Below are 115,813 nucleotides of genomic sequence, written 5' to 3' on the forward strand. Positions count from 1 at the left end.
TATCCAGCTCTGAAATCAAGCCCAGACACAGAGGACTGAAAGGCAAACAAGTGTTGATTTTCTCACTGTTAACCTCAGGGGGGCTGGGCCAGGTGGGGGTTGTGTGCTCACCCCCTTCCAGCTCTGCCCACTCCAGCAAAGGCCCTGCAGCCTGCAGGGACCCTCCCTGCTCACACTGCTGGCTGGTTTTGGGCACCAGGAAACACACCACATTACTATGGAAAATCTGTCCCATAGATGCACTTGGGTTGGGGTGAAAGAGTGAAAGAGCAAATTTTTCTACAGTTGTCAACTCTTCCTTCTGTATCTCACTGCAGCTGGAATAAGCATGAGTTTTCTTACTACCCTTCATGAACTAGTCTAATTTAGAATGAAATAGGAAAGTGGGAAGGTAATATTTTAATAAAAAGCTTCAAAAGCAGCAATGTTAATTCCAAAATTTTAAATTCCAAATCTGTACACAGAAAATTCCCCTTGAAGGTGTGACATTTTGACAGATTAATTCCCTCACTGTTCATACAAAGGGAACTATTCGTATGAAGAAATTAATTTCTCTCAGGGCCATATACAGGCTTTGCTACCAATCTGAAAGTTCTAATGAACATACAACCTTGAGGGAACAGATTTCCTCTCCTTTCTAAGTGACGAGTAATGAGTCACAGGGGTTTCTAAAATTAGCTTTTTTAAAAGCCACTTATAACACTACAGAAAGTGTGATGGTTTGTGATATGGTCACCAGGATGATTAGAGGGTTGAAGCACCTCTCTTATGAGGAAGGGGGGAAAGAATTGGGATTGTTCAGCCTGGAGAAGAGAAGCTTCAGGGTGAGCTACTTGTGGCCTTCCAGTGACTGAAGGGAGTTGAGAAAAAAGATGGAGAGAGACTATTTAAAAGGGCCTGGAGTGACCAGACAAGGGGGATTGGCTTCAAACTGACAGAGAGCAGGTTTTGGTTAGAATTAGAAAAAAATGCTTGGGTGTGAGGGTGGGGAGGCCCTGGCACAGGTTGCCCAGAGAAGCTGTGGCTGCCCCATCCCTGGAAGTGTCCAAGGCCAGGTTGGACGGGGCTTGGAGCAACCTGGGCTAGTGGAAGGTGTCCCTGCCCATGGCAGGGGTCAGACTGGATGATTTTTAGGGTCCCTCCCAACCCAAACCATTCTGTGATTCTGTGATATCCAGTCTGACCCTGCAGACCTTTCTCAGGTAGAACTTGGACTGTGCTTCAGGTCTTTTATTTTCCTTGCACAGGCAAACTGGGATTCTCGGAAGGATTTAAGGCCCCTGATGCTGCAGTAGGTATTTTTAATTCTATGTGGGAAACACTTGCTCACACTGAGGTCACCAGGGAGATCTGCCATCCACTTCAGGCGAGATGAGACCTGAGTTTCACATTGCCTACACTGCAATTCCTACATCTGATATGGCAAATTTCTATATACTGTGCCCAGAACCACATTTCAAACCCATATATGGCCACAGCTGCTTAAGAAGTTTAAACAATTTCACTTTCTGTACATATATTATGACACTTGCAAATTTTTGGACTCTAATATGTCATTCCAAGAAGCCACTGATAGGGATCTGCCGAGCTCCAGATGGATTGATTTAACACGGCTCTGTGCTCGTCCTGCCAGGCTCAGGAGCTCTTCCCATCCCATTGTCCTCAGCCTCTCTACTGGCTTGGGGTGATCCTGCACTGCCACCCCACACCCCCATCCCGTATCCCCCATCCCACACCTGAAATTCTGCACCCCGTATCCCTCATCCCCATCCCTCACTGCCATTCAGCATCCCTATAGCACATCCCCAACCCACACCCCATATCCCACACCCCCATCCTGAACCCACCATCCCACACCCCCATATCCCTCACGGCCCTATCCCACCCCCCGGATTCTGCATCCCCATGTCCCACACCCCAATATCCCACACCCCCATATTCCACACCCCCATCCTGCACTCCCATCCCACGTGCCCATCCCTTGTCCCCCATATCCCACACAACCATATCCCACACCCCCATCCCGCTCTCTCACCACACACAACCATATCCCACACCCCCATATCCCACATAACCATATCCCACACCTCCATATCCCACACAATCATATCCCACACCCCCATATCCCGCACCCCGGATCCCACACCCCCATATTCCACAGCCCGGATCCCTCACCCCCATATCTCTCAGTCCCACATCCCACACTCCCATCCCTCCCATACCCCGCATCCCGGATCCCGCATCTCAGCTGTCTGCGGTTGGAAGCGGCTCCCGCGGCTCGAGCGCTCTCTGGCGGCGACAGGACAGACGGCAGGACAGACGGCAGGACGGACGGCAGGACAGGCGACACGTGGTACCCGCCGACCCCCCCAGATGGGGACACCCCGCACCCCCGAGTGCCTCAGGGTGTGTTTGGGGGGTCCCTGCTCCCATTACTGTGGGCTAAGGGTGTGTTAGGGCGTCCCTGTTCCCAGTGCCACGGGCTCACGGTCTGTTTGGGGGATCCCAGTTCCCAACACATCCTCACTCCAGCAGCCAGGGGTTGGGGAGCCAGCAGGGAGTGGGAGATGGGTGGGCACCATATAAATTTATATATTGCTGATGTCTTATTTGATCACAAGGGAGGAAGCTGGTCAGCCACTGCTGGGATTGTGCCCAATGCTCTCCCACCTCATCCAGCGACAGCATTGCCTTCCAGGACACACTCAGAGCTGCAGATAAAGAGCAGAGACATACAGAAACTGCTTTTAAAGAGGTTAAGACAATGTCTTTTAGTGATTTCTTGTTTGCCACCCTGCCTATGGAAGAGCAACTGCAACAGAGAGGTTCCCTTTTCAACACCTTGCAGCAACAGCCCATGGCATGAACATCAACGGCACCGTACCAGGAGCTGCTTCTCAGGGAGCACCAACCAAACACCAGAGTGATCAAGAACTGAATTATTCAATGGCCCTTTTTGGATCTTTTAAACTACATCCAAATTTCCCTGGTCTCCCTTCAGCACTCCTGCTGCTGGTGCTCTGCAGAGGGATCTGACCAGTAACCCACGAGTGGAAACTCAGAATTAGCTTTTCTCTCTGGAGGACTCTTGAATGACAGGCTTTGAGTCTTCACTGATAGCAATCCTCTAACAACTCATGGAAGAGCCTTTGAGTTTGACATTTCCATAAACATCGACCTTTTTATCCTCAGTGTTTGTTGTTTGAGGAAATCCCTTCTAGTTCTTACGCATGTATAACATATAAAACAATTGAATTAATACCATATGGGGGTAGAGGAGTGAAAAATCACGTCCATAGCCAAAATAGTTCAGCAAAACTGTACAGCTGAGGTTTAAAACTGCCTCTAGTGACCTTGTATTTTGTTTAAACATCGGTGTTAATACTTCATATAGATTATGTGCAGCACAGATTACAACAGTATGTGCTGTGTATTTTATAATTTATGAACTATTAAACTTAATTCTTATGTTTTGAGGTTGTGAGTTATAACTAAACAGAATCTAAACTGCCAGCAAATGAAGGGTTTTTTTAGATTTTTTTTTTTTTTCTGGATTAAACTGTTTTGTGGGGCTGGGGGCAGACAGATCCAGAGCCAAATACTTGCACACTCACCCTCACCACACTGACAGCTCGGGCCTTGTAAATTTAAATATCTTTTATGTTCTCCACATGTGGAAGCTCTACTGGTGGAGTTCCAAAACACAGGTCATCTGGCTGATTTTGTGCTGTACACGAGAGGAGGACCCACTGAGGGCCAGAGGAGCAACACTTCTGCTCCCTCTGAACTCCAGGGATGCCGGAGGAAGGGCTGATGGTTGCACGACACCGAGCAGTGTCAGTCCATGAAGGCCACAGGTAGCACAGCAGTGCTAACAAGAAGTCTGAACTGCCCTCAAAAATGGAGTTGAAGCTTCTTGACTGCTCCTTTTTTATCTTGCTCAATGAGACACCAATATATTTGTGGGCAGCATGGAGCTCAAGGCAGGCCCAGGATAATGCTCAGCCTGCTCTCTCCAGAATCTGCCACTGCTGCTGTACTGAGTTGTGAGGGCAAAGCCCCTTTGCTGTGTCTGTGTGTGAGCCAACACCAGCACAGGCAGCTGGGAAGGATGTAAAGGTAAAACCTGTGCAAGTAATTGGGGGAGGGAAGAATCATAGAATCACTAAGATTGCAAAAAGTCCCATAAGATCATGGAGTCCAACCATTCCCCCAGCACTGCTGAGGCCACCACTAACCCATGTCCCCAGGTGCCACAGATACACGTTTTCTTGAACACTTCTCCCACCACTGCCCTGGACAGCCTGTTCCAATGCCTGACCACTCTTTCAGTGACGAAATTTTTCCTAATACCCAACCTGAACCTCCCCTGGTGCAACTTGAGGGCATTTTGCTTTGTCCTAACCCTTGTTCCTTGGGAGAAGAGACTGACACCCACCTCAGCACAACCTCCCCACAGGCAGTTGTAGAAAGTGATAAGGTCCCCCCGAGCCTCCTTTTCTCCAGACTAAACAACCCCAGTTCCCTCAGCTGCTCCACACCAGACTTGTGCTCCAAGGATCTCTTAAGAAAGATTAACTTATTAATACTGGTTTTCCTTGGTTCCTTATGTAGTCTATGGAGATTCTCACGTGCAACCTGTAACGCAGGATAAAGTGTCCTATAACTTAGTACAGTCTTTGTGAGTAGTGGCAACAGCCTTTTGTGATAAGCAAGTCCTAGTCAGAGATGCTGTGGTACAACTCGGTTTAGAGACAGATTTTTCCCCTCACCTCAGTTCTCGTATGTAAATACTACCTGATGCTACACTGCCCCAAAGCTTTGCAGGGCAACACCTTCAAGTCTTTTAGTTTATGGTCAGTACAAACCATTCTGTCAGTCACCACTTTGCACAGAGTGCCAGGAACAGCTGGCACAGGGTCACTGAAGAAGTGAAGAGGAACACTGAAGGTGTTCCAGTGACGCTGGAAAACCACATGGTTTGGTTCTCAGGAACGAGTGATATGCCTCACTCCCACGCTTGAAGTTTACACAGGAGCATTTAAGCAAACAGCTTTATGGGGGAGGAAGGAGGAATCCAAATAAAGAGTAAGCCTGGAAGTCCTGAAGAGCTGACAGGTGAGACTACTGCCCTCTGTTTGTGTTGCAGCACCTGCCAGCCCCTACTCTTCCTCAGAGCTTTCATCCATCCTCAGGGTTCAGAAAAACCACCCAGCCTCGGCCAGCTCCTTGTGTCCCTCATGGACACAGCATCTGGGGCTCTATCCAGCAGCTGAAGCACCAGAAGGGCTTTTGCAAATTACACTTCTCAATAAATTCGACTTTCCTCTGACACGTTTTATCGTTCTCAAGGTTTACTTAGGAGATGAAACAAAAGTTAATTACACCAACCAATAGGTCAGGAAAATGGATGGATCTGCTCCCCCTCCAGCTGGGCTCTCGTTGCATGGCAGCAGGACCACATCCTATGGGAAGGCCACAGGATACGTTAGGAAGGCACATTCGAACCATCAGCCTGACACTTCTTTATTACAGTGTATTTATTTTTTATCATGTGCTTTGACAGGAGCCTCATAAAGTGTTATGCTCCTTCTGTAAGGTCAAAGTCTTGTGACCTTTCGTGATTTTAGAGAGAAGGAACATAATTTTTGAGGGCATGTTTATTATTTCTGTAAACAGTCTGTTTTTCATGCCAAGTGAACAGTTTTTCTGTATGTACTTAGATGACAGCTCAATTTTACTGGCTCACTTTCCTGACCAAGTCTTGCCTGCCAAATGTTTTTGATCATACTCTGGCAAACAAAACAATATTAATAGGAGAGCTGAGCAAATAATCGCCAGAACACTGCTGATTTTTTTAAACCTCTTTATTGCTTCCATAATATCCCTGAATCAAAGGCAGTTTCCTCAAGTTCAATTACAGTTTTAAAGCCTACTATTTTTTTAATTAAAAAACAGAAATTACTCTGTGGAATCAGAGAATTAATTTCCAAAACAGTTAGTTATGACTAAGTTAGTCCATCACACTGTGTTGCTCATGTCCCCAGAGAACCAGATGCCCACAGTGTTCCAGATGATTGCACAGTTCAACCTCTGGACAGACAGCTCCCACATCTGTTTTCACTGGCACAGATGTTCATGGATGGTAGACAAGAACACAGCCAAACCAAATTAGTTTTAAAGTCTGAACACTCCACTTTTGCCATATATACTGATTTCTGAAAAAATCATCAAACCCCAGAATGGTTTGGGTGGGAAGGGACCTTAAGGCTCATCTCATTCCACCCCCCTGCCATGAGCAGGGACTCCTTCCACTAGCCCAGGTGCACTGAAGTAACTTCCTTTCCCTTCCCATGGTGAAGATGTGTTCCAAACAGACCTGTGTCCTGCAGCCACACACGAGCTGATGCTCTGTGAGTGCTCCAAGGCTTTGTTCTCTGATGGTCCATAAGAACTCCTGCAGTGCCCTGCAGATGCTGTGAGCCTGAAGCAAACCGACCCCTCACTTAAAGGGGTTTTTCAGTAGCACCAAGCTCATAAAATCCCTCCCCGTTGCCCCACTATTATGTCAAGGAAGGCAGAACTATGGTATGTGCATTTGACTGCTACTTGTAGAACCTTCTGGAAACCTTGTAGGTGAGCACACAACAAGTGTTAGGATACCAGGACAGTCCTGAGGGCACTGAGCTACAACATGCCATGTTCTACTCTGTTCCTGCACAACCAAGAGTGTAAGAGGGATGAAGGCTCTGGCTTACCACTCCCTCCACAAATACTCCAATTCCTTTTCTAGGGGTGGGTTTATTCAGAGACTTGGATGGGACTTAATGAAAATCCCAATCAAACACAGCATACAAATCACCAGGCAGCTGTACCTGCAACAACCCTCTGCTTAGACAACCTGTGATGCACCTCTAGCAATATTTCCACACCGACCAAGAGCTGTCCCTTCCCTCTGGGCACCCAGCTGCAGGTGTACCTGCATAAATAAACACCAGTAAATTCCTACAAACACCTGCACTTCCCTTTGTCAAAGTGTAACTCACGCTCAGATCCCTGTGGGTTTTGTTCAGTGCCTTAATGGTCAGAACCCCCAAGCCCTCCCTTCTGCAGCTGAGCCTCCCTGATGCTCTTCCTACAGGTGGGGTTGTTTTGGCAACCAGAGGATTCACACTGCCTCACTCTGCTCCTTGCTCTTTCCACATGTTTTGTTAAAAAGTGATTCATATTTCTTTGTCCTTGTTCTTTTCTTTCCCAACAAATAAACCCCCCCCCAAAAATAAAACTCACTTCTTCAACCCCTCCTCTTTCAACATCTCCTCGAGGAAGGTGCCATTCCATTCGGCTGAACTGATGGAATGAAAACTGTTGCTTAGTTAATAATTGTTTCTAATCTGAGATAGAGATAATACCCATTCTGGCAGCAAATCAGCTGCTTTAATGCACACCAAGGGCCTTAGCAGCTCTTAAGAACCTGAACACATTTTGTACAATATGATTCTAAATTTTCACTGAGCATTATAGGGAATCTGGCATTTATTACCTCTAGGTCAGAAAACCCAGTCCAATCTAATGCAGAAGTCACTGAAAAAACCTTTCAATTAATGAAAAAAAAAAAAAAAAGCTGTAGACTGAAAAGGTTAAACCACAAGAAAAATTACCATTAAAATCTCAACCAGAATGAACTATGTCTCACTTAAGATATTTTTACTAATGCTCAAGGCTGACTGGTAAGAGTGTATGGTTTAAGTTAGCTCCCTGCAAACTTATAGTTGCCATGTTATCCCAGTAAAATCTATTTTCCTCCATTGTGGCTCATATTAATTTGAAGTTGTAGAGCTGTAAATAACTTCAACCATCACAGGCTTTATAAAGCAGAAGATGTTTAAGCATTTGTTTTAGAAAGCAAGAACATTACACACAGGTGAGTGGTGAAAGCAGATTTCTGAAATAAATGCAGTAAATTACACCTTCATCTACCACAACGTCACTGTGTTATTATCTTTCTGGAAGAACACACACCACTCACAGGGTGGAGAAGAGGGTCTCAAAACTCCTGAATTCCCTCCTCTGGGAAAGAATTCACCACAGTCAAAGCTGCTGACTTTGGCTATCTAATTTCTTAATCATTATTTTAAAGCAGAGCCACTCAAAGTCGAAGACACTCAGATCTTTTCCTATTAGTTTACCTATGCTGTTTTAAAATGGGGGGTGATTATTAGCTCTTAATTATTAAAAATGCTTTAATGACAAGTGTTGGGAAGGTAAACTACAGAAACATCTACCCTTTTGTGATAACAAACCCACTTTGAACAACTTCTCACTTACCTTAGCAGGCTATCAGAGCTGTAAAGGCCAAGGCACAGTTTTAAGGTCTTGGCATTAAATGTGAAGCACATAAAACCCAAAGAGGTGAGAAGGAAAGTCAACACAAAGGCCCATTAAAAAAAAAAGAGAATTAAAAAAAAAAGGTAATGAGAATAAAAAAAAGAAGACTGGTCACATGACAGAGATACACTAGCATGTTTTTAGGAGAAATAGCAACCAAATCCACACAAACCCCAATGAAAGCATATGAAATGGTCACTTGTCCTGCTCTGAAACTACACCCAGTGGGCAGTGAGGGTTTCCATCCTCACGCTGCTGTACCACCAACACGCTGCCCAGGCTAAACCTCTTAGAAACCTGTGACAATAAGCACCATTTATCTTTCCCGGGAAAAGGAGAGAGTTCCAGCAGAATAATACTCAGGATCTAGAAGATCCACCAGCTCCAGTGACTCTGCACACAAACGTGTTTGCACTCAGGATCCTCTCTCCACACTTCAGTAGCATTGCCCCATTCCACTGAGGACGTGTCTTGCCCCAGGAGCAGCCTCTCCAGCTATGTTCTCTTGCTGTTGGCATTGTTTCATTCCATCTGCTGATTATCCCTTGGAGTCTTTTGCTGCCTTCCCATCATGCTGATGTTTATGGCAAACAAGAGAGATATTGTACAGTGCACAGCGTGCCTGCATAAACAGAGCAAATGAAAGGCTCCCAGTGAAAACCTGAATCATCTTTGTAAAGGCTGTGTTTATGTTGGAAGAGAACACTGCTATCCCCAGGGAGCAAGTGGGGTGGCAGGGAACAAAAAGAGGAATAAAGCATTCAAATCATAGAATCATGGAATCACAGAATGATTTGGGCTGGAAGGGATTTTAAAGATCATTTAACTTCCCCCCCCCACCATGGGCAGGGACACCTTCCACTAGCCCAGGTTGCTCCAATCTGGCCTTGGACACTTCCAGGGATGGGGCAGCCACAGCTTCTAGGAGCAACCCTCACAGCCAAGAATTTCTTCCTCATATCTAATCTACACCTGCCTTCTCTCAGTTTAAAACCATTTCCCCTTGTCCTGTCACTATGTGCACACATAAAAAGTCCCTCTCCCCCTAAAGCTCCACAAAATCCAGTGGTTGTGCAAGGGAGATAAGGACCTCGAGCAATTTGGATGCAAAAATGAAGGCAAAAGTTTAAAGGTTTCATACCTTACTTTACAGATTTTCCCCATGCAGCTATTCTTCAGTTACCTGCTCGCTTGGAATGGGGAAATGCACTTTGTGCTGGCCCAACATCACCCTGCAAAACCCCACCACGCTGCACAGGCGGGATTCCAAGCACAGGAACGTCGGAGTTGAAACCTATCCTGTCCCTCCGTCCCCAGAAAACCAAGGGATATAGAAAGAGGGCAGGACCTTAAAAGAAATAAGTGATTCAGAGTTGAAAAAGGAGCAGCTGCATCGTGTTCCTCTGCCACACGGTGGCATATGCTGATGGAAAATAAGATCCAGTCAGGAAAGGTCTGCAAGGTCTGAACAGACCTGGGGGCGGCAGGTTCAGCTTCCCTGGAGTTACTCCTCTATGTCAGGTTCCAACTCGGCCCTACAGCATTAGAGAGTCTCATAACCAAACCTGAACTCACACTTATTCCTGGGAGAGAAAAAAGTCTCCTTTTCCCCCTTTTCACCCCTTATTGAGCTACTCTTTCTAAGCAAGTCCTCTTGCTGGATGTACCTGGGAGCCTGTATCTCATGATGAGCCAGAGTTTTCTGCTGGTTCGTTCCCTAACTAAAAAACCCCATATAATTCAAAATATGGCATTTCTGAGCATTCTAGGAACATGGCTTTCTCTGTGCCACAGTCCTGAGGGGTTGTCCATGCTCAGCCTGCCAAGGCATGGAAAGAGAGGCAGCCTTGCCCCTCTCTGCACCACTGTACAGGCACAAGTGTTTGTGCAGCTGCACCATGAGGCAGAGCAAGGACACAGTGTGGTGAAAACATCATATTTTCCCTTATTTCAGACAAAAAAGAGCAAAGCCAGCATTTATTTTCATGCCTCTGTGGTTGTATCTTTACAACACAACAAAGAAAACTTTGTGTTTTCTCCTATGAATTTCACAAATTCTTTCTGAAGCATTCAAAAGATTGTTTATGTGTGTAATTATGTAACAATAAACACAAATTTTGGGAGCGGGTCACATGGCGTGATCACAGCCTGTGCTCAGCGTTCCAGCCCTGAGCCAGCCAAACCCTGAACACAGGAATGATAACGGATGGCAAAGGCACAAATCACACTCGGTGGGACACGACACTTCATGTGGGTCCTGGAGTTCATCTAAAAAACGAACTGGGGAATTTTAGTAATGGTTTCTGACAGGCAGACACAGGGAGGGAAACCCCATCCAAGTCTTTTAGAGACAGCCATTGTTTTTTTTGGTTTAGAAATCAGTATTATTGTAGGAATATGGTTTGCTAATGCGGCCAAAAACCAAGACATGTTTAAGACAGTTCAGTACTAACGGGACTGACACGTTTTAAGAAGGAAGCCCTGTCTCCTCTGCTGACAGCTCCTTCAGCTCAGCAGAAAGGAGCAGCAACAGCGTTCTTTTCATGATTTCCAACAAGTTCCCAAATCTGCCTTTATTTTTAAAAAAATGTAAGTTAAAAGTATGTAAACCCTGCTAGTGTTTATGCAATTATATGATGTACTAGAGACACGGATTCTAGGTGCTAATGTACTAATGTGGCTAATGAGACAGACACAGTGTACTGCCAAAAATCTGTGAGTACCCTGAAAACCACAGCTTAACTTCCCAAGTGTGTTAGCAGGACACTCACTCCAAAAACATCCTGACACAGATGTTTCAGGCCAGCACTCTACTGCACCACAGAGGTTCATGGCTCTCACTTCTCCTTTAATCAGCGACTGTGTATTCAACTCCAGTGTTAAAATAAACCATTACGAACCCATTCTAGTCTGTGTCCAAGACCTAAATACCTTTTATGTCTGTCAAAAAACTTGAGCTAAGCCTCTCAAAGCCCTGCCTGGTGTGTCTGGCACCTCCTCAGCAGAACCCTTGGTTCAGAACACCAACAACACAGCAGGATGAAGTGAGACCTTCGGGGTTTCAGTGTGACAACACCCTCCACCTGCAGGCACCTGGAAAACATGTGGACATTTTTAATTGAATTCCCAACCTTTAACCACTAAGAAGAATGATTACCCTAAAAACATCAAGCCATGTCAGTAAAAATATTCACACACACAGCAACACATGAACACAAACACACAGAGACACACACATAAAACTGCATACAAACACAAGGACACACACACATAAACACAGACACACATAAAAACGCACACAAACACATAAAGACACACACAAACACACACACATAGACAGATGCATAAACACAAACAGAAATAAACACACAAACGCACATATAAACACACACACACAAATATACAGACACAGAGACACAAACACACACACAAACACACGCACAGACACACGCACAGACACACACACATAAACACACAAACACAGACACAGACACACATGAACACACACAGACACACACACGAACACACAAACACAGACACACACATGAACACATACAAACACAGACACTGATACACACAAACAAACAGATACAGAGACACAAACACACACATGAACACCCCCTGCCCACACACCCCCATCCCCCCACACACCCCCACACCCATCCACCCCCACCCGCCCCCAGTCCCTGAGGCCGCGGTCGCTCCGGGCAGTGCGGGCTCGGCAGCTCCAGCCCCGGACGATCCGCCCTCAGCCGCCCGAGCCCAGGGCCCGGTCCCACCTCCTTCTCCTCCGCTCCCTCCTCCCCTCAGCGCTGCCGGCGCATGCTCGCTGTCCGTGCCCGCTCTCCGTGCCCTGCCCGTGCTCTGCCCGTCCCCCGGCGCTGCCGGCGGAGCGGCCCGGGCGGGCCCAGCACGAGGTGGGTCCGCGCCCCCCGTCCCGCTCCGCGCCCCCCGCCTGGCCCTGCCCGGCCCTCCCGCCCCAGCCCGCGCCCTCCCCGGCACTGCGGCCGGGCGGGGCCCCGCGCTCGCCGCCATTCGGGGTTGAGCCCGCTCTGCCCCCCCGGAGCTCCCCCGGGCACAGCCCGGTCCCCGCCGTGCCTCGGAGCGGCCCCGAGGGGCTGCGCGGGGACCCGGCCCTGCAGGGAACCGGGAAATCACAGCGTCCCGCAGGGTTTGGGTGGGGAGGGACCCGCCCGCTCCCACCCCCTGCCGTGGGCTGTCCGCTATCCCGGGTGCTTCAGCCTGGCCTTGGACACTCCAGGGATGGGGCAGCTACCGCCTGAATCACAACCTGAAAATGCTTTCAGTATAATAAATAATCGGCGTGATCTCAGCTTCAAGGCCTGCGGCTGTCAGGGAGCGGGAGGACCGTGACCGGCAGCAGGGCGGGCGCGGGGGGAGCGGATTTCCCGGTTCTCTGCAGTGTTTTCGGGTTTTGTGGGGTTGTACCCGGCTCTGATCATCACTTAATCACCCTGAAAAACGCAGCTCAGTCAGTCCCCTTTGGAGGGGAGAAGGCAGACACACATACGTCAACCCAAACAGGAGAGTAACTTTTAGGTGTAGTTATTACTGCTTTAGGCAACAGACTGTCACTATAGTCTTCAGTGGAGTAACAGATAAAAAAATTACCTGATATATTAATAATCTAGATCTCAGAGTTTTCCCTTTGCACAGCTCCATTTCTTTTGCTTTTCTTAGACAGGGACGTGTTTTCGGCAGTCTTGCACCCTACTTAGTGAAACCGAGCTCCACATCCGTGGAGTAATTAATCTCGAAAGAATGTGCACAAAATAGATGTTTGCAATTTTGTATTGCTTGACAGCATTTTTAGGTTGTGATTCAGGTGGTGGCTACCCCATCCCAGGCAAGGCCAGGTTGGACGGGGCTTGGAGCAACCTGGGATATAGTGGAAGGTGTTGCTGCCCAGGGCAGGGGACGTGACTGGATGGGCTTTAAGGTCCTTCCCAACACAAACCATCTTGTGATTCCATGATTTTTTCGTGCTTGTTTTCATCAGTAGTTTATGTGAAACATACACTGTGACTGCATGTGTAAGACAAGATGAAATAAGATATAATAAATAAGAATAACATAGGAAGTAAGAGATAAGACAGTCTTCAGGGCCTGCTGCTGTGCGAGTATCACCTCAGAGATATAATTAGCAATGTAATCCTCTCTCATGATGTGCTTGCTTGGGTGGATGCATAAACCGACCTGAATAGCAATTCTTCCACATGTTTGAGTAAATATGTTACTTCGCTGAAAAATCCAATGCTACCGTTATGAGTGAGGGTTTTTTTAATGTAATAGTAGTAAAATTATAAATGGGAGGAATTGTCTTGAAACTGTGAAATCTGACATGGATGAAGGTAGTTGCTGGGTAAGAATGTGCTACAAATAATATAAAAACAATGGATTGCAAGCTCAGATAAGGTACAAGATTGCTTGTATTTTCTAGTATCAGCTGGCAAATATATTCCCGGTTTCTGGCAACAGAATCATAGAACGGTTTGGGTTTGGGAGCTTAAAGATCACCTCATTCCAACCCATGGGCAGGGACACCTTCCACCAGACCAGGTTTCCCAGACATATTTCCTAGGCACAGATTTTTTGTTTCTTTGTGAAACAAGGTTCAGACTCCAGAATTGTTTAATGAAATATACAACAAAAGCCAAATTACTTGGTGATTGTGTTTTTCAAGAAAACAGAGAATTTCGTAAACATTTTTACTCCTGATCTTGGGTAGCTTGTTATTGTTTGAGAATGTGAAAAGCACATAAAAACATACACATTTCCTCCGTTTTCTCTCCACTCTGGAGTTTTTGCTGGGCCTAATCCTATCTCAGGAACACGAGGGAGATACAGCCACCTGCAGCTCTTGTTCTCTGGCCACTTAAGTGAAATTCCTTGGAGCTCTTCAGTTCTTCCCCCAAAGAGTTCCCTGTGTTACAGAGCTTGACCCTTTTGTTCCTTAGAAAAAGAACATGATAAAGTGCCTGGAAGAGTTGGCTACTTTAGACCTACTTAATTTCTTCACATTTCCTCATTTCCTTTGCCTGGTCTGTCCCTTCTGGACAGTTTTATTGCACATAAACTCAACAGTGGTTCTGCATGCCCACAGCAGGTCCAGTGTTTCTTAGAAGGTATGTGCACATTAATCAGTGCTTTTACATCACTAATTGGCCTAACATTTCGTAGCTCTTTAACAGTTCTAAAAGGTATGAAAGGATTTCTTCTTACTTTCTGTTTTCTGACAAACTGATATTTGCTGGCAGTTTTAAAAAGAGTTGTTAACCCAAACCAGACGGTTCCTGGATGAGGGCTTTGCAGCTGCCTGGGCACTGCTGGGTCATGGGCGTAGAAAATGAGCCATCTCACAAATCAGAGCTTTCCTTTTTATAGCTAGATCTAGTTTAAGTGGTGATTTTTCTTTTCTTTTAAATCCTGTAGCTAAAAAGAAGTTCTACACTATTTTCCTGGGTTTGTAGTCACCTTTTGCATTGCAAGTCCATTGACTGACCTGCGAGTAACACCTGATACAATTCTTCAGTTTCAGAGCTGTCTTATGAATTGCAATTTTCATACTACTCTGCTGCCTTTACCTAACGTTTCACTACATTTCCATCTTATCCTTTACTGGCAGTTTTAAGCAACAGTGGAACAAACGGGAAAAGAGAGACTGCTGGAAGCAGAGATGATGAAAGAGAACAGGGATCACAGTGGGCTGCTGCTCTGGGTTCTCATTAAACAGCTAAATGTGTACAGTTCTCTCTCAACTGTAACACTGCTGCTGTCTACCAAAGGTCTACCAAAGGCTTTGACCCTGCTTTTATGGTTGATTTGCAGTGGTACTGCATCATGCTTAAGAGACAGAAAAACATTATCTATATAAATATATAATATTTAAAAGAAGAACTTACAAAAAGTCTTTAAAATAGCATTTATGAAATTGTAAAGTCACACAAAGCTAAAGAATTCCCAGCTGAAAATAAAGCAACATTAATTGATTTTTATGGTCCAAACTGTGAGAAGAGCAAAAAGCAAAAGGAGAACCTGGAAATGTCCAAAGCCAGCTAGGAACCCAAACACACAGTTTGTACTCGATTAAAATGAACCTTAGGCTTTAGTAAACTTTAAGTTCTGCATAATGTGATGTTTTGATTATGTACCAATGAAAACAGTGCAGTTGAAGCAGTGGTCAGACATTTTAATGAGACAATTTAGACAGTTTTGTACCTGCCTAATCTGATAAACTTGTGCCTCAGGTCACTGTACGGGTGGATTTGCTAAGTCTGCTGTAAAGCAGCCATGAGGCAGCACGTGCAGTGCAAGAGAAATAAGCTGCCAGAAGCCCAGTGATCCTGTTCTACTTACCTAAAAAGCTTGTTAGTATCTTTACATGGCAATCATAGTTTAGCAGAACTTTCCAGAGGACTAGGGATTCTTCACTTTGTTGAAACAGAAAAATGCCAGGCCTAGAGAGCTGAAGATCACTAGTTTAGTCATTAGGAGCCCACCTGCTCTGTATTCTTTCCTTGGAAGTGGCCCTGGAAATTGTTTCAGCCTATTGATTAATTCCCCCAAAAAGTCATCCTCAGTTGGCACAAAGCCTTGTCTTGACTAAAATATGGTGACATGACCTGTTTGAGCAAATGTTGGGCACTGATGCCTGGGACTGGCTAAACTCTGCAGAGCACTAGAGAAAATTAGTTCCTCAGCTGAATAAACTCAGTAATACTGAAGAGTACAAATGTAAATGTAGGAACACATATAAGGGGCAGCTCTAGTTCTGACACCTACAAATGGATACAGCAAAGCAGAGGGCTGTTGCACCAAGAATTAGCCCCCCTCTGGAATCCAATAGGTAAATAGTGTTATATTATCATGAAAATAAAACTTAAGTATATCAGTGACAGCTTCTCAAATGTGAGCATCTAGAACTTGCCCCAAAGAGTCTGCTTGTTTTAAGAATTTAATTAATATTTATTAATCATCTGAAGCTGCTCTTTGTGCTTTAGTCAACTAAAATGCCAGCTCCCTCCACCTCCTCCTACAAAGTGTTTTGCCAGATGCTCCATTTGTTAGCACATTTTTTGTGTGCTGACACTTGAAAAGTACATGTGTCCCTTTGCTCATAATTCATAGATTCAGATTTCCAGAGCCACGTCTACAGTGACTGCACAGTTTGTGATGGAACCAAGAAGTGATGCTGCTGTTGGGGGGTGTTCCTTGTGCAGGGACCCTCAGAAAGGCTGTCCAGGTTTTTAAGTACCCAAGGTGCCTTAGAGGGTTTTCCAAAATTGTGTGCGAATCTTCTGAAGCCCCATTTTTATTTCATTTTTTCCCCCACAAACTTGGAATCCCAGAGTTGTTTGGGTTGGAGGGGATCTTAAAGCCCATCCAGTTCCACCCCCTGCCCTGGGCAGGGACACCTCCCACTAGCCCAGGTTGCTCCAAGCCCTGTCCAACCTGGCCTTGGACACTTCCAGGGATGGGGCAGCCACAGCTTCTCTGGGCAAACTCCATACATGTGTATAAAAGTGATGTATGCTGTTTATATAAAATGATATTTGCTGTTCACTGAAATAGCTGGATACAGTTCAGTTCATGCATGTGATTTTTTTTTTTTGTCCCTAAAAGATTAGTAAGAAACTGGACTTGTAGTTTTAAGGACTACTTGTTTAAATTGTCTCTGTTCTCAGTAAGTTTTCTATAGAAAAAATAGTTGGATTCTTCTTCCTTCTGATTTTTATTAACAAAAATCTGACTGCAAAATTATTTCTGAAAATTAACAAAAGCTGTTTAGTTCCATTATTTGCTCTGTCTCTCTATAACCAGAATTAAGGCAGGTGTTTAGCTGAGATGATGGTTTTGGAGTTAATAAGGTTCTTTACTCAACTTCGAGTACCCTGTACCTTGCTCTCCTTGCTTGTTTAAATAAGACACGTTTCCTGTCCACAGAAACTCACACAAATATTTTGTTTCTAAATATTTGGGAGGCATTTTTAATTAATCCCTATCTTCATTAGGGATTTTTTAACAAGACATGCAGGGTAGTGATGGAAATAGGTGAAAGCCCTTTTTTGGTCAGCTAAGATTTAGTGTTTGAAATTGATTTAGTAAGATAGAATAGGATATTGTATCCTGGTTTATTTACAATTTTTATTTAGTATTTAGTTAAATCAAAATCTTTGCTGTATTTTTAGGTTGATTACATCCTTTGCATTCATATGAACTTATTTTTATTATGGTTTTGAGATACTACTTTTAATGCAGTCAATTTACAGTCTGAAAATACTTCAGTGACATTCTGTGCTTAATTGGGTGAGAAAAATATTTTGTGCAGGGTGTAAGCCCAGATAACAAACATTTATATTTGATTTTGTGAGCATTTCATGGCATTTCGAAATTAATTATCAGTTTAACTGTTGTTAAGATCACAAAATCTCTGTAGCTATGTGTGTAGTTGTCTGGTGCATGGAGATGTGGTTGGTAATACGAAAATCAGGTGAACAGGAAAAAAAGGGATGGAATGTTCAGTTATTAAAACATCAGGCTGGTGTGGCCTGTTTGCCTCAATCCCTTTAAAGCCCAGGCAGACACAGAAAGCAGTTTATGGGATGATTATCTGATAGTCCCTAAGGCACTCCTTGTACAGTCTTAAATTAAGAAAAGATAGTTACTGGCTCCTCCCAGATTACCATCCCGAATCCAATTAGCTACAGGAAACACCCTGGGAATTCATTCAGCTTCTCTTCTCTAAAATCTGAATCCCCTACAAGGTGTTTCTCGTGGCTGATGCTGCAACAATGAAGGGATCAGCACTCACTCATTCTTTTTGTCAGGTCACAGGTAAGGTGTTTAATTGAAATTATTCAAACTCTATTAAAACTCATGTGAATTTACTGTGGCTTTGACTATATCAGATTTAAAAAGAATTCCTCTAACTTGCAGAGTTTGTTTTTAAATTTTTCCACTTCTGAGTGCTGTCAGAATGCATTGCTGACAATATTTCATTGTTCTGTGTGTGTAGTCAGTCCTGCAAGTCTCATAGTCTCTTAGAAAACATGATATTCATGATCAAGAGTCTCTGAGTCACCACTTTTGTTTGTAGAACAGAACAGTTAATATATTCAATTTACGCCATCTCCTTTATAATTCTCACTAGTAATTACTGCCTGCCTGCCTGTTCAAGGTAGTTCAGAATAACTTCTGTTAACTCTTGGGTTAACCCTACCACAGAAGGAGATGATTCAAATAACATGAATCAAGTCAATTGAGAGACCTGTCCATCAGTTTACCTTGCAGTTTCTTGCTATTTATGTCAAAAACTCTATGAATAGCAAACACTGAATCACCAGACCAACACCTACATAATCTTCTGATGAATTACATTCTTTTGTCTCTTTTGTACCTGAAGGCAGTTACAGTCCTTTGTAAATATCAAACTAAATGATTAAATTACATTTACCTTTTGCTAAGACAGGTGGGGAATATTTTTTCCCAAAGAGGGAAAAACACATCTAGAAATAACAGATCCGTTCTGGTTGTGGCTGCAGTGAAATCCCTGGAGTTTTACAGCAGCTGTAGCATCCTTCTGCTATGTAAATAGCATATAACTAAACTATATGATCATTTGTTTAAATTATTACCTAGTCTTCTCTCTGTCCTTCATCGGTCCATTTGCTTTATCCAATTTTTTGGTGTACTTACAGGTAGTAAAGAGTTCCAATTTCAAATAATTGGACTTTTTAACACGCCTGGGGAATTGAGGTGTGTGCCTACTGAAATATGTGTTCTCAATGCTAAAACTGCCTTCAAGACTTGTTAAATTGTAGCTTAAGTATTCATGAAATATCTGTTATCAGTGAGCTTTTTCACTGATATAGACATTAGAATAACAACCTTTGCATCCTGTTTAATTAATAATAATAATAATAAAATTTAAACCTCTCCCCCAGTTATCTACATTTTTTACAAAACTTTAGAAATAAATGCTTTGTTATTCCTGGCAATGTTAACATTAGATAGTCTGCTGTAATTTAAAACACAATTTCATTTACCAGCACTTCCTGTACAAGTGACTAACTTTGTCTCAGTCAATTTAGAAGATTTTTCTGTTAAAAACTCCCATCATCTGCCAATCTCAAGCCTGAATTTAGAGACAAAGTTATAATTCAGTAGCTCTTAATCACTTCATTAAATATAACCAGTCCTCCTTACACTATCCTGTTTTTGCTTAGTCTTAATCATCCAAGTTCTCTTTAGTTGTCTAAACTATCTCAATTAGTGCAGTTTACAGGATTTTGCATTTTGGCAATGAAACTTTATCTCATGTGATATATATTATATTTAGACATTCTATTGACTTCCGTGGGACTGCTCACAAAAGCCAAGTTTCTCAAGTACTTGCAGAATTAGGCCACAGAGGAAATTTTAGAGGTGCTTAGGGACTGAAAGAGCCCCTACTTGGTCTGTAGTTGACTATATTCCTTTAGAAATTTGGCTGCTATGTAGTTACTTACATGACTGCAACAGGGAGAGAGCAAATTCCCTTTAGAAGACAAGAAAACAGTAAAAAATAACCTAAAAATTTCATGTGACGGGCCTACACAGCAGCATTTCCTGTATTGTGTGATATATTTGAGGTTTAAAACAGCTTTTCCCTTATATTGATATTGTAAAACTGAAAGCTTATGCATGATTTTTTCATGTTAATACATAAAAGTAATCCTATGAGATGTGTGGTCTGCTGTGGGGTTCTTGTTTGCCAGAGCCACACGAATCTAGAGATGTGGGACCTCACTTGTAGTGGAGAGTTCCACAGGGACTCTGCAGTGGGGAGCTTTACAATGGGATTACTGTCCGTGCTGGCAGCTGAACTGCCCTAACTGGAATCCTTCCAGTTGGGAATGCAACCTCTTCTCTCTGTTTTGAAAACGAGTTCTGAAGCAAAAGATAGTAATTGCATCTCTTAAATAAGCATCTTAATTGCAGAGGTAGAGCGAGACCAGCATCTTCTTGTCTCCTCCCTTTTTGGCTGCTAAAATATTAGACATTGCTCCTTTCTCTTGTTTCATTCTGGGGCAAAAATTCAGCCCAGTGACTGGAATCCACTGATTTCCAGATCCTGAAATACTAAAAGGGAATCTTTTTTGTGACCAGGCAGAGTGGGTAGTTTGCAAACCCCAGGGTTGCTTTGCTAAGTCCATCCTGCTCCTGTGGCCCAGGAGCTGCTCCCCTGGGGATCCCTGATCTCCCATTGTCCTACTGCCTCCATGGCACTTTACTGCTCAACCTGTGACTTTACAAAGTAAAGTGCTTTTATTCCAGAGAAAATGGATGTGGACAAGAGGCTGCTTCACTCCCCTGGTAATAGAATCATAGAATATGCTGAGTTGGAAGGGACCCACCAGGATCCTCAAGCCCAGCCCTCAGCCCTGCACAGGTCACCCAGTAGTTTTTTTCTTTCTTTCCCTATGCATGAAAAACATGAAAGGTGAATGTGTCATCTTCTGGCTTGAGTGTTCAGAAATATAAGGAATGTTATGTCTAGTTTATAGCAAAACTTTGGAGATCTTGGTTGTAAGTTGTAATTATACCTCCTGGGGCCTTATCTGAACTCAGAATTGCCTCATTTTAACTTAAGGTATGACTTTAAAGTGAGTTAGCTAAACTGGTTCAAAACCTTTTACTGATATTCTCAATTTGATTCAACTTGGCTTGAGCCAGTGTTTTGATCTTGATGCAAAATATTCTCTGGTCACTGCAAGTTCATTTTTGGTTGTGTGTGGCATGTGGGGGGTTTGTTTATTTTGGTTTGTGGGGTTATTTTGCAAATTTAAGTGACTACATTTGATTAAATCAGTTACCCATGGGAAGGAATCACAGACTGGAGATGTCTGTTCAGAGTTGGGAATTGAGGTGAAGAAAGTGGAAGCACAGAGTGATCTTTCCTACAGCACAACGTGCCTACGTTGTTTCCCCTGCAAGAAAGGCACCTCTGCATGTTTGAAGCAGCGAGTAGGACTTGATTTCATGTGATCAAATGCAACAAGTGAATCAAGTGCAACAGCAAACAAAAAATCCTTTCTGTTAGAAATTGTTCTCAAAAGTGGAAATAAAACCCCCAACCTCAAAATTGCATAGAGACATCAAAGCAAGTATTGAATCCACACCTGGAGGGGACCTCCTGAAATCCCCCCTTAGTGCTTGGTGTCAGGATTCCAAGAGATGATTCCAATCTCTTCTCTGTGCTGACCAGGGACAGGACCCCAAGGAGTGGCCTGGAGCTGTGCCAGGGCAGGGTCAGGTTGGATCTCAGGAGAAGGTTCTTCCCCCAGCGGGTGGTGGGCACTGCCCAGGCTCCCCAGGGCAGGGGGCCCCCCATGGCTGTGTTTGGTGTCCTTGCCCTGTGATTACACACAGCTGGTGACTCTGCTCCCTCTGCTGAAACACAGAGGTGGAACTCCGTGTCTGGAGACAGCGTGTCTTCAGTGGGAAGCAGGGATTAAGGAGCAGCCTCTTTGCTGTCATGGCAATGAAATGCATGGCAGAGATAAGGGAGCAGAGCCGATTAAGGCGATAGGGTGGTTGCCCAAGGTACGTGACTCTCATCCCTCAGGCACCTGACGAGCACCGTGACCTGGAATAACTCCGGGATTGTGCCTCCAGCTTCTGCCAAGTGTTTATGGAGTGAGCAAAATCCAGTGTTCATGGGGTGAGCAAAATGCTGCAGAACATCTTTTAAAAACTAAGAATATCCAGCACTGAGATGAAGCAGGAGAGCAGCTGTTGCTTTTACTTGAACACTGCTTTTACTTCTAACACCCTTTTTATCTGTGCAGGAATGTAATACCCCTGTCCCAAATCACCACCTTACAGCTGTTTGAGGGGGTGCATTATAACTCTGTAAAGTCTTTGTCATAATCTTACCTTTTTTTTTTCCCCCCAGAAGTAAATATAAGGGAGTTGCTCACATTGATCACACTGAGCAATTTAAAACACCTGTCAGTGAAGTTTAACAAACTGAAAGGCGTGCAGACAAAATATTAATAATTAATTAAAATTATTACTAACTATTTAGCAATTAATTATTAATTAAAGCATTAATATTTAATAATACACAGATAAAATATTTAATTCCAGCTCAGGAATTATGGATTTGCTGTATTGCTGAAATAAAATTGGTTATACAACAAATAAACATAGTTTACCCCTACCATTTAGAAGAATCATGCTAGTATTTTCTAACACTGTAGGTATATTCTCTTCTGCATTAACCTCCATCTCTTCCCTTTTCAGTTAAGAGTCCTTGTCAGCCTGAATCCTGGTAAAAAAAAAAAGGGATAATAGTCTTACATGATAGAAATATCACTGATATTTAATCTCTTTTTTTTTCTAGCACTTGAGTACAAGGAAATAGGAAAACTAGTTATGGTGGTGGTGATTCTGCTGCCCACAGGAGGAGACATGTCTTTTTCAAATGTTATCTGGACAAACTATTACAAATTTTTAAGAGAATTTTCTGAGAAATAGGAACCAACAATTTCTATTAATTCAACTCTATTAACTCTAAAAAGAAATTCTGGGGATAAAATAAAATTATTTCTTTTGGTATGAAGTTTCCTCTGATAATAAAAGCCATCCCTTACCGATTTCAAAGTCCACTGGAAAAAAAAAATAATAGAGGTTTTGGAGCTTCTCCAGACAGAATGCAATTATATACAAGTACTCCTACCTATTTATTGTAGGATTGACTTTTCAGGGTGTGGAGTCAGATGGTCAAGTAGCTGAGTAGCAAAATGCTCCAGATACTCTTTAATCTTTATTAAGATTCTTCTCAATTCATATTCTTATTAATGTACTGACATTGGAAATGCATTTCTGAGCATCACTGACATCTCTGAAGGGTTTTTGGCTTTCACAGCCAGATATAATTCCCATCCCTCTGAGAGGACTGACAGAGCAATAGGAAAGGGTTCCTAATGTGTATCTGGCTTCTGTTCCCCCCGTTAAGCATCTTGAAAAGGACAGGGCTGCACTGGGTGGCTTTGGGGATAAAGTCCATTAGCATTGTTGGAAGAATAATTTATTCAAGCTATGTGGTAGATAATGTAATATCTGAATGAATGAAGTTCTATTTGAATATTTACTATAAAAACAATCATGCAGAATTAGAGATGAAAGCTGGACAGTGAACAGCAAACAGCACCACCACAGCACAGGACTGTTGTATCACCTTATCCACACAATGCTCTTTTATTTTTTTTTTTAGCAAATCTCTCTCTTAAAACTCTATTTATGCTGCTGAATCCTAATACTGGCTTTGCAGGATATGGGACATAAAGTTTGTCTGGTTAGTAAAGTTTCTACAGTTAAAGATACAGCAGAGATGTTTAGTTTGGTATAAAAACATGCACTTTTTTGGTTATACTTGCAGCTATTTCCCTAGAGAGATAAGAGAAACAGAATGGAAATCTTATACTGGGTAAGAACTTCTATTCAAGAGTTTATTTAAACATCACAGTGACTGATTAAAGTGTTCAGATTTACAGCTTTCCTTCAGCTTGCTTTCTGTCAGAAGGTCTTCAGAGCAGGACACACCTTGTATTAGAAATAATGTTAAAGTATGAGAAAAAAATCTGTTTTCTGCTTAGAGAGACTCTTGTGTTCAGTTTTCTTGTTAGAGGAGAATCCTCATAGATGTGATTTCAAACACTAAGAGTGGAGGGAAGAGAGCAGAGAAGGCTTGTAGATAGTCTGCCTGATTGCCCAAAGCTTAAACCTTGGACAACTTTCTAACCAGGTGCCAGGTTCTAGGCTTTATTTTGAATTTTTTGAGCTTCTGTTGTAGATTTTCAGTGAATATTTTACTGTTTCAACAGGTACTGCAATGGCTGCAGGAGTTTTGCTGCAAAATGAACTCCCATACTCTTCGTTGATCGAGAGCAGTGTGTACCTTGCAAATATGAGTTCAGGTAAGAATTTTTCTCTGATGTGCCATTCATAAAAAAAAATGCATAGAGCAATCCTGAAAAAAATGAAAATCCATAGAAAATTTAAGAAAAACAACTAGAAATATTATCCATGTTTATAGAATGAAAATGTCTATAACAAAACCAAACTGCATTATTTCACCAACACGTCGTGGGGATAATGTGTTTATCTTTTCTGTAATTTTCCTTTTGTCAGGTCTCTTAATGTGTGATTTTTGTGTTGAGAAACTGCCTAGCTCTCTGAAAATACAAATGTGCCTTCAACAAAACTCCTGTTTCTATTAAAGTACTTAAACTCTTACAGGATCCAGTTCTTTCTTACCATTTTGGGTGAGCGTTTGCAAATCCCAGAAGATTCACTAGGAAACTAATGATGTGCAGCATTTTATTTTGCTCACTTCTTTCTCCATTATCGTTTGATACATACCAAAGATAAGTTTCTGGGAAGAGAAAGAGGAAAAGAATTAAATATAAGAAAGGAATATAATTAATTGGAAAACATTTTTCACATTTCTTGGATACAGGTAGCACTTGAAATAGCCTTTTTAGCCTTTTTCATCTCCTTTCACTTCTACCCACCCCCTAAAATTAATCTTTCCTCACCTGTTGATACCAGCTTTATTGCTGAATTAAAAAAATCAGCTTTGAGACAGCTCAGAGTCAGCTTTAACATTTTCCTTTTCTCATATGACATCACTGCTGACGTTCCAGGCCTGGCACCCACAGCAAACCTCGTTGTGTCTTGGGAAGAGCTGGGGTGCAGCATTCAAAAGTCAGGCCCTCAATTCCTGGCCAGTACCCAGAAGAAACAGATTTTTGCCTGGTGAAGTTGTCTCAGAAGGGAACTGTCTCTTGTGCAAATTCCTCTGTACAAGTTACTGGTTTTTTAGCACAAAAAGGAACACAGACTGAAGATGCCAAGGAGAATGGAACGGGATTAATTTGCTTATTGAACAAAGTTGAGGTGGGTTTTCTTGATTCCCCCAGCCCTCCTCTTTCAGTGCAGCCTAAAGCACAGCCATTGGGGTGACAAAGGCTCTTCAGCATCACTGTGGTCTGTTCTCCACACAGTTTTGTTTTTCAGGGTGTTGCAATCTTTCTGGCCACCTCATTCTCCTCCTGAGCACACTGGAAGCAAAGTGGGAGGCAATTTGCCACCGCATAGCTACCTTCAAAAGCCTGAAGCACTCAAGTGACACACCTTCTCCTCCACATAATCTGCTTTCTCTCAGGCTACAGGACTAATAATAAAGAAGCTTCGGCCAGAAAAAAAAATGAGCCTTTTGTTTTGAATAACAACTTGTGTTTTGTTAGCAGATATGAATGGTCCAGGCCAACAGTCCACACAATTCATCTTCAGTAGGAACACACTAATCCCAGTCATTACACAGCTAATGATGCATTTTGGAGCAGCAAAGTGGAGGAGGAGAGGTGGCTGTGGAATGTTAAACCAAGAGGTGGGGGAGTATAATGTACTTCCTTACAGATCTCTCAGGAGGCAGAGCCTCCAGCTACATTTTGATTGTTCTTTTGAATTGAGTATTTTGTGTCTTAGCAAGTTCTGAATGCCTGTTATTTAGAAGGAACTAAATACTCCCATTGTTCATGGAAAACGTTTTCGTTGTTCCCAGCGCGTTTTGAAAATTACCTACTTGAAATGCAACTATTTTCATCGAGCGAGAGCAGCGGAACAGTTTGTCCCGAGCAGACGCAATCCCTGCCCTCCCTGTCGAGGAGAGCAGCCCCGCGGCTGCATCCTCAGTTGCCATGGCGACCGCTCAGCCCGTGAGGACCGGCGCTCACGGGGCTGCTCGGCACGGGGCTGCTCGGCACGGGGATGCTCGGCTCCCGCAACTCCAGCGCTGAGCAGCTGGCCGTGCCCTCGGTGTGCCCGCGGGGCCGGGCAGCCATGCAGGGCTCGCCGCGGCGGCGCTCGGCCGTCAGCATCTTTAGCCATTTTTTCCAGGGTCGGAGGCATTCCTCCTCCGACCCCCTCCTCCGCATGAGCCAGAGGCGCCGGAGCTCGGTGGTGGAGCTGCTCTCCTCGTCCACCCACCGCGTGATGGTGGCTCTGTCGTCCCTCAGCCCCGAGGAGCTGGATGCAACTTTTCCCGAAAAAAAAAGTAAAGTACTTTTCATTTAGACTGTCGGCAGCTCTGGGTATTGTATTGGTGTTACTGTGCTTCGGTTCTGTGAACTGTATTTTATGTACGTCCATAAAATAGTGGTTTAATTTTGTCCCCATGTTTTATATTTTGCTCATTGATTCCTTACTCAACTATTATACATAATGTATATATATGTGCATATAGTACATGCTTTTTACTCCGAGAGCTCAGTTATAAACAACAGGTAAAACAGAAGCACACATTCGTGCATACACCAAATATATGGTTAACTATTTGGGATTTCAGGATGAAGAGGACTGTGCCTTTTTTTTTCAGTTGCAAGGGCTATCACACACCTCTAACTTCGTTAGAAAAAAACTTCTGCACTAATGCAAGCAATTTTTCCCCTCACTATCCTTACTTGAAAAATGAGTCTTAAATATATATATTAATATAGTTTTATATATTTATAAGTATATAGTCTAATTAATATATATAATTATTATTTTTATATATATTTATAAATAGGTATATTTTTGTATATTTCTACTGTTTGTAACTTCATCAATTTAAGGCTGAACTGATGAGTCTGAAATACATATTTTTATATATTTCTCTTTGTAAGTATATAGTCTAATCAATATCTATGTAATATATAATTAATATTTATACATAAATTTATAAATATATATATTTATATATCTCTACTGTTTGTAACTTCATCAATTTAAAGCTGAACTGATGAGTCTGAAATATATATTTTATATATATATTTATAAGTATATAGTCTAATCGATATCTATATAATGTAAATATCTATATATATTTATAAATATGCATATTTATATATTCCTGCTGTTTGTAACTTTATCAGTTTAAGGTGAAACCGATGACTCTGAAATATATATTTTATATAAGTATAGAGTCTAATTTATATCTATATAATATATAAATAATAGTTATATATATTTATAAGTATATCTTTTTATATATTTCTGCTGTTCACAACTTCATCAATTTAAGGTTGAACTGATGAGTCTGAAATATATATTTTATATATTTATATATATTTATAAGTATATAGTCTAGTTAATATCTATATAATATAAAATTAATATTTATATATATTTATAAATATGCATTTTATATCTATTTCTGCTGTTTGTAACTTCATCAGTTTAAGGTTGAACTGATGCGTCTGAAATATGTATTTATATATATTTATAAGTATATAATCTAATTGATATCTATATAATATAAATATTTATATATTTATTAATATATATGTTTTCATATCTTTCTGCTGTTTGTAACGTCATCAGTTTAAGGTTAAACTGATGTGTCTGAAATATATATTTTATATAAGTATATTGTCTAATATATATAAAATATATAAATAATATTTATATACAAATATATATTTTTATATCTATTGCTGCTGTTTGTAACTCCACCCATTTAAAGTTGAACTGATGAGTCTGAAATATATATTTTATATAAGTATATAGTCTAATATATATAAAATATGTAAATAACATTTATATGTAAGTATATATTTTTATGTATATTTCTGCTCTTTGTAACGTCATCCATTTAAAGTTGAACTGATGAGTCTGAAATATATATTTTATATATTTCTATATATTTCTAAGTACATAGTCTATTTAATACCTATGTAATATAGAACACATAATTAATATTTTATTTTAATATATATATTTATGTCGTTCTGCTGTTCGTACCTTCATCGGTGTGAGGTTGAGCGGCCGCTTTTAAGGCCGGGCTGAATTTCTAAGCCTGCCTAACTAAGCCTGGCTCCCCCTGTGTTGCAGGAGGCTCGAGGCGCCCGACGGCCAAGTACACGAAGGTGGGGGAGCGGCTGCGGCACGTCATCCCCGGGCACATGCAGTGCTCCATGGCCTGCGGGGGACGGGCCTGCAAGTACGAGAACCCCGCTCGCTGGAGCGACCAGGAGCAGGCCATCAAAGGCCTCTACTCCTCCTGGTGAGAGCAGCTTTGCTTTCCTCCAGTCAGCTGCTGCTTGATTGGGAATTCGAGTTAGTAATCGCCGCTGTAACAGCCCGGGAATGATGAGTAATGATGAGAGTTTGGTTCAGATCCAAAGGAATAAATACTTATCTGTCGTGAATTATAAAAAAAACTGGGCTACAGGCTAAGGTGCAGACTAATTAAACAAGTTCGTAATAGAGTTGAAAAGTAAGAATGTCAGGGTTGACAGAGAACCTGTCAGCAGCCTGGCAATTAGTGATGAGGAATTTAAACAACTTTTAGGAAATATTTACTGTAATGCCGGACGGAACAAACGTAATGCAGCCCAGACCAAAGGTCACCAATCAAAATGTGTATAGTGTCACCAATAGCATGTCACAGCATGCACAGTGTCTTCAGTGTCACCAAGAAGAGTGTGTGCAGTGTCTTATGCTTGAGACTTTTGACCAATTGTGTTGTGGCACGATAGTGTACAAAGAGTATAAAAGAAACACTTGAGAGCAATAAACAGCTTCCTGATCACCTTGCACCTGGACTACATCTGATATCTGTGTCGCTTTGGCCGTTCCGACTTTAACAGCGACATAAGAACACTTAGAGCAGATGAAATAATGTGGGCGTGTGTTCAGAGGGACATTCGTATGCAGCAAGAGTCACATGAAGTGTATCTTTGCATTCTTACTGGGTTTAGCTTTTTTTTTTGGGCAGCAGATAATTAAAGGGCATTTACAAACCCTAAAGTCCAAACCGGCATCTGAGTCCAGATTTCTATTCAAAGGAATTTTTACTTATGTCATGGCATTTAAACAGTTCCAGTAATGGTGTTTTGATAATTTTGTATCTGGATCAGCTTAGTAAGATTTACCACTAATACTATGGGATAGTGGAATTTTTTAAAAATTCATTTCTAATTAATCAGCAAGGTATTTCTGTCTTTCTTGAATATAACAGTATTCTTATTTTGATAGACTCATACCCAGGAAATGATTCGTAATCACATTATTATCTACTTCTTTAATTTCTCAGGATAACAGATAACATCCTGGCTATGGCTCGACCCTCAACAGAATTAATTGAAAAGTACAACATTATTGAGCAGTTTGAAAGGTAACAAATTCAGTCATTATTTATTGTAAGTATCACTAGTGTAATTCCTGATCCATTTTCTCTTTCAACATAGATTTGGATTGTTGATAAAGATCCTTTCATTTTAACGCTCTGCAGGTAAAGATTTATTCTCCACTAAGAACAAATGTGTGTTTCAGAAAATAAAGGATAATGAGATTTTGGCTGCCTGTAATACTTTGACTCATCTATTCCTTCCTTAAGATATGGCATAAAAACCGTAATTAACCTCCAGCGTCCTGGGGAGCATGCGAGCTGTGGGAATCCTCTGGAACAAGAGAGCGGCTTCACCTACCTTCCTGAAGCCTTTATGGAGGCTGGAAGTAAGTTCCCTCCTGCTGCTCTTCCTCATTAATTATTGACTTTGGCTCTTAAAGGTATTTTTACTTGAATCCCTGCGTGTTAAAAGCAGCTCTGTAAGAAATGTTGCACAGAATGGTATGTAAACATGAAACTTGGCAAATACAATCAAGAGCAAATAACACATTATTGAAGGTCATGTATTATGTGGAGAGAGATGTAGGGTTTATGTTCAGCTGTTTAAAATAAAGAAAGGACAACAGTTAGTTAAATTTTCCTTTTTCTTCTTTGTTCACAAATATATGAACCATTAACGATGTTTCAAGTTCTGGTACAACTCATGTTTCTTATCTAGACTATAAAAGGTTATTTCATATGAGGACAAGAGAGAAAGTGCCTCTCTGTAAGAAGCAGGTGTTGACTGAAGAAGTGCTTTTATTTCTAAAAAAGAAAAAATTACCCTCTCCCTATATATAGCTCAGTAATCCTGCTCCAATCACTCAGTTTTGTTACAGCTTTTACGTTCTGGCTGAACTTCACTTTGACAATTCTTTACTACCTTTGTGTATCTTTTAATACAAGAGGAGAAATGGGAAAATAATCTCTTGCAAACAAGATGTAGTCAGATTTTAAGCTCCATTATGCAGTTTTAGTACTAAAATTTATTATTAGTTATCTCTGCATATAGTACTACACAGTTCACATTCGGCACGGCAGAAAATCACTGTCTCCTCTCTTTTTCTTTTAGTTTATTTTTATAATTTTGGATGGAAGGATTATGGAGTGGCATCTCTCACTACTATACTTGACATGGTAAAAGTGATGGCTTTTGCCCTGCAAGAGGGGAGGGTGGCTGTTCACTGCCATGCAGGACTTGGGAGGACAGGTATGTGCTCTACTGCAGGGTCAACACAATTGGTTTTGTAAAAATGCCAAAAAGTCTCTCTGTAAATCATTAATAATTACATTCTGTATCATTGCTAGATGTACATCTGTAAAATGGTTAAAAGTGCTTTGTCAAAATGTTCTGAATGGCTAGAGGAGATGAGTTTTAGTATATTAAAAACAGAAACCTGTAAGGTTAGAGAATTTTTTAATCTGTATCACGATTCCATTTCATTCAAATGTGACAGGTGCTTTTGGGTGGGAAAAATTCACCTGGTACACTTTCATTGTCCAGTATTTATTACACATTCACACACCTGCCAATCACTGTTAGATCAGGTAGATTTAGTGGAGCAGCTAAAATTCCATCTTCTATTTTCAAGTCCTTTTTACCTGTGTCCTTCCCATAGAAGCCCCCATTGCTCTTGTGTCCACTCTTGGAGATGCTGTGGTGGAACTCTTGGAGATGCTGTGATGAGCAACTAGCTCTCACTGGAAGGGTAGTGAGAAGGGCTTTACTATCCTGTGGTTCATCAAATGCAACATTAATAAAATAACAGCATCATGTAATAGAGTGGTTTTACCTATATTAATTTCTATCCTATATTTCCACCGAGTATTTGCTTTAGTCTGGCCATTCTTTAACTATTGTATTTTTTACTGTATTTTTCTTTAACTATTTGTATTTTCCAGGTGTTCTAATAGCCTGCTACTTAGTTTTTGCCACAAGAATGAGTGCTGATCAAGCAATTCTTTTTGTCAGAGCAAAAAGGCCTAATTCCATCCAGACCAGGGGGCAGTTACTGTGCATCAGGGAATTCACTCAGTTCTTGGTTCCCCTGCGAAATGTGTTTGCCTGCTGTGAGCCCAAGGCTCACACAGTGACCCTGTCCCAGTACCTGACCCGGCAGAGGCATCTGCTCCACGGCTACGAGAGCAGGCACCTCAAACACGTGCCAAAGCTGGTTTACCTGGTCTGCAAATTGCTGCTGGACTTGGCTGAAAACAGACAGGTGGTCGAGGCAGAGCTGTTGGACATCCCAGACCTCTCAGCTGAGATCGAGAAGGCTGTTTCTCAGTTGGTGTCCACACAGCTCGACCAAGACCTTGCCAGGCAGGACAGCGAGATGTCAGACTCATCCCACACCCACTCCTCTGCTTTTGAGACCCAGGATTCTCACTGCTCCCTGGGTCACGAGTGTGATTCTTTCTGTAAAAGAAGGAATGTCGAATGCCTTCAGCCTCTTACTCATCTGAGAAGGCGTCTAAGCTACAGTGAGTCAGATTTAAGGAGAACTGAGTTTCTTTTAGAGCAAGACAACACTGTCTGGACAGTGCCTGCTCAGATATTGCAGTGCAACAAGCTCAAGCAGAACAGTGGTGAGGAGTGTTCTGCCCCAGGTGAGCCGAAGCCCCAGGTGGAGTTACACAAAGAAGCCTTAGTGCGCAACACGTGCATGTTCTGGAGCCAGGGCAGGTTCAATCTGGACGGATGGAAAGATGGGTCCTCACTGTACCACAGGAGGAGCTCCACCAAAGAAGTCCAACGCAGCAGAACCTTCTCTTCAGGCCTGGCCTCCATCCACAACGCCAGGGAACCCGGAATGCCGAGGCACAGCTTGGCCAAGGAGGCTGGTCCCAGGAGGGACCACAAGACTAACATGTATGGCAGGACAGTCTACGCCTCCGAGGACTCTGATTCTTCTTCTTCTTCCAAAGTGAACTTTTCCATTGGATATGAAAGCCAAGGTAGCAGAGATGTGTCGGAGACAATTCCACACATTATTGTGCAGTCAGAATTAAGTCTGGAAGCCCGAAGAGTTTTGGCAGCGAAAGCACTTGCAGATATAAATGAATTTCTGGAAGAAGATGAAGTGAAGCAGAAGGTAGAAACATGGCAGGTAATTTTTAACTTGATTCCCTGGTATGGGCTCTGCATATTTCACCTTGGTTAATTCCTAGAATGGCAAAAACACCACGTGGAGCTTTGAAGTGGCACATTGGGACAGCACTGTATATGGGGTTCAGTAAATAATTGTAGTTGTCAGTTATGGGCCAGCTCTTTCACAGGCTGGCAAAATGCACCTACAACTTCTGGTCTGTAGCAGGAGGGTAGAGACCTCACTTCAGGATGTGTTCCCTCATTTTTCTACCTAGGGAAAATTGATGCCATTATCTGTGCTTGTTACTTGGCTGCTGGTAGCAAAAAATAGCACAGATTTTAAGGTAGACCTGTGTTGGTTTTCATCAGTGCTTTTTCAGAACTAATCAGAGGACTCTGTGAGTAAAAGAAAAAGAATTTAGTAGAAACTAAATTGCTTATCCTCAGAACCAAATCCTCCCAGCAACATTTGCTTTGAAGTTGGAATGCAAAGCTGGTTTATGTATTCCAGTAGAGGACTGGGAGGTTCTCAGCTGCACTGTTTATGTCATCCTTCCACTTTAAAGAATCACTTGTGTTACTGCTGATTAATGTTGATACTTCGGAAAAAAAAAATTTTTTTTGGTAACTTTTTGGTCTTTTCCTGTTGAAACATAAGCAGCCAAGTACTGCTACAGTCAAAGGGAACGTTGGCAGTGGTAAATAGATGATGCATTTCCAGTTTTGTTTTGCTTTCTTTTGTTTTAAGAAAGAACTGAATTCTCGAGATGGAGCTTGGGATAAAATCTGCACCGAGAGAGATCCTTTTATCCTCTGCAGCTTGATGTGGTCCTGGATAGAGCAGCTTAAAGAACCTGTTATATCCAAAGATGATGTTGACATGCTGGCAAAAAATTGCACAGAATCACAGGAAGCACTCTACTTGCTGAGAAAGGTAGATATTGGATCTGTCAATTTATTCTTTAACTTTGGGAAGGGAATTGCACTTTTTAAAAGCCCTTTAAAAATCAGGATGAGAATTCATTCTGTATGGAATAGCAGGAGTTGTAATCAATACTGTGGTGATGAATATTACAAGAAAAGTACCAGACAGAGTCCTTGAACACCATCCAGTAGCAGCTCAACTTCAGCACATCTCCCTGCAAATTCTGCACCTGGAGATCCAGAGGCAAAGATGAGAAACCTTTGCTCTGTGACTCCATGGATGGCTTTTGTTGTGTCACATCTGGCAGCTGTACTTTATGCTTGTCCTATCTGCTGTGCAAACATCTTAATCTGGCAGCTTTGGAAGAGCTGGGGCAAGGAATAGGAAGAATCTGCTAATTCAAAGAAGCAGAAGCCAGGCCTAATTCTTCTATGGAAGTTAGAACTGTGACCACCTGTGTTGTGAAATCCCTATGATAAATAGGTACTTGTGACCCAAACTGTTTAATTGTGCTTTCCCCAAAGGGAAAATAAATTTACAAGATAAATTTACAAAGATAAATTAAAAAATAAATAAAATTCTCCATTCTCGATCTCTTTATTATACAAATTAATTTCCTAATTCATCGTGAATTCTTTGTTTCTGAAGTATTTTTGAAGAAAATAGAGCCCCTTTTACTTTTCCAGATACCCAAAAATACAGCTACAAGAGGTGGTCAGAACTTCATGTGCAGTTACCATCCTCATGACATGACATTCAGAGTTCCCAAGTTTATCTGAAAACATCATGTTTCTTCCTTAAGAATTCTCCCACTCTATCAGAGTTTTAACTTTCTATTTATATTAAATAAAAACTGCTTGGCACCTGCTATAAATTATTGGGAAAGGAATAATAATTTTATCTTTCCTTATCTCATCCTGTATTATTTCAGAATCCCACAAGAGCTGTGTTGGCAGGGACCTCTGGACATCTGGTCCAACTGTCTTGCTCAAAACAGGGTTGCCTAGAGCAGGCTGCTTGTATGGCAGATGCTCCAGTGTCTTAATTAAGGATGCTCTTAAGCTGGAAAAGGGATGGGAAGGAGCAGCCACAAAGATCTGTTGCTCCCTTTATGCATCCTTGCTCAGGAGTCTCCCTGCCAGCTTCCTTCAGTGGTTATGGACACTTGGAAGGACAGAGAGAGATGCAAGATCATCCTGAGTTAGATGGGGGAGTAGCCCTAAGGATGGCATTTTGGGCCACAGAGATGAAATCTCACCTATTCTATGCCAATTGACATGAACGTTAATGTTCATGGAGGGGATCTTGAAAACTAAGTCTCCAGATGCACATCTGACCTCCTGGAAATTCCCACAGCAGTTTGTGGTACTTGAGAGGAGTTTTTTCCAATGCAATGAAATAATTATGTAGAGGCTCTTTGGGCTTGTGGGAACTCCCTCCCCAATTCCTGCACCTGAAGGTTTCAATACAGGAAGGCACAGCCTGATATTTAAACAGCAGTTAACAAAACCTGAATGTTAAAATGTTTTTTATGGAAATATTTCTTCTAATGAGCTGCTGTTCCTTTCACCCACCAGGAGCAATGTCAGACTATCCTTTGTATTTTACACTGTGTGGTGAACTTGCAGATGCTGCCAGGTGATGTGGAGGAGGCCTTACTTGCTCGTGCTATTAAAGCTTTCACCAAGGCAAGTAACCTTAAATAAATGTCCATGGCATTGCATTTACTTGGTTTAAATCACAAAGGGCTCTGTGAGAAAAATTACAGTAATTCCTTCACATTTATTTAGTTCAGAGTTTACGTTTTATAATAATCAGCCTACATGAAGGGTAGCAAATATTCTCAACAAAATAAAACTCTGTCACTACAGCCCTAATCCTTGAGTCTCCTTTTTCTGTTTCTGGACCACTGCCAGTTCATGGGCATCTTCAAATTAGGGAAAAGATCATTTTTAAGTGGTGAGGCTAACTAATCACTGGGAGTAACTTACCAAAGGCTTTGGTAGGCTCTGTGCTAGAAGTCTTTCCATCAGATTAAACCATTTTCTGAAATTACACTGCAATCCAGTTCTGTTTCAGACCTGTAATGCAGGATGTGGATAATAACTTCTGCTTTTGGGATCATCCAGTAACAGTGACAGGTGAAGCTGTTGCTCAGCTCAGAGCTGCTTTCTTTGCAGTTCAGCCAATGAAATTTGAATTTGAACAGAATGTTCACTGTGCTGCTTCCTAATCTCTTATGTCACCTCTTAAAAGTCATGACATTTCTCCTGCTACTAGTTTATTTCAATGTCTAGTCAGCATAAAACTGAAAACATTTAGCATGAAGCACTCCATCATCAAACACATACTTTCTTTGATAAATCTCAAAGCCACTCTAAAATGTTGGGCATCTCCTTTGGGTTTTGCTGTGTGATATCTATTTAACAACTGAACTGAAATTTTTCTCTTTTATTAGACGAGCTTCGATTCTGAAAATGGACCATATGTTTACAATACCTTGAAAAACGTATTTAAACAAACACTGGAAGAAAAAAGGAAAAGGATTAAGGAAGGAATAGAGAACCCTTCTTGATTTCTACAAGCTCTGCTGAAGCATTAGATGGGCCTACCAAATTATTTTGCATTTTCCAGCTACTGTATTTTGTGCTACCTGGCATGATCTACCTAACTTTAGGTAATTGTTATTAACAAATAATTTTATTTTTTTAGAGGGAGTTTTAGTGACAGTTGTTCAATCTACACAGTTTTAAAGAAGAGCTCCTGTGTGACCATCCTCTGTAGCATTTGGTTTTCAGGCACTGTGCTTTTGTATTGTGAAGGGTTCTCCTGTTCTCAGATGTGTTTATTGATTTAGAAACCTCTGTTGTTGGCAAGAAACATTATTTTCAAGTTACACCATTGCCATAAGTTCAGTGCCATGATATGCAAAGGTTGGATGAATTGAGTTAATATTTATGGTTACATATGTTTACATTAATGTTATTTCATTTTACTTTGCAGAAAATAAATATTGGCTGAACCATTGAAGCTGCTTTTCCTTTTAGAAATTTTAAAATAAGGCAAAGAGTAATAATGGACAGATCTCGAGGTCTGCCATTGACAGCAGGCAATATTTTCCTTTAGATCTCGTAAATAACTGTAACCAATGTGTTTCTAAAAGGTGTTGCAGGAGAGAAACACATTGTGTTGAGTATTAGTTATCAAGCCTTTAATTTAGACTTTTTCTGGCTAAGAAAGCTTTAAACAGTTTTTAACAGGAAATGGACTGTGGCAATTTAAGTGCTTGGAATAAGAGTAAAACGTTACCTTATTAGCTAAACTTTTATTGATCTTAAATGAAAAACCACTTCATTGTGAAATCTTAATAAGGATATAATTCTGTCCATACTTATGTTCAGCAAAAACTTGCATAAATAAATGTAACATAATAATACTAAAAATAATTAACCAAAAACTTATTATCCGCAATACACTTTGTAGAGACCTTTTTATCTAATAAGACAGAAACAACTGGAACATCATCATAACTGCAGTTTTGGATTACAGCCTTTGGCTTTGGACTGGAATGCCAGTTTGCAGGATCAACAGTTTATCCAGTTTGATATATTTAAGTAGTTAAACAAGAATCTGTCCTTTTCCAAAATATTTTTATTCATTAATGTAAATGACTAATAATTAGAGATAAAAATAGAGCGGTTTGAAATAGATATAAATTATACATGCTTCAACTCTTGCATGATTTTATATGAAATTCAGATCCATACAAGTACTTTGGCAGAATCATCCTAAAATAAGCACACTTGAAAGGAAAATATCACATGTGAATCACATACACAAACCCAGCTTTGTAAAGAGGGAAGGCAACATGACAAGCAGTTTCACATCAGCATGCCTTAGCAGTCAGGCTTGGGAACACTGAAATGCATTTGCAAGTGTCTTAGTTTCCCAAGAAATTCTTTGAGTTTATTACAGTTAACAGCTCCAAAGAGCCAGCACCAATTCCTGGTGCTATTTACTTTAGCTGTGTATTTTAGCTTTTTATTTCTACACCCCAATACACTTGGGGTGCAGAAACCAGGTCAGTTTTGTTTAAGTCAGTGTAATGAACAAGGGCTTTCACAAATCATTAGCTCCAGCTAGAATAACCTTTCTGAAGTTAATGTCAGGTGTTGGCATTTGAAAAATTACCAACACACAGCCCATGTAAATGGATGGTGTAGAACTGGGCACTTCTTTATCTAGTACGTTTTTTGGTTCACTGACAAGTGTGTTTACAATTATGGCCAAACTGGCCACCACATCTGGTTGAACCCATCATGGATAAAACCAAAAATAGTCCATCTGAACGAATACTCAAACTTAAAAACTTAAATAGCAGCCTCTTAATTAATTTGTGACCCAAGTGATGCAAATAGGGGTGACCCAATTGTAGCCTTCCAGTACCTGAAGGGAGCCTACAAGAAACATGGAGAGAGACTGTTTATAAGGGCTTCAAAGTGACAGAAAATAGGTTTAGGTTAGATAATTAGGAAGAAGTTCTTCCCTGTGAGGGTGGGGAGGCCCTGGCACAGGTTGCCCAGAGAAGCTGTGGCTGCCCCATCCCTGGAAGTGTCCAAGGCCAGGTTGGACAGGGCTTGGAGCAACCTGGGCTAGTGGGAGGTGTCCCTGCCCATGGCAGGGGGTTGGAATCAGATGGTCTTTAAGGTCCCTTCCAGCCCAAACCAGTCTGTAACTCTGTGATGATTCTATTAAATGTTTGAACAGCAAATACTCCTTGTCACTTCCTCATACACAGCTCTGTGGGACAGCCTTGTACCTGTGGGTGGTGTGTGGGCAGATTTCTCCTCACACTCATGAGGAGCACTGCCTTCCATGCTGACACTCAAATCCTCACCAAATCCTGCTGCAGCAGGATGGCAATGGGCCAGCAGCAGGATGGGCCAGGAGGACCCAGCCTGCCTCTCCTGCTTTCTCTGTTCTTCCACAAAATTCCTCTCCCGTTAGAAGGTCACCTCCATATCAGCAGCAGCCTCCTGTGCAACAACTAGTGCAGTAAATCACTGAAAACTTGCTCTCTATTGAGACTTTCCCTGAAGTCACATGAGGATCTTTGGATCCCCAACCTTGCCTTACAGGACAAACCCCTCTGCTGCTGCTGTGCTGTCCATCTCCATAACCACAGGGTTCTTTCTTGATCCTCTCTTGCCTCGAGTCCACCAGCCAGCTCACTTCTGACATGTGGTAAGACATGGTAACTACCAAAATACCACTGGAAGAACCCCGAATAGGAAAACCCTTTGGAGCCAAATGCCTCCTTCTTCAGTGCCTGCCCTCGTGCTCTACCACCACACAGGAGTGTGACTCATACACTGCAGCCTCAAGTCAGGTTTTTGCAACATTTAAATTGCTGTACGTGGCAGGACTGCTGAGGATAAATTACTACAGAAGTAAAAAAGCTGTGCACCATCCCAGGCCAGAGATGAATAGGCCCAGGAATTTTGGAAAGATGAGGACAAGGTAGCAGAGCAAATAGAACTGTGTAAAACCCAGCTGAAAATAAAAGGAGGAAATGGCAAAGGATTTGTTTGTGCAGTTTGGGGGGTTTGTTTATCTTGTGCACAAAAGGAAATCAAAACCTCCCCACCCCCAAAAAGATTGGAAATGTGGAATATACTCCATAGTAGGGTCTCAGACCTCTGTAACCTTAAAACAATTTTATCATGCTGCAACAGTAACAGCTTGAGCCAGTGCCTCTGAGGGGGGACCCTGAACAAAGAACACCCTGGGCTTTTATACCCTCATGGTGTAAGGGGTCTTCCTGCTGAGCCATGGGCTCCTGCTGTGTGTGAGTGTCCTGTCACCTGGCTGGTGTCACAGGGCCCCAGGTCTTCTGCTGAGCCCTCCCTCTCATACAGTCTTAGGGTCTGTCAAATTTGGCTTTTCACTCTGATGCACCATCAGAGCCACAAGAGCACATTGTCCTTGAGGATGTGAAAATCCCAGAACATTCCTGTTGCGTGACACCCCCAAAAGCAGACCAAGGGTCTGTACAGAGGTTGACTCATTTCCCTCTTCCCAGACATGCTGCACACATCAAAGCTGCTATTTCTGCTCCCTGGGCACAGTTCTGCTTCTGTTCCCCGTCTCTGGCTCGCACAGCACACCCAGATCCACACCATCCTTGCAGGGAGTAGGATGAACCACCTGTGAATAGAACTCTGGGTTATGTGAGGGAGCATCCCTTAAATCAGTCCACAGTTCACTTGAAATGTGCATCACTTGCTCATACTGCTGGTGCTCTCCTCCATCACCATGTATTAGGCTTGCTGGATTCAAGATGTTGCATCAAGTCCTATCTATGTGCCCATTGTGGCTTGGGCTGTTGCTGCTGCCCCTCGCTGAGCACAGGCTGGATCCAGTTGACTGATCTCTCATGGGCTCCTCATTTCTGTGTTACCACTCCACAGGTGATCCCATATCTATTAGTTCTTGGTTGCCTCAGTCCGAGGTTTAGTCGATTCCCCCCCAGTCCAAAAGTCCATGGCCAACAAAATCCCACAGCTCTGAGAAAACTTTATACCTGCTTTTTGTGACTGGACATGGGAGCTTAGTTATGGCCTCTCCTTCTTCTGGACCTATCATTCATTGCCCCTTTCCCAAAATGAAGCCTAAGTATTTAACCTTTCTTTTGACACAGCTGAGGTTTGGGTGGAGATGCAGCTGTTCCCTGTTTCCAGGGCAATATGTTTAGAACACAGGTGTTGTCATCTCAATTTGCTGATGACAAACGTCTGCATGAGCCAACTGTACAAGAAGGGATTCACCCAGCAATTTTATACCTCAGTTCCAGCGCATTCAGTGCCAGACTTCTCTGCAGACTCAACAGGCCTAACCTTCTACCTCCTGAAGGCCACAACAATTTGGGGTCTCTCCTAACGTGTGCAGGGGGCTGTGGTCCCTCACTTGGCTCACATGGATACTTTGGGGTCTCTCCTAAGGCGTGCAGGGGGCTGGGGTCCCTCGTGTGGCTCACAGGGATATTTTGGGGTCTCTCCTAAGGCGTGCAGGGAGCTGGGGTCCCTCGCCAGGCACACAGCAGGGTTAAACTTCAGGGGGTTTCTTGCTGTTCTTCGCACGCCCGGCACAGGAACGGGGCTGCTCTGGGTCGAGGCCGTGCCAAGCTGGGAGCAAATGTGCCGTCCCTGCTCTGTCTGGGATGCTGGAACAGCGGGCGGGCCCATCCCATCCCATCCCATCCCATCCCATCCCATCCCATCCCATCCCATCCCATCCCATCCCATCCCATCCCATCCCATCCCATCCCATCCCATCCCAGGGCCCTTCCCAGGGCAGTCTGGCCGGGCCAGGGACCCGCATGGCGAAGGGACCGCGGGGCAGCCTGACGAGCCGGGGGGAGGCACAACAAGGGGCCTCCTTGCTGAGCCCTTGGCTGGAGCCGAACACACACCCACAGCCCCGGTGCTTCGCCAGGGCACGGGAGGCACTGTGGGGGTACAGCTGAGCCCGTGGCTTCTCACACCAGCAGGAGCCTGGGCCTTATTGCAAAAATAAGAGAACCGCAGAAATACCCAGGAGACAGAAGAACTAACTAAAGAAATAAAGTTGTATTTGAATCAAAGGCACAGCTTGCTGAACAAATCTCACTGAGGTCTCTCAACTGGGTGGAGGTTGCAGCCTCTTTTATCCCCTTGGCCCCAGAACACCGATCTCCCCGTTTCTCCAGGGGCTAAGATACTCCGAGGTTACAGACTTCCCAACATGCCCACTGTATGTCCCCCATTCCATTCTTATGAAGTGTCTCTGAAGGCCCTGAAGGACAAACTATACATAATTCAAGATGGAGCTTCCAAAACCTTGGCTCCACCCTCCTGTTGCCTGTGATGTGCAGGGGTGGTTGTGCAGGCATTTTACAGTAACTGCCCTCAGTTTGTTCACCTGCAGAGCAAATGTCATAACATAGCAAAAAGTGGCTTCTTATTCACTGTTGTCATAGCCCAGATACTCGGACAGATGTTACAATTCCAATTACTTGGATCCAAAGCTGTCTGAAGTCAGCAAAGGATAAAGTGACAGTGGACACTGCTCAGTTCTTAGGGCAGAGGGAGTGGGAACAGAAAGCGCTCTCACAAATAAAGAGTTCCATGTTCACTACTGGTGTTTAATACATCCCTTTGCCTGCAGTAGAGCTTGTTATCTCTTTCCAAGGATGGCATTTCTCCGTTCCAGTCACTGGAAGCCCCTGGCTGCCGGAATGCAAATGCTATTGCGACCGCCAAGGGAACTGGGAGCCCAAGTTGCAATAGAGGGACACCCAGCCTTTTTCCTTTAATGTCGTGGCAGTCCAGTCTGCAAAGGATGAATTCCTTGCTGGTGTTGGCGAACCCTTGTGCTGGTACCAAGGTGCCATCCCTTGGATGGAGCAGGCAGGGAGGGATCACAGGCCCACGGTGCTGGGGTTTCTGCAGCTGCCCTGATTGCCTGCCTTGGGTTATTTTTATGAATTACGGTATCGAGTCCTTCCCTGTCTCAATATGGGCCACCCCCCAGCCCTGAGTGCACAGCACACACTCGGTGTCGGCGTGGCGGGGGAAGAGCTGGCAGCTGCTGCCGGCAAGAGCGGGAATCACCGACAGGAGTTGAATGTTGGAGCTGGCATTGATATTGCAGTAGAGCCATGAAACCTCTCACTTGTGCAATGTCATACAAATCAGTTCTCATGCCAACAAGTAGATTGGACGGAGCTGTGTGGCGGGATGTGCTCCCCTGGCTGGGAGGGCAGCTCCTGAGATTTGTCCTTACACAATCCCACCCAGACAGTGAGGTCACAGCAGGGCTGTGAAGTCACAGAGCCCCGTGGTCCCACAGCACCACAATGACTGACCACTCGGTCCTTCACCACAACTATTGTGACAGTGGCAGCAGAGTCGGTGACATTTGGACAGTGATTACGGACAGTGATTACCAGACAGAGATTGTACAGCAGCGGTGTCAGGACAGCGGTGTCAGGACAGCGGTGTCAGGACAGCGGCGGCAGCAGTAGCTGCCGGACGGTGTGAGGGCGAGGGGCCATGGCCCTTGCCCTCCGCCTCTTCCTCCTCCTCCTCCTGGCAGTGGCCCTGCACGCCAGGGCTGCCCAGGCTGCTCCGGTGCCAGCGCGGGGAGCAGGTGAGCCGGCGGCCTGGGGCACCTTTCCCGGCCAGCGGGCTCTTCTCCCCGGGAAGAGTCAGGGATGGTTTTCCCCAGGGCTTTAGCCAGGGTTTCCTGGGTGCGGGAGAAATCCCCGAGGGGCCCTCGGCTGCTCCAGCCGCTCCCCCAGGGATGTTGCACAGGGCCTGGAACGAGTGTGGAGAGCGGCCAGGAGCCAGCCCAGAGCTGACCAGGCCCCTCTGCAGCTCTGGCCATGTCAATTGACATCTGGCCCCCACGGTGCTCCCCGAGCCCCTGCAGTGCCACAGTTCTCTGAGGCAGGAGGGGATCCCAGCATGCAATGGAAACGGTTCCCATCTCTGTTTGTTTCTAGATGAGGACACTGGGAATGTTTCTCCTTTACATTGGCTGCGTGAAGTTTTGAAGCCATTTAGGCCTCCTGCAGGTAAGTCTCAATATCCCCTTAAAGAATAATAATTGACAACATGGCAAGAGCCAGATGACAAAATCTTCTCTGGCTGTTGAGTTACAGGGGTGTCCACAGGGAAGACTTTTCCAGGTCCTGTGCTGGTTCCTCCACACGAGCCCAACTCACATGGCAGGGGTGAGTAGTCTGTCCCTGCTGAGCTCACAGGCTGAGCTCTGGTTTTCTCTAATCCGTTTCAAATGGAACCACCTTCCATTTGGGTCCTCCAAAAGGCAAGAACCAACCTACAGGAGAGAAAAAGTCCTTTGATTCAAATGAAGTTCTGAAAGAAATCATGAAGGAACTGCAGAGAGGGCACAGTAGGTCTCTTTCCTCCAGCCTGAGCCGTGACACTCATCAGCTGGGGGCTTTAGACACACGTGTGGACACGCAGTGGCTGCACAGCAGGCAGGGACTCTGGTGTCTCCCGAGAGGGCCTGACTCCGTCCCCTTGGGCTGTGGGAGCTGTCCCGGGGCAGGGAGGGATGGGGCTGGCACTGCCTGCTGCAGGGATGGGTTGTGTGTGTGTCCCTCAAAGGAGCGACTGCTCAAGCAGCTCCGCTCCCCCCGGGCTCTCCTCCCGGCCTTCTGGGTTTGCTTTGGTGGGACAGCCTGTCCCCAGGGCTGGGAGCCTCCAGGCACCCGCACTGAGGGAAACAGAGAACGTCCTGGCTGTGTCCAATGTGCTGTCGGCTTAGCAGGGGTGCCCAGGAAGGGCTAACGCTCCAAATTGCTCCTGCAGATGCAGCCGGTGCCACAACACGTGCTCCAAAGATCCAGGAGAGCACTGGAAGAGATTTCTGTCAGGGAACACACTGTTTGATTGTGATAATGGCAAGCATGTTTGGTGGGCAGCTTGCCATCATGTTGAGCTGTGCTGGAATCTGGTACTGGAGGGTGAGAAAACGGTGAGTTGTTTGTTGATCTCCCCCTCAAACAGCTTCTTTTGAAGGCAGCTCATAGCCATGGAACATTCCCAGCCTGGCTGCTGTGGAGCGGCCAGTTAGTCCTTGACCAAAGAACTCTGCTGAGGGTTCTGCTGCTGTCCAGTGCTGTCCTGGCCTCTCAGCTGCTGGGCCCCTCCTGGGGAGCCCGCTGGGACTGGAGCCAGTGCTGGCTCCAACTGAGCCTGCCTGGCCAAGAGCAGCCCCAGGAGGACGGGCAGAGGCAAAGCACGGTGGGGAGGAGAAGGAGAGGGACGAGATTGCCCTTGGAAGGCAGACGTGCCCTGGTGCCCGCTCCTGCCCAGGGACCCTGCCCAGAGCCATCCCCCTGCTCGCTGGGGCCTTGAGGGGCAGGTGTCCACCGGGGCCAAGGTGTGCCAGCAGCTCCCCCGTGCTGCTGAGCCTTGCCAGCTCTGGGCCCTGCTGGGCAGCAGAGTCCCTGTGTCTGCCCTGCAGCTGGGCCTCAGCCACCTCCTCCCTCCACAGGCTCCTCTCTGCTCCTGCTCCAGCCCAGCCCAACACCTCGGTTAGGAAGAAGCAGATCTCTCATCTCAGCTCTCACACCCTATACCCAGCTATGCTGCCACAGCTTCAGAACCTCCAGGTCCAGGAGCCACCCAAACGAGCCCCTCTGCCCCTGAGCCCCCTGGCCCTGCACTCCAACCAGGTCTGAAGTTGGGCCCCCCACCAGGGTAGGGGTTGGCCCACCTCTTATGTACAAATAAAGAGAGTTTGAGCCCTCACCAAGTGTCCAGGTGGTCCCACCAGCAAAGCCCCAAGGCCCCAGCCCTGGCTGAGCTCCGTGCCCAGGCACAGCCGTGGATGCCCACGGTGTGGGCAGGCAGGAGCCAGGCTGGGGCTGGGGGAGCCTGTGGTGAGGGACCTTGGGCTGAGGGCACCTTCACTGCAGTGGGACCATCTGGGCCTGGTCTCTCAAATAGGATGCCCAGGAGAAGAGGGAAGCCATCAAGAGCATCACCAGGGGCACAGCCTGACAGTGTTAGGAGGCAAAGCAAAGGTCCTCACCAATTAAGACACCCTTGATGGGACCTAATTGATGGGCCATCACCAATCCTGGGTGCTGCACGGGGTCTCCTTGTCATCTCTCTGTTCAGAAGGTCCCTGAGATTAAGGTATCAGTGCTGAGCCCGGTGCTGGAAATCAGTGCACGTGCTCTCTTTAACCATCTTGGGCATTGTTCCATTCTCTCCACAACCATCAGTGGCTCAGACCACTTCTGCTTCTCGCATTTCACCCCTGGAATCACATGGTCTAAGGAATGCAACACCTATGGTTCCTTTGGAATGGCAGCACTGGAAGCATTCAATGCAAAGAGCTCTAGAGAGCACCAGCAATCCAGGGGCAACTACACACTTAATTTCCCAAGTCAAAACACTCAGTGCAGATGGGTTGCGGGTCGCCATAAGGCAGGTGGGGTTTTGGAGTCCCACTGTCTTAGTTTAACAAGATTACAACTTAGAAATTAAGAAACTTCAGGTGGAAGTGTGGTAAAGGGAAAACCCAGCTTTTTATTAACAAAATCTGAATAAACAACAAATGGTGCAATCAAAAACTTTCAGAAGAAACAAAACAAAGTCCCAGTTCCAGGGGTGGGGGAGAAAGCTGCGGCAACCCGGGGGTGGGGCAGGGAGAGGCAGGACTATTCTGGCCATACTCCGCAGAAATTAGCTGGTGGACTCCCAGAATTGCACACGGACGAAGATTCCTCCCAGACAAAAGGTGCCACAGAAGAAAGCTCTTGCTGCCCATGGAGTGCCCAGGCTGGCCCACCAACTGCACCTGAAACCCAAAGCTTAGAGGCTTTTTGTCCTGGGGATAAGGGCTGTTGTTGGCTTTGTTCATCCCTGCGCTGAAACTGCTGGTCCGATTCCCAAAATTGAATATGGACAAAGATTCCTCCCAGACCAAAGGTGCCACCACAGAAAGCTCTTGCTGCCCACGGAGTACCAAGAGTGGCCCACCAACTGCACATGAGAGATATAGGGTAAGGGCTTTCTTTCCAGTGTGGAACTGCCCTCATTTGGTTTTTGGAGCCCTGCGCTTAAACTGCCAGTCCAACTCCACAAAAATACAGAGCCACAGACCGACCTCACAGGCCACCAGAGAGAGCTGGGAGGGTGGCTGTGCCCTTCCTGCTCGTCCTGCCTGGGTGACCTGCCATCCCAACTGCCCTGCCACACCCTCACTGATGCACCATGCCCCTGTTTGCCACACTTGCAGTCGCTTGCACTCCCTGTATCAGTTTATATCGCCCAGAAATGACCTGGACTCCATTCCCCAACAGCTGATTAGGCCTTGCAAGACAGCTGGGCTCAGCTGGCAGCAGTTTCTCCCTGCAGTTTAAATCTCCCACAAACAACCTCAGCTCCACCCAACGGTGAGCTGATTAGGCCTCACAAGGCAGTTGGGCTGGGCTGGGCTGGGCTAAGCAAGGAGGAGCTTCTCCATGCAGTATAAATCTCCCACAAAGAAGCAGGGCTCCACCCCTGATCACCTCATAAGGCCTTGCAGGGTAGCTGGGCTGAGCTGCTCTGCTCAGATGCAAGGACAGAGAGCTCTTGCTGCTCGTGGAGTGCCCAGGCTGGCCCACCAACTGCACCAGAAAGCCAAAGGTCCCAGGCTTTCTTTCCTGGGGATAAGGGCTGTTGTTTGCAGCGGGCACAAGAGAAGAAAGGGAGATGTTTCGAAGACGGCGAGAGGTGTACGAAAGATGACAGAGACATTTGGGCACTTGCTGATGCCTTAAAACCTCGTAACTCCAGACAAGCTAAACCGACTTTGCTAAAGGACAGTTATAGAATTGTTAATGCATGGTTTGAAAAGCTTTGTACCCCAGTTTTATTGAATTCTAATATGTTTATTCCCTCATGTTTTATTCCTCTTTTCTGATTGGCTAGAATTTGCTGCATTGCAGTATTTCCTTATTTGGTATTGTTCCTCCCCTAAATGCCCTTACTTGGGTGTTTCTCCTCTCCTTTACCTTAATAAGGCCTGACCCCCTCCTACCCTTTCCATATATGGTGTGTCTCCACCCCCAGTTCTGGAACCTTCCCCATCCTACCCTATATAAGTGAGTCCCTGACAAGAATAAAGTGCGATAGCGCAGAGCAGCCTTCTACTTCGCTCGAACCCCTTTGTGCTGTCACGTGATCCTTTCCCCATTTTGGATCGTGGCAGCACCCCATTGTGACAGGCTCAGATGCTCCGTCTATCCTTGGCACAAATTACCTCAGGAGAGGGTATTTCAGGGACTGTAAAGGGCATCACTGGGCTTTTGGGACAGCTGCTGTGGAGACAGAGGAAATTAGACAGTTGAATACCTTGCCTGGCCTCTGACAGGACTGCTCTGCTGTGGGACTGCTGAGGGTTGAAGAACAAAGGATAACGATTGCTACCACAAGAGTGCAATGTCGGCAACACTGCATGAACTGGGATGCTGTGAACCCCGTTCACATCATCCATGAGATAATCCGTGAACGGGAGACCAGGGAGTGGTCAGCAAGATTCACTCCCCCTTTAATAGTCCTATATGGCCAGTGTGTAAGTCCAGTGGAGAGTGGAGACTGACAGTGGACTATTGTGGCCTGAATGAAATCACCCCACCACTGATGCCGCTGTGCTGGACATGCTGGAACTTCAGTATGAGCTGGAGTCCAAGGCAGCCACCACTGACACTGCTAATGAGTTCTGCTCCATCCCTTTGGCAGCAGAGTGCAGGCCACAGTTTGCTTTCACCTGGAGGGGCATCCAGTACACCTGGAACCGACTGTGTGGAAACACAGCCCCACCATTTGCCATGGACTGATCCAGACTGCACTGGAAAAGGGTGAGGCTCCAGGACACTTGAGTGACATCATCGTGTGGGGCAACACAGCAGAGGAAGTTTTTGAGAAAGGGGAGAAGCTAATCCAGATCCTCCTGAAAGCTAGTTTTGCCATAAAACAAAGTAAGGCCAAGGAACCTACCCAGAAAATTCAGTTCCTAGGAGCAAAAGGCAACAACCTGGATGTTGCCAGACCCCAATGGACATGGTCAACAAAAGAGCAGCTCTATCCCCACTGACCAGCAAGAAGGAAACACAGGCTTTCCTGAGCACTGCAGGTTTTTGTAGGATGCATATTCCAGAGTACAGTCAGATTGTGAGCCTGCTCTACTTTGTGCTATGGAAGAAGAACAATTTCAAGTGGGACCCTGAACAGCAACAAGCTTTTGAATAGATCAAACAAGAGATTGCTCATGCAGTAGCCCTTTGGTCAGTCAGGACAGGATAGGATGTGTAAAACGTGCTCTACACTGCAGCTGGGGACAATGGTCCATCCTGGAGTCTCTGGCAAAAAGTACCTGGGGAGACTTGAGGACAACCCTCAGGGTTCTGGAGTTGAGGATACAAAGTTTCCGAGGCCTGTTACACTCCAACTGAAAAAGAGATCCTGGTAGCTTTTGAAGGGGTTTGAGCCACTTCTTAAGTGATTGGCACGAAAGCACAGCTCCTCCTGGCACCCCAACTGCCAGTGCTGGGCTGGATGTTCAAAAGAAAGTCCCTTCCACACATCATGTCACTGATGCCATGTGGAGCAAGTGGATGGGTCTGATCACACAGCGAGCTTGGATAGGAAACCCCAATCGCCCAGAGATCTTGGAATTCATCACCAACTGGCCTGAAGGCCAAAATTTCAGACCATCATCAGAGAAGGGAGAGGAGCAGGTGCCACGTGCTGGGGAGGTCCCACCATATAATCAGCTACCAGGAAATGAAAGGTGACGCGCTCTCTTCACTGACAGTTCCCGCTGTATTGTAGGGGCACATCGAAAATGGAAAGCTGCTGCATGGAGTCCTACATGGCAGGTCACACAAACTATTCAGGGACAAGGCTGATCAAGTCAGGTTGCAGAGCTGAAAGCCATCCAGCTGACTCTAGATATCACTGAATGAGAGAAATGGTCAACACTCTACCTCTCCACCAACTTGTGGATGGTGGCAAACGCTCTGTAGGGATGGTTGGACCTACGGGAAAAGGCCAATTGGCAGCGCAGAGGGAAACCTGTCTGGGCTGCTGAATTGTGGCAAGAAATTATTGCCCGGGCAGAGCAGTTGGCTGTAAAAGTATGTCATGTAAATGCACAGGTACCCAAGAGTTGGGCTAATGAGGAGCATCACAACAAGGCACAGGTGGATCGGGCTGCCAAGATAAAAGTGTCTCAGGTAGATCTGGACTAGCAACACAAGGGTGAATTATTTCTGGCTCAGTGGGCCTATGACACCTCAGGTCATCAGGGAAGAGATACAACATCCAGACGGGTGGACTTAACCATGGACACTCTCTCCCAGGTTATCCATGGGAGTGTGAAACGTGTTGTGATCAAGCAGGGCCAAGTGGGTGAAGCCCCTGTGGGATGGGGGATGATGGTCAAAATGAAAATATGAGGAGGCTGGGCAGATCAATCATAGGACACTCCCCAAACCTGCCAAGGCAAGTACTATGTGCTGACAATGGTGGAAACAACACTGGATGGCTGGAGACACACCCTGTGCCTCACACCACTGCCTGGAACACCATCCTGGGCCTGGAAAAACAAGTCCCGTGGCAACACAGCACTCCAGAAAGACTTGAGTCGGACAGTGGGACTCATTTCAAAAACAGCCTCATAGACACTTGTGCTAGAGAGCAGGGGATAGAGTGGGTGAATCATATTCCCTGTCATGCACCAGCCTCAGGGAAAGTTGAATGTTGCAATGGACTGTTAAAAACCACATTGAAGGCAATGGGCAGTGGGACCTTCAAACATTAGGATCTGAATTTAGCAAAGGCCACCTGGTTGGTTAACACTGGATGCTCTACCAATTAAGCTCTGCCAATCAGAGCCCTTACATACCTTAGAAGGAGATAAAGTCCCTGTGGTGCATATGAAGAATGTGTTAGGGAAGACAGTTTGGATTACTCTTGCTGCAAGCAAAGGCAAACCCCTCCATGGGACTGTTTTTGCTCAAGGACCTGGCTGCACTTGGTGGGTAATGCAGAGGGATGGGCAAACATGACATGAACCTCAAGGGGATGTGATTTTGGGTGAGAACTGTCTGTAACGTTGAATTGCATATATAATACTGGTTGCTGAATCACACTGGCACTGTATCCCATAACTGCCATGGACAATGAGGACAGACTGCTCCAGTTACACCAGTCATGACTAAATGAACTCAACACACATCTTGGGGGATGGTCAGTGACCAGTGAAATAACACCTGTGCTTCTGAATAGTTATGTGTATGTGTATCTATCTATCTATCTATCTATATATACACAGTTATAAAAGGATTAATTTTGGCATGAAGATTATGGTATAGAACAAGGAGTGGATTATGTCGTGGTTACAGAGATAGGAGGTGGGCATTAGCACTATGTGGGTGTGACCAAACTGTATATTCTGCACCAACTATATCATCATTGGAGGACGTGGTTCCAGCAGGGAATGCCAAGGTGCCGGAAGAAGAACGTTTTTTCATTCCTGCCTCGGTCGCTGAAGGCGTGGACTGTCCCTCTAAACTCTGCGGGCAGAAGTGGAAGGGTGGCCTTTCTCTTGCCAGACTTGCTCAGGAGAGGGAGGGCCAGGGCTGCAGCTGCCACCTGCCACTGCTGCAATTGCCCCAGAGCCATCAGAGCCACTCCGTGAGTCCCAGGAGCTGTTGGAGCCACTCTGTGAGTCGCACGAGCTGTTGGAGCTGTTTTGTGACTCCCACGAGCTGTTGGAGCTGCTCCATCAGTCCCAGGAGCCATCGGAGCTGCTCCATTCTCCCACGAGCCATCAGAGCCACTCCCTCAGTCCCAGGAGCTGTTGGAGCTGCTCCCTCAGTCCCAGGAGCTGTTGGAGCTGCTCCATCAGTCCCAGGAGCCATCAGAGCCACTCCGTCAGTCCCAGGAGCTGTTGGAGCTGCTCCATCAGCCCCAGGAGCTATTGGAGCTGTTCTGTGAGTCCTACCTGTTGTAGCTGCTTCTCAAGCCCTGCCACAGGTCAGAGCCTCCCCAAATCCGAAAACAAACGTCACCACTACTGCAGGGATCGTCACCGCCACAGGCACCATCGGACCCAGTGTCTCTGCAGCGTAAGTCCTTTCAGACAAAATACTTTCCCAAGTTTTGCTTTACCCCTCTTCCCCATTATTTGTCTGGCTGGGGGAGGGTGTTAAACTGCAGAAACTCATTTGCCACATTGATTTCTTTCTTCTCCCAGGCCACGTGAGGTGAAAAATGAGAAGGAGCGCTCTTGTTTTTTTATCCTGGGGTCCAGGCAGGAAAACTACACCGGATGCTCTCTTCAGGGAGCAGGTTTTTTTTGTTCGGTGGTGGATACTCCTGTTTGTGGGTAAACCAATCCCTTTGTACTGTTCTGTTTACTGCAAGTTTTTCTTGTAAAAATTCTGTAAATGCGTGTAAAATTGAGATTTCCATAATTTTATTTTCCCATTGTCTCTCCTAGTGTCTCTCCTCCTGCCAGAAGGGGGAAGAGGAGGGGGTGGACATCCTCAGTGGGGTTAACCTTTTTTTAACCCTGGATTATTTAAACCACCAAAGAGGTCTAGGACCACATGGTCCTGCTGCAATAGATGTGCCCTCAGCCCAAGGACCCTCACCATGAGCTCTCCCAGCCCCTCAGGGCCCTACTCCTGGTCACAGGAGCCCCAGCCCGGCTCCTGCCTGCCCACACCATGGGCATCCACGGCTGCACCTGGGCATGGAGCTCAGCCAGGGCTGGGGCCTTGGGGCTTTGCTGGTGGGACAGCTTGCACACTCAAGTGATGCTGACTCTATCTTTATTTGAACAAAAGGGGTGGGCAGGAAAGGACCAACTTCAGTCCTCATCATAGGGTGCAATCAGTGGGTTTAGAGGCAGAGAGGATCGTTTTGGTGGCAGTTGGACCTTGACATCAAACAGCAGGTGCTGCAGCCGTGGCAACGCAGCTGAGCAAGGGTACAAAGAGTGAGGGTGAGAGGTCCAGCTCTTCCTGGCTGATGTGTTTGGCTGCTCTGGAGCAGGAGCAGAGAGGAGCCTGTGGAGGGAGGAGGTGGCTGAGGCCCAGCTGCAGGGCAGACACAGGGACTCTGCTGCCCAGCAGGGCCCAGAGCTGGCAAGGCTCAGCAGCACGGGGGAGCTGCTGGCACACCTTGGCCCCGGTGGACACCTGCCCCTCAAGGCCCCAGCGAGCAGGGGGATGGCTCTGGGCAGGGTCCCTGGGCAGGAGCGGGCACCAGGGCACGTCTGCCTTCCAAGGGCAATCTCGTCCCGCTCCTTCTCCTCCCCACCGTGCTTTGCCTCTGCCCGTCCTCCTGGGGCTGCTCTTGGCCAGGCAGGCTCAGTTGGAGCCAGCACTGGCTCCAGTCCCAGCGGGCTCCCCAGGAGGGGCCCAGCAGCTGAGAGGCCAGGACAGCACTGGACAGCAGCAGAACCCTCAGCAGAGTTCTTTGGTCAAGGACTAACTGGCCGCTCCACAGCAGCCAGGCTGGGAATGTTCCATGGCTATGAGCTGCCTTCAAAAGAAGCTGTTTGAGGGGGAGATCAACAAACAACTCACCGTTTTCTCACCCTCCAGTACCAGATTGCAGCACAGCATGACATGATGGCAAGCAGCCCACCCAACATGCTTGCCATTATCACAATCAAACAGCGTGTTCCCCGACAGAAATCTCTTCCAGTGCTCTCCTGGACCTTTGGAGCACGTGTTGTGGCACCAGCTGCATCTGCGGGAGCAATTTGGAGCGTTAGCCCTTCCTGGGCACCCCTGCTAAGCTGACAGCACATTGGACACAGCCAGGACGTTCTCTGTTTCCCTCAGTGCGGGTGCCTGGAGGCAATACCAGCACTGGTCCTCCCTGCTCCAGGACAGCTCCTACAGCCAAAAGGGTCAGACCCTCTCAGGAGACACGTGAGCCCCAATCCAGCGAGGCTGCAATGGATCCCTTCCCGCTGTGCAGCCACAGCGAGTCCACACGTGGATCTAAAGCCCCCAGCTGATGAGCCTCACAGCTCAGGATGAGAGAAAGGGACCCACCCTGACCTCTCCCCGGTTCTTTTAGTATTTCTCTCATGCCTTCAGATGGCTCCTGGGATTTCTTTTCACCTGGAGGTTGGTTCTTGCCTCTTGGAGGACCTGAATGGAAAATTAGTTCCATTTGACATGAATGGATTAGAGAAAACCAGAGCTCAGCCTGTGCGGTCAGCAGGGACAGACTACTCACCCCTGCCATGTGAGCTGGGCTTGTGTGGAACAACCAGCAGAGGAGCTGGAAAAGTCCTCCCTGCAGATACACCTGTAATTCAACAATCAGAGAAGCTTCTGTCATCTGGCTCTTGCAACATTTCTTGGGTTTAGAATTTCGAGTAATTGATCTTTGAGGGAAAATGACACTTTACCTGCAGGGGACATCAAGGGCTCCAAAACTTCATGCAGCCAATCCAATGGAGAAGCATTCCCAGCACCCTCATCTAGAAGCAAACAGAGATGGGAACCGTTTCCATTGCATGCTGGGATCCCCTCCTGCCTCAGAGAACTGTGGCACTGCAGGGGCTCGGGGAGCACCATGGGGGTCAGATGTCAATGGACATGGCCAGAGCTGCAGAGGGGCCTGGTCAGCTCTGGGCTGGCTCCTGGCCACTCTCCACACTCGTTCCTGGCCTTGTGCAACATCCCTGGGGGAGCAGCTGGAGCAGCCAAGGACCCCTCGGGGCTCTCTCCCGCACTCAGGAAACCCTGGCTAAAGTCCTGGGGAAAAACTGTAGCAGGCAGTGCCACAACAAAACCTCCTTCCCTGGGAGAAAGTTTCCACAGTGGACAGAGTCAGGCCCACTTATGAGACACCGGAGCCTTGCTTTCTGCAACAAGGGGAGCAGCTGCAGCAGGAGGGACCTTGGGGCCAGAGTCCCGTTTCCCAGGGGCTGCAGAACGTGCTCCAGATGCCTCCAACCCGTCGTGCTTTCAGCTTTGGTTGCTGCCGTGACGGGCCCGAGGGGGCACTGGGGGAAGAGCTGCTGCCACACAGCCACCCCGATGGCTGACCCCGGCTGACCACGCCACAGCAATTACCCCGTGTGCCCGTGCCTGGCATCGCCTCCCTGCCCTCAGCAGAGCCTGGCACGGAGCCACTGCTTCCTATGGGGAACGGCGCCTGCCACAGAGTCCCTTGGTCCATCTCTGGGGAAAACAAGAGGGACAGCTGGATCAGATGGAGCTGTTCTCCATGAGGGAAGTGGCATCTTCAGGAGGCAATGCTTATAAAAGACACAGAAAAGGTCCAGGAAAACACCTGGGCTTTTGGGGCTGGGTCAGGGCACTCCCTCCTCCAAACAGCCGCCACACCGGAGCTGCCGGGAGACCAGGCAATTGCAGGGGATCTCCTGGTCTGCAGGGCCCGTGGTGCATTTGGGGCACAGGGTCAGGGGATGCTCAAGGCCTTCCTGCAGAGGCCGGGGAGAAGCTGCAGCCAGGCCAGGCGGGGAAACAGCCCCGCAAGGCGGGAAAGCAGCAGCGGGGCAGCGAGGCTGCGATGGATCCCTTCCCACTGTGCAGCCACTGCCTGTCCACACGTGGATCTAAAGCCCCCGGCTGATGAGTCTCAGGGCTCAGGATGAGGAAACAGACCCACCAGGTACTCCCTGCATCATTTCCTTCAGCATTTGCCTCATGCCTTCAGATGGCTCCTGGGATTTCTTTCCACCTGGAGGTTGGCTCTTGCCTCCTGGAGGACCTGAATGGCAAGCAGTTCCATTTGACATGAATGGATTAGAGAAAACTGGAGCTCAGCCTGTGAGGTCAGCAGGGACAGACTACTCACCCCTGTGATGTGAATTTAGCTTGTATGGAACAACCAGCAGGGGAGCTGGAAAAGTCCTCCCTGCAGACACCCCTATAACTCAACAGCCAGAGAAGTTTCTGTCACCTGGCTCTTCCCACATTTATTGTTTATAAAATATAGAATTATTATTCTTTGAGGGGAATTACCTGCAGGAGGCTGCAAGGGCTCCAAAACCTCACGCAGCCAATCTAATGGCGACGCATTCCCAGCACCCTCATCTAGAAACAAACAGAGATGGGAACCGTTTCCATTGCATGCTGGGATCCCCTCCTGCCTCAGAGAACTGTGGCACTGCAGGGGCTCAGAGAGCACCATGGGGGCCAGATGTCAATGGACATGGCCAGAGCTGCAGAGGGGCCTGGTCAGCTCTGGGCTGGCTCCTGGCCTCTCTCCACACTCTTTCCAGGCCCTGTGCAACATCCCTGGGGGAGTGGCTGGAGCAGCCAAGGGCCCCTCGGGGCTCTGTGCCACAAACCCTCAATAAAGCCCTGGGGAAAACTGTAGCAGGCAGTGCCACAACTAATCCTCCCACCTCCCAACCATTGCCCACAGCCCAAAGGGACTGAGTCAGGCCCTCTGAGGAGGCACTTGAGCCTTGCTCTCCCCATCTGCCTTTTCCTCAGTATGGGCATCCCTTGCAGCTGCTCCAATGTTTCAGGCAACGCTCCTCACTGAGGGCTCTCAGCAGGACTGCTCAGTACCCGAGTTCCCTGAGTCTGCTCAGGATTAATCTATTCTGTTATGGTCTTCTTGCCGTGACAGGCCCGAGGGGGCACTGGGGGAAGAGCTGCTGCCACACAGCCACCCCGATGGCCAACCCCTGCTGACCACGCCACAGCAATTACCCCGTGTGCCCGTGCCTGGCATCACCTCCCTGCCCTCAGCAGAGCCTGGCACGGAGCCACTGCTTCCTTTGGAGAATGCTGCCTGCCATAGAGCCCCTTGGTCCATCTCTGGGGAAAGCAAGAGGGACACCTGGATCAGATGAGACTGATCTAAAGTGCCCAGCTGATGAGTGTCACAGCTCAGGCTGAGAGAAACAGACCCACCTCGCCCTCTCATCAGTTCCTTCACAATTTCTCTCAGGACTTCATTTGATTCAAGAAAATCTTTGTCTCCTTCAGTTTCACTCTTGACTTTTGGAGGACCTGAATGGGAAGCAGTTCCATTTGATATGAACGAATTAGAGAAAACCAGAACTCAGCCTGTGAGGTCAGCAGGGACAGACTACTCACCCCTGCCGTGTGAATTGCGCTTGTGCAAAGGAATCAGCTCAGGAGCTGGAAAAGTCCTCTGCGCGGACACCCCTGTAACTCAACAGCCAGAGAAGCTTCTGTCATACCTGTTGATCTACATGTTGGGACCAAAGGAGCCCCACGCAGAGCTGTCAGGGCACCAGGGACTCCCTGGAGCTGCCCCAGCTCCAAACTCAGCCCCAGCCAGGGCCATGGCTTGGTAGCCGCAGCGGGAGCACCTCCGGCTCCGAGGGGCCGGCAAAGGAGCCGTGCCAGGCACAGCCCCCCGGGCACAGCCCTGGGCCCGGCCCCTTCCCTCTCTGCCTTTCTCTGAATCGACACGGAGGGAGCAACTGGCATTTCCAGGGAAAGAAGATTAAAAGCTCCCCCTGACAGGGATCCAGTGGGAGCCCTCTTGGCCAAGATTGCCACAATCCAGCAACCTTGAGAGGGTCTTAAGGAAAGTGGCACATGAATGAGCTCTTGCCACATTGAAAGGGATTATTCTCTCAGGAAAGGGACACTGAGAACTTGCCTGCAGGTTGCTCCAGGAAGCTCAAAGCATCATCCACAAGAACTTGCAGGTAATCCAAGTAATGATCCCCATCTAGAAGCAAACAGGGATGGGAACCATTTCCATTGCATGCTGGGATCCCCTCCTGCCTCAGAGAACTGTGGCACTGCAGGGGCTCGGGGAGCACCGTGGGGGCCAGATGTCAATGGACATGGCCAGAGCTGCAGAGGGGCCTGGGCAGCTCTGGGCTGGCTCCTGGCCGCTCTCCACACTCATTCCAGGCCCTGTGCAACATCCCTGGGGGAGCGGCTGGAGCAGCCAAGGGCCCCTCGGGGCTCTCTCAGGAGTGCAGAGCAAACCCTCACTGAACCCACATCGTGATGGGCCCGAGGGGGCACTGGGGGAAGAGCTGCTGCCACACAGCCACCCCGATGGCCGACCCCGGCTGACCACGCCACAGCAATTACCCCGTGTGCCCGTGCCTGGCATCGCCTCCCTGCCCTCAGCAGAACCTGGCACGGAGCCACTGCTTTCTTTGGGGAATGCCGCCTGCCATAGAGCCCCTTGGTCCATCTCTGAGGAAAGCAAGAGGGACAGCTGGATCAGACGGAGCTGTTCTCCATGAGGGAAGTGGCATCTTCAGGAGGCAGTGCTTATAAAAGACACAGCAAAAGTCCAGGAAAACACCCGGGCTTTTGGGGCTGGGTCAGGGCACTCCCTCCTCCAAACAGCCGCCACACTGGAGCTGCCGGGAGACCAGGCAATTGCAGGGGATCTCCTGGTCTGCAGGGCCCGTGGTGCATTTGGGGCACAGGGTCAGGGGATGCTCAAGGCCTTCCTGCAGAGGCCGGGGAGAAGCTGCAGCCAGGCCAGGCGGGGAAACAGCCCCGCAAGGCGGGAAAGCAGCAGCGGGGCAGCGAGGCTGCGATGGATCCCTTCCCGCTGTGCAGCCACTGCCTGTCCACACGTGGATCTAAAGCCCCTGGCTGATGAGTCTCAGGGCTCAGGATGAGGAAACAGACCCACCAGGTACTCCCTGCATCATTTCCTTCAGCATTTGCCTCATGCCTTCAGATGGCTCCTGGGATTTCTTTCCACCTGGAGGTTGGCTCTTGCCTCCTGGAGGACCTGAATGGCAAGCAGTTCCATTTGACATGAATGGATTAGAGAAAACCAGAGCTCAGCCTGTGCGGTCAGCAGGGACAGACTACTCACCCCTGTGATGTGAGTTTAGCTTGTATGGAACAACCAGCACAGCAGCTGGAAAAGTCCTCCCCGCAGACACCGCTGTAACTCAACAGCCAGAGATGCTTCACTGCAGGGCCCTCATCTCTGCCCTCCCCTCAGGAGCAGGGGCAGAGCTCCCCCGGGCCTGCAGTGGCCCCTCACTGGGACCAAAGGAGCCCCACGCAGAGCTGTCAGGGCACCAGGGACTCCCTGGAGCTGCCCCAGCTCCAAACTCAGCCCCAGCCAGGGCCATGGCTTGGCAGCCACAGCGGGAGCCTCTCCGGCTCCGAGGGGCCGGCAAAGGAGCCGTGCCAGGCACAGCCCCCCGGGCACAGCCCTGGGCCCGGCCCCTTCCCTCTCTGCCTTTCTCTGAATCGACACGGAGGGAGCAACTGGCATTTCCAGGGAAAGAAGATTAAAAGCTCCCCCTGACAGGGATCCAGTGGGAGCCCTCTTGGCCAAGATTGCCACAATCCAGCAACCTTGAGAGGGTCTTAAGGAAAATGGCACATGAATGAGCTCTTGCCACAGTGACAGGGATTATTCTGTCAGGAAAGGGACACTGAGAACTTGCCTCCAGGTTGCTCCAGGAAATTCAAATCATCATTCACATTTCCAACTTTCACATTATCCAAGTCACGATCTCCATCTAGAAACAAACAGAGATGGGAACCATTTCCGTTGCATGCTGGGATCCCCTCCTGCCTCAGAGAACTGTGGCACTGCAGGGGCTCGGGGAGCACCGTGGGGGCCAGATGTCAATGGACATGGCCAGAGCTGCAGAGGGGCCTGGGCAGCTCTGGGCTGGCTCCTGGCCGCTCTCCACACTCGTTCCAGGCCCTGTGCAACATCCCTGGGGGAGCGGCTGGAGCAGCCAAGGGCCCCTCGGGGATTTCTCCCGCACCCAGGAAACCCTGGCTAAAGCCCTGGGGAAAACCATCCCCAACTCTTCCCGGGGAGAAGAGCCCGCTGGCCGGGAAAGGTGCCCCAGGCCGCCGGCTCACCTGCTCCCCGCGCTGGCACCGGAGCAGCCTGGGCAGCCCTGGCGTGCAGGGCCACTGCCAGGAGGAGGAGGAGGAAGAGGCGGAGGGCAAGGGCCATGGCCCCTCGCCCTCACACCGTCCGGCAGCTACTGCTGCCGCCGCTGTCCTGACACCGCTGTCCTGACACCGCTGTCCTGACACCGCTGTCCTGACACCGCTGTCCTGACACCGCTGCTGTACAATCTCTGTCTGGTAATCTTTGTCCAGTAATCTTCATCCAAACGCCACCGCTGCCTCCACCCCAGTTGTGGTCAGGGACGAAGTGGTTGGTCATTGTTGTGTTGTGGGACCACAGGGCTCTGTGACTTCACAGCCCTGCTGTGACCTCACTGTCTGGGTGGGATTGTGTAAGGACAAATCTCAGGAGCTGCCCTCCCAGCCAGGGGAGCACGTCCCGCCACACAGCTCTGTCCAATCTACTTGTTGGCATGAGAACTGATTTGTATGACATTGCACAAGTGAGAGGTTTCATGGCTCTACTGCAATATCAATGCCAGCTCCAACATTCAACTCCTGTCGGTGATTCCCGCTCTTGCCGGCAGCAGCTGCCAGCTCTTCCCCCGCCACGCCGACACCGAGTGTGTGCTGTGCACTCAGGGCTGGGGGGTGGCCCATATTGAGACAGGGAAGGACTTGATACCGTAATTCATAAAAATAACCCAAGGCAGGCAATCAGGGCAGCTGCAGAAACGCCAGCACCGTGGGCCTGTGATCCCTCCCTGCCTGCTCCATCCAAGGGATGGCACCTTGGTACCAGCACAAGGGTTCGCCAACACCAGCAAGGAATTCATCCTTTGCAGACTGGACTGCCAAGACATTAAAGGAAAAAGGCTGGGTGTCCCTCTATTGCAACTTGGGCTCCCAGTTCCCTTGGCGGTCGCAATAGCATTTGCATTCCGGCAGCCAGGGGCTTCCAGTGACTGGAACGGAGAAATGCCATCCTTGGAAAGAGATAACAAGCTCTACTGCAGGCAAAGGGATGTATTAAACACCAGTAGTGAACATGGAACTCTTTATTTGTGAGAGCGCTTTCTGTTCCCACTCCCTCTGCCCTAAGAACTGAGCAGTGTCCACTGTCACTTTATCCTTTGCTGACTTCAGACAGCTTTGGATCCAAGTAATTGGAATTGTAACATCTGTCCGAGTATCTGGGCTATGACAACAGTGAATAAGAAGCCACTTTTTGCTATGTTATGACATTTGCTCTGCAGGTGAATAAACTGAGGGCAGTTACTGTAAAATGCCTGCACAACCACCCCTGCACATCACAGGCAACAGGAGGGTGGAATTAAGGTGTGTTACTCCCTGTCAAGATATTGGATTTGAGGGGAAAACATGAAAAACCAAACAGGGTCAGCCGCTCTTCCCGGGGAGAAGTGTTGAAAGCCTCTGCCCCTCAAGACCTTCCCAGCTTGTGGGCCATGGTCACTGCCATCTAAGCCGTGGCCTCGGAACTAACAGTGCCAGGCTCCTGCTGGTGTGAGAAGCCACGGGCTCAGCTGTACCCCTGCAGTGCCTCCTGTGCCCTGGGATGGGATGGGATGGGATGGGATGGGATGGGATGGGATGGGATGGGATGGGCCCGCCCGCTGTTCCAGCATCCCGGACAGAGCAGGGACGGCACATTTGCTCCCAACTTGGCACGGCCTCGACCCAGAGCAGCCCCGTTCCTGTGCCGGGCGTGCGAAGAACAGCAAGAAACCCCCTGAAGTTTAACCCTGCTGTGTGCCTGGCGAGGGACCCCAGCTCCCTGCACGCCTTAGGAGAGACCCCAAAATATCCCTGTGAGCCACACGAGGGACCCCAGCCCCCTGCACGCCTTAAAGGGTCCCCAGGCACCTGCACACCACAGAAGAGGCCCCAGACCCCCTGGGAACCTCATGGGAGGCCACAGCCCCCTGCACGGCTTATGAAAGACCCCAAACCCCCTGCCTGCCTTAGAGGAAAATCCAGCCCCCCCCCACCATGTTCCTCATGACAGTCCTCAGACCCCTGCAAGTCTTATGGGGGACCTCAGCTCCCTGTAACCCTCAGGAGAGACCCCAATATATCCTTGGGTGCCTCACAAGGGACTGCAGCCCCCAACACTTCTTTCGGGGGCCCTCACCCCTGCACACCATAGAAGACACCCCCAAACATCCCTGGGTGCCTCCTGAGGGACAACAGTCCCACCTTACGGGAGACTCCAAATTCCCTCCTGCCATATGGGGACCCCCAGCCCAGCAACACCGAGTGTTTTGACCTGGGAAGTTGAGTGTGTGATTGCCCCCGGATTGTTGGTGCTCTCTAGAGCTGTTCTGCAGCGAATCCTTCCATGAAGGGCTTCTGTATGGAGTGCAGTCCAGCCCCATCCCCTATTTTTCCAAGGCAAGCCATTACTGAAAACCCTGGCAAATGTGTTCTGCAAATTTGTCAGATCCCAGGGTGTTACCCTGGCTGCCCTCTCAATGCTCCATTCAAGCAGTGGGTGATGACAGCTGAGTTACTCCCCAGGCAAAGCCTTGTTCAGAGAGCATCTGGACAGGGGCTGAGCACCCAGAGGTGAGAAGGAGACCCCTTGTTTTGCCTGCTGACATTACAATGTCCCTACAGATGCTCTCGATGGCTTCCCTCTTTTCCTGGGCATGGTATTTGGGGAGGCCCAGGCCCAGATGGTCCCACTGCAGTGAAGGTGCCCTCAGCCCAAGGTCCCTCACCACGGGCTCCCCCAGCCCCAGCCTGGCTCCTGCCTGCCCACACCATGGGCATCCATGGCTGTGCCTGGGCACGGAGCTCAGCCAGGGCTGGGGCCTTGGGGCTTTGCTGGTGGGACCACCCGGACACTCCAGGGAGGGTTCATTTCTATTTATTTGTACATTAAGGTGGCCCAAATCCCTACTCTGGCAGGGCAGGACCACCTTTAGACTGGGCTGGAGGGTGGGGCCGCAGGGCTCGGGGGCAGAGGGGCTCGTTTGGGTGGCAGCTGGACCAGGAGGGTGAGAAGCCCGTTCTTCAGCCGAGTCAGCACAGCCAGCTTTGGGCAGGAAGAGCAGAGATGAGAGGTCCAGCTCTTCCTGCCCGAGGTGTTGGGCTGGGCTGGAGCAGGAGCAGAGAGGAGCCTGTGGAGAGAGGAGGTGGCTGAGGCCCAGCTGCAGGGCAGACACAGGGACTCTGCTGCCCAGCAGGGCCCAGAGCTGGCAAGGCTCAGCAGCACGGGGGAGCTGCTGGCACACCTTGGCCCCGGTGGACACCTGCCCCTCAAGGCCCCAGCGAGCAGGGGGATGGCTCTGGGCAGGGTCCCTGGGCAGGAGCGGGCACCAGGGCACGTCTGCCTTCCAAGGGCAATCTTGTCCCTCTCCTTCTCCTCCCCACCGTGCTTTGCCTCTGCCCGTCCTCCTGGGGCTGCTTTTGGCCAGGCAGGCTCAGTTGGAGCCAGCACTGGCTCCAGTCCCAGCGGGCTCCCCAGGAGGGGCCCAGCAGCTGAGAGGCCAGGACAGCACTGGACAGCAGCAGAACCCTCAGCAGAGTTCTTTGGTCAAGGACTAACTGGCCGCTCCACAGCAGCCAGGCTGGGAATGTTCCATGGCTATGAGCTGCCTTCAAAAGAAGCTGTTTGAGGGGGAGATCAACAAACAACTCACCGTTTTCTCACCCTCCAGTACCAGATTCCAGCACAGCACAACATGATGGCAAGCTGCCCACCAAACATGCTTGCCATTATCACAATCAAACAGTGTGTTCCCCGACAGAAATCTCTTCCAGTGCTCTCCTGGATCTTGGGAGCATGTGTTGTGGCACCAGCTGCATCTGCAGGAGCAATTTGGAGCGTTAGCCCTTCCTGGGCACCCCTGCTAAGCCGACAGCACATTGGACACAGCCAGGACGTTCTCTGTTTCCCTCAGTGCGGGTGCCTGGAGGCTCCCAGCCCTGGGGACAGGCTGTCCCACCAAAGCAAACCCAGAAGGCCGGGAGGAGAGCCTGAGGGGAGCGGAGCTGCTTGCGCAGTCACTCCTTTGAGGGACACACACAAAACCCATCCCTGCAGCAGGCAGTGCCAGCCCCATCCCTCCCTGCCCCGGGACAGCTCCCACAGCCCAAGGGGACGGAGTCAGGCCCTCTCGGGAGACACGTTATCCCCTGCCCAGGGTGGGAGCCAGGGAACGCCCTTTCTGAAGTTCCTTCAAAATTTCTTTCAGAACTTCATTTGACTCAAAGGTCTTTTTCTCTCTTGGAGGTTGGCTCTTGCCTCTTGGAGGACCTGAATGGCAAGCAGTTCCATTTGACATGAATGGATCAGAGAAAACCAGAGCTCAGCCTGTGAGGTCAGCAGGGACAGACTACTCACTCATGCCATATGAGATGGTCTTGCTCAGAGGAATCAGCAGAGGAGCTGGAAAAGTCCTCCCTGCAGACACCCCTGTAACTGAACAGCCAGAGACACTTGTGTCATCTCTGGGGCTCTGCACGGGCAGTCCTGAGGCACAGGGAGGGTGAGGGGATCCCGCAGGGACAGGGCACACACGGGCAGGTCTCGGTCCTGGCCCCTGCAGAGGCGCCTGGCTGGCCCAGCTTTGGGCTCTGAGTTGGCAGCTCTCCAAGGGGGAAAAGCCACGACGTACCCACACGACCTTCCGGAGGCTCAGCCCTGGGCCCCACTCCAGGTTCCTGATCACCGTCACCCCCAGGCTTGGCTGCAAAGAAGGGCAGGACAGAAGAGGTTCTGTGACCCAGTTCCAGACTCTCCCTCAGGCCAGAGGGACAGGGAGTGCAACTGGGCAACGGGATCGCTGCAGGGCCCTCATCTCTGCCCTCCCCTCAGGAGCAGGGGCAGAGCTCCCCCCGGCCTGCAGTGGCCCCTCACTGGGACCAAAGGAGCCCCATGCAGAGCTGTCAGGGCACCAGGGACTCCCTGGAGCTGCCCCAGCTCCAAACTCAGCCCCAGCCAGGGCCATGGCTTGGCAGCCACAGCGGGAGCACCTCCGGCTCCGAGGGGCCGGCAAAGGAGCCGCGCCAGGCACAGCCCCCCGGGCACAGCCCTGGGCCCGGCCCCTTCCCTCTCTGCCCTTCTCTGAATAGACACAGAGGGAGCAACTGGCATTTCCAGGGAAAGAAGATTAAAAGCTCCCCCTGACAGGGATCCAGTGGGAGCCCTCTTGGCCAAGATTGCCACAATCCAGCAACCTTGAGAGGGTCTTAAGGAAAATGGCACATGAATGAGCTCTTGCCACAGTGACAGGGATTATTCTGTCAGGAAAGGGACACTGAGAACTTGCCTCCAGGTTGCTCCAGGAAATTCAAAGCGTCGTCCACAAGAATTTCTAGATAATCTAAGTCACGATCCCCATCTAGAAGCAAACAAGGATGGGAACCATTTCCATTGCATGCTGGGATCCCCTCCTGCCTCAGAGAACTGTGGCACTGCAGGGGCTCGGGGAGCACCGTGGGGGCCAGATGTCAATGGACATGGCCAGAGCTGCAGAGGGGCCTGGTCAGCTCTGGGCTGGCGCCTGGCCTCTCTCCACACTCGTTCCAGGCCCTGTGCAACATCCCTGGGGGAGCGGCTGGAGCAGCCAAGGGCCCCTCGGGGCTCTCTCAGGAGTGCAGAGCAAACCCTCACTGAACCCACATCGTGATGGGCCCGAGGGGGCACTGGGGGAAGAGCTGCTGCCACACAGCCACCCCGATGGCCGACAGCGGCTGACCACGCCACAGCAATTACCCCGTGTGCCCGTGCCTGGCATCACCTCCCTGCCCTCAGCAGAGCCTGGCACAGAGCCACTGCTTCCTTCGGGGAATGCCGCCTGCCACAGAGCCCCTTGTTCCATCTCTGGGGAAAGCAAAAGGGACAGCTGGATCAGATGGAGCTGTTCTCCATGAGGGAAGTGGCATCTTCAGGAAGCAATGCTTATAAAAGACACAGCAAAAGTCCAGGAAAACACCCGGGCTTTTGGGGTTGGGTCAGGGCACTCCCTCCTCCAAACAGCCGCCACACCAGAGCTGCCGGGAGACCAGGCAATTGCAGGGGATCTCCTGGTCTGCAGGGCCCGTGGTGCATTTGGGGCACAGGGGCAGGGGATGCTCAAGGCCTTCCTGCAGAGGCTGGGGAGAAGCTGCAGCCAGGCCAGGCGGGGAAACAGCCCCGCAAGGCGGGAAAGCAGCAGCGGGGCAGTGAGGCTGCGATGGATCCCTTCCCGCTGTGCAGCCACTGCCTGTCCACACGTGGATCTAAAGCCCCCGGCTGATGAGTCTCACGGCTCAGGATGAGAGAAAGAGTCCCACCAGGCCCTCCCTGCAGCATTTCCTTCAGCAATTCTCTCATGGCCTCTGATGGCTCCTGGGATTTCTTTCCATCTTCAGCTTTGTTTTTGCCTCTTGGAGGACCTGAATGGCAAGTAGTTCCACTTGACATAAATGGATTACAGAAAATCAGAGCTCAGCCTGTGAGGTCAGCAGAGACAAACTACTCACCCCTACGATGTGAGCCAGCTTTGCGCGGAGGAAGCAGCCCAGAAGCTGGAAAAGTCCTCCCTGTAACTCAATAGCCAGAGAAGATTCTGTCACCTGGCTCTTGCCATGTTGTCAATTATTATTCTTTGAGCACACATTGAGAATTACCTGCAGGAGACCCCAAGGGACCCAAAGCATCTTCCATCCAAGCTGCTGGAGAAGCATTCCCAGTGTCCTCATCTAGAAGCAAACAGGGATGGGAACCGTTTCCATTGCATGCTGGGATCCCCTCCTGCCTCAGAGAACTGTGGCACTGCAGGGGCTCGGGGAGCACCGTGGGGGCCAGATGTCAATGGACATGGCCAGAGCTGCAGAGGGGCCTGGGCAGCTCTGGGCTGGCTCCTGGCCTCTCTCCACACTCTTTCCAGGCCCTGTGCAACATCCCTGGGGGAGCGGCCGGAGCCCTTGGGGCCCTCTCCTGGCCACAGGAATCCATCACTGAAGCTCTGGGGAAAACTTGCAGCAAGCAGTGCTAAAACCACCACTCCCTGCCCCGAAACAACTCCTACAGCCCAAGGGGACAGAGTCAGGATCTCTCAGAAGACACTGGAGCCTTGCTCTCCCCATCAGCCTTTTTTCTAGCATGGGCACCCCTTGTAGCTGCTCCAATGTTTCGGGGTATGTCCCTCCCTTAGGAGTCCCAGTACTGCTCAGTACCCGAGTCCCCTGAGCCTGCTCGGGATAATTCACTTGTGCTGTGACGGTCTGCTCTGGGCTGGGCCAGCACTGCCAACAGCAGACACGGCAGCTGAAGCCCCAGCACGGCTCAGCCAAGAAGACACAGGAGGGCAGGAGATTCGTTCTGAGCCCTGCCCAGGGTGGGAGCCAGGGAGCGCTCCGGCCCTCGGCTCGCGGGAGGGATCCTGCTCTGGGCTGCTCTGGTGCCTTGGGCCTCTCAAGACTCAGGGCCAACTCTGGGAGTAGCTGCAGTGGGAGGGACTTTGGGGCCAGAGTCCCGTTTCCCAGGGGCTGCAGAACGTGCTCCAGATGCCTCCAACCCATTGTGCTTTCAGCTTTGGTTGCTGCCAAGACGGGCCCAAGGGGGCACGGGGGGAAGAGCTGCTGCCACACAGCCACCCCGATGGCCGACCCCAGCTGACCACGCCACAGCAATTACCCCGTGTGCCCGTGCCTGGCATCGCCTCCCTGCCCTCAGCAGAACCTGGCACAGAGCCACTGCTTCCTATGGGGAACGGCGCCTGCCACAGAGTCCCTTGGTCCATCTCTGAGGAAAGCAAGAGGGACAGCTGGATCAGATGGAGCTGTTCTCCATGAGGGAAGTGGCATCTTCAGGAGGCAGTGCTTAAAACAGACATGGAAAAGGTCCAGGAAAACACCTGGGCTTTTGGGGCTGGGTCAGGGCACTCCCTCCTCCAAACAACCGCCACACTGGAGCTGCCGGGAGACCAGGCAATTGCAGGGGATCTCCTGGTCTGCAGGGCCCGTGGTGCATTTGGGGCACGGGGGCAGGGGATGCTCAAGGCCTTCCTGCAGAGGCCGGGGAGAAGCTGCAGCCAGGCCAGGCGGGGAAACAGCCCCGCAAGGCGGGAAAGCAGCAGCGGGGCAGCGAGGCTGCGATGGATCCCTTCCCGCTGTGCAGCCACTGCCTGTCCACACGTGGATCTAAAGCCCCCGGCTGATGAAGCTCACGACTCAGGATGAGGAAACAGACCCACCTTGCCCTTTCTGAAGTTCCTTCAAAATTTCTTTCAGAACTTCATTTGACTTAAGGGTCTTTGCTTGGTTCTTGCTTTTAGGAGGACCTGAATGGGAAGCAGTTCCATTTGACATGAACGGATTAGAGAAAACTGGAGCTCAGCCTGTGAGGTCAGCAGGGACAGACTACTCACCCCTGCCGTGTGAGACAAGTTTGGGCTGAGGAACCAGCAAAGGAGCTGGAAAAGTCCTCCCTGCAGACACCCCTGTAACTCAACAGTCAGAGAACCTTCTGTCATCTGGCTCTTGCCATGTTGTCAAATATTTTTCCTTGAGGGGACATTGAAAACTTACTTGCAGGAGGCTGCAAGGGCTGGAAAACTTTACGCAGCCAATCCAATGGGGAAGCATTCCCAGTGTTCTCATCTAGAAGCAAACAGGGATGGGAACCGTTTCCATTGCATGCTGGGATCCCCTCCTGCCTCAGAGAACTGTGGCACTGCAGGGCCTCGAGGAGCACCATGGGGGCCAGATGTCAATGGACATGGCCAGAGCTGCAGAGGGGCCTGGGCAGCTCTGGGCTGGCTCCTGGCTGCTCTCCACACTCGTTTCAGGCCCTGTGCAACATCCCTGGGGGAGCGGATGGAGCAGCCAAGGGCCCCTCAGAGGTGTCTCCTGCACTCAGGAAACCCTGGCTAAAGCCCTGGGGAAGACTGCAGCAGGCAGTGCCAGCCCCATCCTTCCCTGCCCCGGGGACAGCTCCCACAGCCCAAGGGGACTGAGTCAGGCCCTCTCAGTGATCCCCTGCCCAGGGTGGGAGCCAGGGAGCGCTCCGGCCCTTGGCTCGCAGGAGGGACCGCGCTCTGGGCTGCTCTGGTGCCTTGGGCCTCTTGAGACTCAGGGCCAGCTCTGGGAGCAGCTGCAGCAGGAGGGACCTTGGGGCCATGAAAGCAGCAGCGGGGCAGAGAGGCTGCGATGGATCCCTTCCTGCTGTGCAGCCACTGCCTGTCCACACGTGGATCTAAAGCCCCCGGCTGATGAGTCTCATGGCTCAGGATGAGGAAAAAGACCCACCGTGCCCTCCCTGCAGCATTTCCTTCAGATGCTCCTGGGATTTCTTTTCAGCTGGAGGTTGGCTCTTGCCTCTTGGAGGACCTGAATGGCAAGCAGTTCCATTTGGCATGAATGGATTAGAGAAAACCAGAGCTCAGCCTGTGAGGTCAGCAGGGACAGACTACTCACTCATGCCATATGAGATGGTCTTGCTCAGAGGAATCAGCAGAGGAGCTGGAAAAGTCCTCCCTGCAGACACCCCTGTAACTGAACAGCCAGAGACACTTGTGTTATCTCTGGGGCTCTGCACGGGCAGCCCTGAGGCACAGGGGGGGTGAGGGGATCCCGCAGGGACAGGGCACACACGGGCAGGTCTCTGTCCTGGCCCCTGGTGAGGCGCCCGGCTGGCCCAGCTTTGGGCTCTGAGTTGGCAGCTCTCCAAGGGGGAAAAGCCACGACGTACCCACACGACCTTCCGGAGGCTCAGCCCTGGGCCCCACTCCAGGTTCCTGATCACCGTCACCCCCAGGCTTGGCTGCAAAGAAGGGCAGGACAGAAGAGGTTCCGTGACCCAGTTCCAGACTCTCCCTCAGGCCAGAGGGACAGGGAGTGCAACTGGGCAACGGGATCGCTGCAGGGCCCTCATCTCTGCCCTCCCCTCAGGAGCAGGGGCAGAGCTCCCCCGGGCCTGCAGTGGCCCCTCACTGGGACCAAAGGAGCCCCACGCAGAGCTGTCAGGGCACCAGGGACTCCCTGGAGCTGCCCCAGCTCCAAACTCAGCCCCAGCCAGGGCCATGGCTTGGCAGCCACAGCGGGAGCACCTCCGGCTCCGAGGGGCCGGCAAAGGAGCCGTGCCAGGCACAGCCCCCCGGGCACAGCCCTGGGCCCGGCCCCTTCCCTCTCTGCCTTTCTCTGAATCGACACGGAGGGAGCAACTGGCATTTCCAGGGAAAGAAGATTAAAAGCTCCCCCTGACAGGGATCCAGTGGGAGCCCTCTTGGCCAAGATTGCCACAATCCAGCAACCTTGAGAGGGTCTTAAGGAAAATGGCACATGAATGAGCTCTTGCCACAGTGACAGGGATTATTCTGTCAGGAAAGGGACACTGAGAACTTGCCTCCAGGTTGCTCCAGGAAATTCAAATCATCATTCACATTTCCAACTTTCACATTATCCAAGTCACGATCTCCATCTAGAAGCAAACAGAGATGGGAACCGTTTCCATTGCATGCTGGGATCCCCTCCTGCCTCAGAGAACTGTGGCACTGCAGGGGCTCGGGGAGCACCGTGGGGGCCAGATGTCAATGGACATGGCCAGAGCTGCAGAGGGGCCTGGGCAGCTCTGGGCTGGCTCCTGGCCGCTCTCCACACTCGTTCCAGGCCCTGTGCAACATCCCTGGGGGAGCGGCTGGAGCAGCCAAGGGCCCCTCGGGGATTTCTCCCGCACCCAGGAAACCCTGGCTAAAGCCCTGGGGAAAACCATCCCTGACTCTTCCCGGGGAGAAGAGCCCGCTGGCCGGGAAAGGTGCCCCAGGCCGCCGGCTCACCTGCTCCCCGCGCTGGCACCGGAGCAGCCTGGGCAGCCCTGGCGTGCAGGGCCACTGCCAGGAGGAGGAGGAGGAAGAGGCGGAGGGCAAGGGCCATGGCCCCTCGCCCTCACACCGTCCGGCAGCTACTGCTGCCGCCGCTGTCCTGACACCGCTGTCCTGACACTGCTGTCCTGACACTGCTGTCCTGACACCGCTGTCCTGACACCGCTGCTGTACAATCTCTGTCCAGTAATCACTGTCCAGTAATCACTGTCCAAACGCCACCAAATCTGACACTGCCGCCGCCGCCGCTGCTGCCGCAACAGTTGCAGTCAGGGACTGAGTGGTCGGTCATTGTGGTGCTGTGGGACCACGGGGCTCTGTGACCTCACAGGCCTGCTGTGACCTCACTGTCTGGGTGGGATTGTGAGGATAGAATAGTCTTGCAGAAGATTTTGTTATGAGGAGACAGAGTTAGGTCCTTAGGAAGCCTTTTCTGCCTAAAAGGAATATGACAGAATGAATTACGGACTCCTGATTTAATGGACAGAAATCGCTTTATTGCCCATGATCCAGGATTTTTATCTCATTCACTCTCAGCTGGGAGTGGTTAAACAAATTAAGACAGAACACAGCTGCAAGTCACACATCCATCACTCTCTCAGGCTGGCCCATCATGCACATCACACACACCACACACACAGACCCTGGAGTTTCAAGTTACCCCTCTTCACATCCCCGCATAGTGAATCGCAAACTGGACAGTTCAGCTCTCCTCGGGCAGTAAATCATGGCTTAGATAAAACAACACAAGATCATCTGAACATTCTTCAGGCCCTTCTCACACTTGGCTGCTAAAAAGGAACACCTTTCTCAAAGGCAGTTTGGCTGCTTTCTCCCTCCCCCCATTACCAGACAAGTTCTCAGCCTCTCTGTCTGGAACGGGAGCACAGAGAGAACGCTTACAGACACGCTACAGGGCCAGAGAGAGCCGGGGGGGCAGCGATACTAGAGAAACCTGGAAGAGATCAGTGACTTTCTCAGGCCCAGTGCTCTTGTAGCTGGTGCAGAATTTCCTTTGTATGCTTTTGAATGTTCTTGTCTTCAAAATGAACCTTTCTGAATTCTTTCTACTGCCTTGGCATTTTTGGGGGATACCTGCATGTATGTTAATTTTCAGGGATTGTGTGGGGATGGATCTCAGGAGCTGCCCTCCCAGCCAGGGGAGCACGTCCCGCCACACAGCTCCGTCCAATCTACTTGTTGGCATGAGAACTGATTTGTATGACATTGCACAAGTGAGAAGTTTCATGGCTCTACTGCAATATCAATGCCAGCTCCAACATTCAACTCCTGTCGGTGATTCCCGCTCTTGCCGGCAGCAGCTGCCAGCTCTTCCCCCGCCACGCCGACACCGAGTGTGTGCTGTGCACTCAGGGCTGGGGGGTGGCCCATATTGAGACAGGGAAGGACTCGATGCCGTAATTCATAAAAATAACCCAAGGCAGGCAATCAGGGCAGCTGCAGAAACGCCAGCACCGTGGGCCTGTGATCCCTCCCTGCCTGCTCCATCCAAGGGATGGCACCTTGGTACCAGCACAAGGGTTCGCCAACACCAGCAAGGAATTCATCCTTTGCAGGCTGGACTGCCACGACATTAAAGGAAAAAGGCTGGGTGTCCCTCTATTGCAATTTGGGCTCCCAGTTCCCTTGTAAAATGCCTGCACAACCACCCCTGCACATCACAGGCAACAGGAGGGTGGAGCCAAGGTGTGCTGCCCCCATGGGCCAAGCAGCCAGAGATCCTCCTTGAGCCCTGGCTGCATTGCAGCCCCACTGAGCACCAAGGAAAGGGCTCTGCTGAGAGGTGCTGGTTTAGAGGGCCAAACCTTCTAAAAAAAAACCAAACAGGGTCAGCCACTCTTCCCAGGGAGAAGTGTTGAAAGCCTCTGCCCCTCAAGACCTTCCCAGCTTGTGGGCCATGGTCACTGCCATCTAAGCCGTGGCCTCGGAACTAACAGTGCCAGGCTCCTGCTGGTGTGAGAAGCCACGGGCTCAGCTGTACCCCTGCAGTGCCTCCTGTGCCCTGGCGAAGCGCCGGGGCTGTGGGTGTGTGTTCGGCTTCAGCCAAGGGCTCAGCAAGGAGGCCCCTTGTTGTGCCTCCCCCCGGCTCGTCAGGCTGCCCCGCGGCCCCTTCGCCATGCGGGTCCCTGGCCCGGCCGGACTGTTCCAGGAAGGGCCCTACTCGGCCCCAGACCAGAGAGCCCCAGGCTCAGCCCTCTGCAAATATTACGGGGCTCCCCAAGCACCTGCACACCACAAAAGAGGTCCCAGACCCCCTGAGAACCTCATGGGGAGTGACAGCCCCCTGCACGGCTTATGAAGGATTCCAACCCCCCTGCTCTCCTTAGAGGAAAATCCAACCCCCACACCATGTTCCTCATGACAGTCCTCAGACCCCTGCAAGTCTTATGAGGGACCTCAGCCCCCTGCACACCATAGAAGACACCCCAAAATATCCCTGGGTGCCTCACAAGGGACTGCAGCCCCCAACACTTCTTCGGGGGGCCCTCACCCCTGCACACCATAGAAGACACCCCCAAACATCCCTGGGTGCCTCCTGAGGGACAACAGTCCCACCTTACAGGAGACTCCAAATTCCCTCCTGCCATATGGGGATCCCCAGCCCAGCAACACCGAGTGTTTTGACCTGGGAAGTTGAGTGTGTGATTGCCCCCGGATTGTTGGTGCTCTCTAGAGCTGTTCTGCAGCGAATCCTTCCATGAAGGGCTTCTGTATGGAGTGCAGTCCAGCCCCATCCCCTATTTTTCCAAGGGAAGCCACTACTGAAAACCCTGGCAAATGTGTTCTGCAAATTTGTCAGATCCCAGGGTGTTACCCTGGCTGCCCTCTCAATGCTCCATTCAAGCAGTGGGTGATCACAACTGAGTTACTCCCCAGGCAGTCAAAGCCTTGGTCAGGGAGTGTCTGAACAGGGGACTCAGCACCCAGGATTGGTGATTACCCATCAGTTAGGTCCCATCAAGTGCCTGTTAATTAGCAAGGATTTTTGCTTTGCCTCCAGATATTGTTTGCCAGGCTGTGGCCCTGAAATTCCTCTTGATGGCTTCCCTCTTTTCCTGGGCATCCTATTTGAGAAGCCCAGGCCCAGATGGTCCCACTGCAGTGAAGGTGCCCTCAGCCCAAGGTCCCTCACCACGGGCTGCCCCAGCCCCAGCCTGGCTCCTGCCTGCCCACACCGTGGGCATCCACGGCTGTGCCTGGGCACGGAGCTCAGCCAGGGCTGATGGTACCACACAAACACTGGCGTGCCAGCTCTGTCCCTTTTTATTTGTACAGAAGAGCTGACCCTGGAAGCTCTCGCCTGGAGTTCAGTTGAGCACTTCCAACTCATTTCCCTGGGGGTGAACCATCGGCTGGACTTAGCCTGCAGGCTCAGAACTGCTCAGGGGTAGATGTGCCATTAAAAGCTGGTCAGACTCAGAGCTGCTGCTCCAGCTTTTCCGGCTGTAGACATCTTGGGACCAGCCACCAGCTTTCAGCTTTTCTTTAAGGATGTGCCTGTGGAGAGAGGAGGTGGCTGAGGCCCAGCTGCAGGGCAGACACAGGGACTCTGCTGCCCAGCAGGGCCCAGAGCTGGCAAGGCTCAGCAGCACGGGGGAGCTGCTGGCACACCTTGGCCCCGGTGGACACCTGCCCCTCAAGGCCCCAGCGAGCAGGGGGATGGCTCTGGGCAGGGTCCCTGGGCAGGAGCGGGCACCAGGGCACGTCTGCCTTCCAAGGGCAATCTCGTCCCTCTCCTTCTCCTCCCCACTGTGCTTTGCCTCTGCCCGTCCTCCTGTGGCTGCTCTTGGCCAGGCAGGCTCAGTTGGAGCCAGCACTGGCTCCAGTCCCAGGGGGCTCCCCAGGAGGGGCCCAGCAGCTGAGAGGCCAGGACAGCACTGGACAGCAGCAGAACCCTCAGCAGAGTTCTTTGGTCAAGGACTAACTGGCCGCTCCACAGCAGCCAGGCTGGGAATGTTCCATGGCTATGAGCTGCCTTCAAAAGAAGCTGTTTGAGGGGGAGATCAACAAACAACTCACCGTTTTCTCACCCTCCAGTACCAGATTCCAGCACAGCACAACATGAAGACAAGCTGCCCACCCAACATGCTTGCCATTATCACACTCAAACAGTGTGTTCCCTGACAGAAATCTCTTCCAGTGCTCTCCTGGATCTTGGGAGCACGTGTTGTGGCACCAGCTGCATCTGCAGGAGCAATTTGGAGCGTTAGCCCTTCCTGGGCACCCCTGCTAAGCCGACAGCACATTGGACACAGCCAGGACGTTCTCTGTTTCCCTCAGTGCGGGTGCCTGGAGGCTCCCAGCCCTGGGGACAGGCTGTCCCACCAAAGCAAACCCAGAAGGCCGGGAGGAGAGCCCAGGGGGAGCGGAGCTGCTTGAGCAGTCGCTCCTTTGAGGGACACGCACAAAACCCATCCCCGTAGCAGGCAGTGCCAGCCCTGACACTCCCATGCCCCTCACTGACGGCCCTCAGCAGGACTGCTCAGTACCCAAGTCCACTGTGTCTGCTTAGGATAATTTATCTCTTCTATTATGGTCTTCTTGCCATGATGGGCTTAAGTGGGCACTGGGGGAAGAGCTGCTGCCACACAGCCACCCCGATGGCCGACCCCGGCTGACCACGCCACAGCAATTACCCCGTGTGCCCGTGCCTGGCATCGCCTCCCTGCCCTCAGCAGAACCTGGCACGGAGCCACTGCTTCCTTCAGGGAACATTAACTTCTGAACAGCCCCTTGGTCCATCTCTGGGGAAAGTAAGAGAGACAACTGGATCAGATGGAACAATTCCACATAAGAGAGGTGGCATCTTCAGGAGGCAATACTTAAAACAGACATGGAAAAGGTCCATGAAAATGGATGATGTTTTCCCACTGGGTCAGGGCACTCCCTCCTCCAAACAGCCGCCATACCGGAGCTGCCGGGAGACCAGGCAGTTGCTGGGGATCTCCTGGTCTGTAGGGCCCGTGGTGCATTTGGGGCACAGGGTCAGGGGATGCTCAAGGCCTTCCTGCAGAGGCCGGGGAGAAGCTGCAGCCAGGCCAGGCGGGGAAACAGCCCCGCAAGGCGGGAAAGCAGCAGCGGGGCAGCGAGGCTGCGATGGATCCCTTCCCACTGTGCAGCCACTGCCTGTCCACACGTGGATCTAAAGCCCCTGGCTGACGGGTCTCACAGCTCAGGATAAGGGAAAGAAACCCACTATGCCCTCCCTGCAATTCATTCAGCACTTGGTCCAGAAGACCCAATGCCTTCTGGGATAGTTTGTCTCATGGAGGTTGATGCCTGTGTCTTGGAGGATCTTAATAGAAAGTAGTTCTATTTGACATGAATGGATTACAGAAAATCAGAGCTCAGCCTGTGAGGTCAGCAGAGGCAGTTTACTCACCCCTGTGATGTGAGCTGGGCTTGTGCAGAGGAATAAGCAAAGGAGCTGGAAAAGTCCTCCCTGCAGACACCCCTGTAACTCAACAGTCAGAGAAGATTCTGTCACCTGGCTCTTGCCATGTTGCCAATTATTATTCTTTGAGCACACATTGAGAATTACCTGCAGGAGACCCCAAGGGACCCAAAGCATCTTCCATCCAAGCTGCTGGAGAAGCATTCCCAGTGTCCTCATCTAGAAGCAAACAGGGATGGGAACCGTTTCCGTTGCATGCTGGGATCCCCTCCTGCCTCAGAGAACTGTGGCACTGCAGGGGCTCGGGGAGCACCGTGGGGGCCAGATGTCAATGGACATGGCCAGAGCTGCAGAGGGGCCTGGGCAGCTCTGGGCTGGCTCCTGGCCTCTCTCCACACTCTTTCCAGGCCCTGTGCAACATCCCTGGGGGAGCGGCTGGAGCAGCCAAGGGCCCCTTGGGGCTCTCTCCTGACCACAGGAATCCCTGGCTAAAGCCCTGGGGCAAACTGCAGCAAGCAGTGCCACAACCATCCCTCGCTGCCCCACGACAGCTCTCACAGCCCAAGTCAGGCTCTCTCAGGAGACATGTGGAGTCTTGTTCTCACCATCTACCTTTTCCCCAGAAAGGACAGACATCACAGCTGTTTCCAAAAACCTCAGGATAAATCAAAGTCTCTAACAATATCTTTAATATTAGAAAGCAGACATTACTCCATTACAGTTCTGGATGCACACTGGGTCACTTCCCCAAAAACACACAGGCACTTATGAAATATTTCACTATTAATAGATTTTAGCAAACAAAGAAATTAATGTTCATAGGCTGTAAATTACATAAATCTCTCTATTATTAGTATACTATCTTCTATTGGTTATTGATTTCTCGCTTGTAATGGTAATTAGTCCACATTTTCAGTCCTGTTATTATCTTTTTGACAGGCAGAGAAGGTTTCAGGACACTTGCTGAATTGTCTTTGATTGGAACTGTTTAACTGTCTTTGATAGAACTGTTCACTGCCAGGGAGGTGGCATCTTCAGGAGGCAATGCTTATAAAAGACACGGAAAAGGTCCAGGAAAACACCTGGGCTTTTGGGGCTGGGTCAGGGCACTCCCTCCTCCAAACAGCTGCCACACCGGAGCTGCCGGGAGACCAGGCAATTGCAGGGGATCTCCTGGTCTGCAGGGCCCGTGGTGCATTTGGGGCACAGGGTCAGGGGATGCTCAAGGCCTTCCTGCAGAGGCCGGGGAGAAGCTGCAGCCAGGCCAGGCGGGGAAACAGCCCCGCAAGGCGGGAAAGTAGCAGCGGGGCAGCGAGGCTGCGATGGATCCCTTCCCACTGTGCAGCCACTGCCTGTCCACACGTGGATCTAAAGCCCCCGGCTGATGAGTCTCAGGGCTCAGGATGAGGAAACAGACCCACCTCTCCGTCTCTCCAGTTCATTCAGCATTTGATCCAGAAGATCCCGTGCCTCCTGAGATGGTTTGTCTTGTGGAGGTTGATTCCTGCCTCTTGGAGGACCTGAATAGGAAGCAGTTCCATTTGACATGAATGGATTACAGAAAATCAAGAGATCAGCCTGTGAGGTCAGCAGAGACAAACTATTCACCCCTACGATGTGAGCTGGACCACTGTGGAGCAACCAGCCTAGGAGCTGGGAAAGTCCTCCCTGCAGACACTCCTGTAACTCAACAGCCAGAGAAGATTCTGTCACCTGGCTCTTGCCATGTTGCCAATTATTATTCTTTGAGCACACATTGAGAATTACCTGCAGGAGACCCCAAGGGACCCAAAACATCTTCCATCCAAGCTGCTGGAGAAGCATTCCCAGTGTCCTCATCTAGAAGCAAACAGGGATGGGAACCGTTTCCATTGCATGCTGGGATCCCCTCCTGCCTCAGAGAACTGTGGCACTGCAGGGGCTTGGGGAGCACCGTGGGGGCCAGATGTCAATGGACATGGCCAGAGCTGCAGAGGGGCCTGGGCAGCTCTGGGCTGGCTCCTGGCTGCTCTCCACACTCGTTCCAGGCCCTGTGCAACATCCCTGGGGGAGCGGCTGGAGCAGCCAAGGGCCCCTCGGGGATTTCTCCCGCATCCAGGAAACCCTGGCTAAAGCCCTGGGGAAGACTGCAGGAGGCAGTGACAAAACCATGCCTACCTGACCCAGGACAGCTCCCACAGCCCAAGGGGACGGAGTCAGGCCCTCTCAGGAGACAGGTGAGCCCCTGCCCAGGGTGGGAGCCAGGGAGCGCTCCGGCCCTCGGCTCGCGGGAGGGATCCTGCTCTGGGCTGCTCTGGTGCCTTGGGCCTCTTGAGACTCAGGGCCAGCTCTGGGAGCAGCTGCAGCAGCAGGGACCTTGGGGCCATGAAAGCAGCAGTGGGGTAGCAAGGCTGCAGTGGATCCCTTCCCACTGTGCAGCCACTGCCTGTCCACACGTGGATCTAAAGCCCCCGGCTGATGGGTCTCACGGCTCAGGATGAGGAAACAGACCCACCTCTCCGTCTCTGCAATTTACTCAGCATTTGGTCCAGAAGTTCCAGTGCCTCCTGGGATGGTTTGTCTCCTGGAGATCGGTTTCTGCCTCTTGGAGGACCTGAATGGGAAGTAGTTCCATTTGGCATGAATGGATTAGAGAAAACCAGAGCTCAGCCTGTGAGTTCAGCAGGGACAGACTTCTTACCCCTACGATGTGAACGAGCTTTGTGTGGAGGAACCAGCCCAGAAGCTGGAAAAGTCCTCCCTGTGGACACTCCTGTAACTCAACAGCCAAAGAAGCTTCTGTCATCTGGCTCTTGCCATGTTGTCAATGATTATTCCTTGAGCACACATTGAGAATTACCTGCGGGAGACCCCAAGGAGTCCAAGCCACCTTCTAGCCAAGCTGCTGAAAAAGAATTCCCAGCACCCTCATCTAGAAACAAACAGAGATGGGAACTGTTTCCATTGCATGCTGGGATCCCCTCCTGCCTCAGAGAACTGTGGCACTGCAAGGAGTTTGGGGAGCACCGTGGGGGCCAGATGTCAATGGACATGGCCAGAGCTGCAGAGGGAATAACCATCCCCGGCTCTTCCCGGGGAGAAGAGCCCACTGGCCGGGAAAGGTGCCCCAGGCCGCCGGCTCACCTGCTCCCCGCGCTGGCACCGGAGCAGCCTGGGCAGCCCTGGCGTGCAGGGCCACTGCCAGGAGGAGGAGGAGGAAGAGGCGGAGGGCAAGGGCCATGGCCCCTCGCCCTCACACCGTCCGGCAGCTACTGCTGCCGCCGCTGTCCTGACACCGCTGTCCTGACACCGCTGTCCTGACACCGCTGTCCTGACACCGCTGCTGTACAATCTCTGTCTGGTAATTTTTGTCCAAACGCTGCCGCTGCCACCACCGCCGCCACAGTTGGGGTCAGGGACGAAGTGGTTGGTCATTGTGGTGCTGTGGGACCACGGGGCTCTGTGACCTCACAGCCCTACTGTGACCTCACTGTCTGGGTGGGATTGTGTGGGGACAAATCTCAGGAGCTGCCCTCCCAGCCAGGGGAGCACGTCCCGCCACACAGCTCCGTCCAATCTACTTGTTGGCATGAGAACTGATTTGTATGACATTGCACAAGTGAGAAGTTTCATGGCTCTACTGCAATATCAATGCCAGCTCCAACATTCAACTCCTGTCGGTGATTCCCGCTCTTGCCGGCAGCAGCTGCCAGCTCTTCCCCCGCCACGCCGACACCGAGTGTGTGCTGTGCACTCAGGGCTGGGGGGTGGCCCATATTGAGACAGGGAAGGACTTGATACCGTAATTCATAAAAATAACCCAAGGCAGGCAATCAGGGCAGCTGCAGAAACGCCAGCACCGTGGGCCTGTGATCCCTCCCTGCCTGCTCCATCCAAGGGATGGCACCTTGGTACCAGCACAAGGGTTCGCCAACACCAGCAAGGAATTCATCCTTTGCAGGCTGGACTGCCACGTCATCATGGCCGGGCTTCACGAATGAAGATTTGGGAAGGGCTCTACCCATGCTTGTTGCAAGCACATTGGTGGCTAAAGAGGCCAATATGAGATCAACACGTCCGGTTGCAAAAGGCACAGCAGAAAGACTCCCCAGGTGGTACACTCTGCAAGGCACGATTCTTTCTGCGTTGTCTTTTCTCCTCCAGGGTGATCCTGCTGCGTTCTCAAAGGCATCAGCAGCGTTATAGATGGTGTGTCTCCAGACCTCCCGACTGGGGGCCAGAGTAGACCAGTTATGATGATCAATATGGCCAAGGCTGAGATGTTGTTTCAGGCAGTCCTTGTATCTCCTCTTTGGGGCTCCTCTCTTGCGGCAGCCGGTGGCAAGTTCCCCATAAAGCAGGATCTTAGGGAGGGGGTGGTTGGTCCTTCATCCTGGAGATGTGCCCTGCCCAGCACAGCTGTGTTCTCAGCAACATGGCCTCAATGCTTGTGACTGCTGCCTGTTCTAGAAAGGCTGGGTGTCCCTCTATTGCAACTTGGGCTCCCAGTTCCCTTGGCGGTCGCAATAGCATTTGCATTCCGGCAGCCAGGGGCTTCCAGTGACTGGAACGGAGAAATGCCATCCTTGGAAAGAGATAACAAGCTCTACTGCAGGCAAAGGGATGTATTAAACACCAGTAGTGTATGGAAAAATTAGAGGCAATACAGATAAGAACAGCGGTAGGCTGCTGGTGAAACACAAAGATTACAAGGGTTCTTCTAAATGTACCAGGGGCTGGAAAACTCTTGCTATGCTACAATCATACTCAGCATTCAAGCAGACATTTTTCATTCTATTCCTGTAATTCAAGTCTGCCATGTATTCCTATGGCTTCCTCTGGGATAGGTCTTGAATCAGAAAGATGGGGGGAAAAATAACTCTCCTTAGTACTGGCCAGGAGCTGGCTTTGCTCCTGATTTCTAGCTAAGTGACCAAAGTTTGCTACACTTAGGAAAACTTATGTATGTCTGAGACCTAAATGCCAAATCTGCATTGCCATGGAGCAGGAATATCCCAAGTAAGCAGAGCACAGACCTGACCAGCTCTGCCCCAACCAAAGTTTGAGTCAAGTCCACAGATAACTGTGAGTGGGCTGGATACAACACAAGGGGGAACATAACTGACAGGACAGCCAGGTCCTAACATCCTCAAAGGGCAACATCTGACCACTGTGAGTGTGCACGTGCAGCCTTATCCATCTGTTCATGATTACGCTTGTCCAGTTACTTGGTTTTCCTTTAGTTATTAATCTATTAACTCCAATTTCACGGTTGCTGGTACAACACATGATGCATTTCAGGGAAGATGAGGAATTACTTACTTGGTTTCTATATCCATGGCTAAAAGCAGCAGCCAAATGCTACTGTCTTAGTAACTATGCAAGCCTTACTCCCAGCAAAGGATTACACCTGTTGTAGACTTTCAGCACTGGACACATAAGCCTTTAATCTACTTCATTACCTGACAGAAGCAGATACTTCAAGTTCCTAAAGCAGATGCCATGTTAGCTTTCAATGATGTTGAGTTATTCCAGTCTTTAAAAAATGCATTTGAAAGATGCTAATGATAACAAAAGGAATATTACTATCAAGGCTTAGGCAGATTTTTTTGCAGCAGCTTTCAGTACAAGGCAATGAAACTGTGAATTGAAATGAGTGAACAAAACCAAAAGACATAATTCTAAATGAAAAATTAATAATTTCCCACCACAGAGACCTTCCCTTGTGTTGAGATGAAAAATGCTTCTAATTAGAGTAACTAATTAGTGGTTGGATTGGTTCGACATCTCTGAGCATTAATCACTCAAAAGCAGCTGAAGTCAAGTCTAAGGTGTTTCAGCAGGAGAATGTCCACATTCCACAGACTTCTGGAAGAGCCAAGTCCACTGGGAGGGCTTTTATTAGGGATAGATTGTGCCACCGAATGCTGATACAGAGCATTTCAAAATGTCCTCAAGTCTTTATGGAGGCAAAAAATCCCAGTGGAAACTGAAGACATCTCTGCTCCATGTCTAGCATGCAAGTAAATTTATTGACCTCATGGAGTAAAATGTTCAGGACTGGATTGTCATAATGCCTTCAGGACGTGCCTTTGAATATGAAAAAAACCCAACCAAACCCTCACTTTTTACCTGTTAGCAGAAACTGTAAGATCTCTCTGTTCTCTCAATTCAATATTTCAGACTAAATATTGCAATCCCCGCTGGTTTAGGGTAACCTCTCCATACTCAGAGGCAAAGCAGGGGCAGGGGATACTCATGAGTCTTCAAATTACAAAATATATTTGAATGGTCTGTCTGTAGAGACAGTTGTGCCATATTTCACCATACTTATTAACCTAAATATCAACTAAATCAAAATGATGTATTTTTTCTACATCATACTGAATTATCAGAGAAACTAAGTGTTCCTGCCTCGCTCAAACGATTTTACTTATTTTTTCTTTGTAGGTCACTCATTTGAGGGATGGAGGAATGCTGCATTTTTGAAAAATACTTTTGTACCCCTCCTCATTTATCTGATGGCTGGGATTAACTTCCTTATTGCAGCACTCTGGCAAAGGCAGCCCTCCAGCAACGCTCCCTGCAGGCAGCAGAGCCTGCACATCACCAAACACGAGCCCTTGGATTTACTGCTGCCTCTTGCAACCTTTGTGAGCAGGACTTCTGGAAAATAACCTTTAATAACTGCTGCTTCCAGGCGATTCTTGCTATTGGCAGTGCCTGAGCAGACTGCAGCAGTTAGGTGGTATTTCAGTGCTGAATATTTTACTTGCTCAGGCGTCTTTTCTGGGGTCTTCAAACCCCACCTCGTGACCTACTGTGGAAGTGCAGGAGCCACCGAGCGCTTCTCGCCTGTACCTGGCACACACCCGACAGAAGTTTCTCACCCTGTAGCATCTGCATTCATCAGCAAATAAGTCAAATTACAGTCCTGTCTTACCTGACAGGAAAGATTAACACGTAATTTAGCACCTGGACCAAGTTATTTCATAAAGCTTCACCTGCACAAGGATAAAAACTGCATTGTAGCTGTTGAGGCACCATGATTTAGTTCGTTCAACATGCAAAGCGTCTGCCTTATCCAGTCAGTAGCTGGGTCATTGTTTGATTTGCTCGTTGTTCTCATGAGCACTAAGGCACAAGTTCCCTTCTTGAATTTGTGATAAAAATTACTATTTTGAAGTAAGACAGGACACCAGACACACAAGAACCTCGTCATTACAACTCTATAAACTTTTACAAAATCATTACGAACTGACAAATCTTTATTTCAAACATTTCTCAAAAGAAAATAGAAAAGTCTGACAAGACTAGTCTGTGCATTCACACATTTTTATTTATTTATTTAGATATTTTATTTTATTCACAAGTTCCCAAAAATCTTGTGAAATTAGGAGATACAGAAAACAAATGCTATGTTTGAAGTTTGATTTTAAACACATTTCTGTCCCCGAGCTTCGTGTTACTCCTGATGACTGTGATATTGCAGACACACTAACGAGCTGAAGGACCACTCCTCCTCCTCTGAAAGGCTCTGATGCTCCTTACAGACCCTCCCAAAACCTTAAAAAAACCAATCAGAAATATAACCAGAAAAGGTATTTTGATCAAGTAACAAGGCACTAACATAACACTTCCAGGTCAGATTGCTGAAGGAAAAGAGGACAGCCCCCAAATGCAGAGGCAGAGAGAAAAATACTGACAAACTTTGTCAAAAACACATTAATTCAAGACAGAGCCTCAGCAACAAGCTGGAGCGCTTTTTTTGGCAATTTCCAGTGCCAAGCAGCAAGGTCAGTGACTTGGAAAGTGGAATCACTTACAAGGGTGGTTGATGGAAAAGACACTTCCCCCCCATCGAGGAGCAGAACAAACTCATTCCTTCAGCAGCTCACGGGGGTTGCAGTGAAGGGAGCTGGGCTGGTTTAGCCTGCAGGAGGCTCGCAGGGACCTCATCGCTCTCTCCAGCTGACAGGAGGGGGGAGGCAGTGGGACTGGTCTCTTCTGCCGTGCCCGCAGCGAGAGGACAAGGCGAAATGGCCTTAAGCTGAGCCAGGGGAGATTCAGATTGGATATAGAAAAAATGCTCACTGTTTGGGAGTCAGGCACTGGAAGAGCTGCCCAGGGAGGTGGTGGAGTCACCATCCCTGGGGGCGTTTAGGAGGCGTCTGGATCTGGCGCGGGGGGATGCGGGTTAGGGGTTTAGGAGTCACAGCGGCAGTGCGCGGTGACGGTCATATTGGGTGATCTTAAAGGTCTCTTCCACCCTTGATGCCTTCAGGGTTCTGTGCGATAGGCCACGGGGCCCCCAAAGCCCCTAGGGCCGGGCAGCGGTGCTAATGGCGCACACCCCGCGGGGCACAGCCCGGCCGGGCCCACACGGCCCGCGCTGAGGGGGGCGGGGCGGGCGCGGCCCGGGCGGGGCGGACGCGGGGGCCGCCGGGGGCGCCATTACGGAACCGCCACCGAACGCGCCCGAAATAAATGGCGGAGGGGGCGGAGCCCCGCTCGCCGCTGGCCAACCAGAAGCGAGAGAGCCGCGCGGGGGCGGGACCTCGGCGTGACTCAGCCAATGGGCGCCGGAGGCGGTGGGTGATGGACGGGCGCGCGGCGGGCGGGGCGCGGCGCCCTTCCCGTGGTGCCGCGGGAGCGGTGGCGGAGCGGCCGCGACTCCATCCGGGTCCCGCGGGCCCCGGCGGCGGGGCCGCGGCGCTGCGGGGACGGTCGCGGGGTCCGGGGGGAGCGGCGGGGCCGGGGCGCGCCGGGGGGAGCGCAGAGGGCGGGAGGACCGCGCCCGGCGGCCCGCACGGGCGGGCGCGGGGCCTCGGCCCGGCCCCTCCGCCGCGGGCCCGGTTCATTGTCCTTGTTCCCCTCACCGGCGCTTCCCCCCGTTCTCCCCCCGCTCCCCACCAGGCTCGCGGGAAGGTCCGGAAGTGCCGCCCCCGGGAGCCGCCAGCGCCAGGTACGTCACTGCCGGGCCGGCGGGACCTTGGCCGGGGGAGCCCCCCCGGTACCGGGCGGGGGGCCCGACCCGGCCCTGCCCGGGCGCAGAGCGGGGTGAGCCCGGGCCGGGCGGGCAGCAGGTGAGGAGCATCCCCGAGGGGAGCACTGCGGGGCCTGGGGCCGCGGAACGCGGCTGGAAGGGCCGTCACGGGCACCATTCCCTGTGCCGGGGGCCGCGCGGTCCCACCGCGCTCCCGAGCTGTTCCCGGTCCCGGCGGGGGGTTGGGAGCCGGGCCTGGGACACTGCGGCCCTGCCGGGCTGTGCCCGCGGGGACACGGGCAGGGCTGGGCTGGGCTGGGCTGGGCTGGCGGCTCCCCGGGGAGCCGAGGGCAGCAGCCCCGTTAATGGGTGTGCTCAGGGCTGTCTGTGTCCGTGCAGCTTCTACCCAAAGCTCTCCTTGGCCTCTCAGCGTGGCTCTTCCCCTTGCCATGGGCAGCTTCGCCCGCTGGCACCCCAGGGCTGGGGCTGGCACAGCCCTGGCACGCAGGGGTGTGCTCGTGGTGACTTTATTCTGGCACGGCCCAACCAGTCTTAGAATGGGAGCCCTGGAACAGCTGCCCATGGAGGGCATGGTGACATCTCCAGACTCCTCTCTGAAGTCATTCCAAACCCAAACCCACCTTGACCCCTTCCTGTGGCACCTGCTCCAGGTGACCCTGCCTTGGCAGCAAGTTGGACTGGATGGTCTCCAGAGGGCCCTTCCAACCCTAATAATTCTGCGACTTGTTTCTTGTAGGACTAAGAACTCAACCTGATGATCAAGGTTGTGATAATCCTCATTTACAGATCTGCCTTCCCCACCCTGCCAGTGCTCTCTTTATCTGTACTACTCTGCACTTCAGTTTTGTGACTCAAGTGCAAGTCTTAACTGGGAGGGAAAAGTTGCTGCCATTAAAAATGCACACAGGAACCCTGTGGGATGATGCTCAGTGGTAACAGTGGGGCAAACTTAATCCATGGCAGAATTTTTGAGAAAATCAATGTGTCCCTTCAAAAGCAATAACTTAAATAATATTTAAGAAACGGGGCATCTTTTTACTTTTCTTCAAGCATCCCCAGTTGCCAGGGGCCTCACCAAAACATATATTTGCTGGTGTGGCTTCTCTTGTCAAATTTGACCTGTTCTGTTCACAGCAACACCCAGGTGTTAAATAGTTTAAACTTAACCAAGGAGGTATTTGCAGTGGTAGTTCAAACTTGCTGCAGTCAACATGCAATAATAGGTTAATTAGGAGGATTTTTTTCCCTATAATAGTTACCTTCGTGAAGAATTTTTATAAATTTATTTTATAAAGTTGCTGGTTATAATTTTTTTCACTGAGTTCTTCTCCCAGGTTGTGCTCTGCATATCTTAAATGCCACCTCATTTCACACAGGTCATGCTGGGAAGTTATTTTACACACCAAGACTGGAGACTTGGCCAAAGGAAGCTTAGATAAAACATCAGATCACTTGTTGTGTTTTTCTCCTCCAGTGACCTGTATCCTTGTTTCACTTTCCTTTTGATGAATGTCTTCTGTATTTTCCTCTGTTAGTAGTTAGTGGAAAACATCAGTTCATTTGCAAAATAGTGAAAGGCTCCCAGGACTTATAAAGGGCAATAGATGTTTAATTATGTTGCCAATTAATAACATAACACAGCAGTCTTGAAATATTTTTGTGCACTAACTTCATTGTTTGCTGAGTTTGGGTAATTACTGTAATAACATGTAAACTTTATGCAGAAAAAGCCTGCTTAGCATGTCCTAAGAGACACATCTAGGGAATAAATACACATTTGTGTATTATATATAAATACACATTTCTCTGTCTGGAGCAGGACCAGATAACCAAAGTGATGGTTTCCTTTGAGAAGGGCATTGAGGCCTTTGTAATGTTTGAAGCTGAAGTGTACCTAAATTTATTTCTTTATTTACAAATAGCTCTGTTTATTCTGTCCCTGAACTAACAGAGGTGTACTCAAAAAAAGGGTTTGTGAAAATCTGACCATTTTAGTGTAGTAAAATCAAAGGTGTGTAGGGAAAGATACCAAGATTTCTGTTACTTTGGTTCTCTGTTCATATTAGAAATCATTAATTGTGCTCACATACTTTACTTTTATACAGGAGATGGGCAGTAGTGACTTGTCATTTCTTTCAGGCCATGGTTTCTGGTTATTTATATTCCACCTGTAACTACATGGTTAGAAAAATAAGTGAAAATCAAACATACTAATTAAAAATGGGGCAAAACAGTAATATTTCATGTGATAATTACTTAAAGCCAGAATGCTCTGTGTTAAAGCAATTAAATGTAAGTGGGACATGGAAATACAATTTTTTTTTTTCTAAAATCTAATTGAGACACTGCATAAATACATTATTGGTGGCAATCAGTGCTGTTAATCTTGCTGTTGTGTGACAAAATTCCCCAAACCACCACTGTGGACACATATCCCTGTCTGGGGGTGTGGACTTCAGTGCTGCCCCAGAGCTGTGTGCGCTGAAACCGCTCGTCCTCCTTTTCCCCTCTGCACAATTCCCCAGTTCAAACCAGTATTCTGGGGTGATTTGCAGTGTATTGCTCCTCAGTGGACTGGCAGGTCCAAAAAGAGCTATTACATTTTTAATTTCTGGAGCATAAGCAGGAGTGCCTGGACATGGGCTGGGAGTTCTTTCTTGGCCTGTTTTCAGTGCAGGTGAATTTGCTCAGCACAAAGTAAAAAAAAACAAACAAAAAAACCCAACAAACCAACTAATAAACCCCAAACCCTCTAATTTGTTTTGTTTCCCACAGGGTTTTAACTTAAAACTTTGACATTTCTGCTCAGTTTTTTTCTGCTGAATTTCTGAAGCTCAATTTAAGCTTTACTAGAGTAAAATAGTCTTTTCAGGTAACAAACTGCTCACAAATTTACAATTACCAAGTGATCCTTTCCCAGGAGGATGTATCTCTGTCTCCACACTGTGTCTTGTAGGTGTCACTGAAGCCCACTTTGTGTAGGAACTCTTCCTTCTACAAACTCACTTTCAGCTTTAGGTGGTTTTTCTTCTGTGCTGCAAAGTGGACAAAATAACTGGGAGAATAAAGCATTTGTCTTGCAGGATCACACTGAGAGGAGACATGACTTCTGTTCTTTGTGCAAATACACCTTTTGTTCCCTCAGCAGAGTAATGAATAAAATAGTAATGCATTTGAGTTATTTTTTTCCTCTTTCACAGGTTGGACAATAGCTTAAGAGTGCTGATATTCCACTGTGTGCTATTAAACAAAACCATGCAAATTCTTGAGACTTTTTTTTTTTCTTGTGCAGTTTAAGATCATTTAGGAGGTTTTAAACTTCCAGGTAGCTCAAGAAAACCAGGACAGACTTACTTCAGAGCCCATTCAGAGTCTGCTGCTTCACTTCTGGACACACATTGGGAGCAAGGCTCTGGAAAGATAAGCATGTTATTAAGGCAGAGGAAGGTACAACCCAAAACTGAATATTGAAGAGGAAAAATTTTTGGTTCATGCTAAAACTGTAGTGTAGTCACTGCCTGATTTCTCTGAGCCTGTTTAGGGGAGAGGTGATGAAATGTGTCTGTACCACGTGGTAACACTGCAAGGGTAACTGAGTGGAGTGAGGGGAAGCAATATCAGGGATTATTAAGTTTATATCAGTCATGTGACTCACTTTCCGCCTGCAGTCGACACCAGTCAAACACAAAACCCAAGGAATGAGCAAATTTGAGTTATGAGTCTGCATGAAGTTATTTGGATGCTGGGCACGGCTGGAGAAGGTGGCAGGAAGTTCCTGGGATTCAGGAAGTGCGGCTTCAATGCAGGGAGTGCTCTGAAATCCAGGGGTAAAACTGTGAGGAGTTGGTGTCAGTGCTATTCCTGTAAATCCTGGAGCTCCATCATGTGGTGGGAGCTGTGCAGGCTCAGCCCTGGGGTGGTGTTTGGCAGCTGGGGCTGTGTGAGGCTGTGCAGCTTCACAATTCCAGAGCCATTTTATCCCCTTTCATTGCATTGGGATTTTAAACACGTGGCGACAGGAGAAACAGCACTAAGGAGCTCAGCTTTTAACGAGGAAGGCAAATTAGCCAGGTATTTTTTTAGCAGCTTACCTCTCATCATAGCTGAGTGATTTTGCTGGAGGAGTGACCCTGAACTGCTGTGCTGCTCTGTCTGTGACAGCAGCAGCACAAGGAGCTTTGCAACCCCAGGATGAGAACATCCCACATCAGGAGAGGCTGTGCCAGCAGGAACATTTATCAGGATTCCCTGCTTCTGCCTGTGCCAGAAACCCTTGGTGCTTGCACACAGCAGGCCCCCAAGGAGACCTGGCAGGTCTCATCTGTAAAAGGATGTGGCAACTTAGGTGGTGCAGCTTGGAAAGAGTATTACAAATAATCCACAAGTTAAAAACTCCCAAAGCTGCAGGGTTAATATAAAGCAGAATGCTAATTAGCTGGACTTTGCAGGAATGCACAGTAAAGAGAAGTAAAAGCAGAAGGTAACCTGAACTCCTTCCAAAAATAAGATTTTTGACTAGAATTTGAATTCCTTTAATTATACACCCCTCATATTATTACTCAGCTTCCAGTTGCTGTCATGTTAGTCTGCCTTGGGCTTGTGCCCTGCATGCACTTTATGATCCCAAGGCAGACTAACAGGATAGCAATTGGAAGTTGAGTAATAATAATTTTTGGAGGACATTTTTAACCTTAAGTAACAGCCCATTCAGACCTTTATTAGATGAAAGGCTCTTGTTTCAGAAAGGTGGAAGGAGGCAGATTCCTGTGGATTGAGGTGCTGCAGGTACTGAACAGGAAAATCTAATGGTGGCAGTAGAAAACGATTTCGAATTTCCAAGAATTAAATTTGATAGGGAAGTCCTGCTGTCGGTGGAAATAAAAGCTGTTTGATACATCTGAGGTTGGTTAGATCTGCAATTAAATTTTGTCTAAAGGTGATGAAATGCAGCAGATCAATTTTTAGGTTTATTACAATCCTTGTGTCCTTCAGGCTTCATTTTAAAAAGAAATCCTGAAGCAGTGCCTTACATACTTTGTGAAGTTAAAACAGGTGTGGCAGCACCTATTGCATTTTTCAGAATGCTTCAAAAGTTTTCAGTAAATCACAGAACCACGAGCTTCATCTTAAAGTTCCTTCTGAAACTACATGTGGGACTTCACCTCGTGGAATCACCAAGTGACAAACTGAAGATGCTGAGCTGGTGCTCTGCAGCTCAGCTCCCTGGCCAGGCCTCATGGGAGGGACTGGGGCTTTCCAGGGATTTTGCTCAGCTGGTGAAGGTTTGGATGCAGGAACAGGGAAGTGAAAGCACTGTCACCTTCCCTGCTGGTTCAGAAGGATGTGATGGGGGCCAGTGCTCCATAAGGGTTTGACTCTGGCCCAGAGCTGCTGTTGTACTTCATTCCTGGTTTGGGCATCAGGACCAAGTGTCTGAAGGGTATTTTCTGGTAGATGTGTAGGTTAACAAAAGCAAATAACAGGATTTATACCAGTTAAAGCAAGATTTTAAGAGATAATGAATTTTGTCATCAATACTTGTATAAAGGATTCTGGAGTGAAGTGTGGAGGGGGTTGAAAAGTGATTTGATTTTCTCTCAGCTCAAGGAATAACGTCATCCCTTTGGATATTAATGCACGGGATCGTGTGCTGGGTGTTCTGGCAAGGACAGGAACGTGCATGAGGGTGCTCCTCTTGTGTCAGGGCTTTGTTTGAAGAGCAGTCTGAAAACATCAGTGTAGACTGGGATGAAGTGCTAGTAAAGCATATCTAATGTTTATATAAACTGCTTTTCTCCAAACATTTTCAATTATCTTATGAATTACCTGGACAAAACAATCAGTTTTCCCTCCCAGCCCTGTTTTCAAGCTGTCCCTGCTGAGGAGGGGGTTGTAAGTCACACATCTGTCTGGCAAGTATTTTCATTTCAGTGTTCTAAAAGTTTTTAATTCAAGATGATGTTGAGCTGTTTTAATGTAGGAATTGGCTTTAAGGTTACATCAGGAGCAGTTAGAAAAACCCACTTCTTTTTGATGGGGAAAACAACATGTATTTTAAGTGACCTTTTGGTAAGGCAGTTTAACAATTAAACATCAGGAGAAAGGCCATAATCTTAATGAATTTTGTTTCTAATAATCCCTGTGCACATGATTTGATGTAATTTAAGACTAACAGAAAAAGCACAAGATAGTACTCTTAACAGTACTTTTTCTTGAGCTCTTAACTGTTAGGATGGGTGAAAACGTCATTCTATGTAACATTATTTAATCAAAATTATAAATATTAGGGCCTCCTTGTGATCCATGTAAATCAGCATAGCTATGGTCCTATATTTTATTATTTTTAAGTTCTGAAGAGGAAGGAATGTGTGTCTGCCTACAGTGATTCTGACAGACTTTTCTTCTGATTTCAGGTGAGAAGTTACATCTGTGGAACACAACGAGTAATTTAACAGGTTTAATGACTGTAGTTGCTCTGACTGCTACAACTTGCCAGCTGGCTAAAGATGAAATGTATTTCAACACAAGCAATTGGTAAAATTCTGAATTTAAGGAACCTTGCCTTTAAAATAACTTTCTTGCGTGGCTGGGGGGAGTGAGGGCAATGCTTTTTCTGTGATCAGGGTTATAAATGCTGTCTGCAGGTAGTCAGCTTGTGTTTCCTGGAACAACAGTCCTTCTACAGCAGCTCTGAAGATGCCTGCACTGTGGGATGAGGTAGTAGGTTGTATAGTTTTAGGGTCATACCCACAACTGGGAGATAACTATACAATCTACTGTCTTTCCTAAAGCAGCAGAAAATCAGCAATGGAAACTTCTCAATTTTAAGCTCAGTGTCAGATCCTACTGAAATACTGTACTTGTAATGCTTATGATGGGAGAAAATACTTCTGTAATAGCTGTGGGGAGTTGTGTTTAGATTCTTCTGCTTCTTGGAAAAGCTGGGTTAGCATTCTGCATTAATTTTTCTCCTCTAATGAGTAAAAAAATGAAGACTAGACTGATTCCTATGTAAGTGTGGTGGGGTTATCAAATAGAAATTCCTGATGTTCCAGTTGTTGTGGTGTTTAATGTTGCTAAGTGAAGTATCAACCATCCCTTAGAGTGGACCTGTGGTTGGCTGGCTGAGCTCTTTGCTGAAGGCTGTGCTTCTCTGTCAGAGTGAGGTAGTAGATTGTATAGTTGTAGGGTAGTTATTTTACCCTGTTCAGGAGATAACTATACAATCTATTGCCTTCCCTGAGGAGTAAAACAAACTGCGACCCTTTGCAGTCAGTGATGCTGTGAAAATACTCGTGGAGTAAAGACAGATAAATAAATTCAGGCTTGTAAAGGAGCTGATAAATCAGTGCCAGAATGTGCAGGATTGACAATCATTGTGAATGGTGCAACCCCCAAATAATATATTTGACTAACATGACTTTTCTTCCAAGGTGAGTGACACAGTGCTGGCTGGAGATGGAAAATACCCCTGTTCCTACACAGAGAGTGGAACACTCCATAGAGGGGAAACGATTCCAAACCAGTTGGGGTTTGAATGTAAAATACAGGCAGCTCAAACTTGTACGTTGTGACTTTAACTGTTCTGACACCCCAATTTCTATAATGCATTAAAATTCCCTCACTCCCAACTGCTTGGTAAAAGTTGGAGGGAAAACTTATTAATAAGTGTACTTGTTTTTCTCCAACTCAGTTTAATACAAAATCGAAGTGTTGGCCAGTTTTGGCCAAAACTGACCTCTCACCTTTTTGGGGGAGTGTAAACCTATGGAGTTTGAGCATCCAAGAGCCAGAACTTTTCTCCAAGGTGGTTGTTGTCTTATAAAAAGACTTTTCAAGCTTACTGCATTCTTTTCCTCCTGCAGTCCTACATGTACCCAGTCTCTGCTGCTGCACTGGTGTGCCCAGCGAGCCCCTTGCTATAGCAACAAAAAAACCATGGAAATGCTCTTTGGGATGGCAAGTTTAGGTTAGTCAGAGTGAAAATGGAGCCGTTCATGAGTGGTAAAACCAGTTAACCACTGCTTGGTAAGTGCTGACAGTGTAAACTTGAAACATGTGCCCAGGCCTAAGAGGCAGAAGACCCAAAGCAGCTGGTGAGCTAAAGCACTTCACAGAGCAGCTGCTGAGTGAGAAGAACTGCAAACAGGAAGCATTGGGCTCCTAGGAAGAGGTAGTAGGTTGCATAGTTTTAGGGCAGGGATTTTGCTCACAAGGAGGTAACTATACAACCTGCTGCCTTTCTTAGGGCTTTATTATAACACCGGGACCAGTTTGGCTCCAGCCTACAAACCTCTGCAGCTCTGGCACGTGGAGACAAAGGACAAGGTGTTTCTAAGAGACCTGTGTGTTGGCGACTTTGGTCCCAAACTGAAGTGTAGGACTGATAGCTGGAATGCAGCATGGTGGAATACTGCATTTTGGGGACATTGGGCTGGGATATGCTTGGATTGTGGTAAGTAAGAGGCTGTGTTGGGAAGCCAGCTCCTTCCAGAGGAAGCTGGAGTCCCCCTGTGATTAGGATGGAGGTGTTATGAACTTGTGAACATTGAGATGCTGATCCTGTGTGCTCACAAGGGAGCTGAACCACCCCTTCCTTTGGCTTGGTGCATTTCAGGTGGAAAAGCCTCCGGTTTTCCGTCCCCAAAAGAACGAGATCCCAGCTCACTTGAAAGCTGGTGCTTTCTCAGCAGGCATAGGCACTCCTAGGAAAACAAGTTCTCAGTGGTGGATTATTTGCAGTCTTGCAGAAGGGAAGTTTTCAGTTAAAAATGATGGTTTGTCTCTCATGGAATTATTAACAATGAGTCCATATTTTTTGCACTACAGCAATAGTTCAGGGAACTGTGGGATACAGAGACTTTAACTGCTGAGCACTTTGTAGCAGGAATATGTTGTACCTCTACCAGCCACTATTTAAACTTTGGCAAATCAGAATCCTAGATTATAAACATGTTACCATGCTTATATTGAACATCCTGTATGAATTTAAGTGTACATGTTTGATTTAGTTAATAAAATACAGCATTTTGTGCAACTGATGGTAAATGGCCTTTACTTTATCCAAAGTAAGAGTGTGAATTTTACAGGAAGACAGTGCCCACATAATTGAAATAAAGTCAACACCATGTTTGGTTTGTACTGTAGTTACATAGAGTTAACTGGAATTTGTGTTAATTATTCTAGTGTTAACTAAAACTTATTTAGCATTAACTTTTGTTAAAGAGCTTTTGTACAACACTGCACTGGGGTGGGGAATTCTCATTTACAGCATTGCTGATGAGTGCACAGACTCTGCTTATTCTAGAGCTGGTTTCTGAGTGTAAGTTTAAATTGCTGCACAAAAATCTAGACTTTAGTCTTTACCAGCTGCATTCATGTAAAAAACGGGGTGCAGTTAAGTAAGAAAAACTCCAGTAAATTTGATTCTAGAGGTACAAAATGCCTTAAAAGCTTTAATATACCTCACATTTTATAAGGGACATACTTAAAAAGATTTAAATAATCTGTGCTACCCACCCCAGCTGTGATCCTCCCATTGTACCAGATGTATTTCTAAAGCCCCTGTTGTGAGAGAGAGAAACAGAACTTAGGTCCTGGATGAAAATGAGTAGCTGGTTTATGGCACATTTGGAGTAATATGCAGCTTTTAGGGTTGATTTACCTATTTTTGCCCTATTACTGTGACAGTATTAGCTCTCAGTGCTGCTGGGTTTCTGTAACTATGCTCAGAACACAAGTGGAGGAAGCTTTTAATTTCTTATTTTCTGAATTTACATTTCTCTCAACATTCTCAGAGCCAGAGCATTTGTTGTTAAAATCAGTGACCTTGATAGAGTCCTAAGTGTGTCTTGGGCCAAAGCACCTGAGTTTGGGGGTTAATGTCTCCCCATGCCTTCAGTGTATTGGGATAAGCAGGTCCTGCAGAGGTACTGCAGTATCAGTTCATTTTTTAGAACAGTTAATTAGTTCTTCCCTTTACCCAGGGTGCTGACCCTTGATCCCCATCTCTCTCCTACTCATTCTCTTACCTGTAAATGCATTTATTTCCTCATAGTTTCCTTGTAATTGGAAGCAGCTTGATTTAAGTGATAAAGCCCAAACCAGAAAGGAATTAGGCTGTGGTTGAGCAGCTTTGTCTCATCAGGTTATTTCTCACCCTGACTTTACTTGTGGGCTCCACCCAGTAAATGGCATCTGCTCAGCAAGGGACACAGTGTGTTTGCCTTTTTCCATGAGGGGTCCAAGGATGAGGTGACAACACAGCAAGGGTCCTTCTAATAAAGAAACTGGTTAAAGAATGCACAGCAAACAGTGCAGGAAGGTTTGCAGTAGCAGTAGAGACATGTTTACCACCCATGGTGCAGTGATTGTGTCATGGTGGTCTTGGAAACATTCCAGTGTTGCTCCAAAAATAGAATACAGCTTCAGTGCAGATCCATATCCCAGGAGAATTGTTTGTGTTCTCTGCCTTTCCATGCAGAGGTGTGCTCTGAAATCTCCCTGGTGGCGTGAAACCTGAGACCTGTTGGGCTTTTCCCGTCCTTGTGCTTCCAGAGGGGACTCTTGGTGCTTGTGCCAAGGCCACAGTAGGTAAACTTGGTGCATTAAAAATTATCTCCCTTGTGTTGAGAGCAAGGATGGTGGCAGCCAAGAATTGCTGTTATTCTCTATTTTCCAGATTTATTCTCTAGTTTGTGCTGTGTGGAAGGTCAGAGCTACCCCCAGAGGTACATCCAACAGTTTCACCTACCTGGAAAGGGTCTTCTCTGCTGGGGTGTCCCAGGTTGGGTGGGGGATTTGCATTCTTAACCCTCCATTTGCTTGGTGCTGTGTCCAGCCTGTGAGAACAGATGCACAAAGTCATTCTTTGGCTGTTGTACCGACCCAGAGGTGTCAGCAACACACACGGAGAATCACCGTGTTCGGATTGGATTCCTTGATTGCCAGATCCAGGCCGGGGGGCATGTGACATGCCATGGCACAGGCTGGGGGAGAATGGATGGGGGGCACCCCGGGGGGAGCACTTGGGGCTGTGGGTTGATGAGAAGGTGGATGTGCCCCGGCCACGTGCCCTGGGCTGATCCACAGCGTGGGCAACGAGTGATGGGGGATCCTGCCCCTCTGCCCCGCTCAGGGGAGAGCCCACCTGCAATGAGACTTCCCTGTGTCCAGCTCTGGGATCTCCAACAGCACAAGGATGTGGAGCTGCTGGAGGAGTCCAGAGGAAAACACAAAAATGCTCCCAGGGCTGGAGCCCCTCTGCTCTGGAGCCAGGCTGGGAGAGCTGGGGGGGTTCACCTGGAGAAGAGAAGGCTCCAGGGAGACCTGAGAGCCCCTTGCAGGGCCTAAAGAGGATCCAGGAGAGCTGGAGAGGGACTTGGGACAAGGGATGGAGGGACAGGCCAAGGGGGAATGGCTTCCCAGTGCCAGAGGGCAGGGAGAGATGGGATGTTGGATACTGGCAGTACTGGGTTAGTGGTTGGACTTGATTATTTTAAGGTCTTTTCTAACCTGAATTATTCTATGATTCTGTGACATCTTTGTGCCAGAAAGCTCTTGCTGCTCTCTCCTCAGTAAAAGGTGCATCCAGGTGGCTCATCCTTTTGCTTTACCAAGCAAATTATAAAATATGATATATGCAAGGGAAAAAAAAAAAAAAACAATAAAAGAGAGAGAAAGGCAAGTCTCATCCACTGGTCAGAAGAGACCAGTGTGACAAGTTCAGCTGAGTATTGGTGCTTTCAGCTGAGACTCCCAAAAGAACTGAAGGCCCTCAATTCCAGAGGCATCAATGTGTGATGTGGCCTTCAAGCCCTCAAGCTGAAGTTGTGTATTTAATGTCATAGTTCTGTAGAGATGAATCCTGACAGGAACTACTGGAGGCATCAGATGTCCATGTATGTCTTGTTGCAATATGAGAAATCAAATTTGTTCTTCCTACAGAGATGGTTTTGGTGGAATTGGATTTTTAGACTAGTTCGTTTCAGACACTTAAAACCACTCCAGTGAAGAGGCATTGGAAAATCAGACACAGTTCTATTTCAGCCTGCTGTATTAATGCAATCTGCAAAATAAAGCCATTACAAGCCATATAATGCTACTAAGGACTGTATTTTTGGAGACTGAAAAGGTCCTTTCTGAAATAGGAGAATGTTACTGAAAAAATACTCCTTTGACATTAAAACTCTCCCATATAGATGATTTCAAGCTGATTAGTTAAACCCAGCACAGCATAAAACCAGGGAGAAGGATCAAATCATGCAAGTCTCAGTTCTGTGAGGGAGTTTGCTACTCCCTGAATACATCACCTTATACATTACACACTCTTTAATACACTCCAGCAACTGTGTAAATCAAAAGGAGCAAGCAGTGGAAAATCCATCCCAGTATCCCAAAACGCTGTCACACATGAAACCTGACCCACACCTGGAAGTGGCTTCTCCTGCAGGAGCTCCCTAAAACCAAGGGAGATAAGGAAGGAAAAGAAAGAGGTGTAGTTTGAACTTCCCAACTCCTACAAAAGTAAATTTGTACCTAACTAAGCTGTGAGTGATGTCACCAGGTCCTGCTACGTAACACTGAAGTGTGTCCTGCCAAAACAAGCAGCCAAAGGCTTTCCTTGGTATTTATTTTAGAAAACAGTAAGACTGAGGCTGTTTTTAGAGCCTGATGTAACGCCATGGTGATGGTTTCCTCATCAGCTGGCAGACACTGCCCCAATTGCCTTATCAGACGTGCTGTGAGGACAGGGGTGATGCAGAGCTCCAGAAACCAGTGCACTGACACACGGGACACAGCGGATTTTCCTCAGGTTACAGCAAAAAATATAGGTCAAGCCTAATCAGACCAGTGCAAAAAACCTAAAGGTAAGTGAAACAGTTGGAGCATTAGGCATGAGAATAACTAAGGAGTGGAGAGAACTAGAATATATGAGGATCTGAAGGATGAAATTCAGGAAATGTTAGGATGCTGTTAAAAGGTTTCAGCTGTCACCAAAATGTGCAGTGGAATATGTAAAACTATTGTGGAGATAGTTTAAATGGGTGAATTGCCGAGGAACAGCTCTGGAAAGCTTTGACAGGAACAGACATGTTTAAACCTGGTTTCAGCTGAGTCAATGGAAATCCTTCCCTTAATCTCAGGACAGGATTTCATTTTGAACCCAGAATAATTCTCCCACAGGTTATTCATAGAATCATGAATATCTTGAGCTGGAAGGGACCCGCAAGGATCATCAAGTCTGACTCCTGACCCTGCACAGACACCCAGGAATCACACACTCCCTGATTCCCTTCTATCCCCTTCCCTTTGGTTTTTGGAGCAGCACTGGAGTCCTGTAAAATTCAGAGCCTGTTTCTGGACCCAGATGTAGCACAGCTGTACACAAAGCTTTCTACCTTCTCTGCCAGTTCATGTCACTGTTGGCTCACAGATGGATATCCCAGGTATTTTAAGACTCCATTTAGAGGCAGCTGTGACAGGAGCCAAATCTAAGTTGCTCTTCAACAATATTTATTAGTTTTAGGGTGACTACTGGGAGTGCAAGTGTTGAGGAACTAATCTCTAAAAATCAAAGTGCTGATCAGTAAATTTGATACTGAACGGGGTGTTTCACTCGGTGGACAACAGTGCTGGGCTGATCCCTGTGTAATCCCTCTCCAGCCCAAACTGAGTTCCCTCCATCAAAATTGGCAACAGAAAATAATCCAATGCTGCTTTTAGATTCGGTCCAAATTCTGTGACTGATGACAACAAAACATTTCCTGTGCATCTCTGCTCTGGAGCCAGGCTGGGAGAGCTGGGGGGGTTCCCCTGGAGAAGAGAAGGCTCCAGGGAGACCTGAGAGCCCCTTGCAGGGCCTAAAGGGGCTCCAGGAGAGCTGGAGAGGGACTGGGGACAAGGGATGGAGGGACAGGACAAGGGGGAATGGCTTCCTACTGCCAGAGGGCAGGGATAGATGGGATATTGGGAAGAGATTCTTCCCAGTGAGGGTGGGGAGGCCCTGGCCCAGGTTGCCCAGAGAAGCTGTGGCTGCCTCATCCCTGGAAGTGTCCAAGGCCAGGTTGGAGGGGGCTTGGAGCAACCTGGGCTAGTGGAAGGTGTCCCTGCCCATGATGGAGGGTTGGTCAAATCTTTAAAATCCCTTCCAAACCATTCTGGGATTCTCTGATTCAAAGAGCCTTCAACAGCAAAAGAAAAACGTGAATTGTCAAACCACCACATTTCTTTATTCCTTTCTGTCTTTATTTTGAGACAGACCCAGAAGCAATGAAATCTTTGTTCATCCTTGATGCACTGTTTTTTTCTACAGTGTTTTAAAAATGGTCCTGAAAAGAAAAAAATATGTGATCAGCAACCCAAATATCAAGAGATTTCTGTGCAAGAGAGAATATTTCATGATAGGAAGAGATTAGAAAATTGAGTAACTGGTACATTTTCATGCTTTGATACAACTAGCCTGTGCCAACTCTGCTTCTAGAAGAGTTCACTACATCTGAATAGGAAAGAGTTTAGTCTTCTCAGATCACAATAGGTCTTTCCTAAGTGGAGTAGGATTCCATAAAAAACAAAGTAGAGGCCATAAATATTGAAGGCATTGCAGGATTGATTTGGGTCTTAAATTTCATTTTTAAGGGAAGAGAAAAATACAGGAACTCCTGTCTTTCCTCACCTCTTGCCCATTCCAGGCTGGAACTGTTCCATCAGTAGGTGCAGTACAGGTAACAAACGTTAATTTTCCAGCACCAGACATGTTCATTGCTAGACAGATAAACCATGACAAGTGTTTTTCCTACAATAAAATAAGAATTAGAAAACAACACAGAATTAAATTGGACTGAAAGGGCTGGTTCTCCACGAGCTCTGTTCAGCAAAGTGGTTAAAGATGTGGAGCTCAGCACACCCGGAAAAACCCCATCGCTGCCCTTTGGCCAGAAAATGACTGAGCATCATTAAATGTGTGAGAGTTCCCTCTCAGAGCATTACCTTACACGTGACAAACTACTGGGGTTTTATCGTAGGTTCCAAAACAGATTAAGGTGACAGGTTGCTGTGCACCTCACTATTTTCTCTGACTGATTCATGGTCAGGGAAGAGACTTCAAAAATGAAGCCGTTTCTTCCCCCCCAGAGATGACCTAATGAGACACAGTCATGAGATAAGGTTCTGCGTCAGCATCTTTTATGTAAATTCTTTTTTAGGGCTGGTAAGGGAGTGTTACAGTTGGCCACTTCATGAAGGAAAACAAACAGACAGAGTTCTATTTTTAGTCTTCTGAGAATATAACTCACAAATGCCATTTTTCCAGAGGTGATCCGTTGAGTTTCCACATTTCTGCTCATGGTCAGCCAAGCTTTTAACACGGAATTGTATCTTTAAATTCATGTGACAGTTACATACAAATCTTTCGAAGTGCTTCTGATACCTAACACAAAATTCATAGGTAGCTTCTTTTTAACATCTTTTAGCATCTTTGAGAGCTTCATCAAAACTCAGTTAACTCCAGCTAAGCATTTTGAGAACTGCTACATACAACAAGGCAAGTAACCAAACCAAACACTGTTTTCTCTGCTGCCTAAACCAAGGTGAATATAACTGTCCCTCAGATTTTTAGATTCTTTACTGGACACATTTACTGGATCTGTTATTGCTCAGGTAGTTTGAGTGGGTATTTTCCTTGTACAATAGTAAAATCCTAAACAAATGTATACAAGGTGTACCTGTACAACACCAGTGTTTTAGCACTGTACAACCAAACAAAAGTGATTTTGATATTTTGAGCATTGGAAGCAGCTTTACCTGCTCTCTGAAGTGTTGCTCCAGAATTCTCATGCCGGGAAAAAAAATTATAAAAAGGATTTTAGACACACGGAAGACAATTCAAAGCATTTAACACCCCAAGGAATGGTAATGGATTGAACCTCTGTTCTGCCACTACAGCCCCAGTTCTTTGAACCTTTGGTGTTATGCATTCAAAGAAAGTGTAAATGCAAGTGTGGGATTGTGGGAGAGTTTTCAAAACAAATCAGTGTGGTCATGGTTTATGTTCTTCTTCTTGTCCCTCTTCAAGGAAACATGAGAATAAAAGTCCCTATAATATTCCATTTGGGGTTTTTTCACATCAAAGAGGTCATAACCATGTACCATGCAGGGAAGGGTTGTGACACTACCATCATGTACAAAATTAATTTGGTATTGAAAACAGTAACATCAGTCACCAGGAACCACTTCTGGCCCATAAAGGTCCCACAAACTGCCCGCTGGTCAGCAGGTATGGCAGCCTGGGTTGTTCCTACCTCCCTGCTGGCAGGTAGAGGCTGCAGGAAGCTGTTCAGACTCTGAGGAACGTGTTCCCAATTTGTCTTGGCTGGTGCCTGTGCCGGTTTTCCCTTTGTGTGCGTCACTGGGCGTGCTGGCTGGCGTTCCTTGATACCGCCGGCGATACACCCGTGTTTGGAGATGGGTGTCGTGTTCCACCTGGATGGGAAAGGGCCACAGGAAGAGTGTCCTGCTGAGGGATTGTGCTGCTGTGGTGACATGAAAATACACTGCCAGTTCACCAGGTGAATTTGGCTAAAGGAGAGGGAGGAGGCACAGCCTCTGCTCCCAGAGATATCCAGCAGTGTCCCAGTCCCAGGACTGTGATGAATTCACAGGTGCTCAGGAGCTCAGTAAGAAGATCTCTGGTGTGAGCAAAGCCAGATCACAAGAGCAGAAGGAGTGGGTTTAGTAAGACCACATCACTGTATTGTGAACCACCTGCACCTCACTCCCACCCCTTGGAAGGGCTGCAGGACACCTGCACCACCCTCACTTACACACTCAGTGTGCAAAGAAATGTGGTTATGGTTTTTCTCCCTTATTTCCACTGTCCCTAAAGACTTTACTCAAGACTTTGACTTCCTCCAAAGCACGTAAAGTAAAACTGAGTGAACCTGGTGGTAGCAGCTCCCCACCAAAGTGCCTGGTCTTAGCTAAAAGCAGCATTCCATGTAATTTCCCTGCTCCTACACATCTCTCTTTGGAACGGCTGTTCCAGACCTGGAGCTGCCTTACTGATCCCACCAACTGGCTCTACCTCAGGTGAGACATGTGGTAGCTTCATTTTGCAGCAGTCTTGCAGCAGGAGCTGTGGGCAGGCTCTTTCAGCATGGCAAGGGGAGCAGCAAAGCTGGGGGCACCCCAAGTTCAGTCCTGCAGTGGAGGCTGTCGTGGTGCTTCCCAGCTCAGCAGCAAAGGCAAGAACTGGTCCTGGTCTGGGGTGAACCAGCTGGTGCCAGGGGCCTCACAAGGGGCAGCATGATGGAACCCTCTGGTAGGGGTTTGCTTGCTGCCTTTGGTGTTTGTCCCCCATCCTGCTGTGTCACACCATCAGGGAAGGCCACGAAACAAGCTGAGGAGCTGTGAGCCCATCTCTCTAGCACAGACACCAGTGAAAGTGGGGAAAAAACTCCCAAACAAACCCAGACCAAGCTTGTGATCTGCCTTTTTGGTGCCATCACTGGGTTTCATCCTGTTTCTGTATCCTGAGACAGGACTTGAGCTCAGACAGCTGCAAGCATTGGGTAACATCTGCCTGCCCCAAAACCTGGTGGTTTGCACCCAAACTGGGGAGCATAGGGTGTACAGGCAGCCCCTGACAAGCATGTTGGCAGGAGAAGCAGAGCCCAGGTCTCCTGAGTGGTAATCCTGCCTGCTGGGCATATTCCCTTCCTTGTGGCCTCTGGGCCATGCAGAGCTCATGTCGAAGCCTGCACAGGTTCTATTTTTCATGTTCAGTAAAATTTGACTCAGTTTGTGCCAAAATCTCTCAGGATTATCCCTCCCCTGTCCCCCATGAGTTATGTTTCCTTGAAAAACCACAACCCTCTCTGAGTACCTTAGAAATGCACCATAAGCACTAAGCCAACACGAGACAATAATAAATGAGGCAGAATTACATGCCAGGATGTGCTGGTGATAATGTTTTCCACTAAAGACGGGAGCAGTGAAATTTTCCAGCACAACAACAGAGGCCCTGCTCCCCCACCCCACGTGAAACACGAGCGAACTTCACCTGCCCACCCTGTGTCCGTCCAGCCCCAAACCATCCCCACCTGCACCGTCACCCGTGGGTGACACACGAAGCCACCAGGGACGAGCTTGGCCAGCCCAGCACTGGCTGACCTTTAAATCCATCTTGTCTTGTCTGCATGCCCAAGAGGAAATCATGTGTGTGGCACGAGCCTGACCCAGAAATATTGCAGGGAGTAGGATATTTTGCGTGAATAAGGAAGGGCAGGGTCTGCAAGATGAATCACCACAACAATAATTATCCTGAGGAAAAACCTTGGAGGGTGGATTAACCGTGATAACTTGCCCTTTCAAGGTAACAACAATGCGAGCCGTCAGCTCTTCTCCACGGTGGGGGACAGAAAATGCTTTAGCACAAAGCATAAAAGTAAAAATGACGGGAATTCAGAAGAAGAGATTGCCCAAGGAGGCATCCTTCACTTCCCAACTGCCCCAGCTTCAGCCTGCCATTGTTATACAATATACCACAAGAATTGCTTCAAAAATTATTTTTAGCACACCAGCAGCCTTCAGTGAAAATAAATAAAGGGCCAGACAGTTGCTATAAAGACAGGAAATAAACTTTAGAAACTCTTTAGCTTTTGGCTAAGCAGGGCAACTGAATTACACAGTTCCTGAGCGTGCACGATAGTCTCAGATAAGATGAACTCCGACAGTTTTCTCTTTTCTTTCCTCCCATCAGCGCAGTTATAACATCACCATCAGTGCTTTGTGACTGCTCCCCACCTGGAGCAAACACCAAGGCCAGGAACCTCAGGGTGCTGCAGCCTCTGCCTGCACCTCTGGTGTGTATCTCCCATGGTTGTACCATGTGCAGCCAAAGGGTTCAGAGCCAGCAACCCCCATGAGCAGCAGCTGCAGTGCTGTGCCCATTCCCAGTCCCTGAAGGCAGCCCCTGTGGCCAGGACACATCATCACAGCAGTGTCCCTCTCTCTCCCCAGCCCACCCTGCTGCTTGGCTCAGGCAACAGGAGCACGAGTTCCTCCTGAGGAAGTGGGGAGAGCTCTGCTTGTGTGACACTTAAACTGCTCAGAGGAGCTTCAAGCATCCCAAAGATGGGCAGAACCATGGTGGAGATGAGCGAGACAGGAAATGACCTCCCACCAGAGCAACACCTCCAGCCCCTGCAGAGCCCCAGTGTGGGTGGGTACAGCTGCCCAGGGAGACCATGAATGACCTGCTGCTTGTTCAACATCCCTGCACTGAGGGAGCAACGAGAAAAGGCCCAACTCTGTCTACCAGTTGAAACAATATTCTACTTTTTGTTACTGAGCCAACCTTGTGTTCAGCCTTGGCTAAATGCTCCAAGCTACCATGCTGTCAAGCAGAGCAGTTGGTGGAGAGGTGACTATTTTGCTGCCTTTCAGCTGGTCAAGGGAGAGGATTGTCCCACTCTGCTCTGCCCTGGGGTGGCCTCACCTCAACATTGGGGCAGTTTGGGGGGACACAATGGAAGGAAGGGATTGAGCCATCAGAGAGTGTCCAAAGGAGGCAACAGAGATGGGGAAAGGCCTTGATTTGAAGCTGTGGGAGGACACTGAGGGCACCTGGTGTGTTCAGCTGGAGCAGAGGAGACTGAGGGGAGACCTCAGTGCAGTTCCAACTGCCTGGGCAGGGGCAGAGGAGGGGCAGGGACTGAGCTCTGCTCTGGGGGGACCAGGGACAGCACCCAGGGAAGGGCTGGAGCTGTGTCAGGGCAGGCTCAGGTTGGATCTCAGGCAAAGGTTCTTCCCCCAGAGGCTGGTTGGGCACTGCCCAGGCTCCCCAGGGCAGTGGGCACAGCCCCAAGGCTGCCAGAGCTCCAGGAGGGTTTGGATGATCCTCTGGGGCACAGGGGGTGACTCTTGGGGATGGGCCTGTGCAGGGCCAGGAGTTGGACTGGATGATCCTTGTGGGTCCCTTCCAACTCAGCACATTCTGGGATTCTGTAGCCAGTTATCTGCATCAAGTCTGCTCTGAAGAGCTGAGGTGCCACAGCCTTGTCTGTGCTTCACCCCAGCTGCCCCAGGGCTGGGGAAAGTGCTGGCATTGCTTCTGTGAATGCTGCCTGGAGCAGGTGCTTCCCAGGGCAAGAGCTGGAGAGAAAAACCCACCTGTGGTCACTCAGGGTCTGCACTGCCCCTGGACAGGACAGCTCTCTGCAGTGACCCCATCTGGGGCAAATAAACCCAAGTCTGGAAAGCGAAACCACGGGCAATCCGTGCTCTGCTCCAGAGGCAAAGGTTGCTGCACAGGGAGCACGAGGCCTCACCTGCCCCTGCTCGTGGCTCCCCAGACACGGAAGAGGCTCTGCCTTGCACGGAATCTGCGCTGGGGGGGGATGTGCTGTCAGACTACCGAGGAAAGGCTCTTCCTGCTCCTCTCCCGTTCCAGCTGAACCTCTGCCAGCAGCAAACAGAGCCACGGAAAGTGAAACCACAGTGGGGAAGGAACCTGGAGAAGGTGCTTCTCAGGCGCTGCTCCTTCGCTCGAGCTTGCAGTTACCACAGAACTCCTGTGCCCTTTGCAACTTGTGGAGTAACTGTAATAACAACAAGAAAACGAATGAAAGCATTTCCCTGTCCCAATGGCATATGGGTACCTTTCCATCTCGCTGCTCCTGAGTTACAAGGAGTAAGTAACTTACCATTACTAAGCCTGTTAACAGCTTTATTTCCCTCTGCCACCTCCACTTCATTCTGAACTAGGCTGCCAGCATCCTCTAATTTCTCCCCACCAGCCTCTCCTGAATATCTTGGATGTCTCCTGTTTGGAGACAGGTCCATCAGCACTTGAAGGGTGGTCTGGGGGCAAGGTGAGGTCACATTACTTAAACACCTGACTATTTTCTTTGCTTTCTTAGCTGTACACAGAGATCCCTTCTGACTGCAGGAACATCCCTTCCCTCTGTTTTTAATTTAAGGTTTAACAAAGTGATTTTCATATTTTTACATCCCCAAAACATAAAAAAACCCCTTCAGCCACAGCCCTTCAGCTTGGACTTGGTCCTGCCTCCCCCAGTAACAGAACAAGAGTAAAACACCTTATCAATGTGAACAGATCAGTTTTCCCTGTGGTGGAGTTGTTTTCAGCGTGCTGTGATGTGTATTACAAAAGCCAAAGATATAAATGATCAGCTGGAAGCTTGAATTAATTTTTCCTCATGTCTAAATTAGGAGGGTGAGTAATTGCTGCAGTAATCGCAGGCAGAGCCTGTTTATCAATGCCAGTGAATAATTGGCTATTAAACAATAGTGCACTTTGCCTTTGAAAATTCACAACACTCCAACAGGAAGCACAGGGCCAGTTTTATATTGGCCTGGTGATGGATGAGAGGAGTGGCAGGATTACAAACGCTGTTTGGGGAAAAGCTTCCTGACGTGTCTCCCCCAAAAGCATCCCTGTGCCTGAAGAGCTATCCTTGCTGCAAGGATAAGCACACAGTGGGCTTAGATTACAGCATCTGAAGTCACAGGGCCAAAATAGCACAAGCCTAATTCTGTAATCAATCACTCCTGATCACAGGCAGCCCCGGGCTGTGCCCCGAAACCACAGGCAGGAGCTGCCTCTTGTTTTCTGGTTTGGTACACGCGCCCGTCTGCCACTCTCTGACCTCACCCTTTGTTCATCACAGCATCTGGCCCTCTTATCTTCCTTCTACCCTCCCATTTTCCATGCCAAGCCTATCCTCTTCCCACCATGCTCCTCATCCCTTCCTCTGACAACTCTGGATCAGATCCCTGTCCTCCCAGTGTACCACCCTCCCTGCCCAGCTCCACCAACCCCTCAATCCACCTGCTTTTCAGTGCCACCTCTCCATTTCTTTCCCCTCCTGGACTCTGTGTGCTCACCCCAGGCACCCACAGCTCCTCCAGCTCCCAGGGCCTCACCTGTGCTCTTCCAAGCCTCTTCCTTTCTCTGAGCTTTCTGGATCAGGAGCAGACATGGTGCAAATGATTGGGGATCCCTCCTGTTCCTGCTGCTTTCAAGCCCTTGCCCAATCTCTCCTCATCCTCCTCCAGGATTCACCCAAAGCTCTTTCTTCTCCTCCCAGATTTCCCCACCCACTGTTGGTGGTGTCAGGTTCTGGTGTGACAACCCAACCAGTCTCTCACGTTGGCATCTCCATATCCCTGCTCCTTCACTTCATCCACAACTCATTTGACTCTCTCAGTCACTCTCTAATGGTTAATCTGCAATATTCTCCCCCAACCACTGCTCTTCCTCACCTCCCTGCTGTGCAAATCCCCCCTCTGCTCACTGCTCATCCAGATAATTCAATTAGTTTTCCCCTGCTCCTCTGTTTGCAGACTTCTCCTCCCTGTCCTTTTCTCAATTTGAAAATTGCTCATTTACTTTCAGGCTTCATTTCAGTTCCAGTCTAGACTGGAGTCTGACTCCCAGAGTCTGACTGAACTTCACTTTTCCCTCCCCTGAAGCTGTTAACATAGCAGCAAATTCATTCTCTCTACCTCTGTACCATCACCTTCCCAACTAAGCAGCTGTAAGATCCAGCTGAATCTGAACAAGTGTATCTGCAACTCTGGCTGATGCAACTCCTGGCTCTCTTCTCCTGGCTCCCCTGTCCTCCTAGGAAATATGAGCTGACTGGTTTTGCTCACCTCTGTGGTAGGGCACTGGTCTGTTTTCCCTTCCAGTGGCATCTCCATGACATTTCACTGTCTTTCATCTTTCTTTCATCCCTTTTAATTTAATTATCCTTAACTCTTTCTCATTTAACCTTGAATTCTGCAATTTCCCCTTCACTAACATCCTTTAGTGTCTCCTTTCTTTAAGATGTACCAAAAGGTCCTTGATTTCCCTCTTGTCCTTCCAGACTCTGGTCCCTCCCATAGCTCACTGCTGTTTGTAATATCCTGGTGTTCCTCTGGAAGTTTCTGCCCCTCACATCTTACGGAAACTTCTCTGGTGGAGGTCTCTCATCTCTTCTTCTTACCAGGATGTCCGTCAGCCACTTCCTTTTATCTTCATTTGCTTTTAGCACAGTTGACCACGTTCCTCTCGAGCCCTTGTCCTCTGGACTCAGCCCCCCTCACCCCCAGCCCCCAGCACATTTGCTAAGCAGTTTTCAGCAGCCTTGAACAGCTCTTGGTCTCTTTTCTCCTACATCCCTTTCCAAGGGAAAACCACCCACCAAACAAACCAAAAACCCAAACCCGCCTCCATACCCAAACTCACTGCCCACCTCTGCAGGGATATCTCCTGTTTTACTGCTCAACTCCAGACCTGCCCTTTCTTTCCAACTAAAAAGTAAATAATAACAACAAAAGCTCTTTCTGTAGGATCAGCTCTTACTTAGATCTACTTTTAACTCGGGCTTATCCTGGCTAAAGCAAAGCTTGTGCTCATGTCTCAACAGAACCCCACTGTCCATCACTGACACCATGACCAGGCCTGTCCACAGCCCACCACAGCCTGTGCTCTCACTCCTAGTGCCCAGTTTATGAATCCTTCAAGAGTGGTTTAATTCTCTTGAAGTTTTTCCACACTGGGTCCTTGCAAAAGCACATCACTTCTGCAGCCACCTCTTCCCCATACTGAGGAGTTCCTTTTTTACTGTGTCACTATCAAGAAGCCCTGGCTTGCAAAGCCCAGGGATCTGTGCAGGACTGGGGCACCTGGCACAAGAAACGTGTGGACCTGTTGGAATGAGTCCAGAGGAGGCCATGGAGATGCTCCAAGCACCTCTGCTCTGGAGCCAGCCTGGGAGAGCTGGGGGGGTTCACCTGGAGAAGAGAAGGCTCCAGGGAGACATCAGAGCCCCTTGCAGGGCCTAAAGGGGCTCCAGGAGAGCTGGAGAGGGACTGGGGACAAGGGATGGAGGGACAGGACAAGGGGGAATGGCTTCCCACTGCCAGAGGGCAGGGTTAGATGGGATATTGGGAAGAGATTCTTCCCTATGAGGGTGGGGAGGCCCTGGCCCAGGTTGCCCAGAGAAGCTGTGGCTGCCCCATCCCTGGAAGTGTCCAAGGCCAGGTTGGAGGGGGCTTGGAGCAACCTGGGCTAGTGGAAGGTGTCCCTGCCCATGGCAGGGGGTGGAATGAGATGGGCTTTAAGGTTCCTTCCAGCCTAAACCATTCTGTGAGCCTGTGAAGATGGAATTATCAGAATCCTTTCCTACCACAAATCCATTACCAAATCTATAAATCCTCCCAGGAAGCTTTTCCGTCTGTGCCCCCTACTTGGTTCAAGTACGGTGCTGACACCTTTGAAGTAGCCCTTACTCTCTGGTCCACAAGAAATTAATTTCACAAGAGCACAGTCTTCTGAGATGTCTAAAGGGTTTGTACGTGCACTTGCTCCCCCCTGGCCGTGGCTCCCAAAAACTCCCAGGAATACTCCAGTAAAGGCTGAAATTTTTGGTGTCTTTCTGGGCTTTCCCTTCCAATGAGCAGCACAGAAAACTCCCTCCCTGACAAGGGCAGTCACTGGAACCAGACCAGCAAGAACATGACTGGAAAGCTGTTTTAACCCAAAGCAGAAATCCAAGGTCATATCTGGAAGCCCCTTCCAGCTCAGAGAGCAGACACCAAATACTTTGCATATCCTCTGTGACTACATGAGAGTCTTGGACCGAGATATGAAGCTTCTTAGAAAAATGACCAATTTTGGCAGATGGACACTAGAACCAGTAATTAAGCTGCTGAATGTCCTCACCTGGCCATCAGAGAGATGGCCTCACCTCTGGCTGCAGTCTCAGTGACACCTGAGTGGTGTCACCACACAGGAGCTGCAGCAGGAGGGCAGCACAAAACTTCAGCTTCCTAACACCAAGTCTGTTCATGTGGCTTGACCCAGCAAGGTCTGCTGAAGCCAGTGAGGCCAGAGCCACCCACAGCCACCAAACCCTTAGCCCAGACCCCCCAACAGCCCCCAGCCCTTGTGGCCTGGTCCTGATGTGCCTCCATTTACACCTTCTCCACTACACCAAGTACATGCTCGGACTCGATCCCGACGTATTCTGTGTCGTTAGACCCCCAACAGTTTACAATTATATGTTTAATACCTTTAAAGTATTTACTCCACAATTACTCTTTGGAAGTGTATAACTGGAGGGCTGTGTTACCAGGCCCATGGTAAACAGATGTGCTCCAAGTGTCTGTACAGGCAACCTTTCCAAAAACATGAATTAGCTTAGTCAAGCGTTTTCCACGAATGCATTTTTGACAGATCAGTTAATACTGTTTACATAATTTGAAACTAAATATTGAATGCAGACCTATTTTGCCTTACATCTTGACATAAAATATATCTCTCTGTAGGTAGATAGGGAAATGTTCCCGGCTTTGCAAGGAGATAGGAAATTATTGATAAGAGCCCTGATATCTGCAATACAATACACTTTCCAAGGGTTCACAGAATTCCCCCAAAGCTCTCCTATTAGCAAAGGCTGTTTGAACAAACTTGGCTGGAAAACAAAATCCCGTTCAGTACTTTTCCCTTTTTTTTTTTTTGAACCTGCAGTGCTATTTTAAGACCAGTTTTATGGTTCCAGTTTAGGCAATGGCTAAAACGGAAGGGAAAAAAATGACAATATTTCATAACGTTTACGTGGCTCACTCCTGACTCTCTCTCACGCCATGATATCACCGTGTCCTCGTGTGTTTTTGGTGACATCTTGACATCAGCCTTGTAAAAGTGCATCTCAAATACTTGAATAGAGGAAAAGGGAAGTTTTATTTTGGAAAAAAGACAGGTTTTGAGTTCTATCATTTTAATTATAGTTATGTGGAGATATTAATCTAGTCATAGTCTCAAAATGTCTTCTGCTGATTGCCAGATTTGTAAATATGTGTTAGCCCAAGGTCAGGCCCCATCACAACAAAAAGCAGACCTGTGTCTTTCTGTGCCCTCCTCCCCATCATTCCACTTTCTCCACCCTTTCTCTCCTTCCTGCTGTGAACATGAGCTTGCTTCCCCTCATCTCCACATGATTTCCTCATGCTATTTGTTACCCCTTCCCATACACAGCTTTGTGGCTCCGCCCTGCACATGGCCAGGGGATGGACACCACCCTTGTTGTCCCGGAGGCTGTTCCCCACCCAGCCAGCCGTGCCCTGTGCCGGGCACATCCCCCCAGCCCAGCCGACCCAGAGCCCACGCTGCTGCTGCAGTGACAGCGGCCAGCTCTGCCTCATCCTTCTCCTCACCCTGCTGCTGCAAGGAACTGCCACAGCTCAGCTTATGCCCTGACAAACCACTGGTCCCAGCAGGTTTTGTCCCCAAAAGTCCCTCTGCAGCACTCCTATGTTCAACACCAGCTGGTCACAGCTACCAAAGATGTCCCAGCTCTCTTCCCTCCACACGTGCTATTGCTGTGCCATCTCTCTTTACCTGGGGAGAACCTGATGGCTTTGGAAATACCTTCTTGGAAATACCTTCTGCAGCTTTCTGGTTCTTGCACTGCCTGGAAGACTGTCTCATATTTTCTGGATCAGATCCATGATGTTTAAGACCTTTCTTTGGCAATGAATAATCTGCTTTGATGGTTCATCTTTTCACCTCTGTGTCCATTAATAAATGTGTAAAGGAAATGTCAGGTCTTTTTTTTTTAAAAAAAAAAGGCAAAAATAGTATTTGTCTAAATGCATGTTGTGATAACAAAGGAATATTATTTTTTTGCAAATGCAATATATTCCCCAGTGTGTTTGTAACACATAACTTACTTTGGAGTGGAAGCAGAAAAGTCTCCCAAAGAAGCTGTGTGGGAAAACAAGTAATTCAAAACAGCATCCCTGTGAACAAATAGCTGTGTTTATGCCTGTCAGGGGACAAGAGGTAAACAAAGAGAGCAAAATGAGCCACTGAGAACTGGAGGTCACTGCATGTTGTGCAGTGGGCACATGGTGACACTCATGTTGCTTGAGGGAACAGAAGATGCAGACCAGCGGGGTTCATGTATTTAGCTCAAAATGACTGGCAAAAAGAGGTTTGTTTCTCCAGTTCTGCTACTGATGTTAAGGATTGCTGTTGGAGAGAGCAGTTTACTTCAAGTATACTAATGATTAGCTCCTTCTCTGGTATGTGCAGCACAGGCAGAGGTTCCAAACTCCAAGTACTCGAGGTGGTAACCAGGGAGGGGAGCACAGCCTGCAGATGTAGGCAGGGTTAAGCCCAATCCCATTTTGGAATACAGCCCCAAGACCAGCCCAGAGTGTGCTTGCATGTGCCACAGGAGCAGGGGAAGCCACAGCTTCCTACTCCTAGAGAAAGGGAAAAGTTCAAGGGATTTACAAAACAGCACATGAACAACCCCCAAGTCCTCTTGACTGTGTTTTTTTAGAATTGATGTTCAAGACCCAACCATATGAGTTTGCCCCAGAAGGAGGGCTGGGTGGAGCTCACCAGCTCAGGCTTGGAGCAGCTTCATCAACCCTGATGTTATGTAAAGTATTCCTTTATCTGTGCTTGGGTTAAAAGGTCTGAGCAAATCCAGAGAAACCCTGGACTCACAGACTATGTTTTCAGGAGCTCCTCAGGCTATGTCCAGCTCCAAAAGCCAGCAGATGTGTCAGAGGCCATGGCAGAGCAGTGCCTGCCTGGGTGCTCCCACACAGACACAGCTCTGCATCATACTGGCACAAACCAGCTGCATCTTCCGAGTCACTGAACAGCCAGCAAACTCCTAAATCAGCCAAACAGAGCCATTCCAGAGCTCTTTCCTCTCCCCAACTCTTCTTCTGGCTTCTAATCATCCACCCCCATCCCCAAAGCTCCCACAGCCCTCTGAGCCCATCAGTTCCTAACTAGATGGAGCTGCAGGTAATTAGATCCCAGATCGAACTCCTTCTGCTCCCTGGCTTGATTCACTGCTGGGGTCACCGTCAGCCTGGCTCAGATGGGCCCTATCTGGAGGACACCTCAGTGGAACCTGAGGGTCTGAGCTTCCCCCTCAAAGGGTACAACATTCCCGAGGTTTCTGTCCCTGGCCTGAGCTCACCAGACACTTGTTTGCATCACCAAATCAACTGATTAATCACAACAAGGCACCTTTTCATTGCCACAAGGGTTCAAAACCCACCCAGATTTGCTCTGGAAAGCTCTGGTCAGGCGGCTCTCTCCCTTCCTGAGCTCTGATCTGCCACAGCTCCTCACGGATTTCACTCCTCGCTTTTTATTGGTCCTTTTGCAGTCCCACGGATACACTGTAAGCTGAGAAGCCACTGTGGTTGCTGATGACATGACACATTGCAGGAGTGGGACAAGGAGAGCTCGGGAAATCAACTGAGTTTGCAAATCTTATTTATTTTTTTCCACACGCTTTTAGGAGGTAGCAGATTCTTAATACAGACTGTTGGTATATTAACCTCAGGTTTTTGCTACTGAAAGGACTCTCTGGTATGACTTCTACAGGAGGTGTTTTGACAACAAAACAGTGCAGCTATGATTAGCCTGATAAAAGGGAGCCAGAGCTGGAGTATTGATGGTATGTGCATCTAGGATCTAGTTACAAAATGGGCTTTTAACCACATTTTCCCTTGTGAATTCATGTTATCAGAGGCCATCTGAAAAAAAAAAAAGAGACAGACAACCTTTCTTTTTCATTTTAGGTGGGTATGTTTCTTGTATTTCTTTATGCTTATGAAAAATGAGACATTAATAACCTTGACTAGAACCACACACTGAGCAGACTGTGCAAACTTCCTTACTCAGCTTCAGTAACCCCTGCTGAGACCAGGAGCAGCAGTGACCCTCTTAAACTACTGGATCCAGTTGTGGTTTTGTGAGGGAGCCCAGCAGTCCTGAAGGATTGTATCAAGATCGACAGACTTTTCAAGCTTCTTTTTTTTTTTGCATCTAATTTATTTTGAGAATACATTTTCAGAGCTGATTAGCTGGTGTACTAAATCACTGCACTGCCTAACCCCAAAAAGCAACCCTGACTAACAATTAACAATAGAAACACCATTGTGGCAACAAGTGATGGATGGCTCCAGGGTGTAGCTTGGGCCTAGGCTTTGTTCAGAAGAAAGTTGCTGCTGCTAAATAAAGACATGGGTAGTAAAAGGTGAGAGCAAAGAGATCATATCTGGAATAAAACTATTTGCTCTGCTTGGGGATATGTTTCCTCATAGCAATGAGCATCTCAGGAGAGGCAGGGGAAACTCATGGCTCAGATCACCAGTCTGGCACCACAGAATCATGGAATCATGGAATGGACATTAAAGCTCATCCAATTCCACCCCCTGCCATGGGCAGGGACACCTTCCACTGTCCCAGGTTGCTCCAAGCCCCGTCCAACCTGGCCTTGGACACTTCCAGGGATGGGGCAGCCACAGCTTCTCTGGGCAACCTGTGCCAGGGCCTCCCCATCCTGAGAGGGAAGAATTTTCCCATCTCACTCTGCCCTCCTTCAGCTTAAGGCCATTCCCCCTATCACTCCACGCCCTTGCGAAAAGTCCCGCTCCAGCCTCCTTGTAGGCCCCTTTAGGCACTGGCAGGACCAGTAGAACCAAACCTCCCTCTACCTGGAACAAAACAGGCTCTCAAGGTTCCTTCTCTTGGGCTGTGGGTGAAGCACAGTGGAGAGGTCACTGTTTTCTCCCAGGTTGTACATTTAAGACTTGTACATAGGGCCTGTGATTTCAGGCCTGCAGAGACCCTCTGCCCTGTGCCAGGATGGCCAACCCTGTCCTGGGGGCACCAGGGAGGGGATTGTCCCGCTCTGCTCTGCCCTGGGGTGGCCTCACCTCAACATTGGGGCAGTCTGGGGGGACACAATGGAAGGAAGGGATTGAGCCATCAGAGAGTGTCCAAAGGAGGCAACAGAGATGGGGAAAGGCCTTGATTGGAAGCTGTGGGAGGACACTGAGGGCACTGGGTGTGTTCAGCTGGAGCAGAGGAGACTGAGGGGAGACCTCAGTGCAGTTCCAACTGTCTGGGCAGGGGCAGAGGAGGGGCAGGGACTGAGCTCTGCTCTGGGGGGACCAGGGACAGCACCCAGGGAATGGCTGGAGCTGTGTCAGGGCAGGCTCAGGTTGGATCTCAGCAAAAGGTTCTTCCCCCAGAGGCTGGTTGGGCACTGCCCAGGCTCCCCAGGGCAGTGGGCACAGCCCCAAGGCTGCCAGAGCTCCAGGAGGGTTTGGCTGATCCTCTGGGGCACAGGGGGTGACTGTTGGGGATGGGCCTGTGCAGGGCCAGGAGATGAACTCGATGATCCTTAGAGGTCCCTTCCAGTGCAGCATATTCTGGGATTCTGTGGTTCCTTGGAGCTGAGTGTCCCACTGGCTGCCAGCCCACACCCAGTGAGTGCAGCATCGTGGTCCATCCAGGCTGCCCCACTCCCGGGCAGGGGCTGCTGAGCACACACCAGCTGGTCTCCCCTGAGGCAGAGTGAGCCAGGCTCTCCTCTCCCCCTGCCTTGGAGTCTCTCCCTGGTCAGGTCAGAGGAATGTGTTTGGAACAGGCCTGTCCCTTCCTGATGGCACAGACAGCTGTGCTTCACGGAGGAGCACAAACTGCCTCCCAAGTTCCTGCAAAGAGGACACAGGGTTCTTCCAGAACAATCCTGAGAGATGGTTTTGTGCCTGCAGCCACCTTCTCCTGAATCAGGGTCTCTGGGATTTCTTTTAAATCCTTTTAAGACCGTGTTTTCAAGTTCATTTCTGTTGCCACAGGCAATTTCCTGATTCCTACTTTTCTGTCACTCATTTCTAATTATTTTTCTAAGGTTTGTGTTAATTTACCAATTTTTCTAAAACTTATTACTCTACTCTGTTAATGAGAAGTAGAATAATTTATCATAATGCCTCCTATTGATTTTATTATGCAGATATTAGAATCTATTTATTAGAAATAATAGAAATGAAGACATACTGTAAAAAAAGGAAGCTGGATATACATGCCCTGTAAAACAGGTGTCAGGTAAAGATTAGTTACTGCAGACCACTCAGAAGGCATTATGGTTGAAAGGACCATTTAAGGTCTACAGCATTTTAAATGATTAAAAAACTCTGAGAAATTTTGCCAAACAAGCCAAACTACCTCCTTTAATCTGCACAGGAATGTTATTTTATATATGCTTCACATGCCCACACACAGATGCTCACGTATATCTAGGTCACAACTTTTTTAGGAATGAACAGAGCAAGTTATTGATTAGCCCAGTAAATTATTTATCTTCATTTTCTGAGAAGGCTTTTCCATTTTCTGCTCTTCCTGAACCTTAAGACAACAGTTTGCTCAGCCTTGACCTATCCCATACCCTTGTGCTGTGCTAAACAGATGACTTGCTGAGGTTGAATTATACTAAACATCAGAAATGCAAAAAAAAAATAATCCCCAAAATGAAGCCTAAAGAGGTCCTGTACCCTGTTTTATGTACCAGATCACCAGAGTGGGGAATATGGACTGAAACTCTGTAGCAAATTTAAAATGACCTCCCAGTTATGTTATTGTTCAGAGGGTAGATTTGCTTTTTGGAAAGGAAGTTTCCTTTCAGGATGAGACTCCTGAGACT

The 115,813-nt window shown here is 48.5% G+C and overlaps 3 protein-coding genes and 2 long non-coding RNA genes across 10 annotated transcripts; 3 read left to right on the forward strand and 2 right to left on the reverse strand.

Annotated features, from left to right (window-relative positions):
* Positions 1-12,223: 12,223 nt before the first annotated feature.
* On the forward strand, positions 12,224-38,197 carry PTPDC1 (protein tyrosine phosphatase domain containing 1). Of its 4 annotated transcripts, none has more exons than XM_032699137.1 (11): positions 12,251-12,305; positions 23,834-23,881; positions 24,279-24,371; positions 28,330-28,501; positions 29,534-29,614; positions 29,837-29,955; positions 30,681-30,818; positions 31,511-32,718; positions 33,448-33,633; positions 35,202-35,312; positions 36,083-38,197. In XM_032699137.1, exons 3-11 carry the CDS (start codon positions 24,287-24,289, stop codon positions 36,197-36,199), a joined length of 2,217 nt encoding a protein of 738 aa, XP_032555028.1. In that variant the 5' UTR covers positions 12,251-12,305; positions 23,834-23,881; positions 24,279-24,286; the 3' UTR covers positions 36,200-38,197. The 4 variants fall into 4 exon arrangements, with proteins under 4 accessions (XP_032555027.1, XP_032555028.1, XP_032555029.1 ...); XM_032699138.1 differs by lacking the exon at positions 12,251-12,305 and adding an exon at positions 21,892-22,111; XM_032699136.1 differs by lacking the exon at positions 23,834-23,881 and having other exon boundaries at positions 12,224-12,305.
* A 4,336-nt stretch (positions 38,198-42,533) lies between these two features.
* LOC116792419 lies at positions 42,534-44,948 on the forward strand. 2 transcript variants are annotated; one of them, XM_032699325.1, is made up of 6 exons: positions 42,534-42,813; positions 43,169-43,240; positions 43,328-43,399; positions 43,495-43,581; positions 44,004-44,169; positions 44,692-44,948. In XM_032699325.1, the coding sequence occupies exons 1-6, from the start codon at positions 42,717-42,719 to the stop codon at positions 44,876-44,878; spliced, it is 681 nt and encodes a 226-aa protein (XP_032555216.1). In that variant the 5' UTR covers positions 42,534-42,716; the 3' UTR covers positions 44,879-44,948. The 2 variants fall into 2 exon arrangements, with proteins under 2 accessions (XP_032555216.1, XP_032555217.1); XM_032699326.1 differs by lacking the exon at positions 43,495-43,581.
* Positions 44,949-52,071: 7,123 nt separating this feature from the next.
* Positions 52,072-78,596, reverse strand: LOC116792429. The gene is made up of 23 exons (XM_032699328.1): positions 78,416-78,596; positions 78,132-78,203; positions 77,973-78,044; positions 77,787-77,885; positions 77,060-77,131; positions 76,901-76,972; positions 76,714-76,812; positions 75,440-75,511; positions 75,281-75,352; positions 74,535-74,642; positions 56,841-56,912; positions 56,306-56,377; positions 56,120-56,218; positions 55,916-56,023; positions 55,217-55,288; positions 55,050-55,127; positions 54,861-54,962; positions 54,302-54,409; positions 53,632-53,703; positions 53,457-53,528; positions 53,270-53,368; positions 52,793-52,958; positions 52,072-52,270 (listed from the first exon to the last, which is right to left on the reverse strand). Exons 1-23 carry the CDS (start codon positions 78,510-78,512, stop codon positions 52,072-52,074), a joined length of 2,154 nt encoding a protein of 717 aa, XP_032555219.1. The 5' UTR covers positions 78,513-78,596.
* A 5,558-nt stretch (positions 78,597-84,154) lies between these two features.
* On the forward strand, positions 84,155-93,315 carry LOC116792422. Of its 2 annotated transcripts, none has more exons than XR_004359116.1 (2): positions 84,155-84,236; positions 90,692-93,315. It is a non-coding gene; the product is annotated as an uncharacterized LOC116792422 (long non-coding RNA). The 2 variants fall into 2 exon arrangements; XR_004359117.1 differs by lacking the exon at positions 84,155-84,236 and adding an exon at positions 84,607-87,725.
* Positions 93,316-98,495: 5,180 nt separating this feature from the next.
* On the reverse strand, positions 98,496-104,870 carry LOC116792423. The gene is made up of 3 exons (XR_004359118.1): positions 104,606-104,870; positions 98,953-99,072; positions 98,496-98,608 (listed from the first exon to the last, which is right to left on the reverse strand). It is a non-coding gene; the product is annotated as an uncharacterized LOC116792423 (long non-coding RNA).
* Between the last annotated feature and the right edge of the window lie 10,943 nt (positions 104,871-115,813).

This window comes from Chiroxiphia lanceolata, chromosome 11 (genome assembly GCF_009829145.1).
Source record: "Chiroxiphia lanceolata isolate bChiLan1 chromosome 11, bChiLan1.pri, whole genome shotgun sequence".
NCBI classification, from domain to species: Eukaryota; Metazoa; Chordata; class Aves; order Passeriformes; family Pipridae; genus Chiroxiphia; species Chiroxiphia lanceolata.

What these genes read in the sequence shown, in the direction of transcription:
- PTPDC1 (XM_032699134.1), top strand. Translation starts at nt 26,227, where the DNA reads ATGCTCGGCTCCCGCAACTCCAGCGCTGAGCAGCTGGCCGTGCCCTCG. An exon ending in TGCAGGACTTGGGAGGACAG is followed by an intron (nt 30,819 to 31,510) that starts GTATGTGCTCTA and finishes TGTATTTTCCAG; the next exon opens with GTGTTCTAATAGCCTGCTAC. An exon ending in CACTCTACTTGCTGAGAAAG is followed by an intron (nt 33,634 to 35,201) that starts GTAGATATTGGA and finishes TTCACCCACCAG; the next exon opens with GAGCAATGTCAGACTATCCT.
- LOC116792419 (XM_032699325.1), top strand. Translation starts at nt 42,717, where the DNA reads ATGGCCCTTGCCCTCCGCCTCTTCCTCCTCCTCCTCCTGGCAGTGGCC. An exon ending in GCCCAACTCACATGGCAGGG is followed by an intron (nt 43,400 to 43,494) that starts GTGAGTAGTCTG and finishes GTCCTCCAAAAG; the next exon opens with GCAAGAACCAACCTACAGGA. An exon ending in TACTGGAGGGTGAGAAAACG is followed by an intron (nt 44,170 to 44,691) that starts GTGAGTTGTTTG and finishes CTCCCTCCACAG; the next exon opens with GCTCCTCTCTGCTCCTGCTC.
- LOC116792429 (XM_032699328.1), bottom strand. Translation starts at nt 78,512, where the DNA reads ATGGCCCTTGCCCTCCGCCTCTTCCTCCTCCTCCTCCTGGCAGTGGCC. An exon ending in GGAACTGATGAGAGGGCGAG is followed by an intron (nt 56,024 to 56,119) that starts GTGGGTCTGTTT and finishes TGCTTTCCCCAG; the next exon opens with AGATGGACCAAGGGGCTCTA. An exon ending in GCCAGGCACGGGCACACGGG is followed by an intron (nt 55,289 to 55,915) that starts GTAATTGCTGTG and finishes GTTTGTTTCTAG; the next exon opens with ATGAGGGTGCTGGGAATGCG.